The sequence below is a fragment of the Geotrypetes seraphini genome, chromosome 6, assembly GCF_902459505.1.
Source record: "Geotrypetes seraphini chromosome 6, aGeoSer1.1, whole genome shotgun sequence".
Lineage (NCBI taxonomy): Eukaryota > Metazoa > Chordata > Amphibia > Gymnophiona > Dermophiidae > Geotrypetes > Geotrypetes seraphini.
The window spans coordinates 208,009,843-208,117,371 of record NC_047089.1 but is presented as its reverse complement, the minus strand read 5'-3'; the positions used below and the strand labels follow the sequence as shown (position 1 = coordinate 208,117,371).

Below are 107,529 nucleotides of genomic sequence, written 5' to 3'. Positions count from 1 at the left end.
ATGCATTTTATCTCCGAGTACTATGCCCTGGTGAGAAGCCTATTCAGCAAGGACCGTGACTGATAGCTGAATGCTTTAAGGGGGACAATGGCAGAAAAGAGTTAAAAGACTTGTTTGCCAAAGCACAGACGAAAACACACAACGCCAACGTAATGCATATATATTATTTCATTATTAGGGTTTTTTTCATACCCCTGCTATTCTTATTTCAGAATTTTCTATTCCCAAAGGGCAATAAACGGGTTTTATATAATGTGCTCGCGATACGTGACGTAATCGTCCTCGCTGTTCTGTTGGTGGGCGGCGTGTGCGTGCAACCAACCCTAATTATAGAAAGCATCGACCCAATCAGATGCTCCAACAACACCACGCAAGCCCGGAAGCGCTAGCCTATCAAAAGCCGGCAGGAAGGACTTGAGGAGTAATAATAAAACAAAAAAACGCTTTGGATTTACAGCCTTCGAAGTCCGCCAAGTGTAAGGAGGAGGTAGACCAATCCGAGAAGTGTAAATAACCCAGCAAGCCCATCCTCCCTGCCTCATGAGCTTGCCTTTGACCAATCCATTGCGAACTCAGTACTGGGGGCGGAGCGGCAAATGTTTTCAGTGGGCCACTTGAGAGAGGTTAGGTTGAGTCGTGCCTGTCAGACACTTATAAACAAAATCAGCGCGCTTCCGCCCAGCAGTAAGTGAATGAGAACCGGTTAAGTAATGAGACGATTCGGTCGAAGAAGAGGATACGAGAACTTTGACGGACTGTTCAAAGCATAACATCCTGCAATTATTGCTACCTAGGAAATCTGAGATATCGTGGCCTCAACGGAGGAAAAAAATCCAGAATATAATTCTGAAAGAAGTGAATGATTATTTGAGCTTTAAAACTCACAGGAAATTTACCACTTTATGTTCTTCATATCGCCTCTTAGCTCTTCTGGGCCTTGCTCTGAAACTCTGGTAGCGCTGTCCGAGTGCCTCTCTTCGAACAGCTCGTGAACTAAACTGGCGCCGGGAGAATTTATGGCAATTTTATTTCTTTAAAAGAAGACTCTTTGGGGATTTTTTAAATTTTATATATTTTATTTTTTTGATCGAGTGTCCCTTTTTCCTCTTCCACCTTATTCCCCTCTTCCACCTCCTCCCGTGAGGGGTAAAAATGGCGACTGCTGTGTGTGTCAACATTCAGATGCTACTGGAAGCGGCCGAGTACCTGGAGAGAAGAGAGCGAGGTACCTTTGTGGAAATAGTCTTTCTTCGCTTAGTGTGTTATGGGGGTGTTCTAGCGGGTGTGAGAGTTAAACATATTGATATAAACTTTAATCTTACAAACAGTTTAATAAATAGGGAAAGAAGGTTGGGTATAGTTTGATATTTGTTTGATGGATATCTTATTATCACGTTATTGGGGGGGGGGGATCTTAACTTTCCCCATAGTGTAAAAGTTTCATTACATCTTTTAAATCCACATGAAGCGGTTGTGTCTATGTTTAGATGTACTGAGCGATTATACTTAAATGTAGAAAATGGTGTCCCATTATCTGGTAGTTAAACAGGAATACAGATTCCCACTGGTGTACGTATGAAGTGTCTTCTTTTTTTTTTTTTTTTCGAAGAGTGGCAGGGTACGATCTGTAACTTCCCATGTATTAACAATACAAAGGCAGTTTTCTCAGAGTTAAAGGAATACAGTTAAGAAAAATAACACCTTCCTGTACAAAAATAAAATAAACGATAAACTTAGTAACGTATAGGGCTGCTGTTGTCATCCAGGACTTTACAGCCATTAGAGAGAGTTTCTACTTTCTCTGACATTTGTAACATATGACAACGTTCCAATTTAACTTGCATGGTGTGTGCGTTTTCCAGCCACTAAAATTGGTTTATTGTGTAAAATTGTCGAGATGCTGTGCATGATTTTTTAATAAAGTACTTAAGTGTAAATAAGGGTATCTGTTATAGTGATCTTTACACAGTATTATCTGCTTATTTGAATAAGGCCATCGGAGTGTGTACTGAATTAATTTACTAAAACAGCAATCCAACTGTTTTTGTAAATCCTCCACTCCTGTTTACATTGTATTGTTTTGCACTGAATTTATGTACTGCATACAGTACAGACTTCTGGCTAAAAGCTTATTGAAATTGTTAAGAAATATAAAGATTTGTAATATTGCTTATGTGCTTTTTATTCTGAAAGATTAAAGGTACAGACATTCTAAAAATTTAAATAAAAATAAGCTATATATAGATTGCAACAACCTCCATTTTAATCTTTTCATGATGATGATGATGTTAGTGAAGCCAGAATGCAAGTAATAGCTTTCATAGTGATGCTAATCAGAATATGGTTGTCATGTGGGAGAATGGTAGTATACAATATGTAGGCAGAATGCATATTTTTAATAAAGGCCTACAAAAGAAAAATAAAAGCTTTTATACAGTCTGTTCTGGTCATTCAGTTATTTTTATGATTGAAAGGGGGAACCTAATCAGAATAAAGTTAATTTTACAGTAGGTTAAAGACTTATAGAAAAGATAAATTCCAGTTTTCTTATTAAAGGAAAAGTAAACATAGTCTAGTGGTCATAAATATAGACACAACTGAATGCTTTTCTTTCCATGGTGTCTACAGTCTGTAGTGGGCAAAGAAAGAAAGTGACTGATTCCCCTGCATATTTATTTAATGGGTAGGACTAAATATTCATATTCTTCCAGACAGAAAAGATTGTTAAAAAATCCTCATTGTTCACTTCATTCTGTTTGTAGAAGCTGAGCATGGTTATGCCTCCATGTTACCCTACACTAACAAGGAGAGGGATACCTTAAAACGAAGGAACAAATCGAAAAAAACCACCAACAACAGGTAATTACAGTGAAAAGCAGAAATGTTTTGCATCCTGTGAAATAGATCACTGTACCCTGCTCAGTGCTTCAGCTTGTCTTTTGTGTGACCATGTATCTGCATGCCAAGCAGGAGTTAATTGGTGCAGCATTCACATGTGACTTATAGATTCTACTGTAATTTTGTCAACTGGGCCCTAGGCATACAGTGATAGTCTGACGTAAACAAAGCATTGTTCTTAGTATTCATGTCTGAAATGACAAATTTCCTTATTAGACAGCATCTGCAGTTTTATAAAATATGGTGCCAGATTTTATGCTTCTTCAATTGACATGCACAAATCTGTTGAAGGAAAATTTCCAGAAAATTAATAAGGAGAATGCAGGTATATCTTAAGCAAATAAATATTGGCAAAAGATTCTAGTTTAACATCCTAAAGCTAAAGTTTCAGCTTCTAAGAAGTACAGTACTCATAAGCAAATCCAATATCAAACCTATCTTATTTTTTATAGGCAAAAATAAGCTTTGCTAGTCCTTACTACTAAAAAGAATTGTTAAAATGTTTTATACTTGCTATATTTGTAGTCAGAATTATGGGCTGTTCGTCAATTTTTATTGTAGAAGTATAATTAAGGCTTTTGATTTTAAGTTCCATCCAATAAAATAGGTTTTCAGTGCAATAATTAAAATAGACACCTATTGGATAAACATAAGAAAAACACCACTTTCCACTGTATTCTCACCCCTCCCCTGATTTGCATAGTATCCTCCACTCAGTTTTTGTGCCTTTTGTACACTGATGATTTTTGAAGTAACATAAAACATATTGAATTTTACCAGAAGAGGTACCCAGCGTACCTGTTTTTATTAAAAACATTTCCCTCCTGCCTTTTTGCCTTACCTGATGTGCTTACTTGATAACTAAATAGCCGTTCCTCTGTATCAGTATACCTGTTGTGTGCACTCCACAGAATTGCTACCATATACCGTATTTGCCGGCGTATAAGACGACTTTTCAGTACCTTAAAATCCTCCCCAAAGTCGGGGGTCGTCTTATACGCCGGGTACTGTTTACATGCCCTTACTTTACATGCCCTAACATCTCCTTACGGTGCTTACGGTACTAGTAAACCTGCCGGGACATCAGCGGGGCCATGGTGGGACATCAGTGTGACAAGGGTGCCAGCTCCTTCATCCTGCGCAGCGGGAAGCAGCGGCGCTCTGGCCCCACCCCTTTTCTCTTTACTACGTCTCTCGCACATGCGGCCGTGTGTGGAGTCTAGCCCTTAAGGAAGTTGCGGGGGCGAGCAGGAGGCGTGCCGCTGTGTATGGCTGTGTAGGGCTGGCACTCCTGTCCCATTGATGTCCTGCAATTTTACAGTTTACATTAAAGGCAGTGTGTAATAAAATACATAGTGCAACTATTTGTTGTGCAGAAGGTGTGCGGAAGAAGGGGTAGTCTTATACGGCGAGTATATAACAAACTCTATATTTTAACTGTAAAAGTTGGGGGGTCGTCTTATACGCCCAGTCGTCTTATACGCCGGCAAATACGGTAAGTGTTTGAACATAGAGTAGCATAGGAAATGGTGGCATGTTAGGTGCTATCGATTTGTGTTTGAGTGCTAGCAACTTGATTAATTACAGATCTAAAAAGAAATCTGTTTTGTGCTAGTCCGGTAAGGTAAGTGGTGGCATACAAAGTCTAAATGAGCTCATCCATTCTGCCCAGTTGAGATTTATATTTTTACTTTGGGTAAATATAGTTTCTATATGCAACCCTCCACCAACTTCCCTGTCTTCTTTTTTTTCATCCTTTTCCTACTACTGCCCTCCAAATCTAACAAGAACACATAAAATTAGTGTTAACTTCTACCACCTAAACTGGTAGACCATTTCTGGCACTATTCCATGTTTTATTACCAATCTTTATGTATAGTGAGGCCCATGACAAAAATATTTTGTCCCTCTGTTCACTGTAGCTTTGGCTTTATTTATTAGCAAAAACTTTAATTTAGAATCCACCAGTCTGAAGGGATCTTCCACACTGAGTGGAGTACAATAAAAACAAAATCACAGTAGCATAATAAAAACATGTACAAAGGCATAGGAGCCATATTTTCAAAATTATTGGGGGTGCTGAACCTAATGGGAATTACTTCTCTTTAGATATAATCATAGTGTTTGTGTGCATAGCAGCCAGCTGTGGGGGTGCTTGAGCACTTCCAAAATTAAACAAACTAATGGTTGTTTATGAGTTGTTAACATATCAAAAGTCCAGCAGCAGTATTATACCTGCTGCCAATATATACTGTGACCCGAAGAGAAAACACACCAAAATGTTTTTTTGTCATATCTTCCATAGAACTTGACTGATTCTTATGAAATTTGGGGCTCCTTTTACTAAGGTGCGCTAGCGTTTTTAGCGCAATCACAAAATTATCACACGATAACAGCGCAGTACGCTTCTAGAATAACGTCTGCTCAATGCTGGCTTTAAGGTCTAGCGTGCATGGCAATTTAGCGTGCGCTATTCTGCGCGTTTAGGCCCTAACGCACCTTAGTAAAAGGAGCCCTTAGTGCATCATGTCTTGAATGAAGTTGATGTAAAATGTTATAAATATATCCCACAGCACTACTTTGTGAAAATGAATTGTGAACTGAATAAAAACACATCAAAAAGTTTTATGGCATACTGCAGAAAAACGTAAAGTCAATTAAGCAGATGTTTGAAGTGTGCTCCTTTTGCATGAAGGCATGCCCTTGGCCACCACTGATCTGTGAACTTGTGAATGACGCTCTGCTTTTGCTCAACCCAAACAGAGATGAGGCGCTGTTTAAGGTCTTTGATGTCAGAAATTGCTCTCTGGTAGACATGTTTCTGTATCAGCCCCCAGATCGGGTAGTCAGTTGGGTTTAGGTCTGGTGAATTGGCAGGCCAGAGATATGGACCAGTGAAGTCTGGGGTCTCTCGATATAGCAGTTCTGTGGTGTCCTTTGCCCAATGTGCTGGGGTGTTGCCCTGTTGGAAGATAAAGTAGTCTCCTGACATGCGATGGATTGCTGGCATCAAGATTGCTGCGTCAAGAGGATGTCCCGTTGGTATGCACCGTTGATTTTAATCCCAGGATCAATGAAGAACAGATCTGTAAATCTGAGTTTCAAGATTGCGACCGAGAACATGACTTGGTGGCTGAAAGTCAGGCAGGTCCGTAGTAGGCGTTTAGCATTAATATCGCACTTCAGTGTTGTTGAAGGTACGTACTGGCAATCATTCTGTATGTTAATCAATGGAGCTACTGTAAATATCTTTTCATCTGTAAACTAGATGAAGCCAAAGCTATGCTCTGGGTACTTGTTGAAAAGCTGCTTGCACCATTTCAGGCGTGTGTCTTTGTTGTGTAAAGTTAACTATTGGGCACTACACTTTTTTTTTTTTTTTTTAAACAATTTATTCAGGAAACAAAGCAAAGAGTAATGCAAACAGATACATCATTTTCAGTTAGAAAAATACTTCAAAACCTAACAGATACAATAGAAGTTAAACAGTGTCCAAGTTTGGGTTCTTTTAACCCAGACTTGGCCAAATAAAACTACCTCCCCGAAATTCCCACCCTTCCCCAAACCATCCACCTGACTTCAAGTAACGGGGCAATAAGGGTACCGCTGGCTTCTGCAGTCTGTTTACTATTTGACTCTTCATAGTAGGGGGGTAGAGTGTCTAAATAAGATGACAAAAATGACAGAAAAATCTTACTCCGGTATCTGGAAAACTGGGCCAACATAGATTCCCAGATCATTAAAAGATGAGATTTATTTCACCAATACCAGATGGTGGGTGGGGAGTCCTGTAACAAGTGGTTCAGAATACACTTCTTCCCCACGATGTAACCTTTACTAAAAAGCAAATTGTCCCCAGCTGAATGCCCCCTCCCCCACCAAATAACCTTTAGCAAGAAAGAGAATCTCCTCAGCATGGCTCGGGAGGGTATATCCCACCAGTTATTGGAGGTACTGCTTCACATCCAAAAGGCAACAATCCTTGTACAAGACCACAGGCCATGCACCAGGGAATTATCAACCTAGTGACATTTAAGACATTTAGACGTAGTGGCACACCCAAAATAGAAAGCCTGCTTCTAGGAAATATAACCCTTGTGAAGAATTCTGAATTGGCATTCCTGGAGCTCTGCGCTTTGCACCACCTGGGGAATCAGTTGTACCAAAGGAGACAGAGATGCCAAACGAGGGCATCTATCCAAGTCTCGAGTCCATAGGGACAATAACTGCTGGTAGTTTCTCCAAGGTTGCAAAACCACTAGTTGACAGTGGTACTGAGACATCAAAATCCAATCCCAGTTAGTATCAATAAAGAAATCCTGCAGGGTAGCGAGAAAGTCCTTATTTATAATAATAATAACAGTTTATATACCGCAGGACCGTGAAGTTGTATGCGGTTTACAATGATTAGAAAGATGCTACAAATTGAGTGGAGCTTACATAGTTGAAGATTAGTGGCTAACAGTTTAAGGGATCAGTTGTTATGGGAGAGATTGAGATGGGAGAGATTGTGCAGATCCGCTACCTAGGTACTTCAAGAACAGGTATGTCTTTAAGTGTTTCCTAAATTCACCATAGTTATTTGCGTTTATAATTAGTTTTTCCAGGTCTTTGCCCCATAATGCCGCCTGATAAGAGAGAAGATGTTGATGGGCAGGGAGACCATGTAGTGGGAGAGTTGCCAATAGGCAAAATGATCAGTAGCCCTCAAGGACTAGGGCACAACACTTTTATTTAAGACATTTCAGTTTCAGATCGTCATGAATTATCATTACCACAGTTGTCTGGCTTATTCCTGCTTCTTTTGCTATTTGGCTAGTTGTTGGTGTGTTTGCTGTACATCCTCCTGGCTCAGTACAAGATTGCGTACAACGTCAGTGTTCTCTTGCGTGTGAATTGAGTGCAGTTGTCCGCTGCCTGTCTTAGGATCCACAGTGTTTGTTGCTTGGATCTTGCATAGCAACACATCAAAGCCATTCAAGGCCATTTTTGTTTCATTCCATCTGTGGGACCTCTTTCAACAATCATTGACTGCTGTAACCTGTACCAAGTTCAGTGAAAACCATTTTGATTCAGAGACTGTTTACAAACTATTGTGTGCTTCTGCACGTATTCCATAGCAACTATTCATTTTCACAAGGTAGTGTTGTGGTGTGGTGGGAAATATTTTCAACATTTGACATCAACTTCGTTCAGGACACAGTGCACTAAATTTCATAAGAATCAGCCATGTTCTGTGGAAAATATGACAAAAAAAAAATCATTTTTGGTGTCCCCCCCCCAGTTCATAGTGTACTTCAAGCATCTGTAAACATCAGGGTATTAAGGGGGAAAGTTATCAACTTGGGCTACCATTAAGATGTGTTGTTTTACCACTAATTTGTGCTTTTTTAGTACAGGTCCCATTTTATGCATTATACAATGAGACCCAGTTACAACCCAGGATAACAATAAAATAACCTTTCTTAAGTCATCACATTGAGAATTTCATCCCTTATTTCCTTACAAAAAAGGCTATTCCGTTCTTCTCTAAAGATCAGGGGTACCATATTACATAGTAAGACTATTCACTGAAAATGTCTGAGAATTTTAACCTCATGTGCAAAGGTGATGACAACACTAATTTAACAGCTTACTAATGTATTAGGGTGATCTGTTACATTTTTTTAATTTATTACTATTTCCTTTATGTAAATTTGTTAGAAAAAAGACTATGTGGCCTAACTGCTCTTCCCATTCATACTTGCTGCTCAGCTCTATAATCCTTTTGTTTCCTTCTCCTATGCTTAGTCATACATTTTTTTTTAACTTATTGTCCTTGTTTCCTCCACTAGGAGGCTGTTCCATCCATCTACAATCTTTTCTGTAAAGAAGTACTGAGTCTTCCTCCTTCAGGCTTTTATCCCTGGCCTTGTTTTCCAGAACTAGCTGCCTTGCCTTCTGTGTATTTATAATATGGAGCTACTTGTGTTATAATTCTCTCTCTCATTTTCCTCCAGGGTATATATGTATTAATCCAAATAAATAAATGTTTATATCTTTGTGTCCCCCACTGCTTTATGACAGACAGTTGATCTTAGTAGACACCACTGGACTGACCATCCAGTTTATAGCTTTTTTGAAGGTTCAGTCTTTAGAATTGCCAGGGACAGCTTGAGGAACTGTGGTGCCCTGAGCCAACTTTTACATTGGCACCCTTTCCCCTGCAGTCTGGTATCTCTCTTCTTCCCCTCCCCCACCTGTGATCCAATATCTCCCCCCTTTTTGTCAAGTCCCCACGTCCTGCTGGACCAGGTAAGGTTCTGGCTCAGAGGACTGATGATAAAGGATGCCAAATCTCAGGCTACCATCTATCCCTCTAGCAGTCTGAAGGTAGACTGGACTTGGATTTTAGCACCCTTTATCACCAGCGCTCTGAGCCAGGGCCTTACCTGGTCCATAGGTTGAGCTGGCCCTGAGAATTGCACATGTTCTCCAAATAAGAACTAGCAGAGTTATATGCCAGCAGGATTGCCTCTTCTTTTTTTTTCTTCTGCAATCGCTCTCTCTCTCTCGCTATATATGGATGGAAAGAGAAGAGAGGGCACTGAATGGAAGGGGCAAGACAGAGGGTGAACAGTAGATGGAAGGGGTAGAGAGAGGGAGACAGACACTGAATGGAAGTGTGGAGGACAGGGGGAGCAGACATTGGAAGGAAGTGGGGAGGAGAAAGAAAAAAGGGCACATGCAGGATTGAAGAAAGAGGATAGAGTTAGAAATAAAGATAGACAGACAGGGGGCCAGAGAAAGACACAGACAGAAAGAATGACAGCGTCCAAGGAGAGAGAGAGACAAATTTTTAAAAAAAAAACCCAGACAGACATCTACTCTAGCACCCGTTAATGTAACGGGCTAAAACACTATCCTCTTCCCTCAATCCTGCATGTGCCCTTTTTTCTTTCTCCTCCCCACTTCCTTCCAATGTCTGCTCCCCCTGTCCTCCACACTTCCATTCAGTGTCTGTCTCCCTCTCTCTACCCCCTCTGTCTTGCCCCTTCCATTCAGTGCCCTCTCTTCTCTGTCCATCCAGTGTCGCCCTCTCTCTCTCTGTTCCATATGGCCTCTCTCCATCTCCTCCTTCCTTTTCCCTTGGTCTGGCATATCTTCCTCCTTCCCTCCATGCCCTGCCATCTCTTCTTCCCTCCAAGCCATTCTCTTTTCCTCCTTGAACTACTTCATCGGGCAGCAGCAGCATTCACAATTCATTGCTGTTGCTGGCTTCAAGTCTTTTTCTTTGGCGTGTCCTGTCTTCATAAAAATAAGAAGTAGGCAGGACTGGCTAGAGATTAAGGCCTGAAGCCAGCAACAGCAGCGAATTGTAAATGCTGCTGCTGCCTGAAGCACCCAAGGCAGACGCATCTCTCCCCTCCCAGCCCAACCCCCTCTGACTCTGCGACCCTCCAAGCGAGATGACTTTAGTAACAAACCTCCCTCCAGCGTTGGCAGCCACAGCACGTTAAACAGGCTGCTTCGCGGCTTTCTTCTGCCGTTGAGTCCCTCTTGTCGCATCATCGATGATGTCATCAGTGATGCGGCAGAGGGACTCAACTGCAGGAGAAAGCCGCGAAGCAGCCTGTTTAGCGTGCTGCGGCTGCCAACGCTGGAGGGAGGTTTGTGCCGGTATGTCCCTCCCCCTCCAGTACCTGTGCAGCACTTTACGCGGCGCATCCTCCCACAATCCTGAGTCGGCCACAGCGCTCGAGTGTGGGCCCTAACCGTGTATCCGCTCTCCTGCCTGCCACAGACCTACGGATCACGGAATACGCAGGCAGGAGTGCGCATGCGCGGCTAGCGTTTTATTATATAGGATATATATAATAAAACGCATGCGCACTCCTGCCTGCGTATTCCGTGATCCGTAGGTCTGTGGCAGGCAGGAGAGCGGATACACGGCCGGCTAAGAAGCCATCCCCTACTGTCCTTAGCCCGCCAGTCGAACAAGCAGTGAGCCAAGTCCTGCAGACTGCGCGCCGGCCTCGCAAACGCTCCGCTCCTATTGAAGTCACTGCCTCTTCATCGGCATCGACTTCGCCTGAGCGTCGAGCTGCACCGCAGGTACCGAGCAAGAAAAAAGCGGTACCGGTGCCATCGGGACCGTCTCTGGATGAGAGAATAGCATCCATCCTTCAGGTCCAGCTTAAGGAGCAGTTACAACACTTGCTCCCGGCTCTGCTGACTCCGAGCCTTTCAGTGTCGGTACCTACTGAGCATTCGGTGCCGATCGTCGAACAGCCTGTTTTGTCGGCATCGACGTTGTCGGCACCGCAAAAATCTGTTTCTATGCCTGTTCTCTCGGCGGAACCGAAGTCTCTTCGACGCACTGCTTACTCGACTTCGGAGCCGGTGCCATTCTCTGACACCCGTACTGCTGTACAGTCACCCGGTACGATGTCCATGAGGTCTGGTAAATCGGTACGCAAAACCAAGCATACCGAACCTTCTACCCCACTTTCTCAGGGCCGTCTGTCATCGGTACGGGACCCTGATTTGTGGGATGATTCTGATGACCCCCTCGGTACCGAGGCAGATTATTCCTCGGAGGAGGAGTTACATCGGTGCAGGATCCTGCTGGTAAGCCAGAGCACTCGTCCTTCACCAAGTTTCTTAAGGAGATGTCGGACACCCTTTCCATCCCTCTAGAGTCTGACTCTAAAAAATCCAAAGCATTTCTTGATGCTTTGGATTTTGACCAGCCTCCGAAAGAATTTTTAAAGTTACCCCTCCATGACATCTTGAGGGAAACTTTTTACAAAAATTTAGAAACTCCTCTCACCGTTTCAGGAGCCCCTAGGAAGCTGGAATCGCTTTACAAGGTGATTCCTATTCCAGGGTTTGACAAACCCCAGCTGCCCCATGAATCTCTGCTGGTGGAGTCCACCCTCAAAAAATCAGCAGTCCCTAGTGTATATGCCTCTGTCCCTCCTGGCAGAGAGGGCAAGGCCATGGATAAATTTGATAAAAGACTTTACCAAAATGCAATGCTGGCCAACCGTTCAGGTAATTATGCGTTTCACTTCTCTTTTTACCTGAAACATTTGATTCAGCAAGTCTCTTCTTTTCAAAAGTATCTTCCTGACCGTAAGCTTCCTGCATTCCAACAATGCACTTCCAGTCTCCTACAACTCAGGAAGTTCATGGTCCGGTCCATCTATGATACTTTTGAACTCACATCCCGAGCCACGGCTATGTCTGTAGCGATGAGACGATTGGCATGGCTCCGAGTCTCCGACCTTGATGTGAACCACCAGGACCGCCTTGCCAATGCTCCCTGCCTGGGTGATGAGCTCTTTGGAGAATCTATGGATACCACCACTCAAAAGCTCTCTGCCCATGAGACGAGGTGGGATACTTTGCTGAAAAATAAAAAGAAGCCTCCTCCTCCTCGTCCATTTAGACAGCAGCCATCATATCAGCGGCGGTTTTCTGCTCGGCCAATTCAACCTCAACCTCCACAACCTCGGAGGCAGCGGCAACAGCACCAACAAGCATGTCAGCAACAGCCGCCTACCATAAAGCCTGTCACTCAGACTAAGCCGACTCAGCCCTTTTGACTCCCTTCTCCTGGGCATTGCCAGTCTCCCTCCCTCCTGTCCTCTTCCACAGCCCATAGGAGGTCGATTAACCATTTTTCACTCTCAATGGGAGGTAATCACCACCGACCAGTGGGTGCTCTCAATCATAGCCCATGGCTACTCCCTCAATTTTCAGACTCCCCCGCCGTTAGGCCTGCCAAAAGAGTCTGCTTCCAACAAGTCTCAGTCCCTCCTTCTCGCTCAAGAGGTTCAATCCCTCCTTCTCAATGCCATCGAAGAAGTTCCTCAAGATCAGCGAGGTCAGGGTTTTTACTCCCGGTACTTTCTAGTTCCCCAAAAGACCGGAGACCTCAGACCCATCTTAGATCTCAGAGATCTCAACAAATGTTTGGTCAAGGAGAAGTTCAAAATGCTCTCTCTTGCCACCCTCTACCCTCTTCTCGCTCAGGGCGACTGGCTATGCTCCCTTGATCTCAAAGAGGCTTACACACATATTCCTATCCATCTGACGTCCAGGCAATATCTGCTCTTTCTCATCAATCAACATCATTATCAGTACAAAGTGCTACCCTTCGGCCTGGCCTCCTCTCCCAGGGTATTCACCAAATGTCTGATTGTGGTAGCGGCCTATCTCCGCTCTCACAACTTTCAAGTCTTCCCTTATCTGGACGACTGGTTGATCAAAGCTCATTCCCCTCAGGCAGTTCTGCTTGCCACCAATCAGACCATTCACTTCCTTCGACTATTAGGGTTCGAAATCAATCTACCCAAGTCTCACCTCATTCCGACCCAGCGACTTCAATTTATTGGAGCCGTTCTGGACACTGTTCTGATGAGGGCGTTTCTTCCATCCAACCGCCTTCACACCATCCTCTGTCAGCAGGTGTTTCAACAGATTACGATTTCTGCGAATCACATGATGGTGCTATTGGGGCACATGGCTTCGACAGTACATGTCACACCCTTCGCACGTCTCCACCTGCGTACTCCTCAATGGACCTTAGCCAAGCGACGGATCCTTGTTCACAACACATATCTGTGACCTCGTCTCTTCGACAGTCGCTTCTTTGGTGGTTGACATCTTCAAATCTATCCAGAGGTCTGCTGTTCCATCTACCTCCTCATCAACTAGTCATCACCACAGATTCCTCCCCCTACGCCTGGGGAGCTCACTTGAACGAATTCCAAACTCAGGGATTTTGGACTGCCCAGGAAAAGAAACACCACATCAATTTCCTGGAACTCCGAACGATGGTCTATGCCCTCAAGGCGTTTCAACATCTTCTCTTTCCTCAAGTACTACTCATTTGCACAGACAATCAAGTTGCAATGTACTACATCAACAAACAGGGAGGAACGGGCTCTCGCCTGTTGTGTCAGGAAGCCCAACGGATTTGGTCTTGGGCGACAGCTCGTCACTTATTCCTGAAGGCTGTCTACATTCAAGGAGAACAGAATTCCTTAGCGGACAATCTCAGCAGAATTCTCCAAACTCACGAATGGACGCTCGATCCCTCGACTCTTCAGTCCATTTTCGCTCAATGGGGCACTCCTCAAGTGGACCTTTTTGCAGCTCCCCACAACCATCAGCTGCCCCTGTTTTGCTCCAGACTCTACTCTCCTCACCGTCTGGCGCCCGATGCATTTCTCCTGGATTGGACCAGTCTCTTCCTATATGCTTTTCCCCCTCTACCGCTCATGCTGCGAACACTGTTCAAGCTCAAGAGGGAACAAGCCACCATGATTCTCATCACTCCACGGTGGCCCAGGCAACATTGGTTCTCCCTTCTACTTCAACTCAGTTCCAGGGAACCCATACCTCTTCCACTGTTTCCTTCTCTGCTTTCTCAGCATCAGCAGACCCTACTGCATCCCAACCTACAGTCTCTGCACCTGACAGCTTGGTATCTCTCGGGCTGACTTCGGCTCACTCACTTCTTTCTCAGCCTGTCCGCTCTATCATTGATGCTTCCAGGAAACCGACCACGCTCCAATGTTATCAACAGAAGTGGTCTCGGTTTTCTTCCTGGTGCCTCTTACATCACCATGATCCCATGTCTCTAGCAGTGGGACTGGTGTTGGACTATCTTCTTTCCTTGTCTGACTCTGGTCTTAAATCTACTTCTATCAGAGTTCACCTTAGTGCCATTGCTGCCTTTCATGAGCCAATTCATGGAAAACCCCTCTCAGCTCATCCTTTGGTTTCTCGGTTCATGAGGGGCCTTTTCAATGTGAAACCACCTCTCAAGCCTCCTCCTGTGGTCTGGGATCTCAATGTGGTTCTTTCCGCTTTAATGAAGCCTCCTTTTGAACCTTTGGCCACAGCGCATTTCAAATTTCTTACCTGGAAAGTGGTCTTCCTTATAGCTCTCACTTCTGCCAGGAGGGTCAGTGAACTGCATGCACTAGTGGCCGATCCACCTTTCACTGTTTTTCACCATGATAAAGTGGTTCTCCGTACACACCCCAAATTTCTTCCTAAGGTTGTGTCTGACTTTCATCTTAACCAGTCCATAGTCCTGCCTGTATTTTTTCCAAAGCCTCATTCTCATCCAGGTGAACAGGCTTTGCATACCTTGGACTGTAAACGTGCTCTGGCTTACTATCTTGAACGTACTAAGCCCCACAGATTATCTCCTCAACTATTTTTGTCCTTTGATCCTAACAAGTTGGGTCATCCTGTATCTAAACGCACTCTCTCCAATTGGCTTGCTGCTTGCGTTTCTTTCTGTTATGCTCAGTTGGGCCTGACACTGGAAGGTTCTGTCACGGGCCACAAAGTTAGAGCTATGGCAGCGTCTATAGCTTTCCTCCGATCTACTTCCATTGAGGAAATCTGCAAGGCTGCTACTTGGTCCTCAGTTCACACTTTTACATCACATCATTGTCTGGATGCATTCTCCAGACGGGATGGACACTTCGGCCAATCTGTTTTACAAAATTTATTTTCCTAATGGCCAACCTTCCCTCCATCCCTCTTTTTGTTAGCTTGGAGGTCACCCATCAGTCAAGAATATGCTGCCTGCTTGTCCTGGGATAAAGCACAGTTACTTACCGTAACAGGTGTTATCCAGGGACAGCAGGCAGATATTCTTGCGTCCCTCCCACCTCCCCGGGTTGGCTTCTTAGCTGGCTTATCCTAACTGGGGACCGCGCGCCTCTGTCGGGCGGGAAGGCACTCGCGCGTGCGCGGTGCGGCCTACTAGAACTTTCAAAGTTCTTAGAGTGCAATCACTCTAAAATTGTCCGTACCGGGGCTCCGTCGGTGCCGTCACCCATCAGTCAAGAATATCTGCCTGCTGTCCCTGGATAACACCTGTTACGGTAAGTAACTGTGCTTTCTACTAAGAATCTCTTCATGAAAAGGCAGTTAATAAATACCAATAAACAAAAAAGGGTAGTGTTCCTAATTCAAACTAATATACCGTAAGTATCAAATCCTTTAAAAAAAACTTTACATATGCATACATTAAGTATGTGCATAAAATGAGATATCAAATACAGCAATATACAAATGCTAAATTCATTACACTATTTTGGCTAAAGAGTGCTGGTTTTGGCATCAATTGTCCTATATTTTATAACAAAGCCTGTGTGATCCAGTAAATATTAGTCTAATCTAATCTAGTATTTGTGAGTCGCACAAACCTAAGTAGGCCCTAGGTGACTTGGAAAGGAAAAGGGTAAATAGGGCAAGAGGGGGGAGGAGGAGAAGACTTAATCTTCTATCTATACATTGTTCTAAAGTGTTATTTGGTTTGCTTTGATTTCACCTTTTTGCTATATAGGTATCTTCTTTGCTTACCCCATGTTCTTTTGAAGTCTGTCACTGTTTTTGTACTTGCCAGTGGGAGGATATATCTTAACACCCTTTCTGTGAAAAATTATTTACTGATGATGTTCCTAAGTCTACCTCCTTGCAATCTCAATTCATGTCCTCCAGTTCTATCACTTCACTGTCTCTGAAAGAGATTTATTTTTATATTAATATCTTTCAAATACTTAAAACATCTGATTCTTATCTTAGGTAGCAAATAACAAACTCTCCAAAATTAAATAACATTTTCAAATAGGACTATCAATTATGAATTAATCTGTATATTCCTACACATGCCATAATTGGTAATTCTAGATATTTATTTATTTATTTATTTTTATTAAATTCTTTATTCATTTTGAAAGCTTACAGCAAGCGTACAGGAATATATCATTAGTAACAACAATAACACTTGTAATTCTCATATAATTCTAAAAACATAAAAATTATATCCCGTCCCACCCACCTTCTTTCAAATATTATAATCAATTATATCATAAATATAATATAAACATACAATTTAGTGAAATTTCTAGAAAAACTCCCCCCCTATGTATACATATATTCATCCAAGGAAAATGATGTTTACTCATTACAATATCCTTCCAATGGCCCCCAGATCTTTATAAAATTATTATAGTTCCCTTTCTGTATTGCAATTGCTCTTTCCATCTTAAAAATATGGCATACCAAATTCCACCAAAATGTATAATTAAGATTAGTATAATTTTTCCAGTTATTGGTAATATGCTGAATAGCAACCCCAGTCAAGATTAATAATAGTTTGTTATTATGTGCTAATATTTGATTTTTTTTCCTCATAGACATGCCAAACAGAATAGTATCATAGGATAATGCAACATGGTTTTCTAATAGACAATTTATTTGAGTCCAAATTGAATTCCAAAATAATCTTATACAGGGACAATGGTAAATTAAATGATCAAGTGTCCCCGCTTCCAGATTACAATGCCAGCATTTATTAGACTTAGAGCTATCTAACTTTTGTAAACGAACATGGGTCCAAAACACTCTATGCAACAAAAAGAACCAAGTTTGCCTCATAGATGCTGATACTGTACATCTCATTCTCCAAGACCAAATTTTATTTATTTATTTTAAAAAGCCTATATTCCACTTATACCTAAGCGGATTACAGGAAACCCCCCCCTAATCATAAGATAAAAACAAGTATAAAATTCAATAAACTAAAGCAGTATACAGATAACATTCCCATTAATCATTCCTTCAGTCACTGCTTCTTAACCACTTAAAACGTTTTTCCAGTAGATGTTGGTGTGGATGCTGCTGCAGCTGCTTTTGCGGTGGTTGATGGTAATATATGCTGGCTGTTGAGTAAGCTGTGGCGGCATAACTGAAGTAACTTGACCCTGAGTAGGATGCAGGAGTGGAACCGTAGGAAGAATTGGAAGTGTAAGAAGAGACCGAGGCTGCAGCAGAATTCTACTGTGCAGTTGTCACTGCTGGATACACATTGGCCTAGATTCACTAAACTTACCGATCCTCTAATGATGGTCTGGTTTTGTGATTGTTCCTGTTCCCTAACCCAATTCACTAAACTGCTGTCCGGTGAATCTCCTATCTAATCCGATCCACCCATGCAAATGAGTAAAACCCCATTCAAAATAGCCAGGCGATTGATTCACTAACAATTGCTTGGCTATTTTGCATCGGGTTTTACCATTGTAAGTGTTACCAACAGGTCTGCCTGGTTTTTTTTTTTTCTGTTTTTCTTTAATGGCAATGCCCAATTTAAAAATTATATTTTTTAAAGTCGCTGCCCCCCCAGCAAAATGCCCCCTCCCTCCCCAAACCCAAAAATGCCCGTTGCAGCTGCCATCAAATGGCAGGAGGGATTCCTACTCCCTCCTGCCATCAGCCCCTCTTCATTCCCACTCAGCAGTTCCCTCTTTTGTTAAAGGCTCACTCCACTTGAGGTGTACCTTCCTCATGGACAGTCTTCAGGGATTTTCCTGAAGAGTTTTTGAAGAGCTGCCACTTGGTCCTCCTGGCATATCTTCACAAAGTTTTACAGGTTTCTGTGCTCAGATTTTCATGTCTGGCAGCAGGCTCATCAGTCCCACTCTTAATTTGAGGAACTGCTCCATTACATCCTACTTGTCCAGGAATAGAATGGAATTGTACAAGAACGAAAGATTAGGTTCTTACCTTTGCTATTCTTTCTTGTAAATCTGCACTCTATTTCTGGAACCTGCCCTGAGAGTTACTGATTCGCCAATTGTCTGCCTCCATAAGTCCTGGTAAGTTGGACTCTTGTTTCTTTGACCAGCCTTTCCAAGATTACCATCAGTCATTATTGTTCACTTTGCTTCAGGGAGTCTATCGCTGATGTGCCCTGTACTATTTGTGCCAGTGGGTCTCCTTGTTGTTTATGATGTTTGTAAACCTGTTTTGTTTGTTCATATTTGTTGAACCTTTTCTTGATATGAGCAGATAAGACTTGTTTCTCGGGGAGTGTCCTTGTACCCCTCCCCTTGCTGTGTCCTATGCAGATATGCCTGTCTGCTTTTGTACGAACTGGAAGTGAGAGGGCAGTTCTGAGATAAGAGGGGAGGGTCAAATATATTTATTTATGTTAAAAAAAATTTATACTGCCAGAAACTCAGTGGTTTACAAAATTGACATAAAATATAAAACACAAATACAGTGAACAAAAACTCAATATCATCAACATATAACTAACATGTTAATGAGGCTTCCTACAAGAGATCTCACGAGATGGGATACATAACCCACTTGTCAAGGAATAAAGTGTGGATTTACAAGAAAGAAGATTAGCAAAAGTAAGAGCCTAATCTTTCATTCAGAGGGTGGAGCAATGATCCCTTTATGTGCAGGACTATGGACAGATTATCTCCCAAGTACAGTTTATCCCCATGTTGAGGTTTGCCCAGAGGCTGGATGCCCAAAGCCATGCTGTCTGGCATGCCCCAGTTATGACTGTTTCAGTTTAGATTGCTACTCCATATATATGGTGAGTAAATCTTGGAAGCAGATCATGGAGCAGTCCTCCCCCCAGGGAGTGTCCTAGCTAGTATTACATTCTGCTACAATAGGGCATGCTGGTTCTTTAAGAATTACAGTGCACCAGCTGCAAATTCTTGATTGAGGCTTGGAAGATTTAGTCCCACTGCAGTGAGGTATCAACAGACATTTGAATTCTTCAACCATTTTAGATCCTAGTGCTAGGTGAACAGTGAGGAATGTTTGCAATAATTTCAGCTGTAGGTCCTGAAATAGTTAATGGACTGCTATAATTATAAACTCATTGGATGAGCTCATTGACTGCATTATGGAACTGAATTTTGGAGACTGTTGGATCTCAGGTGCAGCAAGAGACAAGGTTTTTGCCAGATGGGACCTATAAGCTTCTCTGGTTTGGTTCTCAAGGATCTGAGGCAAAAGTAGCATCTTCTAATTTCTCAGGCTCCGAGAGGCTGGGCAGCTGACCCCTCTTCAAGATCAGAAAGGATTCTAGATCACTACAGCGCATTCCTGACTTCCACAGAGATAGATGGCAGAAGAGGTTTCTGAAATGATAGGCATCTAAGGTCAGCTGGCCCGATTCAGGCTGTTCCCAAAGTAGCACTGGCTTTGCTGAATAGGTGCCCTTAGACTCTGTTATATAAGCAGTATCATGAAAAAAATCTGGTGCATAATCTGGATGAGCATATTAGTGCCAGATAGTTGCCCCTTAGGCCTTTCCGGTAATTGTAAGGCAGTTAGAGCTTAGATGGGCTTTTAATGGTGAAGATAGTTTTTCTTTTTTGGACTGTGCCAGTTTAATACACTTATACCAGTGTAGCTGAGCAGTATTTCTTGTTCCAAATAATTGGCTAATTTACCTTTTTTATTTCTGACCAGTTAATCAAGTATTTTGGGTTTATTTTTGACTTGAATCATTTTACCTAGTTTGGTACTAATGAGCTTAAAAGGTCCTTAAAGTTTTCTACCATAAGGATGTCACTAATATGTTAAGTCCAAATACAATAATATTTATTAATTTGATTTTTGACCCATGCTCCTGACAGCACACAGGAGGGGTTACAGAATAACATACAGAAACGGATTCTAAAACAAAACAATAATTTAGAACAAATACCAAGTCTTCATCATAAACATCTTAATCAAATATATGGGAATCATTTAAAACTTTATAAATTAAAGATTAGGAAAGCTGTAAGAATGCAAAATATGACTAGGGACATAAATCAATACCTTTTACAGAAAGGCCAGAACAATCCCATGAAAAATCTTAAATGCCAAAACATGTAACTTAAAAATATAGCGTAAGAGGTAAGAAATATGTTCTGTCAACCCAGTGTTTGTCAAAAGCTGTGCTGCAGCATTTTGTACATGTTACAATCTATTTAATACATGTGGAGGGGTATAATCAAAAGATACGTCTAAGTCCGTTTTGGTCCTAAGTCGCTAGTTGCCCAGAGAAAAGGTCCATTTTCAAAATATACATCCAACATTTTTTTTTTAAATCGTCTAATTGTACGTCCAGCTGTCTGGTCATCCATCTTATACCCAATTTTCATCCAAAATTAATCCAAGTCAAAAACGCCTGGAAAAAGACCTTTTGGACGTGGGCAGGGTTAGCAAAGTGCACTGAGTAGTGGGGTACCTTACAGGGCACTGCTGTGAACTTCACAAAAAGGATGCCACATACACATCTCACCACAACAACCTTATAAGTCATGGTGAGCCCCCTAAACACCCCCCAGAACCGACTAGGCCCACCTGTCTACCACCTCAATAGCCCTTATGGATGCAGGTACCACTTATATGGCAGTACATAAGGGTTTGGGGTATTTTGGGGGGATTGCACATGTTTCACCATGCATGCAGTGGTTAGAGTGGCTTATGGGCCTGGGTCCTCCTCTCCATGGTTCACTAGCCCATCCCCCCAGACCACTTAAAGCACCTGTGTGCAGCTCTACTAGGCTTTCCTATGCCAGGCTGCCAGGTGCAGATGTTCTAGAGGCAGATATGTAAAGTTGTTACTACAATTTTTATGGCAGTGATCACTGGGAGAGTGTGTAGGGGTCTGTACTTTGTCCCTACAGTGGTTATCTGTCACTTTGGATACCTTCTTGTGACTTAGACTTGGTTTTAGATGGCCTAAGTCACAATGTCCAAGTTCTGTCTAGGCAGTGTTGAAAAACTTTCAGTTATACATGCAGTACGACTAAGTCTAGGATGGCCCACGTCCTGCCCAAATCCCTCCCTCACCACTTCTCCTAAAATGCCCCTTTTAGCTCTGGGCATTACTGTGAAGGCCTATGTCATTTTTAGATATGTCAAAAATCCGGTTCAATTATCGGCACTTGGACTACTTATCTCACTGTCTAAGTACCGATTTAGGCCGATTTTTAGATGTATTTCTGTTTCGATTATGAGCCCCTTAGCTGGTAGTCTCTGTTACAAAGCATTGCAATAATCCATACAAGATATAACAGATGCCATCTGTTATATCTTGTATGTATTATTTTTCTAGGTAAAATAACAGCAAATCTTAGGATGATGTTGAAAATAAATAAAAAAAAATAAGCCCAAGGAGCTAACAACCTATGAGATGACTGTCAAAAGTCAGACCCAAATCTAGATCTGCACATAAGCTATGAACTTGATCTAGTTAACAAGGGATTGCCAGAAATATAGTTATATTTTTTATGGTTTTAATAGTGACTGTGATCAAGTTTTAAGTTTATTCAGTCTTTGATGTACCATCCAATGAGTTGACTTTCTGGGCTGTTTACATGAAAACCATAATATAAAATATAAACTTAAAAATGAAAGGAACTCAATTAATAAGAAAGATGAAAGAAAGAGTAGCTGGGAATTATGCAGTGCTCCAACGCTGATCTTCAGAGATCCATAAAAGCAGAGTTTTCTTAGGGTCATAAAAGGGTAACATACTAAAGGCATCATGATTTCCCCCCCCCCCCCTTAAATGCTTCTCAGGAGTGTTCCTCACAAAATGACAGTGGCAGGCTATTCCATAAGGTGAAATCATTCACATTAAATATCTTTGATCTGAATGTATCCAGGTCTGTAATACCATAGGAGGTTATAACCAAGATGAACACAAGAATCTGAAAGGAATATAGGGAGTGATTAAATGATCAAGGTAAAGCATCCTGAATAAGGTAAAGTATTCCTGAATAATGCACTTTGTGAACATGCAAAGGACTTTAAAGGTTATCTGATGATTAAATGGATAATCAGTGTTCCTCATGGAGTAGGGGGAATTACGTGATCATATTTCCTAGAGTTAGTAGGTAATTTAACCACTAGCAATGGTACAGCATTCTCTGTTTAGCCTCATTTCCTACTGAATTCAGCCTTATTTCCTACTGAATTCATGTGAATTTGTATTCATTTTAATTAGAAACTCTATTATTTTAGTGTGTCTCAATGACAGATGAACCGACTAGGCATGTGAGATCAGACTATAAGGGTTGCATTGTTATGATGATGATTTTTTTTGTAGAAGTAATTTTTCTGTGGGTAAGATTGGATTGCAGTAGTATGTGTAAAAGATTTTAATCTGCTGTATAAAGGAGCTGTAATAATATAAACAGAGTAAAAAGACTTCAGCATGACCAACCATAGGAGCTCTTTAGATCTGGTTGATCAATAGTGGAATTGTTGTGTTGTTGGTTTTTTAATTTATTATTATTATTATATATAATGACTTAGAGTGAAATTGCAAATATGCAGTGTAAAACTTTTTTTTTATACTCTTAAGATTCTTCTTATCATATATTCTGCCAAAAACATTCAGCAATGATCTGTGGTGATTTGATTTTAAGGTATTTCAGATCTAAAGAGTTTCGTGTTTGATCCAGTCTCTTAAGGTGTTTGTCTTTTGTTCAGTTTGTCACATTATTTGTTAATTATTTGTTTTGTTTCTTTTAGTGCAGCCTAGTATGTTTGTATAACTATTTCCAGTGCAGTAAGTGAGACATTCTAGACAAGTGGGTTGTGTCCCAATGGCCACGTGCCATATGTAGAAGGAATCCACTCTGGATTTTTTCTGTGATTCTGCTGTGCTCTCTGGCTCCACCTGTAGTTTTTCCCTTCTGAACACGTGCCAGCAGGAGTGTGCTTGTTCTGCTCCCTCTCATTTTCTTATTATTTTATTTGGTGTTTTTTATCCTTTTGTAGGGATTTCTTGTGCTTGCATCGATTCTTCAGCTCTGCCTGCGTCTGCAGCTGACAGGCCAATCCCTGGTGGTACCTGTCAGCCAGCCTGCATCTGCTTCTAAGGAACTTGGTACCGTTCTTGCTTTCTCTCCTTTTGCCAAACAAAGGTTCGAGCGCAGGTTGTTAGGCATACCAAGGAGACTCAGTGGTGTCTTGCAGGGTGCCAGCTGCGTTTCTCACCTCTGCCCGTTTCTGAGTGCATCCGTCAGTCCTCGGGGGGTGGAAGTTCAGTCAGGTGCGGAGTCTGACTGGCAGCCTGAATATCAGCGTCGAGGAGGCATTCCCAGCATGAGGCAGGCTGTAGCACTTTCCCTGCACAGGTCGCAGTGAGTAAAGGCTGTCAGCCTGTGAGGTGGATGGGAGGGTGGGGGATCTGAATTTTTAAGTTTTGAAGGTTTCTGCATGTCCCCATGTATTCCCTCACCTGAAAAATTGTAAAATCACCGTTTTTTAAAGTTTGCTGACTGTGAAAAATATTGTGATTTTGGCACGAATTTCTTAGCAGCAGCCATCTTGGATTTTTTGCAATCTTTTTTTCAAAAGCTCCCTGCTTCTCCAAAACTGCAATTTTTGCCTCAAAATGTTGGGATGGAGTCCTTGGGCCCTCCTGGTGTGAATTCTTGCCAGGATTGCACACTTTTTAACACCTCAAGAGCATCCTTGTGCCACATGCTGTGCGTTGCAGCCAGGAGTGGCGACAGCACAGAGTTTTCCCTCTCCCCTGATTAAGCAGGTGACTAGATGCTCAGCTAGCTCAGTGGGGTGGCCCTCTTTGTTGTCAGGGCTCGGCACATCTGATAGTTCCATGCACAAGGATGTGGACTTTCCGCAGCCTAAGAAACGCAAGATTAAGTCATCTAAGGGTGACTCTGTGCTCCAGGAACTGGAGGCCTTCTCAGATTTATGAAATATTTGTGGAATGAATTTCACAGCAAGCATTCTCCCCATGCTCAGTCCCACTCCTCAGGTACATCTCTCAGTGGTGTTACTTCTATGGACTCCTTATTCTCCAGTGCAGCGCTCCCAAGGATGGAGGACCAGGATCTGTATTCTGGCTCTTCAGAGCCCTCTTTAGTTTTAGAACCCAGGGGTGATCTCACGGTTCTGCACATGTTTAAGTCTGCTGTTTTGCTGGATCTTATTTCTGAGTCTTTGCATGAGTTGAATTTGGTCACTCATCTGACTCTGCCCACTTCTTCCTCCTAGCTTTGTGGTGTGCGCTCGCAGTCTTCCAGCTTTTCCTGGCACCCTGATATGGGCATTCTAATTTCAGAGCAATATGACTCTCCAAAAGGTGCTCTTAAGATAGCAAGGTCCATGTCTCACTCTGGCACAGGAGTGCCAGCAGATTCTGGGTCAGCCTCAGGTGGATTCTTTGGTTGTGCATGTGACTAAACGCACCTCTCTTCCCAGTGAAGGTGGTGTGGTGCTTAAAGATATGTAGGACCACCGTGTGGATGTAGTTCTCTAGAGACTTTTAGATGCAGCTGCTTTGGGAATAAAGGCTGCTTTAGTGGTGTCCTTTGTCATATTCACCTATCTGTCTCTGCTGCACATCCTGGAGAGAGGCTGTTGATCCTCCTCCTCAACTCCTTTTGGCTGGGGATGATTATGTTGCTGACACTTTATATGATCTTATGCAGATTTCTGGCTAAAGTATCAGCGTACTCAATTTCTGTTCGCTGGATGCTCTTTATCAGACAATGGGTTGGCAATTCCACTTCCAAGGCTACTTTGGATAGACGTCCCTTTAAGGGGCAGGTATTGTTTGGCAACGGCCTGGCGACCTCATGAGTTCTGTGGACTCTGCCTGATAGCATACCCAGACCCTTGTAGAGATTCTGAACGTTCTAATTTTCATGGCTCCACGCGTTCCCGCCCATATGCAAGCGCCACATCTCAGCGATTTTCCCGGAGCTCCCAGTAGCGGTGCTCTGGCTGCAGGCAAACCCAACCCTTCTGCCTCCTGTTCTGTGCCCTCCGCCAAAAAGGTGCAATGATGCCAGACTGAGGGATGTCCCTCTATGGATTGGGGGCAGACTCTCAGCTTTCCTGCCAGTCTGGGTTCACATTTTGTCCGACCAATGGGTCTTGGATGTTATTTGGTCGGGCTACAAGTTGGAATTTGCATGGCCTCTGGTGTATGGGTTTGTGGACTCTCCTGCAGGACGGCTGGACAGGGCACACAGGACAACATTTGCTGTATATTCAAGCTATAGAGCCGGTGCTGCCTGACCTCTTGTGCTCAGACAGATACTCCATATACTTCCTCGTGCCGAAGAAAGGCTCCGATGATTGGATGCCTATTCTGGATCTTCAGCATGTAAATCTGGCTCTTGGGATTCCATGTTCCCGAATGGAGACTGTATGCTCTGTCATTACAGTGGTGGCCCCAGGAGAGTTCCTCGCCTCTCTGGATCTCAAAGAAGCTTACTTGCACATTCCGATATTTCCGGCTCACCAGTTCTCGGCTCTGCCCTTTGGGCTGTCCATGGCTCCTCATATTTCACCAAGTTGATGGTAGTCATGGCAGCTTATTTATGGAAAATGGGTCTGCAGGTACACTCTTACTTGGATGACTGGCTCATCAGAGCTCGGCCAAGGGTCAACACACTGTGGATCAGGTGATTCAAGTTCTGGAGGACCTGGATTGAATTGTGAACTACAGAAAAAGCATTTTGACTCCCACGCAGTCTTTGGAATATCTGGGTATTCTCTTTGACATGGCAGCAGACCGCATCTGTCTTCCAGAGGCATGCAGACTCCCTCCCCCTGCCGCTATCGTATCCCAGAAGACCCCATCCCTGTGCCTCTGACGTGCCCCCCCTTACCTTGTTTACGAAGGCCGGCCGCAGGGATGCCTCCAGTCAGCAGGCCCACCTCTTCAAAATTAAAGGCTTCCCCTCCCCAGTACATCCTGGGATGCGCCGGGGAGGGGGCCTAAGGCTCTGATTGGCCCAGGTTGCTTAAGGCTCCTCTATAATTTACTAAGGAGGGGTGTAGACTGGACCCTTGTGCTGCAAGGTTGTTAAGCTCATTGCCAGATAATCTCTTCCAATGGTTTTCTAATCTGTTAAACTCACTACTACAATATGGTATCTATTCAAAAGATATGGGAATAATTTTGTTAAAACCCTTATTAAAAAACCTGGATCCAACAGATTATGGGAATTACTGACTGGTAGCTTAGCTTCCAACCTTAACTAAAGACATGGAAGCAATTCTTATATTGCAGGTTCAGGAATATATAAAACATTTGGATCTGCTAGATCCTTCCTTTTCAGTCGGGATTCCATTCACTTTATAGCACTAAAACAGTTCTTATGACGCTTATGTCTAAAGCAGTGATCTCAAACATGCGGCCTGGGGGCCACAAGCGGCCCCACCAGGTACTATTTTGAGACCCTCGGTATGTTTATCATAATCACAAAAGTAAAATAAAACAGTATCTTCATCATATGTCTCTTTAGCTATAAATTACAATATTATTATTAAGACTTAGCCAAAAGGAAAGATTTATGAACTATAAAGAGTTTTACCTCATACAAAATTGTCATTTCTTTAATAAGACATTAACTATTTTTTCTGCGGCCCTCCAAGCACCTACAAATCCAAAATGTGGCCCTGTGAGAAATTACTTTGATAAAAATATATTAGTATTGCTGATGCAATTAGACTTTTCTGCACCATTTATTTACTGTATATACTCAAACATAAACTGAGATTAAAATGGTCCCGCAATGGGAGTCTCGGTTTCTATTCGAGTCTATGCTTAATTACTTGCTTCCTTCCTTCCTCCCTTTACTCCACTCTCTCTCTTCCTCGAATGTTACATCCTGTCCCTGATAACAAACTTTTTCTTACCCACCCTCCCCCTGACCGGCATTCTCTTACTGGTACTTTTCTTCATTGTTGAAGCAGATACCAGTGCTGTCTAGGCATCCCACATGGTTGCCATCAGCACTGCCTTTGGTCCTGGTCCTGTGGCTAAACTGGCCTGGCAATAGTGAAGACAGAAGCTGTAGAGCTTTCCCTCTTCCTATATCACACTTGGCTGTGTTGGTCTTGATCCTGCCCCCTCTCTGAAGTTACTTCTGTTTTTGAGGGGCGGGGTTGAGACCGACAGAGCAAATAGCAATGTAGGCAAGAGGAAAAGCCCTGTGGCTTTTGTCTTCATTATTGCCATCCATTTTAGTGGCACGCACAACACTACATTCAATATATATGCCAAAAATCCTAAAATAGTAACAACAAAGAGGCACAACCAGTCACAACAGGGTTTGGATGGGGGACGCCCAGAATAAGCTACAGTCCTGACCTGAAACAACTCCACTTGAGAAGTAAAGGGCGCTCTCAGTGTGAACCATCAGCAATGGGAGCAGAAGCTCCGATACTTCACTTCTGGGTTGAGGCGAGAAGCCTCCACCACCACACCATCATTGAGCCCCCTATGTGTGTATAATAAGAAACACCTGCAATAAAGCCCTGAATAAATAATACAATCTAAGCAACCCCGTGAGCAAATCAAAAACTCGAACGGTGGAATTACAAACTGAGCGACCCCCACACAAACCCTGCCAGCCGAAACCCGCCACGCTAGATATAAAGCAATATCAAAAAATACTCAAATTTAATCAAAATGATACTTATCTGAACAAAACTACCACAATTGAAAACGCCAGGAGCCAAAGTTCAACCACGCTGGTTTCGGGGAGGAGCCCTTCTTCAGGAACCTAGCCCCCGACCACAAACCAAAAAGAAAAGAAAAAATGCCAAAATGCGGAGCGGGACGGCTGGAGGGAGGGGTATCCGAGCGGGAGAGCACTCGCGCCTAAAAAGAGGACCAGGATACACGTCACACACAAACCAACCAATCATACAGAACGCACGGCGCGTCATCAATCACTCACACCGGGGCGGGAAAAAGAAGCCCCAATGCTACAGAAGGGGAACGATAAAACCCGTTCAGTGCTAGAAACCCGACAGTGTGGAATGGAACACCATCATATAGGGTTTCATTCTATTTTTTCTGGGTGCCGTGTCATCGTGTAGGTTTCCTGCGCTGGGTGGTTTCCAGCACTGTCGGGTTTCTAGCACTGAACGGGTTTTATCGTTCCCCTTCTGTAGCATTGGGGCTTCTTTTTCCCGCCCCGGTGTGAGTGATTGATGACGCGCCGTGCGTTCTGTATGATTGGTTGGTTTGTGTGTGACGTGTATCCTGGTCCTCTTTTTAGGCGCGAGTGCTCTCCCGCTCGGATACCCCTCCCTCCAGCCGTCCCGCTCCGCATTTTGGCATTTTTTCTTTTCTTTTTGGTTTGTGGTCGGGGGCTAGGTTCCTGAAGAAGGGCTCCTCCCCGAAACCAGCGTGGTTGAACTTTGGCTCCTGGCGTTTTCAATTGTGGTAGTTTTGTTCAGATAAGTATCATTTTGATTAAATTTGAGTATTTTTTGATATTGCTTTATATCTAGCGTGGCGGGTTTCGGCTGGCAGGGTTTGTGTGGGGGTCGCTCAGTTTGTAATTCCACCGTTCGAGTTTTTGATTTGCTCACGGGGTTGCTTAGATTGTATTATTTATTCAGGGCTTTATTGCAGGTGTTTCTTATTATACACACATAGGGGGCTCAATGATGGTGTGGTGGTGGAGGCTTCTCGCCTCAACCCAGAAGTGAAGTATCGGAGCTTCTGCTCCCATTGCTGATGGTTCACACTGAGAGCGCCCTTTACTTCTCAAGTGGAGTTGTTTCAGGTCAGGACTGTAGCTTATTCTGGGCGTCCCCCATCCAAACCCTGTTGTGACTGGTTGTGCCTCTTTGTTGTTACTATCCATTTTAGTGGGACAAGAGCCAAAGACAGGGCTGATGGCAGCCGAAAGCAGGAAGAGATAAAGGGTAAAAAGTTGGGAATGCTTGTTTGGGGGTGCAGGGGAGATGGTGATCATGGAAGGAGTTGGATAATAGAAGGGAGATGCTTGATTAAGATGGATTACAGAGGGGAGGTACTGGAATTGGATGAGTGAAGATGGTGGGCTGGTTGTCTTAGGAAGGGGGAGAAAGAGCTGCTGGATCAGATAAGGAATTAAAAAGGGACATGAGGATGTTGGTCATGAGTGTTGTAGGGTGAAGGAAAAAACGGACATGGAATGAGTAGGAAGACAGAAAATGCTGGACATGGAGTGGAAGGAGAAGGGAACAAAGGGATGCATCTGAGAGAGGAGTAGAGTGATGGGGAGAGATCTTGGATGGAGGTGGATAGAGAAAGTTGAGGTGTTGGGGGAAAGAGGGGAGAAGATATGCTGGATAAAGGAGGCAAGAAGATACTGGTTAGAAGGTAGAAAAAAATAATTTTATTTTTAATTTCATGAACAGAAAACAGTTTTGCAGTATATTTACACTGCTTTCTTTTTATTTTCCAGTGTAGAGTATTGTTTCTATGTCTTCTTCTCCGGTGTTGCACTGCATACAGCATATGGCTTCTTGAGGTTTAAGTTTAATTTTTGTCTACATTTATTTAAGTTTGTAGTTAGAACATAAGAATTGCCATACTGGCCCAGTATCCTATTTCCAAAAATGGCCAACCTAGGTCCCAGGCATCTAGCTAGATCCCAAGTAGCAAAACAGATTCTATGCTGCTTATCCTAGGAATAAGCAGTGGATTTCCCCAAGCCATCTCAATAATGGCTTATGGACTTCTCTTTTTAAATCCCACTAAGCCAGTGGTCTCAAACTCAAACCCTTTGCGGGGCCACATTTTGGATTTGTAGGTACTTGGAGGGCCGCAGAAAAAATAGCTAATGTCTTATTAAAGAAATGACAATTTTGCATGAGGTAAAACTCTTTATAGTTTATAAAACTTTCCTTTAACAGTTAAAAGGAAAGATATATAAACTATAAAGAGTTTTACCTCTTGCAAAATTGTCATTTCTTTAATAAGACATTAACTATTTTTTCTGCGGCCCTCCAAGTACTCTATTTTTTCTGCAGCCCTCACATTTAAAGTTTAATATCTTTTCTTTCTCAAAACTGGCACATTTCAATCACTATGTTGAAAATAAAATCATTTTCCCTACCTTTGTTGTCTGGTGACTTTTGCTGTGCTTTCAACTATGTTTCCAGGGCCTTCTTGTCCTTTGACTGTTTTTCTCTCCGTCTTCACTTTCTGCCTTGCATTCATCTTTGGCATTAACTTAATGTTCAATTTTTCTGCTTTCTTTTCAAAATCTACCTTCCCTTCCTATCTCTCTCTTCTTCCGTCCTATTTCCATGGTCTGGCATCTCTTTCCTTCCTTTCTCTCCCTCCCTCCTTCCTTCCTTTCCCCTGGTCTGGCATCTGTCTCCTTCCCTCCCCCTCCATGGTCTGATATCTCCTTTCCTTCCCTCCCTCCCATGAACTTGGCTTCTTCTCTTGTTCCTCTCCTCTCCCTGCCCTCTCTTTCCCCAATTGGGTGCAGTAGCAACAAAAGCAGCATTTCCCTTCCCCCTTTCCTGTTCAGGAGAGGCATTTCTCTTCCCCTTTCCCTCCCTCTCCTTTTCCCTGTACAGCAGCAGTAGCAGCAGCATTTCCCTAGGGTCCCCCTTTCCTATGTAGCAGAAGCATTTCTCTTTCCCCTCTCCTTCCGTTCTCTTCCTTGTGGAGCAGCAGCGTGTCTGGCCGGCTCGTTCCTGAAGCAGCCCATTTAGATTGCTGCTGCGAAGCTGACTTTTGGAAGTAGGTAATGATATGTCAGTCTCGCGGTCGGCATGGGGAGGAGAGATGGAAGGGTCAGTGGGGGTTCGGCTGCATGGCAGGGGGGATAGAAAGATGCTGTGGGTTTGTGATTGGGCAGTTTCCACAAAAATAAGACCTAGTGCATTTTTGGGACCCAAAATAATATAAGATAGTGTCTTATTTTCAGGGAAACAGTAATACCATATCAAAAAAAATTTACAAACTGTTCAATACATCTTAAATATAAACATAATATCCACCTTACTTAATCAAAAATATTGTGAAATAACCATGGTTTTATTTGCTTTCCTAAAAAGTCCAATATTAGATAAGTTTCTTATTTCACTAGGTAGAGAATAATAATAATAGTACAACCTATTGCATTGTTTAGTAATAATAGTAAAACCTATTGAATTGTCTACTTTAAGAACCTATATATAGTTACCTATTACTCAAAAAGTATAGCCTATTGTCTATAAAAAAAAAAAAGGGGGGGTATCTGTTGTTAGAAATAATAGTATAAGCTATTGTATTGTTTACTATAAAACCTATTGCTAAACATAAAGTATAGCCTACTGTTAAAAAAAAAAAGGGGGGGTGTCTGTTGGTTAGAAATAATAGTATAACCTATTGTATTGTTTAGAAATAATAGTATACACAGCAACCAACACTAGCAGGCAAACCAACCAACTCATACCAACAACCGAAATACAAACCCAGGTATAAAAAAAAAAAAAGACCAAGAATAGCAGGGAAGACAAGAAGCACCAAGGCTGCAATCAAGATAAACCCCCGGCTGCAGAAGAGATCCAGATGAAGGCCACAGTCTCCATGCAAACTGAGGAAAATCCTTCCCCCCCCCCCCCCCCCCCGATGGACGGCGGACATCTCTATACAGACCGAAGCTGAACCCCACCTAATTTCAGTCTCTGTGCAGACGGAAGAGGACGACCAGCAACAGCTCAATGGAGACATCCTACTGGAACTGACAAGTCTGAGGGAAGAAGTGCAGCGGCTAAGAAGTATCCGAGAAAGCGCGACTTTCATCGATGGAGCCCTCCTAGAACTAGAACTATCCCAGGACTCTGAGCAAGGGCAAGAAGTCAGGCCCGCAGCATTGGAAATATCAGCTGGGGTACAAGAAGAGACTAGAGACAAGGACACCTGGCAACTAGTAACCTCAGCAAGTAAACAAGAAGAGACTCGAGACAAGGATTCCTGGCAACTAGTTACCTTGGCAAGCAAACAAGAAGAGACTCGAGACAAGGATACCTGGCAGCTAGTTACTTCGGCAAGCAAACACAGAAGGCGGTCCAACTCCTCTAGGTTATCTTCAAGCAAGCATAACAACCTTACATCAACTCCGCAAATCACCCTGAGCAACAGATTTCAGCTCCTACAAGAAAGTCCCGCCAGCAGAACTCAGGAGGACATTCAGAAAGACATCCTGGAATGCAAACTCGAAACCCAACAGATGACCCCAAATCATGAAGTAACAAATCAGCACCTCCTCAAGAAACGCAGAGTAGTTGTCATTGGGGACTCTATGCTGCGGGGAACGGAGGGACCGGTATGCATACCTGATCTACAAGCAAGAGAGGTCTGCTGTCTACCAGGAGCCAAGATCCAGGATGTGAATACATGCATAGGCAAAATAATCAAGCCCCAAGACCACTACCCAATGCTCCTCATTCACGTTGGGACGAATGACACAGCCAGGAACTCCCCAGAGCAGATACAGAAAGACTTCAGAGCCCTAGGAGAAAAACTGAAGCTATTGGAAGCGCAAGTGGTCTTCTTCTCCATCCTACCGGTAAGAGACAAGGGGAGAGCCAGAGAAGAACGGATCAAGAGGACTAATGAGTGGCTAAGGGGATGGTGCAGGGAGCTGAACTTCGGCTTCCTGTACCACGGAGGGGCACTTCAAGGACTGCAGGGGCCTGATGGCCTACACCTGACCAGAAGAGGGAAGAACGTCCTGGGACGACGCCTGGCTCACTTACTTCATAAAGCTTTAAACTAGGTAAGCCGGGGGAGGGGACCCACACTTACACTAGTTGGATGAGTAACTCAGAGGCAAGAAATTGCGCGAATACAAAAGGGGACAGAGGGAGGGAAGAAGGAAGAATGGAAGACAAGGACTTAGTATCTGGAGTAAGCAATAAAGTCAGTAGAGTGGAGGACAAAGGAAGAGACGGAGTCTCAATCTTGGGGTCAGTGGGGAAAACCCGCATGGACAGGACATCAGGGGGGAGAAATTGCTTAGACATTGAAGGAGACCGAGACATCAGAAAGGGTGACAAAGGCACGATTGAAGGGGACAAACTATCTAAACCAGAAAACACTCCATACAAAATGAAAGAATGGACAGCCATGTATGCTAATGCCCGTAGCTTAGGCAACAAAATACTAGAACTGGAAACGGAAATGAGAAACGCTGACCTTGATGTAGTGGCAATATCAGAAACTTGGTTCTCGGAGTCCCATGGATGGGATATGGTCATACCAGGCTATAACTTACTCCGTCGAGACAGAGAAGGCAAATCAGGAGGCGGGGTAGCTCTATACATTAGAGAAAACATCAAGTTACTAAAATCACAGACATCAAATATACGGGAGAGTCCCTCTGGGTGAACCTTGCCAGGGACAATAACAAATGCCTGTATCTTGGTGTTGTATACAGACCGCCTAGACAAAAGGAGCAAGCAGACGATGAGCTAATGGAAGACATTGAGACCATCACACTGTGTGGAGATACAGTGCTAGTGGGAGATTTCAATATGCCAGATGTGGACTGGAGCGAATCTTCTGCTATAACCAGCGGTAGCAAGAGGATACTAGCCTCCATGCAAGGAGCATGCCTCAAGCAGATGGTACTGGAACCCACTAGGGGCCAGGTGACCCTGGACTTATTGCTCACCAATGGAGACAATGTCACAGAGGTATCGGTAGGAGACACCTTGGCATCCAGCGATCACAACATGGTGTGGTTCCACCTCAAGAAAGGAAACACTAGGTCAAATACATCGACTAAGATACTAAATTTCAAAGGAACTAATTTTCAGGGCATGGGGGACTACGTCTACAACGTGCTGCAAAATCAAAGCACGACAGACAATGTAGAGGAACTATGGTCGACTCTGAAATCTACACTGCTGGAAGCAACCAACATATACATAAAAACCTTGAGCAAACGAAGCAGGAACAACAAACTACAATGGTTCTCCGCGGAGATCTCTGAGCTAGTAAAACAAAAAAAAGCATTCGTTACCTACAAACAATCACAGCAATTTGAAGCTAAAGAATCCTATATGGTAAAATCCAGAAAAGTTAAAACGACAGTCAGAGAGGCTAAACGCCGGATGGAAGAAAACATAGCCAGGCAGATAAAAAAGGGGAGAAATCCTTCTTCAAATACGTTAGCGACAGGAAGAGGAACACAAGCGGTATAGGACACCTAAAGAAACCTGACGGTAACTTTACAGACTCAGATGCAGACAAAGCAGAAATACTTAATAACTACTTCTGCTCAGTCTTCACCTGCGAAGCGCCAGGATCCGGTCCTCAGCTACAGACAAGGAGGGTTCGGAAGACCCATTCCGGAACATGGAATTTACTGCAAGCGAAGTCTACCGTGAACTATCAAAAATAAAAGTGAACAAAGCTATGGGCCCGGACAATCTACACCCTAGAGTACTTCGAGAATTGTGCGATGTCCTGGCAGAGCCATTGCCCGTGCTCTTCAATCTTTCCCTGAGCAAGGGAAAAGTGCCCCTAGACTGGAAAACTGCCAACGTTATCCCGCTCCACAAAAAGGGAGGTAGGTCGGAGGCTGAAAATTATAGACCAGTGAGTCTCGCATCAATAGTGAGTAAACTCATGGAAAAATTGATTAAGAACAGATTAGACACGTTCCTGGATGATGAAAGATTAAGGGATCCCCACCAGCATGGCTTTACAATGGGAAGGTCTTGTCAATCCAATCTGATAAGCTTCTTCGATTGGGTAACAAAAAAACTGGATGAGGGTGAGTCCCTGGACATAATATATTTGGACTTTAGTAAGGCTTTTGATAGTGTTCCACACCGAAGGTTATTAAACAAGGTGAACTAGGAGAAACACTGACAGCATGGGTACAAGACTGGCTTAGCGGAAGGCTTCAAAGAGTGATGGTAAATGGTATTCCCTCAAAAACGTCGAGAGTGATCAGTGGAGTGCCGCAGGGCTCGGTCTTGGGCCCAATGCTATTTAATATCTTTGTTAGGGATCTGCCTCAGGGACTTCGAGGCAAAATTACACTATTTGCCGATGACGCTAAACTATGCAGCATTGTGGGCAGGGCCTCAAAACCCGACAGTGCAACCAGGCCCAACACTATGGAGCAAGACCTGCTTGTATTGGAAAAATGGTCCAGTACTTGGCAACTAAACTTTAATGCCAAGAAATGTAAAGTAATGCACCTTGGGAGCAGAAATCCATGCAAACATACACTTTGAATGGTGAAAACTTAACAAGAACTACTGCAGAAAGGGACTTGGGAGTTCTCATCCGGGAAGATATGAAAGCTGCTAATCAGGTGGAGAAAGCTTCAGCGAAGGCCAGACAAATGCTGGGTTGCATCAGAAGGAGCTTTATCAGCTGAAAGCCGGAAGTCATACTACCGTTATACAGATCCATGGTGAGACCTCACCTGGAGTACTGTGTCCAGTTTTGGAGGCCACATTATCAAAAGGATGTGAAGAGAATGGAGTCAATACAGAGAATGGCCACTAGGTCTCAGGTCTTAAAGACATCCCATATGAAAAACGCCTGATCAAACTGCGCTTATATTCTCTTGAAGAGCGCAGAGAAAGGGGGGACATGATAGAAACATTTAAATACATCATGGGCCACATCAAAGTGGAGGAGGAAATCTTTTTTCTTTTTTTTTTTTATAATTTCAATTTTTATTTCAAGTTTTCAAGTTATACAATGCTCCTTGAATATCAATCTTCAAACACCAGAACATCAACAGCAACAACTTCAGATAATATTCAAAAATGAAAAAATGCACAAATCACACTCAATTTACTCCCCCCAATCCCCCCCCCCCTTTTTACTCCCTTCAATGTTCACCATCCTAAATCCAACTCCCCCCCCCCCCCCTGTAAAACCCTCTCATCTTCCTAGGAGCAGACCCGGCAGAATTAGTCAACCGTCCCCTACAAGGTGTTCAATAAATCTCTTATTTTCACCCAGGTAAAAGCCCTGGACAGGAATTTATGACGACGAATAGCCACCGCTATCTCCATTCGTCCAATGGACAGAAATCTCGTTATCCAAGCATTTGGAGAAGGAGCCTCCTTGTTTTTCCAATGATTCGCTATGAGACATTTGGCTGCAGCCAGGCCCCAGCGCAACAATTTAGTCTGCCAAACATGTACCTTTTCATTATAAAGCCCCAGAAGGCAAGTCTGCGGTGTAACCTCCACCTGAGCCCCTAGCAAGGTAGACAAGGTAGCGGCAACCGCTCTCCAGAAGGGCTCAAGAGACTCACAATCCCACCAGATGTGTAAAAAAGAACCCACGTGATTATTACAACGCCAACAAAGTGCTGACGTCCTCGGATACATTTTGTGTAAACGCTCAGGAGTATAATACCATCTAGTGAGTACCTTGTATGCATTCTCCTGGACCAAAGCACAAGTTGATGCCCGGGTCACCTCCCCATATATCACTTCCCATTGCTTGTTGGAAAAGGAAAATTCTAAGTCTCGCTCCCAGTGTTTCTGAAAAGAAGGTTGAATAAGGGAGTGACCCCTCCTATAATGGTACAACACTGATAAAGGCCGGGGCACCTGCCTAAGCAGTAACCACAGATTCTCAAAGGATTCCCGCTCAGCACTAAAAGTTTGTCCCCAGCCCTGGGCCTGCAGGAAATGACGTATCTGAAAATAAGCCAGGTAGTCCCTGTCAGGCAAATCAAATTTCTTCTGGAGCGTCTCAAAGGTTAAGATCCCTGAGTTCCCCATCAAATCTCTAAAGACCCTCAGTCCCCTCTGGGCCCAGCGATGAAACACCGTAGTATCACTCCCAGGCTGAAATTGGGGTTCAAATTGTATCGGAGCCAACGAAGAGATCAATGCTCCATTGCTCAACTGGTGTCGAGCTTGGGTCCACACCGCAACCAAATGTTTTACAAAGGGATTAGCTATAGTCGAAGTCCAAGATCGGCAGGATCCCGAAATCCAAAGTCTATGCTTCAACCTCATACTGTCCCCCTGTCCCTGTTCTAACTGGATTCCACTTTTATGTTCCCCCAGTTCCCAGTCCAGGATCAATTTCAATTGGGCTGACTGATAATACCATTCCAAATTCGGTAGCCCCCTCCCCCCATCGGATCTGGCCGCCCACAACAGAGATTGGGATAACCTCGGTGATTTACGTTGCCAGATAAAAGTACGTAATGCTTTCCCCATCCCCCTTAAATCCCGAGCTGGGACCTGCACTGGTAATGTCTGAAATAGGAACAGCAACCTTGGAAGCACATTCATCTTCACGAGAGCTATCCTGCCCCACCATGATATCCAAAGGCCGTGCCATCTCTGCAAGTCTGCTCGGATTCGCCTGTAGAGGGGCTGATAATTCTTCTCATAAATCTGGGTAGGAAATCTTTTTTCTAAAGGGTCCCACAGCGACAAGAGGGCATCCACTAAAACTTAAAGGGGAAAGATTTCATGGTGACACCAGGAAATACTTCTTCACCGAACGGGTGATTGATCGATAGAATGATCTTCCCCGCCAGGTCATCGAGGTCAGTAGCGTGCTCGACTTCAAGAGTCGATGGGACAAACAAGTGGGAGTACTACAGAGTTATGCTCAATCGATAGATACTCCAGGGAGGAAGGGTCCTTGAGTGGGCAGACTAGTTGGAGGGAAGGTTCTCAAGTGGGCAGACTTGTTGGGCCGTCGGCCCTTTTCTGCCATCATATTCTATGTTTCTAAGATGGGGTAGTTGGTCAGACAGGGGCTGGATCTCATTCTGGTAAATTAGTTTCTCAGAGTTAGACATTTCCAGAGAAAAACTGTGAAAATATTTACAATTTCCCTATGGTCACCGAATTTGCACTATCTTCGCTTAGCTCTCATCAAGCAGCGCTATCAGTTTTGGCAGATGCCATTTGGCCTAGCCACGGCTCCATGAACATTTTAGAAAATGAGGGCACTAGTGGCGTTTTGGAGCAAACAGGAGATTCAGGTACTTTCTTTCTTGGACGACTGCTTGATTCGGATATCTTCCAGCCAGGTCAATTTGTCAGACACAAACGGGTGATTTCTTTTATTTGAACTTCTTTTCTTCAATTCTTTGGATGTGAATCTTCAAATTTCCAGAGAGCTCTTTTCTCCTGTACTAATTATTGGAATATCAGGGGATGTTGTTCACGTAGGAGAGGAATGTGTTTCTTCCCAGAGTCTGGGGTGACAGATTATAGTCTCAGGTTTGCCTTCTTCAGTCACCAAGAACAAGAGTATGGGATTCTGTACAGGTTCTAGGATCTATGGTGGTGACTCCACTGGGAACTTCAGCTTGCTTTCACATGAGAACGCTACAGCATTCGCTTTTGTTCCAGTGGTTCCCGGTATCTCAAGGCTCCAATTGTAGTATATAGTAGGCTCCTCAAGCATCACTCAATATAATTTGGTGGCTCAGCGAGATTAATCTTTTCAAACGCATGCCTTGGTCTTTGCTGGACTGGCTCAAATTCACCAAACATCCCAGGCTGTCGGGTTGGGGGTTTCAGCGCCTTCAATCCTCAGCGCAAGGAGTCTGGTATTAAGAGGAGACTCGGTACTCTTTCATTCTTCTGGACTGAAGCATGGTCAGGCTACCGTTTCAGGAGTTTCATACCATTCTTCCGGAATGACAATAAAGATCTTTTAGGACAGTGTTATGACAGTGGTATTTCTCTACAGCCAGGAAAGTACGTGATGTACTCAATTGGCGAGTAAAGTAATGGTTCTACTTCAATGGGTGGAATCTCATCTTCCTCTTCTGTCAGCACATCATTTTACAGGACAGGTAAAGGGTTTAGATAGGCTTTCTCACCACAAAATCTGAGCACGGACCATCTATTGTATGTTAAAATGTACAGTGCTGTGTACTCCTTTCTGCACTTTAGAAATAATAAATAGTAGTAGTAGTAGTAGTAAAATCTTCTATATCCTGGAAATTGGGAACTATTTGCTCAGGTGTTCCAGTTCTTTGTATAAAGGTGAGATCTGCTAGAACTAGATCTCATGGCCTCGTCTCGAAATTCAAAGCTTCCTAGCTTCTTCAGCAGACGCAGGGAGTGGCAATCAGAGGGGATAGCAGCATTGCTTCTTTTCACCTCTGGTTTCTCTTTTTAAGTGTTTTCCCCTGGCTGATGATTGGATAGATTTGCCATCTCAAGCTCACTTTCAGGGCATAGTAATTAGAGAATCTCCAGATTGGCTGCGCCATCCTTGCTATGCGGATATGATGAGTCTTTCGACGGCCGAACTGTTGAGATTCCTGGTATCTCCGGATTTACTCACCTAGGATCTGATCAACATGGATATTCATCCTATTTTGGTATTACGACCCAGCTTTTGAAAAGTCATGGCTGATGTGTAAGGGTTATGCGAAGCAGGTTATTTCTTCTCTTCTCCAGGTGATACAGACGTCTTCACCTGTAGTTTATGCTTCCGTTTGGAGGCTTTTCCTTTCTTAGGTACTTCTCAACATTGGCACCCTTCCAGAGTTCTATGATTTATATTCTTTCTTTTTTGGCACAAGCATATTGCCAAGGGCTTAGCGTTCAATTCCCTTCAGCTTCAAGTGGCAATCTTAGCTTGTTACAAGGGCTAGGTATCTCGCTCTTTGCTTACTTCACAGCTTCATGTAGTTCAGTTCCTAAAAGGAGTACAGTATATTCGTACACCTCATAAGAAGCCTTGTCCGGAGTACAGTCTTAAGGTACTTCTTTGCAGTTTACATAAGGCTTCATTTCAACCTTGTCGTTTGAGACTCTGAAAAGCTGTGACGTTGAATATGGTGTTTCTTGTGGCCATGGCTTCAGCTCGTCAGTTTTCTGAGTTGCAGGCCTTGTACGGCGGGGATTCTTATTTTTCTGATTTACAAATTCTGGGTGTCAGTTCGAACAGTACCACAATTTCTTTCTAAGGTGGTGTCATCCTTTCTTTTATGCCACTCTCACTTTTCCTTCCTTCTTCCTGGGAGGAAGAATGGGGCGAGCTTTACTTTCACTGCATTTTTTTTAAAGTGCGTAGCATTTTCCGTAATCTGTAGGTTTCTAACGACTTTTAGTCATTTAGATCAGTGATTCCCAACCCTGTCCTGGAGGAACACCAGGCCAATCGGGTTTTCAGGCTAGCCCTAATGAATATGCATGAGAGAGATTTTGCATATGATGGAAGTGATAGGCATGCAAATTTGCTTCATGCATATTCATTAGGGCTATGTTTCCACAACAGCAGGGACAATGTATCAGCCAGAGTCAGAAAAAACATTAAATGGCAAGATAAAGACTGACTCAGTCTTTATCTTGCCTATTCATTAGGGCTAGCCTGAAAACCCAATTGGCCTGGTGTTCCTCCAGGACAGGGTTGGGAACCACTGATTTAGATCACCTCTTTGTATTCTTCAAGGAATACAACAAACGTATGGCAGTGTCCAAAGCCTCCATCGCTCGAAGGGTCCAGGAGGACATTCTTTACGCTTACTTGATGGCAGGGAAGCGGTTGGCGGAAGAACTTCATGACCATTCAGCAAGAGCAATGGCAGCTACTTGGACATAGTCCAGAGGTTTTTTCCTAGGAGGAGTTTTGTCATGCGACTACTTGGTCTTCCAAGAATACTTTATCTCAGCATTACCGGTTTGATTTGGGGGCACATGCGGAGACAGTGATTAGTGCTTCGGTTGTTGTGGAGGCGGCGTTTGCTTCCCACCCAGATTGAGGATTGCGTTGCTTCATCCCATTGGTCTCTGGATTCATCTGCTGCTGTTGCTAAGGAAGGAAAATTCTGTTCTTACCTGTTAATTTTCTTTCCTTTAGACGCAGCAGAGGAATCTAGAGCCCCACTCTTTCTGGATATTGACCATCGGGGGTTTGTTTGTTTGTTGTTGTTTTTTTTTGCAACTTTCGAAGTCTGTTGTTATTGATAGTTGTATTCTGTATTATTACCTTTTGAAATTTGTTATGGGAAAGAAGTTTTTTACATGCTAAGCATGGTTACGGATGCTTAGGCAAGGAGCAATACTGAAGATGCAGGAGCGATCTTCCTATACTCCTGCCCCATGCAGATCACTCATTCAAAATGGCTGCTGTGAGTTCCCGTAGTCTCTTGAGACTACAACGGGAACTCATGGCAGCCATTTTGGATGAGTGATCTGCACAGGGCAGGAGTGTAGGAAGATCACTCCTGCCCCAAAAGACCGCTAGACCTCCAGGTAAGGTCTGGGAGGCGGGAGGGAGGTGGGGGTGATTCTGGTTTTAGGAAATCACGAATAATTGAAATCGCAAATCTTAAAACTGCTAATTGGGAGGGGGAAGTGTGCTACTTCCATTATATTCAAATCTAATCTTGTGCATATTGTTGATATCCTGAAAAGTTGACTGGCTGAGTGTGTCACAAGGACTGGATTAAGAACGCCTGATGTAGAGCCAAGGCTGCTTATATTTACTTGCTGTCAGCATTATGCTCTAATACAGTGGTTCCCAACCCTGTCCTGGAGGACCACCAGGCCAGTTGGGTTTTCAGGATAGCCCTAATGAATATGCATGAGAGAGATCTGCATATAAATGGAGGTGTCAGGCATGCAGATCTGCTCCATGCATATTCATTAGGCCTATCCTGAAAACCCGACTGGCCTAGTGGTCCTCCAGGACAAGGTTGGGAACCACTGCTCTAATACCCTGCAAAACTCAGTCCAGATGCAAATGCCTACCTTCATAGTTAGAATTTTGTATTTAAAATGTAAGGTACATGTATTTCAAATGGAAATGATTAAATGAGCAATTTGTTCTTTTTCAGGTCAACACACAATGAAATGGAAAAGAACAGGTATGTAGTGTCACGGAGTGCTGTTCTGTATATTTAGTCATACTAAATAGCATTTCCTTAATTTCTTCTTTCCCAGCTTCATTTGTGTATAAAGGAGAGTAAATAATACCACTAGAAATTTCCCCTTTACCAGAATATTCAAGGATCTAGGACACTGATCCCCTGAGCTATAAGCACAGAATTTGCCAGCTGCTTTAGAGAAATTCTCTCCCAGCTCCCACAAAACTATTGACCAGATTAAGATAACTGTTTCTCCCTATCCCCTTCCCCTTCTGACTCAACTACCTTATGTGCTCTCTCTGTATATTGTTTATCAAGCTGAAAGAACTCTGACTCTTTCAAAAGAGCCAATAGTATCTCTCTGCCCCTTTCAGTGGGAGGAGTCCACACAGTGTGCATGATAGCTTCACTGTTGCCATGGCATCAGAGGCCTGCCTGCTGAATCTCTATATTTAATTTAAGTGAACACAAAGACAGATTTAGATAACACAGGAATCCCCTCCTCACTGCATTTTGAAAGATTCAATGAACATGGGATTCTTGTATAATCCCACTTTATTCCTGGATTAGGAATAAAGCATCCGTGGGAAGCCTCATATGCCAGAGACTTAAGCTCCTTTTTTCTTACCTCAGCACTGTCCCCTCAAGAACCAGTTTCTTTCCTACAAATAGGTTATAGGAGCTTGTCTTGTTTATTTTCTTTAAAATGTGGTCTTTTAATTCACTGTTTTCACCCTTGTGCTGCAGAGGTTCCCTGCAGGGACAGCTCTGTGACTGCGGGAGATCGCAGATCTTTACAAAAGTTTGCTTCCAGGGGGTTGGCTGCTCATCAGTGCATCCTTTGGGCAGCAGGCACTTTGGATCAGGACTCCGGGGGCTTTTCCCTTTGGGAGCTGGCTCACCCCAGGTTTGTCCGCTTGTGGGTTGAGTGCAGGCTGCATGGCTCCGTGAAAATGCGCCTGGGTTCGGGGCCAGATTGCATTCCTCCTCCAGATGTCTACGCGGCATATCTGAGGGTGGTGGCGGTACACAGCCATGGTTGTCTGGCCGGTGGCCAGTCCAAAGAGTCCAGCTTGCCTGCATCCTAAGGCAGAGGATCTCCCTATAAACTGCTTCAGCTCTCTCAGCAGTGTTTTTTCCAGTAAGCACATGTCTCAGTGAGTATAGGCTGACAGCCTGAATCAGCAATTTTGGGAGGGGTCTAAAAAAGGGGATTTGGGGAGGTTTCCCTGCATATCCTTTCCCCCCTAAAATCACAGTTTTTGAGGGCTTCTTGTGTTTTTTCCGGGATATTTTAGTGCAAAATCAGCACCTACGGCGGCCATCTTGGATTTTCCAGATTTATAATAAAAGTTATTTTAACACTTGCAAGCTTTGTTTTTTGAAAGAAACCATTTAGATGGACTCCCCAGGGCAGGATTTGCTAGATTCATGCCTTATTTTTGTGGTGGATGGCTGTCAGATGTACAGCCGTGTTTCATATACGCTGCGGCCCACGAGAGGGGCGAAATTTGCCCGAACCTTGTGCCTTCGACCTCTGAAGGGAGTCTTCCCAGTATTTCTGCCCAGGTGCCTATGAAATCAGAGGGGACTTTGGGGAGTGCGCAGGCAATGCTCCAGCCAAACACAAGCACACTTTGGGGGAAATATCTCATAGATCCTCCAAAAGTTCCAAAAAGGATCTGCAGGAAGCAGCTCCTGCCCCAGATGATGGGTTTTCCCCCGACTTTATTAATATGATATATCGGGCTTATTTGGCTAAGAAATCTCTGCCTATCTTCCTTCCACAGGCATCCTTGCCGGCTGCAGGGACCCCTCCTCCTCTGGACCAGGGCTTTTCCTCTTGCCTCCCTTCTGGGGTCCCTGTCGGTACACCGATCATGCCAACGGTTGCACCCAATAACCTTACAATTCCTCTGCTTACGCAGGTGGGCACCATGGCTGCTGGAGATGTGGCAGCCATAGCAGATCTCCAGGATCAGGATCCGAGTGGAGCTCTGGATCTGGGGGAGGATCCCACTGTGCGCAAATTTTTCAAGCCCACACATCTGGTGGATTTGATCTCTGAATCTCTCCAGGAATTGAAACTGCAGGCTGGGCAGCTTGTCACTATGGAATGTTCCCTCATGAGTGACCAGAGCTACAATATGCCTCTTTTCCTGATCACCCTGACATAGTTAGGATGAAATATATTTTCACTCAGAGAGTAGTTAAGCTCTAGAATAGTTAAGCTGCCAGAGGTTGTGGTAAGAGTGGATAGTGTAGCTGGTTTTAAGAAAGGTTTGGACAGTTTCCTGGAGGAAAAGTCCATTGTCTCTTATTGAGAAAGACATGGGGGAAGCCACTGCTTGCCCTGGATCGGTAGCATGGAATGCTGCTACTCCTTGGATTTTGGCCAGGTACTAGTGACCTGGATTGGCCACCGTGAGAACCATTGGTCTGACCTAGTAAGACTATTCTTATGTTCTTATGTCCTTTGAAAAGTGCTTGCGCCATGTCTCTGCTTAATCTCATGATGGATAGAGGATCTAGAATCAGAAAATAATATTAAATATTGAACTAAGGCCAGTATTGGGCAGACTTGCACGGTCTGTGTCTGTATATGGCCGTTTGGGGGAGGATGGGCTGGAGAGGGCTTCAATGGCTGGGAGGGTTTAGATGGGATGGAGTAGGTTTTAACAGAGATTTTGGCAGTTGGAACCCAAGCACAGTACTGGGTAGAGCTTTGGATTCTTGCCCAGAAATAGCTAAGTAGAAAAAATTAAAAAAATTTAAATTGAATCAGGTTAGGCAGACTGGATGACCATTCGGGTCTTTAGCTGCCGTCATCTACTATGTTACTATGGACACTTTTAACAAGCATTTTGCTTCCCCAAAGGTGGATTCCTCGGTAGTACAGACCAACAAAGGTTTTCTCCAAGCTGTCCTCCTATGCCTTCTCGGCTCTCAGGATGCTGTAGATCTGTCCGTCAGTGGTCCGTGATTCATCCTCTAAGGCAGGGGTGTCCAACCTTTTGGCTTCCCTGGGCCGCATTTGCCGAAAAAAATGTTTCTGGGGCTGCATAAATGCACAAACGCTGCAGCAAGACAGAGGAGGAAGCCGGCAAGACGGTAAACACCCAGGGGCAGCAGAGGAAAACACTGCATCACCCTCGACCAGGGCTGCACAAAATACTTCACGGGGCCACATGCGGCCCTCAGGCCACAGGTTGGACACCCCTGCTCTAAGGCAACCTTGAGCCGGCCAGGGGTTGATTACCCTATAGCCAGTGTGCAGGATCACAGACTTAAGTCTTTGCGTGTGAACAGGTCCCACCCCTTCAGGGGTTTGGGGTGCTCTAATTTTCATCCCTTCAGGCATTCTCGTCCATACTCAGGATCCCCAGCTGACCAGGATCCCCAGGATCTCCTCATCTGCCACGCCACAGTTCGGCGATTCTCAGCACCAGTTGACCACTGGGAGTCATCCGGCGGTGCCTGCAAAGAAACAATTCTGATGCCAGACCAGTGTCTCCCTTCCTGTGGTTGTCAGCTTTTCTGGCTGATTAGGGGGCCGTTACCTCTTGACCGTTGAGTCTTGGAGGTCCTCCGGGATGGCTACAACTAAAGTTTCTCTGTCCTGTGAGTATTTCCTGGATTCCCTGGTGGGCCGCCCCGAGAAGGCGACTCAGGTGCAGGCCACAGTCTGCAGATTACTGGATATTGCATCAAAAGAGCCCATCCCAGAGCAAGACTCAGGCTCTGGGAGATACTTGATATATTACATCGTTCCAAAGAAAGGCTCCAAAGATTGGAGACCTGATTATGGACCTTAAAGCGGTCAATGAGGCACTGCAAATGCCTCGTTTCTGCATGGAGATTATGCGCTCGGTGGTCATCTCGGTGGCTCCTGAGGAGTTTCTAGCCTCCCTGGATCTGACGGAGACGTATCTCCACATTCCATTTTTTCCGGACCACCGGAAATATGTGAGGTTCCACGTCCTGGAGCAGCAATTCCAGTTTTTGACACTACCCTTTAGGTTGGCGATGGTTCCAAGGACCTTCACAAAAGTGGTGATGGTGGTGGCAGCCCATCTTCGCATCCTAGGAATCTTGGTTCACCCGTATCTGGATGACTAGTTGATCAGAGCCCCCTAGGAGTCCGAGGGGCATCTGGTTGTGCAGTTGCTGCAGTACATGGGCTGGGTGATCAACTTCAGGAAGAGTAACCTCGAGCTAACTCAGGATTTGGAGTACCTGGGAGTTTGTTTTCACATTGGTCAGAACAAAAGTGTTCCTGCCCATGTCCCATCAGGAGAAGCTACGACAGGGTATCAGGGACCTTCTGGCCACTCCGGTCCCAACGGCTTGGCAGTACCTCTAAGTTCTGTGCCCATGGTAGCGACAATTGATGTGGTCCCTTGACTAGAATGTAAACTCTTTTGAGCCGGGACTGTCTTCTGTGATTTGATGTACAGCGCTGCATATGTCTAGTAGCACTATAGAAATGGTTATTCATAATAGACCATGCTGGAGTTACTCTGCGCAAAATCCAGATTCTGGTCTTGGGATGGAACTGGAAACATTTAAGTTGCCTATGGTGGAAGCCTTGGTGGCCACAGTAACTAAAGAAGGCTATCCTTCTGGTGAAGGGTAGCATAGCCCTGAAATACATCCAGGATAGGAAGTTGGAATCTTCCTTAAAGCTGTCCTTTGAGATTTCGGTGCTCTCCAGGCAGTCATTTGTAGCTTTTATGTGGCTAGGGAATTCCTTGGCGACAGATGTCGTCGCTGGCTCTAATATTTAGGTTCCTTTGGAGTTTATCTGGCTGATTCTTTATTGTATGACCTTATCAGGGCTTCAGCCGAGCAAAATGGTCTTGGCAGTGATTGCCAGATGCTTATTGTGACTGCACCTCTGGGTAGCGGATTCTGTTTCCAAGTAGTAGCTTACAAAGCTTCTCTTTCAGGGGAAGCTTATATTTGGGGAGGATTTGGTCAAGGACATGTGAGATTTAAAGTCTCAACGTTTGTCAAAGGACAAACCTTGGAGCTCCTTTCGGTCAAGTTGTACATTCTCTTATCTGGGTGCTCAGTTGCCTTCCAAAGGTCCAGATACCAGCCCAAACAGCCCTTTTGTGCAGATAAGAACACAATTTAGATAATGACATGGGGACAAATTTGTATCCGTCCCCAGGGGATATAGTTCTGTCCCTGGTCCTTCCCTGCAAACTCTGTCCTCATCTGCACAAACCTTGAACGCTAAGCATTCAGCTGGCCAGGGAGTCTTGGGTAGAAACCCATTTGCTTCAGATTACACAGTTCAAATCACGGGATCTTTCAGTGTCCAGGTGGACTTCCTGAGCATGAACTTCAGCTTGATTATGAGGAGGTGGGGCATTCCAGTTCTAGATCTCATGGCATTTCAATTCAGTGCCAAGGTTCCCAGGTTGTTCAGTCAAGAAAGAAAGTTGGGTTCTGAGGGGACAGACGCTCTTCAGCCAAGGCAAAGAGGGATCTTCTCTTTTTCTTACTTGGCCAGTGATAGGGAAAGTTCTTCACAGATTCCTTTTTCATCCAGGCCAGGTAATTCTAGTCGCTCCAGACTGGCCCTGAAGACCTTGGTATGCTGATCTGCTGGACGCTCCCTTTCACCTTCCACTTTTTCCCAACCTTCTGGTTCAAGGCCCAGTCTGCATAGAGGAACCCATTCCCCTTTGGTCTTATGGCTTATCTCTTGAATGGGCAAAGTTAAGGAGGAAGAATTACTTGAATGAGGTTTTTACCACCTTGCTATGTGTGAGGAAAGGGTCTGCCTCTTCGGCTTATGGTAGAGTCTGGAGACTCTTTGAGGCTTGGTGTTTGGTGTGGGCAGTGTCTCTTTTTTTTAGGTGACCCCACCTCACATTTTAGCATTCTTGCAGGAAAGCTTTAGGAAATGTCTGGCTTATAACTCCCTTGGGGTTCAGGTGGCAGCCTGGCTTGCTATCACAGTCGCCTTTAAAATTCTTCCTTGACTTCTCACCCAGATATTGTTGGTTTCCTGAAGGGGGTTAATCGTTTCAAGCCTACGCTTCTTCATCCTTGTTTGGAATGGCACAGTGATTAATTAATAGGCCAACAGCCTTTAAGATTGATTTGGGGGAGGGGGGTGTTTCTCAAAAATCACATTTTGGGAGGTTTGATGGGTACACCTGGGTAGAGAATGACATGGTGACTGTTATCCACCAAAACAGGGAGGAAAACACACTGGTCGCTGTGGGTACGGGGACAAGGCCATTCAGCGCCCCATGGAGCGGTGAATAGCCTAGTAGGCCTTGCACTAAAATATCTGCCGTGTTGCTTCCTTTCCCAACCCTTCTCGTGATCGCACACTTGCTACCTCCCACCAGTGGCAAAAAATAAAAAAACAACCATCCGGGCATCTCTTCCCTTTATCTAGCCACCTCCCTCCCTTCTCCTCATCTTTGCGGACGCTCTTCAGACGTTTTTTTCTTTCTGGGTTTTCGGACGCAGCAACGTTCTCACAAGTTCTGCGCTTGACTGTCCCAAAGCTTCTCCTCTGATGCACTTCCTGTTTACGTCAGAGGAGGAGCTTTGGGGCAGTCACTTGGGACTTGTGAGAACGTTGCCACGTCCGGACACCTAGAAAGAAAAAAGTCTGAAGAGCACCTGCGAAGGTGAGGGGAAGGAAGGAAGGTGGCCCGACGAAGGGAAGAGGTTGAGTGGCACTGAAGGGAAGTGGGGGAAGAGGGGAAGCAGATGCTGGTTGGAAGGGGAGAGTGAGAGAGGGGAACAGTCATTTAAAGTGGAGAGAGAGGGAGCAGATGCTAGAAGGAAGTGGGGAGGAAAAGGGAGCAGATGCTGGATGGAAAGGGAGAGAGAGAGAGTGGCGCTGAAGGGAAGTGGAGGGAGAGGGGGAGTAGATGCTGGTTGGAAGGGGAGAATGAGAGAGGGGAACAGATGCTGAAAGTGGAGAGAGAGGCAGCAGAGGCTAGAAGGAAGTGGGGAGGAGAGAAAGGGGAGCAGACGCTGGATGGATGGGGAAAGAAAGGGGAACAGACACTGGATGGGAGAGGATAGAGAGGGGAGCAGAATCTGGAAGGAAGTGGAGAGAGCAAGCACAAACTGGATGGAAGGAGGAGATAAAGAAAAAGAGCACATGCTGGATTGGGGTAAGAGGGTAGATTTAGTGAGATACTAGAAGGGGTGAGGGAAAGAGGTGGCAAGCTGTAGGGAGACACAATCAAATGGAAATTGAGGACAGGAAAGTAAGTAGACAAGAGAGAGAAAACAAATTGAGAAGGAAGAGCAGAAAAGGAAGGGAGAGGAGAGAGAGAGATACCAGAGCACTGGGGGAGGGGGGAGGAGACCGATAACGGATCTGAAGGGAGGAAATGAGAGAGATGCTAAAAACCACCTGGGGAAAGGAGTGAGAGATGGAAGGGAAGAAGACAGATATGCCAGACCATGGGGGAGTGGAGGGAAGAATATGGGTGCCAGCCCAATGGAGGGGGAAGGGAGAGAAAGACAATTCCTGGTAGAGGCATCGAAATAGAGCAGATGCTATAAGGAAGAGGCAGAGAGAAGACAGACAGTGGATGGAAGGCAGAGAATGATGAGAAGATGAGGAAAACAGAAACCAGCCAACAAAAGTAGAAAATTTTTTTTTTCTTTTCTTTTTTTGCTTTAGAATAAAGTAGCATTGTAGCTGTGTTCAGTATAAAACTATTTGAGGCTTGTGGGGATGGGGACCTAGCTGACGGGACAGGGAGGGACGGAAATGGGGACAAATACCCCCCCCCCCTGTGTCATTCTCTAGTCCTGGGTTCCTTCACCTGAAAAACCTAAAATCAGTTTATATTATGTATTTGGATTTTCAAAAGATATTTGAAAAAATACCTCATGAAAGAAAGTCATGGGATAGGAGGTAATGTTCTTTTATAGATTGAGAACTGATTGAAAGACAGAAAACAGAGTGGGCTTAAATGGTTAATATTCTCAATGGAGAAGGGTAAATAGTGTGGTTCCCCAGGGGTCTGTGCTGGGACCGCTGCTTTTTAACATATTTATCAATGATCTAGAGATGGGAATAACTAATGAGATAATTAAATTTGCTGATGACACAAAGTTGTTTAAAGTTGTTAAATCACAAGAAGAATGTGAAAAATTGCAAGAGGACCTTGTGAGACTAGAAGACTGGGCTGCATATGATAAAAGGGATGGGATGACTTCCCTATGAGGAAAGGCTAAAGCAACTAGGGCTTTTCAGCTTGGAGAAGAGGTGGCTTAGGGTAGAGGTTGATAAAATAATGAGTGGAGTGGAAAGATTTGGACAAATTCCTGGAGGAAAATTCCATAGTCTGCTGTTGAGACCAGACATGGAACAGTAGCATGGAATGCTGCTACTATTTAGGTTTTTGCCAGGTACTTGTGACTTGGATTGACCTCCGTGAAGATGGGATACTGGGCTAGATGGACCATTGGTCTGACCCAGTAAGGCTATTCTTATGTTCTTATATGAATTGCTTGTTCACTCTTTCCAAATATACTAGACCTAGGGGGCATTTGATGAAGCTACTAAATAATAGATTTAAAACAAACCGGAGAAAATATTTCTTCACACAACATGTAAATTAAACTCTGGAATTCAATGCCAGAGAATGTGGTGAAATCAGTCTGCTTAGCGGGGTTTTAAAAAGGTTTGGATAATTTCCTAAAAGAGAAGTCCATAGGCCATTATTGAGATGGCTTGGGGAAATGGGCAGACTAGATGGGCCATTTGGCCTTTATCTGCCGTCATGTCATGTTTCTAAATTCACTGCTTGTTCCTAGAATAAGCAGCATAAAATCTATTTTGCTACTTGGGATTTAGCTAGGTACTTAGGATCTGGGTTGGCCACTGTTGGAAACAGGATTCTGGACTTGATGGGACCTTCGGTCTGTCCTAGTATGGCAGTTCTTATGTTATAACAGAACAACAGTCCAGCAGTTACTGGATATTGCAGCCATAGAGCACGTTCCAGAGTCCAACTCGGGCTTCAGCAAATACTCTATATACGTTATCATGCCAAAGAGAGGCTCCAAAGACTGGAGACAAATCCTGGATCTCAAAGTAGTCAATGTAGCCCTCAATATCCCTCAGTTCCGAATGGAAGCAGTGAAGTCGGTGATTGCCTCGGTCATGTCAGGGAAATTTCTGGTCTTTCTGGATATTCCCATTTTTCCAGAGCACAGACTGTTCTTGAGGTTCCACGTCTTGCGGCAGCACTTTCAATTTGTGGCCTTACTCTTCGGCATGGCAATTGCACCTCAAATCTTCACCAAAGTGATGGTGGTTGTAGCGGCACACCTACACAGGCTCGGTATCTGAGTCCACTTGTATGTGGACAATTGATTCATCAGAGCACAGTCAGTCTGAGGGACACCAGGCAGTTCTCCAAGTCATCCAATTGCTTCAGAAGCAAGGCTGGGTTTTCAACTTTCAGAAGAGTCGCCTTATTTTGAAGTAAGACCTAGAAAACCTGGGAGTCCGTTTCACCACGGGAGTGAATAAAGTGTTTCTCCTAGAGTCCCACAAGAAGAAATTCCTCCAGTTGATATACCTGATGTTTCTGAATACACACGCCCCAACATCCTGACAATATTTGCAGGTTCTGGGGTCGATGGTCATTACCATAGACATGGTCCCCTGGGCTAGAGCTCACCTGTGCCAGCTTCAACAGGTGTTGATCTCTCGTTGGAGTCTGCAGAGGGATCCACTACATCAATGGCTCCCTGGAATCTAGCCTGGTGGTTGAATCCTCTCTCTCTCTCTCTCTCCAGGGGAGTTCCCCTCTGTATCTCCACCTGGGTAATCTTGATAAGATACTAGCCTTTATGGCTCTGAGGTGCTTTGCACGGACCGTCCAGTGCAGGGACATTGGTCTCCTTCTGAGAGAAAATGGCCGATCAATCGCTTGGAGTGATATGCCTGGCTCTCCTGCACTTCAAGAGCACGTTCCAGAACAAGGCGGTTTAGGTCTTCTTGGACAATGCCACTTCGGTAAACTATAAATCATCAGGGGGGCACTAGGAGTGCTCCCTTGCAGCTGGAAGCCAAGTTGCTCTTTCGATGGGTAGAAATCCATCTTCTAGCACTTTTGGCAGTGCACTAGGGGGTAGGAGTGGACAGCATACAAGTGGATTATCTCAGCCACCAAACTCTGGATCCAGGAGAATGGTTGCTGTTCCAGAGAGCCTTCACTTGTATAATGAAGAGACGGGGACGTCTGATGTTTGACCTGATGGCATCAGTGGTCAACAGGATGTTCCCAAATACCTAGCTAGATCCCAAGTAGCCAACAGGCTTGGTTCTTCAGGCACCATCGTAAGTCAGGAAGCGAAAGGCTGGATGCCATGGTCCAGCCATGTCCCCAAGATGACCTTCTCTGTGCCTTTCCTCTGTGGCCCGTGATGGGGCGTCTTCTGCGAAGGATCAAGGTGCATTGAGTTTGAGTGATTCTCGTGGTACCCGATTGACCAAGATGCCTGTGGTGTGTGGACCTGGTTCGTGTACAGCTAGATCATAGTCTCAAACTTCCTTGTCACTCCTGACTCCTCACGCAGAGTCCAATAGCCCTGCAGGATCCAGAATGCTTTGGTCTTACGGCATGGCTCTTAAGTGCGCAATCTTAGTGTGTAGAGGCTACTTGGATGGTGTGGTTGACACCAATTTGCACAACAAGAGGAAGTCAACTGTTGCAGCTTATGCTAAGACCTGGCAATGTTTTCAAGCCTATTGCGTTCCGAAGGGTGCAGACCTGAGCTCAGCATTAATTCAAGGACGGCCTGGAAAAGGGCCTTGTTAGTCAGATCTCTGAGGATTCAGGTAGCCAGACTTTTGTGTTTCGGTCCTAAGCCCCAGGAGACTTATAGGAATTGTCAACTCCTTTGATACGAATTGAGGATATGGGACACAGCCCAGAGAGACAACAGTTACCACAAAGGAGACACACCTCTGCAAAAGTCACAGCAGGATCCAAGAAGAGCAGAGAGAAACCTAGTCTTCAAACCCACTTTAATATCAATCCAATAAAGGCCATACATGAAACAGTTCTGAAAAAACATGGACTCAACACAGACTGTGTTTTGGCTAGAGTGCCTGCATCAGGAGTCCTAAAACATATTATAAAAATACCATATGACATGAATGCATAAATAGAAATAAAAACAATAGCAATTTTAAAATCAATAACAGAGAGAAAAACTTGAATGATTAAGCATACACACCCTGTGATATAAATGACAAACCAAAGATAAGAATCAAATCCATGAAAAAAAATACAAAACAAAGTACAAAAATGAAATATTTCACATATTTCATATATCAACTAAGATCATGTGACTGCAATAGGCATGTTCAGGTATCCATGAATGTTGTATCGATATCAATGATAAGAGTCTATACATTCAAATCACTCCATTAGCAATCTTAATTTAAGCAAATAAACATTTCAATATCTACAATCCAAGCATATTAGTCCATAGTATTCATTAACTGTATCAAGTTTCATTTTGTTTTTATTTTACTTCACTGAGTGCTAAAACAAATAAAAAGGACCTTACCAAAGATAGTAATATTGGGAACTTTTGTCTTTTCCCAGGCGTGCTCATCTTAGACTCTGTTTGGAGAAGCTGAAAATGCTGGTGCCACTTGGAGCAGAATCCAACAGACATACAACACTGAGTTTACTAACAAAAGCTAAGATGCACATTAAGGTGAGTTCTAGTTGTCTTTCTCCAGGAAGCACTGAAACCAATAAATTGTCAGTTCACCTAATAAGGCAGTTTTATAGCCTAGAGTTGAGCAAGCAGTTTTGCAGGTAAATGAATAATGACGATTGCCCTGGACAAAAAATTGGTACATTAAATGAACAAAAGGGATGGAATTGGAGCTGGGGGAAGGAGATAGGTTTAAGTTCAAGTTCAAGTTCACGTTTATTTGATAAATCGCCTATATAAAACATTCTAAGCGATGTACAATTAAAAACAAATTATGGGGAGACAAACAATCTTAATAATAATAAGTTAAAAAAAAAAACAAGAATTGTTAACAGCATGTATAAAACAAAAAACAAATTAAAAATAGAACACATAAATCATTAACAGCAAGTATAAAACAAAAATGTCTAGAAATTTAATGATTATTTAGGTTAGATTATATAGGTTATTTAGCATCCAAAGATTTTCAGTAGCTGTGCAGACAAACATAGGACTTAACCAATTGCTCTGTAAGCTCGCTTTGGGATATGGAGGAGAATGGGAAGGATTAGACAGATATCAATGGTTAGACCAGTGTCATGCAAACTTTTTTACTCGGCGGAACAGTAAATTCTGGGCTGTAGCTGGAGAGCACCTGTAAATGTGCAGATGTTGATGTGATGACATCACATGCATACATGATGTCATCATGACATCTGCACATGTGCGAAGGCCTTCCAGACTGGGCCTTGAGCCGCCAGTGGGGGGTGCTGGAGCAGGAGAGGCACAGAGAAGAGGCGCGGGTGTTCGCTAACTGACTACAGTTCGTGCCTCTTGTTGCGAGAGGCACGTCCTATAGGCAGACAGCAAGCCAGCGCCTCTCCTCCTCACCAGCATCTCACGGCACACCCAGAATCTCGCCATGATACACTGGATTAGACAGATGTGGTTACTATCTCAAAGACCATAGTCCCTAATTTTCTACAAGGACAAGCAGGACAGCGTGTTTTCCCATCTGGTAATGGCATTCAGCACAACTCTCAGCAGAGATGCTACCTATCCATTGTTCTACTTCTGGAAGCTTCTGAGAAAATCCACCATGCATGCGAGCAGATGTTTCTCCTACCCACCACTGTGATGGGCCAAGCAGGATTTTTTTCTTCACAGAGCTGAAAAGATACTGTTTATGGTCTCTCACTCCCTCATGCGCACCATTATCCTAGGACAAGAAGGCAGCATATTCTCACATGGCTGATGTCATCCATAGAGCCCGGTACAGACAGAATGAAAAGTGTACAGTCACTTTAAGTTAAACTTCGCGACTGCCCACACTGCATATGCACAAGTGCCTTCCCACCCGATGGCCGCTCATGGTAACTCAGTTCTTCGTTTTCTGTGGAGTAAAGAAGTCTGTTTTTGACTGATCTCTGTTCAGTCAGCGTTGCTTTCCCGCTTCGAGTTTCTTATTTTAGTTTCTAGTTTCACTTTTGTTTGTATAGTTTCTAAAAAATAAATATATTTCGGCCTTCAGATTCTTTCACCGGCGGGACTTCGTTCACCATTGAGTTTAATCTCGCCAACAAAGATTTTTCCCATGTCGAAACCTACTACGGGGTTTAAAAAAGTGCTGCAGGCTATGTTTTCCTATGTGCCTTTTTTCCTGATTCTAATGTTGCTGTATTAAGAAATTATCAAATAAAGAATTAAAAAAATAAAAAGTGCTGCAGGTCTTATTTCCATAACCAATTGGTGTCTTCAATGTTTGGGCCCTGATTACCAAATTGAGTCGTGTATTAAGTGTTCCACCTTTCAAAAGCATTCCATTAAAGCCTGTCGTATTCAGTGGGAGAAGCTGTTCAGCTCCGCTATGGACATCGGAAAAACATCGGAAAAACATCGGAGCCATTGCCTTTGAAAGCTCCTTCATCGACATCAGGAAATTTCCTATAATTGGGGAAACCAGTTTCTGAGTCATCCTCTTCCTAGCAAGTGTCGCAGGTCTCTGCAAGATCGAATCTCTTGAGGCAGACCACACATCGATGCCATTGATCTAAGGATCTGCAGGTTGTTTCTCCTCCAAGGTGTGCATCCTCATCGAGGTCACTCTCTCTAAGACAACCTGCTGCACCGATAGTACTGCTGGTGAGCCTTCAGTACTGGTGCATGCTGCTCAGCAGGCGTCACAGGCCTCAACGGCATCAAGTCTCTTGATGCAGGACAAAAGGCGTCATCATTGTTCTGCTCAGCTGCAGGTTGTTTCTCCCATATGGGGTGCGTCTTCTGCCAGGTCACCCATACCAAAGCAACCTGCTGCACCAGAGGTACCGGCGGTTGAGCAATCGCTACTGGTACACTCTTTGAGAGAAGCTCGATGAATTCTTTCACAGGGAGATTGCCACTGTTTTTTGGTCTTACACTCAACTCCATTGGTACCGGCCCAACCTGATCATTCCACTGTGAGGCGTTGAGGTACCAATACCACCGATCCATTAGAGCTTTGAAATACTGCTCAGGGATCTTCTATGAGGAGTCATGGTTCTATATGTTGGCGCTGATCTTCCAGGCATGGTTCTTCGCATCGAAATTCTACTTCTCAACAATGCTCCCCTTCGAGACTTAGGGAGCTGCTACTTCCTCTTCTTCTGTGAGGCATTCCGAGCAAGACATCAGAGTTCCTCTTTTAGTCAACCTCCTCTTTCAAAGAGGCATTGGGAATTTCATCGATCCACTTCTGCCTCTTCGTCAGACCAGTAACGAAGCGTCGTAGGACAACTTCTAGACATTTTTTCCCCAGAAAATTTCTCTGATTCGAAGTCTATCTCTGAGTGTGGGTTTTCCCTCTCTGAATCTGGGTCTTTGGCACAGCTATTCCCAAAAGAAGATCTTCTACTGAAGAACTCTCCTTTGCAACTTACATAAATTAGTTGTGCAAAGATTTGCCTCTTTCAGTGGAGACTGATGCTTCATTTAATTCTGAATTTCAAAATTTATTGAACTTTCCAAAGATCTCTTCAGATTGCCATTGCATGAACTGTTTAAACAAATCCTTTTCAGAAATTGGAAGATGCTTTAACTGTCAAGGCTGCTCCAGGAAATTCGTTTTACAGAATTTTCTCTACTCCGGGATTTGATAATCCACAACTTCCACATCGTTCATTATTAGTGGAGTCAATGCTCAAATATTTTCCTATCAGAGTTCATGCCTCATTGCCTCTGGGACGTGAAGGCCGTACTATGGACGTTTGGACGTCGCCTTTATCAACTCTATGCTTTTTAGCAGAATCCTTAATTACACTTTCTACATGTCTCTTTGTATCTTCAACAGCAAGAAAATTGACCCTGATCCCTCCACAAAGAGGACACGACCAAGAAACAAAAAGGCTTTTGTTTCTTTTTTGTATCTTCAACAACATGTTCAATGGTTGACCGATTTCAAGCAGTACATTCCTTCAGAGCATCTTCTGGAATTTCAGCGGGCTGTTCATACTCTGCCACAGACTGCAATGCATCTTCCAAGATCACTCTCTGATGCTTTTCAACTGTCTTCTATAGCGTCTGCTATGCCAGTAGCCATGAGATGCCTAGCATGGTTCAGACTCTCTAATATAGATCTCAATCTGCAAAATAGATTGGCCAATATCCCATGCCTAGGGAAGGAGCTTTTTGGCGAGCCCATCGAGGTTAGCTCAACATGAGCAGACTTGGAATACCGTATTTTCGCGGATATAACGCGCACCTGTGTAAAACGCGCACAGGGGTATAGCGCGCAGAAATCACGATGATATGTACCAAAACTTTTCTATACCGCGCTCAGGCATATAACGCGCATGATGCCCGACGCTCCTTTCGCCCGCCCTGACTTTCCGTGCGCTGTCCCGACTCTCCGTTCACCCCCCCTGACTTCCGTGCACTGCCCTGACTTTCCGTGCGCTGTCCTGACTCTCCGTTCACCCCCCCTGACTTTCCGTGCACTGTCCCCCCTTGAAGTCCTGTCCCCCCTTGAAGGTCTGTCCCCATCCTGAAAGCCTGATGCCCCCCCCGACGTCCGATACATCCCCCCCCCCCGGCAGGACCACTCGCACCCTCACCCCGAAGGACCGCCGACTCCCCAACAATATCGGGCCAGGAGGGAGCCCAAACCCTCCTGGCCACGGCGACCCCCTAACCCCACCCCGCACTACATTACGGGCAGGAGGGATCCCAGGCCCTCCTGCCCTCGACGCAAACCCCCTCCCCCCAACGACCGTCCCCCCCCCAAGAACCTCCGCCCGTCCCCCAGCCGACCCGCGACCCCCCTGGCCGACCCCCACGACACCCCCACCCGCCTTCCCCGTACCTTTGTGTAGTTGGGCCAGAAGGGAGCCCAAACCCTCCTGGCCACGGCGACCCCCTAACCCCACCCCGCACTACATTACGGGCAGGAGGGATCCCAGGCCCTCCTGCCCTCGAAGCAAACCCCCCTCCCCCCCCAACGACCGCCCCCCCCCAAGAACCTCCGCCCGTCCCCCAGCCGACCCGCGACCCCCCTGGCCGACCCCCACGACCCCCCCACCCCCCTTCCCCGTACCTTTGGAAGTTGGCCGGACAGACGGGAGCCAAACCCGCCTGTCCGGCAGGCAGCCAACGAAGGAATGAGGCCGGATTGGCCCATCCGTCCTAAAGCTCCGCCTACTGGTGGGGCCTAAGGCGCGTGGGCCAATCAGAATAGGCCCTGGAGCCTTAGGTCCCACCTGGGGGCGCGGCCTGAGGCACATGGGCCAAACCCGACCATGTGTCTCAGGCCGCGCCCCCAGGTGGGACCTAAGGCTCCAGGGCCTATTCTGATTGGCCCACGCGCCTTAGGCCCCACCAGTAGGCGGAGCTTTAGGACGGATGGGCCAATCCGGCCTCATTCCTTCGTTGGCTGCCTGCCGGATAGGCGGGTTTGGCTCCCGTCTGTCCGGCCAACTTCCAAAGGTACGGGGAAGGGGGGGGGGGGGGTCGTGGGGGTCGGCCAGGAGGGTCGCGGGTCGGCTGGGGGGGCGGTCGGAGGTTCTTGGGGGGGGCGGTCGTTGGAGGGAGGGGGGTTTGCGTCGAGGGCAGGAGGGCCTGGGATCCCTCCTGCCCGTAATGTAGTGCGGGGGGGGGTTAGGGGGTCGCCGTGGCCAGGAGGGTTTGGGCTCCCTTCTGGCCCAACTACACAAAGGTACGGGGAAGGCGGGTGGGGGTGTCGTGGGGGTCGGCCAGGGGGGTTGCGGGTCGGCTGGGGGACGGGCGGAGGTTCTTGGGGGGGGCGGTCGTTGGGGGGAGGGGGTTTGCGTCGAGGGCAGGAGGGCCTGGGATCCCTCCTGCCCGTAATGTAGTGCGGGGTGGGGGTAGGGGGTCGCCGTGGCCAGGAGGGTTTGGGCTCCCTCTTGCTCCGATCGCGGGTGCGGGTGCGGGTGGGAGCGCGTGCGAGCGGTCGTTCGGGGTGGGGGTGCGAGCGGTCCTGCTGGGGGGGTGAATCGGGCGTCGGGCGGGGTGGGAACTATGTTTAAAAACTTTTCTATACCGCGCTCTGGCATATAACGCGCGAGGGGTATGCGCGGTAGGTAAAATCGCGTATAACGCGCGCGTTATATCCGCGAAAATACGGTACTTTTAAATAGAGCACAGTCTTAACTCTTTTTCTTCAAGGAGATCTACTAAACAGCCTTCTTCACATTGGAGACATATTCCTTTGGTTTCTGGGCAGCCACAGCAATAGCAGCAAATTTGCTAGCGGTCTTGGATTGATTCAGGGGCAATTAAACAGGAGAAGTTGTTCAATTCTGCCCAATTCTCTGATAGCACGTAAGCTCTCACCCATTCTGGTTTCAGTACATTCTGCAGTGCAGCTACTTGATCCTCCGGTCTACTCATTCACATACCTCTCTTCTCTGGAATCTTTTCCAGAAGGGAGGGTCGCTTCGGTCAAGTAGTTTTCTACAAAATCTCTTTCCTTCATTGGCCAACTCTCCCTCTGTCCCGTTCCAATAAGCTAGGGAGTCCCATATGTGAGAATATGCTGCCTGCTTGTCCTAGGATAAAGCACAGTTACTTACCGTAACATGTGTTATCCGGGGACAGCAAGCAGATATTCTCACATCCCTCCCACCTCCCCAGGTTGGCTTCTTACCTTGCTTACCGAACTGAGGTACCACAAGCCTACATCGGGCGGGAAGACACTCATGCTTGCACGATGTGGGCAGTCGCAAAGTTTCTTAAAACTTAGTGACAGTTCACTTTTAGACTGTCCGAACCAGACTCCGTGAAGTCACCCATATATGAGAATATCTAACTGCTGTCCCGGATAACATCTGTTATGATAAGTAACTGTGCTTTTTTCTACACTGACACAAACATTCATTCATTGAATGCTTTGCTTACTGTTTGTGAGGCTTTGTGGTGCTGCGGAGGATCCGTGTCTTAGGACATCTCTGGCTGCAGCTGTTGGAGGTATGCATAAAGCAAGGATGTAAGTTTAGTTATAAATACAGTGGTACCTTAGTTTACGAGCATAATTCGTTCCAGAAGCATGCTCGTAAGCCAAAGCACTCGTATATCAAAGCAAAGTTCCCCATAGGCCATAATACAATCGCGGTCTATTCGTTCCACAACCAAGGTTTGCTATGGTGGCCCAGGGGTGGGTACCTGCCTTTGGGGTGCCGCAGCCCCTTCAGCAGGATGGCTTCCTTCCCTCAGGGTCTTTGTGTGGCTGCCCTCCCACTTCGACCGATGCCTCTGCCATCTGCCAGCGCCTCTCGGCTCCTGATTCAAGCCGGCTGCCATCCTGTACAAGCATATTCACAACCTCTCAGCTCCTGAGCCAAGCAGGCCGTCGCCCCGACAACATGCACGCCACGTGCAAGCACACACAATGTCGGCAGAGGCATCGGCTGAAGCGGGAGGGCAGCCGCATGGGGATCCCGAGAGAAGGAAGCCACCCCGCTGAAGGGGCTGTGGCACCCACAGGCAGGTACCCACCCCTGGGCTACCATATCTGAGAGTTCGTTTTGCGAAGAACAATTTGCGGGAGTGTTTTGCTCGTCTTGCAAAACATTCGCAAACCATGTTATTCGCAAGCCGAGGTTTGATTAATCGCTGCTGTAAAGGTTTGACTAATCGCTGCTGTAAAGAAAGTTGGAGGAGATTGAGAGTTAATGTACAATATCTTTCATATAACATTTATATCAGTCCAGTATAATATTGATGATCTGTATGCAAAGTGTTTCTGAGGTATAGGATATTAGAGCCTACTAGCAAGAGACTTGATTTTACTTTTAAATGGAGGGGGGAGGGACTCTAAATCAAGGCCAGGGTGAGAGAGGTACCAACACTTACTTTGACATTTGGATTGCAGCTTAAACATATTTGTAAAATTTAAGCTTAAGATACTGCCGTGTAAACCCCTATATGTACAGAAGTTGTCCTTCAGTTTAAAGAGAGATGTGGTTAAAAAGGATATTTTTATAGTCTGCTTGTGTACAACCTGACTGAACTGTGACCTTAAGCAAGGTAGGCACAAATTTATTCTAGCTGTATTTTCATAGCTGTTATGTGCCTGTTCCAACCTAAAGAGCTGCAGGCATTCTAAAATGTATTCTACTGCAGGTTGTTTTTTGGGGTTTTTTTTAACTTTAATTTTGCTTGTATGAAAAAATACCAAGTCTAACATGTTGCTTAAACCTGTAGAAACTTGAAGATTGTGACAAAAGAGCACAACATCAAATAGATCAATTGCAGAGAGAACAGCGCCACCTGAGGAGACAGCTGGAGAAACTGGGTATAGAAAGAATACGAATGGATAGTACAGGTTCCACAGTGTTTTCTGAGCACTTCGATTCAGATAGAGGTAAGGAGATTTATTTTTGTATTTCAGTAGCTAAGCAGGGTTTGAATAAAGAGACTAGGCTGCCTTCTTTCCCCTAGTATTTACGAATGGAGCATCACCAGTGCATGCATTTTTCAGAAACTGCTGAAGTGAAATTTCATTCTTGAGTGAATTTGGCTCATTTTCTGTTGATGTTAGGTTGGTATGAGCTTTTTTGCAGTATACATTTTACTGTTTGATCCAGGTTTTCTGTCATCAACTGTATTGTATCCCAGCTCTGATGCGCATAAGATCAACCAAGACCATTAGCTGCATGGGAACATGGGTACTTCAGAGAGAATTCTGTGTAAAACAAATGTAATTCTGCACACAGCATTTTCAAATTCTGCTTTCTTTTTGTCCATATCAAACCAGTATGTCTGTCAGCCAGCTTTTGGAGTCGGAGGAAAACTAGTTCTTTACAATTCACCTCTTAATTGTGCAACCTGGAATGTTCACTATTTTGCTGTTTCTCCAAGCAGATGGTTGACAGATTGTGCAGCAACTTTGAGGTGTTTTCAGCCAACTTCTGATCCAGTTTCCAGCTGGGTTGTCAGTTGAATCAGGGGATTCTTTCTGGAAAACTTAAGTCCTTTTATTTTTCTCAACACAGAGTGATAACTGGTGGGTTCCTCCTTTGCTCCTTCACTCTGCAACTGTTCATAAGGAGTTTTCAGGAGGCTAAAGGTTGATTACATGCCTTTTGTGTGGGTCACATTACTTTCAGTCAATAGTCTATGCAGTTTTAAGCTGTCCTCTTCTCTCAGAAGGTAAGTATTACCTCTGATTCTTCCTTTCTATTCTGCTTACAACGGTCAGGGTGAGAGCAGAAACTCTTCTCCCTGTGTAGTTTCCTCCTTGCTGGAACACCTGTTTTCTGTGCCTTCGTGTTTTTTAGCAACATTTGCATCTGGGGCACTGTTTCTTAATTTGTTGGAGGTTGCTATTTATTTATTTGTTTCTTTCTGGCTGCTTTTTTCTAAATTCCTCCGCTCCAAGTTGGCCTATTTATCAGTTCCCAACTCTACTTTTCTGTGCTCCTATTTCAGTTGCCAACTCCTCTTCTCAGTCTGGTTCCTTACTAAGATATAGCGTTTCCTATTTCTAAACATACTAGCCTTCTGTGATAGTTATTCTATTTAAAAAAATAAATAAAAGGGGATGAGGTTAATTCTTTGGAAGCCATATATTTTCATTGCTAGTGGTATGTGAACACTGGCCTTTGTGAAATCATGTGTAGATCAGATAGATAAGCCCTTCTTTCCAACGATACATGTGAATTTCTGCCTTTCTTAAGCTGGGGAGGTCCTTATTCATTCCAATTATAAAAATCGGCTATCTTGACCTGGCAGATGGATCCAAGATGGCCACGCTCTCCTGACCTCTGTTGAACTTCCTCTTTTCATTTGTGATACTTTTCCGCAATGCTGAAGCGGTGTGGGACGATCACTGTTAGAGCCTCGCAGCAGTTAGAAACAATAATAATAATATTATAACCTGCTATACCTTGACAGTTCAGAACAGTTTACATCAAGAAGATCTGTCAGATGCGGTGAGACCTATTGATGTTTTATGAGTAGAGTAGGAGCGGTGCGATTTTCAGAGAGATTCCTGCTGGAGAAGAGTGGTAATTTTGACAGGACTCCTTGGATCAGATACAACTTTAATCCCTGACGATAAGAGCACTTCCCTCACAACCATGCAATAGCAGCTCTCTGTGGTTGGGGGTCAGAAGAGTTGCTTTCTATAGGCGTTTCTTCACCCGAGGCTCATCTTCAATCAACAAATGAACTGAAGCCCCGTTTGGAGAGGATTCCTTTAGTGTTCAAATCAGTGTCAAAATTTACAACTCTGGGGAGAGAGATGGCGCTTTCAGGAGTGAAGTGGAGCAAGAGTCTTCCTTGAAACAAAGGTCTTATTTACATTTACTGGGTTTTTTTTCTGACTAAATCAAATTAAATAACTTTAGACTCTTTAGGGATGTTGATAGCTAATTTTGGAAAGACTTTGTATCCACAAATGTAATTGTTAGATTCTAGAATTAAGAGTGTGAGGAAAACTTAAGAACTATGAAGATTGATACTGAAACTTTGAATGTATGTCAGTGTTCTCCCCAGAAATTTTTTCCAGTCGGGTGGCATGAAAAAGTAGCCGGGTGGGGCGGGACAGGGAAATTTGGAAATTAAGGGCTCCTTTTACTAAGCTGCAATAGCGTTTTTATCGCATGCAGAATTGCCACGCTACACGACTAGAACTAACGCCAGCTCAATGTTGGCGTTAGCGTCTAGCATGTTCGGCAATTCTGCGCGAGCTAAGCACACAGTAAAACCGCTATCGCAGCTTAGTAAAAGGAGCCCTAAATGTGTACTATTTGTATTAGTTTATTATTAGTTATTTTCCAATGCTCAATATGACTGCCTTTCTTAAGGTTTGACACTTGTTCCATAATATATATATTAAATTTAAGAAGTATCCAATTCTAGAAGTGAATAATGAGATATTTGCCCTCTTTCAAATGGTATAGAACAGCGTCTCTCAAACTTTTTTAACTCCGGCACACTAAACGGAGCAAATGTTTTTTGTGACACACTAAATGCAGCAAATGTTTTTCATGGCTGGAAAAAATTTCTGGTGAGAACACTGTTGCCGTTAGTTTTCAAGGTCCAATCACGTCAAAGAATGATGCTTATCTGGGCAGTTGTGTAATAAAAAGAATGGATAAGATAACATGAGAAGTGAAATTGTTATGAATCAGAGGGATACATACTCTGTAGGTCCTAAAAGCAGGCTTGTGGATTAGATATAAACTATGAAGGCAGTGGTGTACCTAGCATATGTGACACCTGAGGCCCATCATTTTTTTGACACCCCCACTCCATCTGTATGAAAAACATGATTTTTAGTAACAATCCACACATCACACAAAAGTGTACCTAGGAAAAGGCAGCATCTTACATACTGCAGTGAGCAGTACATCAATACACCTATTGTAAAACTAAACAAGCCAGTCTAGTACAGATCAATCCTACACAGTCAATCCTAACTGAAAACGTATGTCTTTCGAACACATGGAACACAGAAAATATCTTCGCCTAGTATGGAATATGTAATCGCAAACTAACCCCTCTCCCTTTACAAAACTGTAACCATGATGGTAACAGTTCAGACTCTCATAGAATTCTGAGCAATTACCACCATGGCCGGTGCTAAAAAAAACGCTCTACAGTTTTGTAAAAGGGGGGATAAAATAGAAAAACGTAGACAAAGGTTAAATTGAACTACCAAGAAGCTGGACTCTGCATACAATGCAACACCACAGAAACAGCGATGCATCTCCCCTAAAGCAAAAAAATAAATAAATAGAATTTTTTTCTACATTGTCTTCTCTGGTTTCTGCTTTCCTCATAGTCTTGACACTCTCTTCCTTTCATCCACTGTCTACTCTCTCTCTGCCCCTTCTATATGGCATCTTCTCTCCTTGTATTCCCCTTCCATCTCTCCCTTCACCCCTATTATTCTGGCATCCATCTTCTTCCCTTCCCTCCTTCAATGGTCTGGCATCTCTCTCCTCTTCTTCCCTTCCCTCTCCCACACCCCCATGGTCTGGCATTTCACTCTCTCCTCTCCCTTACCCCCACTTCCATTAGCATCTGCCCCCTTTCTTTCCCTCCAACCCAATTCCATCCAGTATCCTTCCCCCTTATGTCTCTCTCTCCTTTCCCTGCACACCAATTCCATCAGCATCTGCCCCTTTTCTCTCCTTCCACCACCCTTCCATACCACCCTGACCTCCTTTTTCTCTCTCCACCACCCTTCTATACTCCTCTCTCCATCCAAACCAGCAAGGTCCCATGATGACTGCTTCTGTTGCCTCTGCCTCTGGAAGATGTAAGTGACGTTGAAGGGGGTGGGCCGGCAGACACAGGGAATTGCAGCAAGGTTCCGCAATGACTGCAGCTGCCGGTCCTCCCCTTCCGACGTCACTTACGTCTTCCGGAGGCAGAGGCAGCAAATGCAGTCATCGTGGGACCTTCCTGCACTTCAGTGCGGCTGCCGACTCTGCTTCAGAATAAGTACGGCAGCCGTGCTGAGGTGCAGGTGCCATTTAGAGCAGCTTGGAAGACTCTGGATCCAGCCGGCTGTGTATCCCCTAGGGCTGGCACCCGGGGCTGTCTGCCACTGTATGAGGGGACAAAAAATAATAGAAAGAATGGATAACTTGACCGATTTAGACATGTCATACAATTATAACCACAAAAATACGTCATAAAATGTAATTCTAAACTCAAAAGACTCCAGACGAAAAGCAGACTATAGAAAGGAAACCAGAAAAGACCAAACCCATAGTACTAAGATCCAAATGCTAAAATCGGACATGTCCATTACGAAGAGACGTGTGGATCACCGCTAATTATAACGAGTGAGTCTTTAAAATATGAGACGGTAACGGATAGCCAGACCTGGTGAACGGAAGTGACAAATACTGGAGCCAAAACTAGACCATCGTGATGAAACTTGAATATGGATACCTTGCATTTCTTGGCGTTGAAGCCCAGCTGCCAGGTAGATGACCAACGTACTAACAAAAACAGGTCCTGCATCATACTATTGTGTAAATCGGAGCTGCTCACTATGTTACATAGTTTGGCGGCGTCGGCGAATAGTGTTATTTTACCTTGAAGCCCTTGAGTCGGGTCCCCTATGAATAAGTTGAAAAGGAGCGGGCCCAAGACTGAGCCCTGCGGTACTCCACTTGTCACTTCTGACATTTTAGAGAGGGTACCGTTAACCACCACCCTCTGAAGTCTACCATTGGCTATTTTTTGGGCTTGCGAGCTACTTTTAAAATGACCAAGTCAAAATGATCTACCAACAATAAAAATTTTTTAAAAAACCACAAAGCACACTGTACGCAGAGAAAATGTTAATAATCATTCCTATTCCGGGGTTTCTCAAAGAGGTCAAAGCAGATGACTCTATGCACTGTCACCTCACTAACAACCATACAAAAATAGACAAATATACCCCCTCCCTTTTTACTAAACCACGATAGCAGTTTTTAGCGCAGGGAGCTGCGCTAAATGCCCAGCGCTGCTCTTGACGCTCATAGGCTCCCTGCGCTAAAAACCGCTATTGCGGTTTAGTAAAAGGGGACCATAGTGTAAAATATGGACAGCAAATATAAATTCAGACACATTTTGATCAGTAAATTTAAAATAAAATCATTTTTCCTACGTTATTGTCTGGTGATTTCATGAGTCTCTGGTTGCACTTTCTTCTTCTGACTGCATCCAATCTTTCTTCCTTTCTTTCAGCCTGTATGCTTCCTCTCCTCCTGACCTCATTCCCCTCCCCCCAACTTTTTCTTCCTCTCTTCCTGCCCTTTCTTTCTTTCTCTCTTCATGCCCCCTTTCTTTTTTTCTGCTTCTCTTCCTGCCCTCTCACTTTCTTTCTCCTTGCCCTCCCCCAAGCCACTGCCAATGTCACTGCCATCGGGGAACAGGCCCCAAAGCCGCTGGCCGCCATCCCCCCCCAAGCTCTCCCTACTTCGGGCAGACCAGCATTCCTCTCCCCGATGTCAATTCTGCCGTCGGAGAAGAAGGCTGATCGGCCCAAGATCACAATCGATTGGGGGAAATGCTGCCGGGTCCTGCCTTCACGGAAACTGAAAGTAGGCAGGACCCGGCAGCAAGAAGAGCAAATGGAAAACTTCACTGACCTGTCTCCTGCCTTAGCCTGTAGCGAATTTATGCTTCGGGGATCTAACATGTGTGTGCCGGCTTCCCTTCTCTTCCCTCCCCCCGGACATAACTTCCGGTTTCAGAGGGAAGAGAAGGGAAGCCGGCACACACACGTTAAAGCCCCGGAGCATAAGTTCGCTACGGACTAAGGTGAAATCTTCAAGCCGGCTTTTTTTTTTTTTTTATGTTGAGCAGCAGCGGAGGCAGCAGAATTTAGCTGGGCGGACATCTAAATTACCCGGGTGGACCGCCCAGCTGAAAGGCCCTAGGGAGAACACTGTATGTGTAATTAAGATGGAAAAAGATTTGGCTGAGACTTGTTCAGTACAAGAAGTAATGGTGAAAGATATTACTAATCTGAGAAGGAAATTTGAGTTTTTGGAAAATGCTTACAGTAATGATCTATATTTCTTGAATTTTCTGCACGTGTTCTCTTTAACGCCTAGGGAAAGGCTTAAAAGATATTTCTTGGAAATTCCTTGTGTTCCTGAAGAAACTATTCCCCCTTTTTCACAAGTATATTTTTTGCTAATAAAAGTAGTATAGAATCAAAAGCAGGTGGATCAGGACATTGTATCTCAAAACATCTCAGCGTTGTTGGAGACTTCTGATAAAGATTCAGCTAAATCTTAATAGCTACAATAACTTTAATACCAGATAAGATGTCGATTTTGAAGATGTTTTTTAGAAACGGACATAAATTGTTTTTGGGTTATATTTCCAGATGTTTCCTGTGATACACAATGGCAGAGACGTCTGGTTTTTTTTGCTTCTGAAATCTGGAATTACCCAGATTGGTGGAACTAGTTGAGATATCCTTGTAAATGTGTTTATCCCAGGACAAGCAGGCAGCATATTCTCACATATGGGTGATGTCATCCACGGAGCCTCGGTACGGACAGCTGCTAAAGCGCTCTTGCACTTTAAGAACTTTAGAAAGTTCGCGACTGACCACACCGTGCATGCGTGAGTGCCTTCCTGTCCGACGTAAATGTGCGCTCCTCAGTTTTCAGTTTTCCGTAGAGCTACGAAGTCATGTGTGAAAGTCTCCCATTTTAATTTGCTTTCTTGCTCGCACTTTCACTGATTTTTCTTAATTCTTTTCTTCCTTCTTCTAGTATTTTTTTTTTTTTAAAGGTTTCTTTTTGCCATAGCCGTTTTTGATGGTGGGGCCTTTGCCTCCGCCTTCAGGTTTTGATTTGGTTGAGGCGGTTTTCCCTCCCATATTCCGCCCATTAACTGGCTTTAAAAAGTGCAGCAGGTGCCAGCACACTATTTCCCTAACTGGTGTATCAAGTGTCTTGGCTCAGACCATCACGTGGAGTCTTGTACACGTTGTTCGACGCTTCAGAAGCATTCCATAAAAAATCACCTTTTACAACAAAGACTTCTCTTTGATGCCATGGATACATCATAGGTACATTCGACACCGTCCAAGTCATCAACATCGAAAGCATCGCCATTATCTGAGGTACCAGCTTCCATGTTGGTGTCACAGGCTATAGCTCCATCAGGTAAGCTAGCTAAGAAGTCACCAGCTTCCCAGACGGTTCTTAGTCTTCCGTGGAGCTAAGAAGTAGTGTTTTTAGAGTGTTTCCCAAACAAGCAATTTTTCTAAATATTTTTTGCTTCCTGTACTTTATTTTTCTTTATTATTTTGTTTCACTAAGTATTTTAATGTTTCCTTCAAATTTTTTCAATATTGGGGCCTTCAGGTTTCTCTCAGCCTTTTTGCAGACCAGCTGCATCGATTGAATTTCGGATTCCACTTTACTCAACCACCGCTATGATTGAGTCCTTCAGCCTCGCTGCAGCTATTTTTCCATCCAAACCTGCCAGTGAGTTTAAATGTGTTCTTGGTGCAACAGGGCCATTTCTATCACTGATCCGTACAGTTAGTACCTTCAGTGTTTTAGTCCTGAACAATGGGTTGACACTTGTCTCCGCTGTTCAAATCTTCAAAAGCACTCTCTGAAGGTTCGACTTTTACAGCAGGAGAAACTTTTCGGGTCTTCTCCATTGAAGTCTAAAAACCATTCTCCAGAGGTATCAATATTGGCTTCAACGGTTCCATTGACTTCTTTGCTTAAGAATGCTTTTTCCACTCATACATTGGCGTCTTCTCAAGCATTGAGTAAGTTGATGTACGCAAAAAGTCGAGGTCTCCTTCATTGCAGTTAGTGTCTCCTCAGAGGCTTGCCTCCTCATCTAGGTCAACAATGCCTCGAATCACTGCAGCATTGACGGCACCAACTGTACCGACAACATCTGCGTTACCGGTTCAACCTTTACAGAGCAACTTAGAAAGTTACTTCAAAGGAAGTTGGCGCATGTGTTGCAGGCGCAACCAGCCCTTGTATATCCCTAGGCTCCATTAGTACTGTCCCAGGTCAAGCGTTGCTCCACCAGGGACTCCGGTACCTAACCTATCGTACAACATAACCATCACAGTTCTTCATCACGCTCCACATCGGATCAGCACCGAGACACCGATAGTTCTTCCAGGCACCACAGCTATAAGTCTTTGCATCGACACCAATCTAAGTCAAAAGACCACTGTTCTGGACATGTCTTGTTTCCTAAAATAACTGATTACGATTCAGATCTCTCGGATCCAACATATTCTGATCCAGAACTCTCTGCACCAGAGTCCTATGATATTACTTTTGATTCTTCTATTCCTCCTAGTCGAAGGTCTCCACTAGAGAGTGTGTAATTCACCAGATTCATCCATCAAATGGGGTACGATCTACCAGTGAAATTGGAGTCTGAATCTGAGCCAAGAGCAGATGCCTTGGACTTTGAACAAATTCCCAAGGATTGTTTAAAGTTTCCATTTCATCATCTCTTGAAAGACACTATGTTTAAAAATTGGGAGGCGCCTCTACTTGTGCCTGTGGCTTCTAGAAAACTTGACTTCCTTTACAGAGTTCAACTACATCACTCCCTTTTTGTTGAGTCTGCCCTGAAAAGATCATCCATTACTAGAACATATACCAGTACTCCTCCTGGAAGAGAGAGACGAATCATGGACAAATTTGGTAGACCATAATTGTGAGTCATATCATCAGTTATAATTTTTATGACTTTCTACTTCAAACAGCTAGTCCAACGGTTGGCCTCCTTTGAGCAACATCTTCCTGCTGAGATTCTTGAGCAATACCAAGATATCACCTATAATTAGCTCAAAACCAGAAAGTTCATGGCCAGATTAGTGTTCTAGAGAACCGATCCATAGGCTATGGTTTACAAAATTATTGGGAGCAAAAACAGATCCTTTGCAGAACAACACAAAGTAACAGTAAAGGAGACAAGAACCAAGTGGACAATAATTGGATCAATTTATTAGATGATACCAAAGGATTCAATACGATTCGTGTTTTGGCCAAAAGGCATGCTTCAGGAGTCTAGGCTGAATTGATCGATAATCTTCAAAACAGCTTCCTTCAATCACAATTATGGGCTGATGTAAATGTCACAAGGATTGCACAATCTTTCAAAGCAGCAAAGGCATTGGTTGAGTGTCACAAAGGGCATCAGCCACATAGTCCACTCCAGAGATCAAAACACAGTTACTTATCTGTAACAGATGTTATCCAGAGACAGCAGGCAGATATTCTCACAGATGAGTGACATCATCCACAGAGCCCTGGTACAAACAGTGCAAAAGTGTACTGTCACTTTAACTTCTTTAGAAGTCTCGAGACTGCCCGTACCAATGAATGCCTTCCCGCCTGACATCAGCTTGCGAGGCCATCAGTTCAATAAAAAAGCTAAGAAGCCAACTAGGGGAGGTGGGAGGGTTGTGAGAATAACTGCCTGCTGTCCCTGGATAACACCTGTTACAGATAAGTAATTGTGCCTTATCCCAGGACAGCATATTCTCACAGATGGGACTCCCTAGCTATTTCGAAAGAGATGGAGGGAAGTTGGCACTTATGTAGAGAAAGCAAAGTTAGTTACCTGTAATAGGTGTTCTCTGTAGACAGCAGGGGAATGCAGCCACACTTGTTGGTGAAGTCTTCTGACTGAACCTGATTGCCAGTGCTCTCCCCTAGCTATGGTAAGCTTTTGAGCTTACTGGGTATGTGCAGAAGGCCCTACACCTAGAGCCCTTCCCCTCGCCTTGTCAGTTTTGGCTCTAGCAATGAAAGAGAGTCGAGATGAAGGGATGGTGGGTGGGCAAGTGTGGCTGCATTCCCCTATGGAGAACACCTGTTACAGGTAAGCAACTTTGCTTTCTCCAGAGACAAGCAGAGGATATGCAGACACACTTGTTGGTGAGTCCCAAACTTGAAGAAGGAGATGGATGGTGGTAAAAACAATCACAGTGCAAACAAGTTTCATAAGACTGTGCTAAACTTTGATCCAAGCAATAGTGTTTTGTAAATGTATGCACTGAGGACCAGGTTGCAGCCTTGCAGATAGTGTGATTTAAAATTTGCTTTTGGAGAAACTGTAGCTCATAACCTATGGGTTCCAATTGTACCAGGAGGTTGTAGGTGTGCCCTTGCATAACAGAAATTGATGCAATGTGCTATCCATAAGGATAGATCTCGTTTTGATGCTGGTTTTCCTCGGTTAGTTGGATTGTAGGAAATGAAGAGCTGGTTGGTCTGGCATAACTGAGCAGTTTTCTTGAAGTAAAAAAAAGTAATGCTCTTCTGCAGTCTAATATGTGGAGATTTTGTTCCATTGGAGAGGAATGCTGAGGTGGGAAAAATGATGGCGAAGTTATAGTTTGGTTGAGATGAAAGTCTGTGACAACCTTGGGAAGGAACTTGGGATGAGTTCTTAGTTGTACTCTGTTAAGAAAAATTGGAGATAAGGATAATACATGACTAGAGCATGAAGTTCACTAACTCTTCGAGCTGATGTTAATGCTGTGTGAGAGGCTGTCTTCCATGTAAGGAATGTGAGAGAAGCAGATTCCAATGGCTCAAAAGGAGCCTTCATTAATTGATGTAAGACTAAATTCAGGTTGCACGCTGGAGGAGGTCTCACAGTGGAGGCCTAAGATTTATGAGACTTCTCATGAAACAAGAAACCAGAGGGTGATTTGAAATTGGTTTGCTTTCCACAAAAGTATGGTACTTTGAGATGGCTGCTAAATTAAATCTGACGGAGTTAGACTTGAGACTGAAATCTGAAAAGTGTAGAAGGTATGTTAAAATATAGTCAAGTGGGCAATGAAGAGGGTCTTGCTAGTGATGGTGCATCCAGATTGAAAATCAAATCCATTTAGATTGATAAGATTTTCTGGTGAAAGGGCACCTTGCTGCAAGAAGAACTGTTTTTACAGGTTGAGAGACTGGGAACTGAGTTAGGAGCGAACTACCAATTTCCAAGCCATCAAACTGAGACTGTAGAGATTGGGATATAGTAGTTGATCGTTCTGCTGGTCTCCCAAGGGAATTGGAGGAGCTTGTAGATGGTCCACCAGGTGTGGATACCAGATTTGTCTGGACCAATGAGGTGCAATGAGTATGATTTGAGCGTTGTTTCTGGTAACTTTCTGAAGTACTCTGGAAATCAGAGGTAACAGTGGGAAAGCATAGAGAAGGTTGTGCCCCCAATGAATGGAGACAGCATCCCTTGCTATGGCTTGTGGAGTTGAATGAAAAGAGCAAAATGTGCTGCATTGGGCATTGTCTGGAGAAGCAAAGAGATCCACTTTATCTCCCTAGCATGCCTTGCTGTTACATTTACCCAGTCAATATCGGGGTAGTTGAAATCACCCATTATTATCGTGTTACCCAGTTTGTTAACCTCCTTAATTTCTGATAACATTTCAGCATCTGTCCGGTCAGGTGGACGGTAGTACACCTTATTTTTTTTTTTCCATTCTTTATTGATTTTCCAAACATCAATAGTGCAAGACACAAGTATATAACATATAAGTCAATAAAAGCACATTCATGTTACAAATATACATGACCAACCATTTTATCCCACCCACCCAATGATTAATCAATAAAACACAGAAACAAAGATTTTTCCAATGACTTTTCCCTGTTCAGATTAATAATATCCTCCCACCCCAGGTGTAAATACTCAAAGGTCAAAATTAGGATAGAAATAGCCCCCCTCCCACCCTTCCCTGGATGTGTACGAAAATAAAAAAAAGTTGACTCATAATCAAAGATCTACTATAGTAGAAAAATAGAAAGATGACGGCAGAAAAGGGCTATAGCCCACCAAGTCTGCCCACTCTACTGACCCTCCCTATCAAGTCTGAGTGTCTTATTAGGCCTCTGTAGGGATCCCACGTAGATGTCCCATTTATTCTTAAAGTCAAGCACGCTGTTGGCCTTGGCCACCTGCTCCGGAAGCTTATTCCAGTGCTCCACCACTCTTTCCGTGAAGAAATACTTCCTAATGTCACCCCTAAATTTCCCTCCTCTGAGTTTGAGCGGATGCCCTCTTGTGACTGAGGGTCCCCTGAGTAGGAAGATGTCATCTTCTACCTCGACACGACCCATGATATATTTAAACGTTTCAATCATGTCTCCCCTCTCCCTGCGTTCCTCCAGAGTGTAGAGCTGCAGTTTGTTCAGCCTCTCTTCGTACGAAAGACCCTTGAGCCCCGAGATATTCCTAGTGGCCATCTGCTGAACCGACTCGACTCTAAGCACATCTTTGCGGTAATGTGGCCTCCAGAACTGCACACAGTACTCCAGGTGAGGTCTCACCATGGTTCTATACAGTGGCATTATGACCTCGGGTTTCCTGCTTACGAAACTTCTATTGATACATCCCATCATTTGTCTTGCCTTGGATGATGCTTTTTCCACCTGATTTGCAACCTTCATGTCTGCACTGATGATCACTCCCAAGTCTCGCTCTACTGTCGTCCTAGCCAACGTTTCTCCATTTAAGGTGTAGGTTTTGCATGGATTCCTGCTACCGAGGTGCATGACCTTACATTTCTTGGCGTTGAAGCCCAGCTGCCATGTTGCGGACCAGCTCTCCAACGTAAGCAGGTCCTGCGTCATACAATCCTGCAAATTATTTTCCCTTACTATATTGCATATTTTGGCGTCATTGGCGAATAATGTTACTTTACCCTGAAGCCCTCGTGTCAAGTCCCTTATGAATATGTTAAAAAGGAGTGGACCCAGGACTGAGCCCTGCGGGACTCCGCTGGTCACTTCCGATGTTTCAGAGAAGGTGCCATTGACCCCACCCTTTGAAGTCTACCACTCAGCCAATCTTTGACCCAAGTAGTTAGCGTCTCACCTATCCCCATTGATTTCATCTTGCTTAAAAGCCTGCGGTGTGGGACACTGTCAAAAGCTTTACTAAAATCCAAGTACATTATGTCCAGAGACTCCCCGGAGTCCAGCTTCATTGTTACCCAATCAAAGAAGCTGATGAGATTAGATTGGCATGACCTGCCCCTAGTGAATCCATGTTGTTTGGGATCCCTCAGATTCCCCTCCTCCAAGATCATGTCTAACTTGCTTTTAAGTAGTGTTTCCATGAGTTTACACACTATCGATGTGAGACTCACTGGTCTGTAATTCGCAGCCTCTGCTCTACAACCCTTTTAGTGCAGAGGAACGACGTTAGCTGTTTTCCAGTCCAGTGGGACTCTCCCCGTCCATAGGGAAAGATTGAAGAGCATGGCTAGTGAAGTAATATAAGATGTCAACAGGCCCCAAACCAGTTTAAATAAATTACTGTGCCTCAAACTATCGGCATTCATTTTTTCATACCTATAGCTAGAGCACAGATTTGCCCATCAAAAAGGAAAATTTAGGCGATCGTAATTCTTCCAATTGCGGGTTACGGTAGTACACTTCTATCACTATCCTTTTCCCCTTTACACATGGAATTTCTACCCATAAGGATTCCAAGGTGTGTTTCTACTCCTGTAGAATTTTCAGTCATTTGAATTCAATGCCCTCACTGATTCAATCCACCCTTTCACTACAATATAACTTGTACCCCGGTATGACAGTATTCCATTGGTTATCTTCCTTCCACCAGGTCTCAGAGATGCCTATTATATCTAACTTTTCATTTAGTGCAATATATTTCAACTCTCCCATCTTGTTTCTTAGGCTTCTTGCATTTGCATACAGACATTTCAAACAGTGTTTATCATATCTATTTACAATTTGCTCAGCATTTGGCATGGATAATTTGCAATCTTTAAAATCAGCATGCTCTGTATTTAAGGAAACCTGGTCTACTGTGGCCTGTATTGTAATCTTGCTATGAGTATGCTCTGTCTTCCCTTTTATAATGATATCTTTTAAAGATAACTTGTTCCAAGCCATGTTCTTTTGAGCGACTGTTGGCCTTCTCCCAGTTTCTAGTTTAAAAGCTGCTCTATCGCCTTTTTAAAATGTTGACACCAGCAGCCTGATTCCACCCTGGTTAAGGTGGAGCCCATCTTTGCAGAATAGATTCCCCCTTCCCCAATATGTTGCCCAGTTCCTAACAAATCTAAAACCCTCATCTCTGCATCATTGCATTGAGACTCTGGAGCTCTTCCTGTCTCTTGGGTCCTGTACTTGGAACAGGGAGCACTTCTGAAAATGCTACCCTGGAGATTCTGGATTTTAACTTCCTACCTAGGAGTCTAAATTTATCTTTCAGAACCTCCCTACCGCATTTCCCTATGTCATTGGTATCATCATGTACCAGGACAGCAGACTCCTCCCCAGCACTAAAATGTTATCTAGATGACACCTGAGGTCTATTACCTTTGCACCAGGCAGGCAAGTGACTAAGCGTTCCTCACGTCCACCAGCTACCCAGTTATCTACATGCCTAATGATCAAATCTCCTACTATAACTAACCTTTCCCTCCTGGGCAGAAGCCCCTGGAGACGCATCTCTTTGCGAGTGGACATTGCATTCCTGGGGGGCAGATCCTAGCTACAGGATTGCCTCCTACTTCACCAGGGTAATGCTCTCCTTTAAGAAGACCTCCCTCCTCTGCCAGACTGGAGGCAGCCAGACTGGAATTGGGACTTTTCTGTAACATTCCTGTCTGTCTCCTCTATGTACCTCTCTGTCTCCCTCAAGCCTGCTACTCTATCCTCAAGAGATCAGACCCATTTCCTGAGAGCACACTCGTAAAACCTCTCACCAACTGGGAGATAATCAAACATGACACTCGGTGCAAAAGACTGGATAGCCCCCATCTTGCTGCCGGACTGCTGCCTGCATCTTAATATTGGTGATTTCTTTGTTAAGTTGCTATGGAAATTGACATATATACTCTTAAGTTCCCTTAAGATTGCTAGTTATATGTTAGGTTATGGTAAATTTTTATTATTTTGTAATGTAATTGGTAGTTTATCCTCCAAGGATTTCTTAAGACTATTGCTTAAGAGCTAATTACTACTAGTTAAATTCTTTTTTGAGCCTTCTAATTCATTAAAGGAACTATAAAACAGAGATCAGGTCAGAAAGTTGAAAAAATGCAAAATTCACAAATGGTTCCAGACTTTTGCACATCACTGTGTATGTATATGTATATATTGGTTCTGATGCTGCAGTTAATTGCAATTGTGTTTTCACTTTGAGGTCAGCTGTTTTGTGGTATTCATAACTAAGCTTTGTCTCTATTCTGGTTAGCTGTACTTTTGGGCTACATAGTTTCCTGTTGTCTCCTCACAGTGCTTGCTATGTTTAGTTGTAGAGCTTTATTTCATATATTCCTTCAAACCTTATCAGCGTAGCTCCCTGTAGAGTCTTCCAGTAGAGTTCATCTGCTTAATTCATGACAGAACTTTGCCCCGTGTCTCACTAAATGGTTATTTCTTTTTTTCACTGTAGTCCTGCTGCAAGTTCCATTGCAGTGTCTTCCGGCAAATCTCTTAGATCACTGCTGCTTTTCTCTCTATAGTGTCTGCTTACTTATCGTACAGTAGCGCCTTATTGCATATGTCAGTGTAGCACATTGTTGAGTCTATCTCTACAGTACATTGCAACAGATCTTGCTCGGTTCCATGCTATCTATCTCATTGCTTCTTCTTTATCTCTGTGCATTTTCTACCTCTGTTCCTCTGTGCTTTGATTGGTGGCACATTTTTCTGTAGCACCTTGCTGGCTTTTTTCCATATACAGTTTTCTTGCATATTGGGGCTATTCCAAATATTTGGATTCAATTTGATTCGTCCCTTAATACATTATTTTTATTTGGCTGAATAGTGATTCAAATATGAATAATCTAGGGCTCTACTTTGCTAAATCCTACTGAAATAGATACTTATCTGATTTCACATTGCTTCATTATTTATGTTAAAATCAATGCCTATTATTCATATTCATTATTTGTATTCGGCAGAATATTTTTCATTGTACATATTTGGCTGAATAGTAAAATATGCTATTCAGTACAGCTCTATTGCATATCTCACTACAGCACCTTGAGGAGTCTATCTCTCAGATTTCTCTTCAAACATTCACTAGTTCTCTGTTGAGCTTATTGGCATATCTCCTTGTAGATCTTGGCTGCATATCTCACTGATTTTATGCATGTTCCTTTGTAATCTACCTAGAATTGTACATAAAGTGGAAATTAAATGTTATAAATAAAATAAGCTGCATTCCTTGTTGCTCATTGAATTGCAGAGCCTTCCTGCATATTGTTTATTGAAAGCTTCTATACCACTACTAAGAGAGAGAAAGGAGCCTCCTACCTATCTTCACCTCTTAACCCGGGCTACCCGCCCATTTCACGGGTCTTCTCCACAACACCAAGCTGCCTCTTCCAGGGGAAACTGCTAGTCATGCAGCCTGACCCGGAAGCGCCGGCACATTTTTCCTAGGATAGCTTTGTGACTTCAACATCTGGGTCAATGACCCCCTCCCTACGCATCCAGGTTCCTTGCCCTAACATCCTCATTCAATCTCCAGCTGTGCTCCAACACACCAGCTGCCTGGACCTAATCCTTTTCTCCAACTCCTTGACCACCAAATTCTGTAATACCACCTGTCCCCTCTCTAACCATCATCTGTGAACGTTTACAATTCATCACCCCACACCCGGCCACCACCAACATGCTTGGGAACTTTCAGGCTATTGACCCCTAGAGCCCTCTCCACCTCTGTCTCATCCCACACAAGACTGCCAACAAAGCCGTCCTCTCCTACAATACCATCCTTTCCTCTGCTCTAGATACCCTAGCTCCTCCAATTTCACACCCTGTTAGACATGCCAAACCCCAAATCTGGTTGATCCTCCACATCCGCTACCTATTCTCCTGTGCCCATTCCACTGAATGTCTCTGGCTTAAATCCCATACGCATGCTGACTTCATACACTTCAAATTCATACTGACATTCCAGTCTGCCCTCTCACTGGCCAAATAAGAATACTATACCCACTTAACTACCTCTCTTAGTTCCAACCCTTGCTGTCTCTTCACCACACTAAACTCCCTACTCAAAGCACCCTCACCTCCTAGCCTTCTTCAATTACTTCCCAGACTATGGCTGAGTTCTTCTACAATAAGATCCAGAAGATTCACCTAGAGCTCTCAACTTTTGCCACAATTATCATTTTTGTTTTCTTAGCCCTGTGGGCAGAAACTTCTACTGAAGACATCTACCTCTTCCAGCCTGTGTGACTATTGCTGCTGGAAAATTGTTGACTCCTGCTTTCTAATTCTGTGGAGAGAAAATAAAAATTTGCACAGAATTTTGTATTTGTTTTGAATCCTCTCCCTCTCCCATCTCAGAGTAGGGTGCCAGTCTCAAGGTAGAGAAAATCCCAAGCAGTATCTGATAGTTAGTCTTCCATTGCTTTCAAAATGAATGCTTACAAAGTGAACTTAAGTCCTTTAAATTCATGCCTCAAACTAGTGAATTTGAGATGTTGCTAACCTCTTTGTCTAAACTAAATGCTTCTAGAATTTCACTGTGATTTAAAGACCATATAAATCGGTTCTGTTTCTTATCTCATTAATTCTGTTAAAAATGTGGCATTTATTTTTTTATGGGGAAGATCAAATATGTAGAGTTACAAGTCCATACAATCAGCAGATGGGGAAGTGAGCTCTTTGTCTTCCTCCACCAACGAGTTGGAGTCATAATAAATCTGCACATTTATTCTGTTACCTCCCTTCCAGATTCCATAGTCTGGGTGTTCAGTTCCTTCCCACAATCCAGGAGTTGCAGAAATCCAAACACTTTTCTGAGCGTGTGCTCCTCCTACCTTAGAGAGTGAGTTAGAGCACCCTACAGTTTCAATTTCTGAAAGCAATCTGTCTTTTGATCTGCTCTGCATATTTTTCTTTTTTCTTTTTTTTTTTGCTTAAAGTTCATTTTTTTAGGGTGGCTTCAGTGCTGTGAGACCCCATGCGGTGTTCTCTGCTGGAGGAAAGGACACAGTCCTGCAGAAGCAAACTGCTGCTTCACAGAGAAATTTCAGTGGATCTGTGGAGCCAACCTGCTTGTGCCACCCTTCTTAGACTCGGGGTCCATTCCCCTGTGAATTTGCTTGCCCTCTGACCCTATCAGATGTTTAAGTGTAGGCTGTATGCATCCTGAGTAAAATTGTCCTCCGGGTTTCAGGTCACGTGGAGAGATTCTGTGGGGGGCGGAGGTTATAGTCGGTGTCCATCTGACTGGCAATCCGAAGATCTTCAAGTTTGGTCATTTAGAGCAGTTTTTGAGGCAGAAAATCATTTTCCTTCCTTCAGCTGCAGTATAACAGAGCTGGAAGGCAGGCACTTCACAGACTGTAAGTACACCTCCATTATTTCCTATGGGAGCTTTAGGGGTGGTCTGTGGAACTCTGTAAAACTCATTTTTCAGAGTTTCTGAGGGTAGGGTTCAGGTCTCCCACTTCCCCAAACCCCAAATCACTATTTTTTATTTTCAGATTTTCTTTATTTTTGCCATTTTCGGCACAAATTCACAGGCGGCAGCCATCTTGAATTTTAATCTTATCTTTTTTTCAAAGCTTGATTTCTGCCTCAAAACCCCTTGATTTTGTTGCAGATTGAATTAGTCTACTGCATATATGGATTGTACTAAATTGGCATCTGACCAGCATTTGTGTACTGCATGCCACAACACATGGGGGAAGGGGTGGGAACTTCAGGTTTTGCCTCCTCTGGATCCTCCAAGGCTGAGGAGTCAACCTGGGGCCATGTTTTGGTCTAAAAGTCTTTCCCAGTGGCCATTCTGGACACTTGTGCCAAACACCTACGTTCTGAGTCTGTGGATTCTTGTGGCGTGGCGCGGGCATCTCAGCTGAACTCAGCAGTGCCCGCGGGGTGTGCATTTTCCCCAGATTTCCTTCAGCTCTTTTGGAGCACATGCTTTTCAGACCCGGCTCATTTGACACAGCCACAGGTGCATCACCTTCTTCCAGACTGGTCACTCTGGTGCCAGAGTCTCAATGCAGGAATCCTCTCCTCCAGCTATGACTGATCTCAATTGCATTACTTGTCGCACAAATATGTCTATCCTGCCTCCTGACACTTTGTCTCTCTTGGATGCTGCTGCTACCCTTGCAGGGACTTGTCAGCATGATACCTCAGAGTGTCCGGATTTGGGTGAGGACCCACCATCTGCAGACTTTTTAGGTCTATCTCTGTCCACCATTTCATGCTGATGCTCTGAAAGGGCTTAAATTGGACTCTCGGACTCTCAACCTTCTATGTCTCGGTGATCGGTCATGGACCGTTCTAATGTGCTGTCCTCTTTTTTTCCATCCCACCCGCAGCTTTTCGGTCTGGTGACGGGCCAGTGGAATTCCAGAAGGCTCTTTCCAACTCTAAAGCTATAGTTTCACTTTTTCCACTGGCTCCTGTGGTTCAGCAATTTTGAGCAGCCAAGGCCCTCCCTAGCGGTGAGGGTTGTACTGCTTAATGACTCCTAGATCACAGCGTGCTCATTATCTTGAAAAGGCATTAAGAGGTGGCTTCTTCAAGTACCAAGGCTGCGGCAACAGCTTCCTTTACGGCGTGTGCTTGTCTCAAGATTGCACCATGTACCCTCTGTGGAGGACGATGCCTTCCTTCACATGGTGATGGATGGTGTGAATTTTGTGGAGGATGCTTTTTATGATCTCTTCAGTGTTTTTAGTGAGGTCTCGGGTTATGAGGTGTTGGCACCAGGGCTGTGGAGTCAGAGTCAAAGAGTCGGAGACAATTTTGGGTACTGGAGTCAGAATTATGGGTACCAGAAACTGAGGAGTCGGAGTCGAAAGATTTATCTACTGACTTCACAGCCTTGGTCAGCACACCGGACTCTTTGGATCCGTCATTGGGCTGGGAATTCTGCCTCCAAGACCATTTTCAGTGAATTCCTTTATAAGGGTCAGCTTCTTTTTGGAAAAGGCCTACGCGTCCTCCTGGCTAGTGTTTCTGCAGCTTTTGTCAGGGATCCTTGGGCTCTTCCACCCAAAGATGTTCCTCAGGTGTCCAGATCCCGTGCCGCTGCTGCCCCTAATAATAAAAAGGCCTCAATGACACCTGAAGTCAGGTAGGGCTCCCTTTCTGTTTATCAGGAGTGGCCTCGCATATCCTTGGATCAGTGGGTGCTGGACATCATTCGGGAGGGGCACAAGATGGTCTTCTTTTGCCTGCCTCTGGATTTGTTTCTGGACTCTCCAGCAAGTTGGCTGGAGCAGGAGTCAAAGGTCCATGCTACCCTGCACCATCTCTTGGACATCCGAGTGATAGAGCCCATTCCAGAAAACAAATCAGGCTTAGGCAGATACTCCTTATACTTCATCATGCGAATGACATGCTTGGAGGCCTGGAGACCCCTTCTGTATCTCAAATCACTCAATTGCTTCTTGCGGATTCTTCCTTTCTGAATAGAAACCGTGCACACGGTCATAGGTGCTGTCTCTCCCGGGTTGTTGCTGTCATCCTTGGATCTCGCGGAGGCGTTCCTCCATATTCTAATCTACTCAGAGCATCACAGGTTTCTGTGTTTCCATGTTCTGCAACAGCATTTCCAGTTTGCAGCTCTGCCCTTGTTGTGACAGCGCCCCACTCTTTCATCGAGGTGATGGTAGTTGTAGTGGCCTTTCTCCACAGGCAGGGTGTCCAGGACCATCCTTACTTGGACAGCTGGTTGATGAAGGCTTCATCTTGTCAGGAGTGCAAACAAGCGGTGAAGGTGGTGATGTCTCTGCTACAGTGCTTGGGTTGGATTGTCAACTTCAAGAAGAACCGGTTGCTGCTGTTTTCCCCTGCGTTTGGGCCTTCTTTTTGACACCCTGCCTGACCGTTGTTTCTTCCCGAGCTACGCAGTCAGAAACTTCAGAAGCAAACCGGAGATCTCCTGGCTTTTCTGGTTCCCTCAGCCTTGCATTATTTGCAGGTGCTAGGGTCCATGGCAGCCTTCCTGGCAGTGACCCCTGGTCCAGAGCACATATGCACCCTCTATAGGAGTCTCTCCTCTTTTGGTGGTCTCTGCAGCGTTATACCCTTCAGATGCCGGAGCTGGAACCAGCTCGCAGCAGTCTCTCCTGGTGGCTTGGAGAGAAAGGGCTTCTGCCCAGGGCAAACCTCTTCGGCCATGGAGTGCTTCACTCAGCCTGTTGGACTGGGATCCCTACGAGGACTACCACATCAAAAGCATTGGTCGATCAATCGTCTGCAGCTTTGAGCTATTCGGCTGGTGTTTTCTCGCTCTCCTGCCCACTCTGGCAAGGAAAGAAGTGTAAGTGTTCTCCGACAGTGCCATGGTGGCGGTATATGCAAATTGTCAAAGGGGCATTAGAAGTGCTCCTTTGAGACAGGAAGCACGCATACTGTTTTGCTGGGTGGTGTTGCTTCTTCTGTCTCTCTCTCGCTGCAGCACACATGGCTGAAGTCAGAACCATACAGTCATACTTCCTCAGTCGACAAGTCCTAGTCCTGGGAGAATGGTCCCAGCTTCTAAGTTCTCGATCACCTGTTCGAATGTTATAGCCATTTCTGCGACTTAAATCACCCGCGGTAGGCATCTGCCGGTTTCTTTTATGGCCCACTTGATGTGTTGCTGCCTCGTGGGCGGAGTCTTGAGTGACTCATCTAGATGAAATTTGCAGGGCAGCTACTTGATCCTTTCTTCATACCTTTACCCAGTTTTACCGAGTGGATGTGGTGGCTCGCTCTGTTGCCATTTTTGGGACCTCAGTGTTGTGAGCAGGCTCTTCTGTCCCTCCTTAGACACTGCCATTGCTTTGGTAAGTCACCTGGAGTATGGAATCCAGAAAAGAAGTAACAGAATGGAAGATTAAGTTTTTACCTTCGATAATCTTCTTTCTATTAGTCCCTGTAGGATTCCATATGACCTGCCCTAATCTAATCTAAATCTTAGATTTATATACCGTGTCATCTCCTAAAATAGGAGCTCGACTCAATTAACATAGTAGAATTGCTAGGAAGATGTAAATAACTGAATTAGATATAGAGTAAATTTTTACTTAGAGGCAAACTATTTATAGCAGCTTATTAAAAAATCTATTAATAATCCTTAGAACTGTTACCCAAGAACCATTGAAATAGCATTGTTGTCATAGACTTATGAAAAATCTGGAAGGAAAGAAGAGTTCTGATGTAGGACGAGTGAGGTGAATAAATTTCCAGATGACACTAAACTATTCAAAGTTGTTAAAACGCATGTGGCTTGTGAAAAATTGCAGGCGGACCTTAGGAAATTGGAAGACTGAATGTCCAAATGGCAGATGAAATTTAATATGGACAAATGCAAAGTGATGCACATTGGGAAGAATAACCTAAATCACAGTTACCGGATGCTAGGGTCCACCTTGGGGAGTTAGTGCCCAAGAAAAGAATCTGGGTATCATTGTAGATAATACAATGAAACCTTCCACCCAATGTGAAGCGACGACCAAAAAAGCAAACAGGATCCTAGGAATTACTTTAAAAAGGGATGGTTAACAAGACTAAGAATGTTATAATGTCCCTGTATTGCTCCGTAGTGTGACTTCATCTGGAGTATTGGTTCAATTCTGGTCTCCTTATCTCAAGAAAAGGTTCAAAGAAGAGCAACCAAGATGGTAAAGGGGATGGAACTCATCTCGTACGAGGAAAGACTAAAATGGTTATGGCTCTTCAGCTTGGAAAAGAGACGGCTGAGGGGAGATATGATTGAAGTCTACAAAATAATGAGTGGAGTAGAACAGGTACAAGTGGATCTATTTTTTTTTTTCACTCCATCAAAAATTACAAAGATTAGGGGACACTCAATGAAGTTACAAGGAAATACTTTTAAAACCAATAAGAGAAAATTTTTTTTCACTCTGATAATAGTTAAGCTCTGGAACGCGTTGCCAGAGGATGTGATAAAAGCGGATAGCATAGCTGGTTTTAAAAAAGGTTTGAACAAGTTCCTGGAGGAAAAGTCCATAGTCTGTTATTGAGAAAGACATGGGAGAAGCCACTGCTTGCTATGTATTGGTAGCATGGAATATTATTACTCCTTGGGTTTTGGTCAGGTACTAGTGACCTGGATTGGTCACTTGAGAACGGGCTACTGGGTTTGATGGCCCATGGGTCTGACCCAGTAAGGCTGTTCTTATGTTCATTCCAAATCGCTGTAAAAATATATGAAAAGGACCGGAAGATGTTGCCAACCGACTTTATTTCTTTTAAAGATGGAAATGAAAGTTTATACTTCTGAAAAATTCTTGAGTCTGAAGACCTTTGGGCATTCAAAGATACTAAGGGCAGAAATAATCCATGCATGATTTTAAATATGATACAAACACATTTAAATTGTACTCTAACACAGACAGGAAGCCAATGAAGCTTTCTCAAAAGAGGAAACACATGATTGAAGTTCCTTTTTCCAAATATTAATTTGGCTTCCGTGTTCTGGATTGCCCTCTCTGTGCAAACTCCGTTGTTTCAGAATTGCCTGCATTTCTTTCTCTTTTTTTTTTTGTCAAGGTATTTTTATTGTAATTTTTATAAGAATACAAATAGGTGGAACATCTTTTACAAGAGCCAGTAAATTAGAGATGAGCCTAAATACAGTATAGGGTGTGAGATATCAGTGAATAAAATCACATTGTGTTTATATCATAAAGAACAACAATAATAAATGTAAACATCTCAGTGAACAATAACAAAAGTCCACAAAGAAGTGGAGTGAATCATCCTGAAGAAACTAAATCATAACAAGGAGGGAAGTGGAAAAAATAAAGGGTGCTGTAATTTTGATAATCATGAGCTATTGTGAGAAAGGTAAGTTTTTAATAGAGTCCATCTTAGTTGAAAACGAGGCATTCTATTGTAAGATTTGGCAAGGTAGGCTTCCATTCTGTAGGTTGAACAAACCAGATTCCACCAATGAAGATGGGTGACCTTTGATAAATCTTTCCATGAGGAAAGAAGAATTTTCAAAGCTAAGGTAATTAACATATCTAGTAGATAATGATCAACCTCTGGACTAGTTGACTTAATGCAAATGATTTTAGTAGAAGCATTTGGTATGAAAGAGCAATGTCAATGTGGAAAATTGAGCAGATTGTGTGCCAGACAGAATGCCAAAATGATTGGATCAGTGGGCATGAATATAATAAATGATGTAAAGACCCTTCCTCAGCCTTGCAGGACCAGCAATTTTTAGAATAGGAAGAATTTATCTTATTGGACTTAATGGGAGTCCATTGTGCTCTGTGAAGAAAAAAGAACATGTTTTGAAGAATTGAAGCTGACCTAGATGTACAAAAAATGGATTTAAAGATGGATGCCCAAGCTTCATCAGATATGGGCAACCCTGTATCAGATTCCCATGTTGATTGTAAGGATGCTAGTGGGTTGGGAGATAGGGATTTAAGCCGCTTATAAAAATGCGATGCTATATGACCCTGAGGTAGAAATTTTTGGGAGAGGGCGTACAGAGTGGGGGGAGAGTGAGAGAGCGTTGGGAGAAGATTAGACTTTTTGATGGCTGTTCTGAGCTGCAGCCAACGGAAAAAGTTGGACTCTGTTAAAGAGAAGGATGTCATCAATTCCTGAAAGGTGAAAAATGATCCATCTGAATGACAAACCGATCCAATGTCCCAAATTTGAAGTTGGAACCAGGAAGGCTAGGAGATGGGTTTCTTATCAATCAAAATTGACCTGTTAAACCATAAAGGGCAAAATGCAGATTTATTCCATGGGATCTCCAGTTGAGAGTCAAGAGCTGTTAAGATCTTGTGCATGGTGTGCATGATGGGATTTTGGATAAGTCGTGGAAGATTTTTTGTCCCCATGAGGCGGATTAAAGGTAGAGGATACATAAGGGAAAGTTCTAAACGTAGCCAATTGGGAATATCTGTAGGATGGGGATTAGAGAGCCATTCAGCACCTTGTCTCAAAATAAATGCTTTGTGGTATAGAAGGAGGTCAGGGAAATTAACCCCACCAGAGTTACGTGGGGCTTTTAGTTTTTGAAGGGAGATTCTATGAGGTTTTCCATTCCATAAGAAACACAAGAGTAAATTCTCCAGTTGTTTATACAAAGAGGGTGAGAACAATATAGGAAACATGTTAAAGATGTACGTAATCTTGGGAACCACCATCATCTTAATAGTATCTAATCTGCCCCACCAAGAGAGATGTAAGGGGGACCAGGAGGACAGTGAATTCTGAACCTGGGTGATGAGTTTAGAAGAGATCAATTGTTGGGACGATCTGATGTCTTTATCAAATGGGAGACCCAAATATTTGATACCTGAAGTAACCTATGTAAAGGGTTGGGTCGTAGGGACGAGGGAATTACTATAATCATGTAGGGGCATAACCTCGGATTTGTCCCAGTTTATCTTATATCCTGATAACTGGGCAAATGAGGAAATTAGGCGTATTAACTCAGAAAATGAATGTTCAGGATCTGATAGATATAAAAGAACGTCGTCTGCGTAGGCTGAGATTTTTAATTCCATCGAAGCAATGGAAACTCCTTTGATATCGGGAGATAGACGTATGGCGGCGAGGAGAGGTTCTAGAGCTAAATTAAACAAGAGTGGAGACATGGGACATCCTTGTTGGGTACCTCTATGTAATGTAAATGGAGAGGATGCCTCATCGTTGACTATGAGCTTAGCAGTGGGGGATTTGTATAGTAAAGAAATCATATGAATAAAAGATGGAGGAAAACCAAATCTAGAGAGAACGGCAAACAGATATCTCCACTCCACCCTATCGAATGCTTTTTCAGCATCCAATGAAACAACTACTGAAGGTTGAGCAATTGACTGGGAGGAGTGGAGCACATGACATAAAAGTCTAGTGTTGTCTGAGCCATAGCAACCCTTCATAAATCCGACCTGGTCTCTATGAATCAGACAAGACATTATCTTCTCTAAGCGAGAAACCAAGATCTTAGCATAAATTTTATAGTCCAGATTTAAAAGAGATATGGGTCGATAGTTCTTCACCAGTTCAGGGTCTCTGTTCGGCTTTGGTAAAACAATGATATTTGGTTCAAGAAATCTGCTTAGAGAGGCTGGGGCATCCAGGATACCTTGGTAATAGGAGAGTAGGTGAGGCATCAGAAGAGCTGAAAATGATTTGTAAAATTCTGAGGTAAGGCCGTCAGGACCAGGTGCCTTGGCTGTTGGTAGAGAGGAGATGGCATGAGCAATTTCCTCGGTGGTAATAGGAATTTGCAAGGATTGACATTGTTGGTCGGATAGAGTAGGTAAGTCAAGTGATTGGAGGAAATCTTGAATGGTCGACGATGAGGAGGTAGATTCTGAAGAATAGAGATGTTCATAAAATGTGCGAAAGTCTTCTAAGATATCCTTGGTTGTGTTGTGTAATTGACCTTTTGCAGATTTGATGTGTGAAATACTGTTTTTGGAGTGTTTGCCTTTCAGATAAAGAGCTAGTAGATGACCTGATTTGTTGGAAGAGGCATAATATGTGGTTGATCGACGAAATAAGGAAGCTGAAGCAAGTGAGCTGAAGAGTTCATTATATTGGAATTTGAGTTGTTGCAATTTATTGTATATCTCTGAATCATGACGATTGTATAGTTGTGACTCAAATGTATGGATATCTGCTTCTAGTTGGTGCAAAGTAGATTTTTTTTTGTTTCAGCTGAAATGCCGAGAAGCTAATAACTTTTCCTCTCAACCATGCTTTGTAAGTTTCCCAGACTATGGAAAATTCAGTAACTGAAGAAATGTTGGAAGCAAAGAATGATTGAGATTCCTCTTTAATATGTGCTAAGAACGAGTCGTCTTGTAGCAGAAAGTTATTTAGTCTCCATTGTCTGGAAGTAGAGGATGGAGTCCAATTGAGAAGGCAGGAGACGGCTGCATGATCCGAGATGGAAATGTCATGGATGCGTGTCGATGAAACAATGTTCAATAAGTCTTTGGAGCCTAGAATATAGTCAATCCTTGAGTAGGTTTGGTGGGGTGCCGAGTAGAAAGTGTAGTTCTTGGTGGTAGGGTGAAAAATTCTCCAAATATCGGACCAGCCATAAGAAGTCGTCAGGCTTTTAACTGAAGATCGAACTCTAAGTTTGGCCAGACGGCAATTTGATGAACGATCAATAAAGGGGTCCAGTGGAAAATTAAAGTCTCCTGCAAAAATGGTGTCCGTAGTTAGTGATGAATGACAAAAAGTTTGGAATGATTGAAAAAAGGAGGGGTCATCTGCATTGAGAGCATAGATGTTGAATAGTTTTTATGGCTTCCCGGCTATAGATCCTTCAATAAAGGACCATCGACCGCTAGGGTCAAATTTGTGGATGGAGAGTTGGAAATTAAGAGATTTCTTTATCAGGGTGATGACTCCATTTTTCTTGCCCAAGGCAGGGGCAGCAAAGCAATGTTGGACCCATCCTCCAGAGAGCTTTTTAGCTTCGTCCATACTGAGGTGGGATTCTTGAAGTAGACAGATATCTGCCTCTAGATGTTTAAGGTAGTGCAGGATCTTTTTCCGTTTGAGAGGGCTGTTGATTCCTTTGACATTTAAGGAAACAATGTGTATTTTAACCATTTTTGAATAGAAGGATTGGAAAATGGCAAATGTTGCAGGTCAAAAAGGCATATTGTCTCTGCTCAGGAGTATATGAGAAGTAAAAAGTTGCTGGTCTAGCAGTAGTTAGGTATGGAAATGTCACAGCAGCTGGATAGGGAGGAAAAATCAAAAAAGAAAAGGATGATTCACAAAGGCAATGAACTGGATCAATAAAACAAACATAGATCCAGAAATGGGGTCGCATGCTGACAAGAGGTGCTCAACCAGCCCTCCCCTCGAACCAAAAATGAGCGTCAGCTGATGCAAATCAAGCCCCATAGAGCAGTAAAATAGGTAACAGTTGAAAAAAGGTATGTCAGGTCATAGCACCTACTGTGATATCCAAAAATTTTTGTAGTTCGTCTGGATCGTCAAAGTTTTTGGTGGTATTATGGTAAGTTATTTTCATCCTTGCAGGATAGAATAGCCCGTATTGAGCTCCAATATTTTTGAGCTGCGGTCTCATGGCCAAGAAAGCCTTCCGTCTTTGTGCTGTTGCTTTGGCCAGGTCTGGTACTATTAGAATTTTTTTTCCATCCACTTGTAGTGCTGATGAAGATTTGGCAGCTTGCAAAATTTGGATGGCTTGTGTGTATCGCAATAATTTTAGGACTACAGGCCTGGGAGGTTTGGCGGGCAATGGTGGACCCGAGGGGACCCTGTGCGCGCGCTCAATCTCGAGCGGTGGGTCAAATTGGAGCTTTAAAGTGGTAGGAATAAAGGAGAGCAAAAATGACATAAGATCTGATCCCTCAGATAATTCTGGTAGTCCGATGATTCGAACATTGCTCCGACGCATCCTGTTGGAAATATCTTCAATATCATGTTGTAGTACAGACAGTTTGCGGAGATCAAGTTGGATTTCTAGGTATTGAGAGTCGTGCGCCACTAGTCTTTCCTCTGTGAGGTCTATGCGGGCATTTTGTTGTTTAAGTTGTGTGAGAATGCCTCCGATTTCGTTTTTAATATCTGCCGTAGCAGCCAAGTTTTCTTGCATTAATTCTCGTAAAACGTGGAGATCATGTGATATAGAATCTCCCTGCACCGCGGCGCCAGAAACGGAGGCCTTGATCGGAGAGGGCGGCTCGTGTTTGGATCTTTTAGATGCCGGATGCGCCGCATTCGGGCCCGCTGAAGGAGCGGTTTCTGGCTTATTAGCTTTAGCCGACATTCCGCTGAAGGGGGGCTATTTGCACTGACCTGTGAAAACACTCTGCGAGGCTTGAATTAATTTTTATGGTGAGGGTCGGAGCGGAGAGAGGGCGCTAAGCGGCCATCTTGTAAACGCGCACGTGACGTCCCCGCCTGCATTTCTTTCTGCCTCGGTTATACTCCTTACAGGCTTCATGATCTTCCAGAAAGTCCTAGGGGCAGTTCGCTCTTCTATGAGTATGCATCTTGCCGATGACTGTTTCATGTGGTTGCTCGTTGCACACCTTAAGTTAGTTCTACATTGTTCCTCAATGCCTTTTCTATATTGCATTTTGCCTGTTTGTTACTTGTTTTTATATTTTGCAGAACTGATCTTAACAAAAATTGTTTGTTGCCGGGGAGGTTCCCCCATGCCCCCTTATTTGTCATGGATTGGTTCCAGTATGGTTGCTTGGCTTTGGGACTGAACTGTAGGGGGCTCTAACTCATTCTCTAAGGTAGGAGGAGCACATGCTCAGAAGGAGGAGTGTGTGGCGCGGTGGTTGAAGTTACAGCCTCAGAACCCTGGGGTTGTGGGTTCAAACCCCACACTGCTCCTTGTGACCCTGGGCAAGTCACTTAATCCTCCATAGCCCCAGGTATGTTAGATAGATTGTGAGCCCACCGGGACAGATAGGGAAAATGCTTGAATACCTGATTGTAAAACCGCTTAGAAAACCTTGATAGGCGGTATATAATATCCTAATAAACTTAAACTTAAAAGTGTTTGGATTTCTGCAATTCCCAGATTGTGGAAAGGGATTGAACATCTAGAGTATGGAATCCTACAAGGGCTAACAGAAAGAAGATTGTTGAAGATAAAAAACCTAATCTTCCATTACCTTCTTTTGTGGCTGCATCATTGGAAAATGTCAACACCAAGCACAGGGGTCGGCAACCTATGATATGCATGGCATACCAAAAGGCTCTGTGTGATGTGAATGATTGGTGTTGCTAGAGGGGATGCCCAAACCCTGCCAGCTAAATATGTCCTTTGCCTGAGAGCCCCCTCCCCCATGCTATCTAAGCAGTGGTGATGCCGGTGGTGTGCTTTGTCGCCAATATTGGACCTCCAGGCATGCTCATTTCATAAACTGGGTATGTGTGGGGAGTGCTGATGTCAGCAGCTAGAAGCATGTCACTGGCATCCCTGCTGCTCAGATGGGAAAGGGGGCTCAGGCAGAAAGCATCTTCAGCTGGCAGGGCTTGGGCATCCCCAATAGGTATGGTATTTAATGCGGCAGCAGGAGGAGGGGGCAAAGAGACAAAATCCATGGGGGTATATGATTGTTTATAGTAATTTAAATTTTGAAAAAAGTGGCAACAGTGAACAATGGGTTGCTAATCCCTTACCTAGCAGCAGGCCCACATGAACTTCTTAGCCAATGTATTCAATTTTAATTACTGTTCTTCAGCTCTTTACAAGTGAGAGTTAGCACTATGTAGAAGTCAGTATAAGAAGCTTACCCTGCCAATCTTTTTCTTCACAGAAGAAGCAGATGTGGATGTTGAAAGCACAGATTATTTAACAGCAGAATTGGACTGGAGCAGCAGTAGCGTGAGTGATTCTGATGAAAGGGGAAGCATGCAAAGCACTTGCAGTGATGAAGGCTATTCCAGCTCGGGGATTAAGAGGATACTGTAAAACAATCTGCATTTAGTATTTAGTCTAGAAGAAGTTGATGGTGATGATGAAGAAGAGAAGATGGAAGAAAAACTCCAGCAGTAGTTCCATCCTCCATTACCACTCCTTGCCTGGGTCCTAAGTAGTACAAATCTCTTGCAGGTGAAGTAGAACATTGTTCCAGCAGAAGAGCTTTTTCACTGAGTACAGGAGGTTGTGGGTCACATGCTGTCCTCTGAAATGCATATCTCAGTCACATCCACTAGCTTCTCTTTTCAGCAACCAGGTCATGTGTTAAGACCATATATACATTCCAACAGACAAAATGAAGGTGAAAAATATAAAAAAAATTATGATGAGCTCTCACATCCCTCATAATGTCACTTCTGCATTATTATATGAACCAGTGCATCTAATGCATCTGCTGTGGGCTTTCTTAACTTATACTGAGATTCATAAAATCCCTGTGCATGGGAACCCTAAACAAACAGGAATGTGTAGGTTTCATTCAAAGGAACCAGACTTGGAGTTTAGATTCTCATCTAGAAAACAAAATGTTTATAATGTGTTTGGCATATGTGCATTTGCAGTTACCATACTTGGGTAGTCTCATTTATCTTGTTCATCTCATATAGTTTCTCTAAAGGGTCCACATGGTAAATTGAGTTGTGGCTTGCATTCTGTGACTTTTAAGTGATAGCCAGAGTAGCTCAGCATTAGTTATGACTAATTTTTTTATTTTATTTTGTTTTTCTGCTTTACCCATTGTTACCATAAAAACTCATTTTACCAAATGGATGCTTAAAATATTGTTAGCTAAAACCAAAATGGTCCAGTTTTACAGCTCTGCTTCATTATGACCTCATGACTTTCAGCTGCATATTACTGTCCCAGATTTTTGAAGGATTTGTTTCATCTACTTGACTCTGGGACGGTATTTGTTTTCTACCTCAGAGTAAAAAAATGAAAAGGCAGATCTCCATCCTTTAGCACAAAGTATTTCAACTTGGGGAAGGGATGTCAAGATAGAGGGGAAATAGGACCTTGATCCTGTAAGTTACTGTAGGGAAAAGAAATAAATTGAGCAATAACTGAACAATGGTTCAGTATTCAACTGCCCATTCTGACTAAATGCATACAAAACCAGACATGTTCTTACAGGGCATTATCAGCTATGTACAAGACAACCAGAATGTTTGAATTGAAAAACTTAAAGATGAGGTGCTACGTGGCATCCCATCACATGATTCTCTAACTTGCAATAACTTGTAGGTGCTTTTTCTGTGTGAAAATAATTGCCTCTTCTATGCTCTGTTATTCATGGTGACCCCATCATGAAATAGCCTGATGAGCAAGCATATGTCCCAGCTGTGGCATCTGATCTTCATTCTAAGGCACTTAAATGAAACCTAGTTCTTTGAGGAAATTTTATTACAAAATTAATACATTATTTTTTCCTTCTGCAAAGGTTTCCTACCTTTTTTAATTTAAGCCAAAAACAGCACACATCCCTAAAACATTAAATCTCTAAATCATATTTATTATTTTTTTTCATGAAACTCTTGTAATGAAGAAATGTTGTGCTTTTTTATAGATGTTTGAAAAATTTATATGTAGATATTGACTATTTACAAGAAAAAAAAATCTCTAAATACTTTTGCTTAAAAATGTTGAAGTTTTAATGAAACTCTGTTAAGCTTACATAAAATGATCCCTTTCCTCATTCATTTGTCACAGAATTCTATCTGGAAAGGGTGAGCCTGTGTGTATGTGCTGATGCTTGGAAGTCCAGCTGAGACTGGAGCTGTTAGAATACAGTTACCCAAGACTTATACAGGTTCTACTTTGATGGATGTTTTATGGAGGCACTCATGAATTTTAGCAGCACTAATGAATTGGTGGAGATGGTTTTATTTTTTGGCAGGAGGATTAGAAACAGTTTCCTTTAAAGTAGGCCCTTTCCATAGCTGTTTGATCCAGGTTTGGTTACTGTAATTCTAGTTAACATTTGATTGGTTTCTTATCTGCACTTGACAGTGTGCTTAAATTGACCACTGTTTTTCTCGAGTCATCACATCATATAAGGAAAGTGACATTACATTCCCTTAAAACAGCAGAAAGAAAGGTCTCGAGTCATCACATCATATAAGGAAAGTGACATTACATTCCCTTAAAACAGCAGAAGGAAAGGAATTTTACTGAGCACTAAAATGATATGAACAATTAAAATTTCCCTTTGCCACTTGATTCCTATGCTTGAAAGAGAGCAAAACTTAGTCTATACCCTAACCTAGAAGGCATCACTTCTCATGTAACTGATTCTGGTTAGGACACAACATACATTTTCTAATATTTATAACTGTGCCACAATGTTTTTCCTTTCTTCATTGACTGAATGAGAGTGGGAGAATCCAGCCCATATGCAAAAAAGAATATTGAGCCTGGGGAGCAGACCAGCCCAAAAAATGGTAATCCAAAAAGCTTGTATTTTATAACTGCCCCAGAGGATTGGAAAGGACAACAAAAATGCAACGTTCCAGCAATTTACCAAACTAGCTTGGTAACTTGTACATATAATAAATTGAGTGCAATGAGGTGTATTCACTATCTTGAAGACCTTTATTTTGAATTGCCTGATTTGTTTTTTGGAGGGTTTGTTTTTGGGGCTTTTTAAGGAACCCAATGAATTTAGAAGTCTGAATTTTGTATGTGTTTTGGAAAAAGTGGTAAAGACTAGAAAGCACAGTTTATTTTGTTGGTGCTTAACTGGAGTATTCAGATGGCCCAGCAGAAGATTTGCACTGAAATTAGAAATGTATGCAGCTTTTTACATGCAAGCTTAAAAGATTCTCGTCAAGAAGATGACACAAAATCCATATGAGAAACTATCTGCATTTGGAGATTTGTACTTTTTTAGGCCTCTCGTTTAAAATGCGCTCACCTCAAGAAGTCAAACAGAATAAATTAGAACTTTGCAAAAAGATAGAAGGCCCTATTTTGAAAAGGATAAGGTAGAACAGTACATCTGAAAACAAATTGCAGTATAAAATTTTCTTTAGAGGTTACTAGTATTCTACTAGTATTCTTCAATGGAACTGCACATGTGTAGATATTTAATGTTTGCTGTGCAGGATGTGACCTTTTTGCACTGTTCGGATGGTATGCTCTACAGTGGAGTGGATACAGTTTTTAACTTTTTAAAAACTATGCCATGATGTGAGTTGAAGTTCAACATGGGCACATTTCCTCATGGACCACAATATAAGCTTATTACGGTAGTTTATTAGCATTGATTAAGATTGAAAAGTACGCCATATTTCTTTCACTTTCTGCAAAGTGCAGAGCATCCCAGTTCTGTAGAAGAAGTGAAGTTTACGAGTAACTTACCCAGATAGCAGTTCATGGTATCTATTTTTCCACCAGCATTATTGCAAAATAAGCTGTAATTTATTGCAACCTGGTTCAGAACAAAGGATGATTTCTTTTTGTTTTGGTTTTCAGAAAAGCTTAAAAATGCATTTGTATAAAACACTGAGCTGGAGATTTTGATATTTGCACACACAGTACAGACTGTGTGTGAGTATGACTGGATGCAATGTATATTAGGGCTACACTACCAAATCTACAGTTCAGTACTGGATTTGGCTAACAATATTGCATACATACATTTACTGAAAAAAAGGTATATGCATTTTTAAAAATGAGAAAATAAAAATAGGCATGCATAAGACTTGAACAAGACTGCAGTCTGACATTAAAATTTGTTTTGGTTGTTATTCATTTTCTTAAAAATCACTCTTTTATTGTTAATCATATACCATAAAGAGATTTGATATAGTCAGTGTGTGTATATGCACTTCAGTAAGGATAGGGAATTTTAAAATGCTGCTCTTGTAGCACCAGCTACAATGTACATATGAGGCAAAATGTCTATACTCCTTGATTAGTTTGGGGTGAAAGTGGGTTGTTAAAATGCACAATTAAGTAATAATCCAAACAGATCTCAATGTAAAACATAGCAGTAATTTATGGAGATGACATGTAGCTTGTACATGAAAGGCCTTAGTGTTTGAGACTGTTCCAATTTTGTTTCCTTTCTCCTGGGTGCTGAGCACTTGTGAGTTTAATTTTTGTGATCCTTCTGCTAAGCAGAGAGCTTTAAGCTGTTTAAGATGCTGCTAGCTACATGTCTTGTAGTAATGGTGATACTGTGTTCGTTAGTTTTTGTAAATTTGTGCATAGATTTTCAAAGTGAGGAGGTGCTAGGGTGGGATATAGGAAACACTGAACAAAACCAAAACTTCACTAAGTGTTGCACAGTAAATATAACTGGTAACCTGGGGTGCCATTTTAAACTTTGATCTTATTTAGTTCACTCTTTCATGGGAAAATCTTATTGTCTCTTTGAGACAGAGTTAATGATACAGTATTTAGAACAGCACTAATCTACAGAACTAGAAAGCAGAAAAAATAGTGTCAACCACCATAACTATGAAATGTAGAGAAAACAACTGAAAGATTTTTTTTTTTTTTTCTAACTTTCGTAGCAAGGAAAATAGTAGCCAACCGGCTTGCACCCTGTTCTCTGTAACAATATTTTAATCTTTAGGTACTTCAAAAAGTAGTGGTTACTAAATTAATGCTTTACATACCACAATAAAAAATGAAAGAAGATAAGAAGGGCAATTTCCCATAGTGAAACATTGGCAAGGTGTTAAAGGGATACTTCAGTAATTCTGGAGTCTGCAGGTTCCTGCATTGCCTTTTTGTCTGTCTGAAAAGTTTCCATTTTAAGCACCAAATACAGTATTTTACTATGTCAAGAAGCTTCAGAAAGATCACAAAGCTGCCGTAAAGCATAAGATATCAGTTGAATGCACAGGCATTAGCTATGTCTCCCAAAAGTCTTGTTGTATTCTACAGTCTGCATTCAAGCAGATCTTCTCTTTCCTATTAGTTAAAATTGACAATAGAGCAACACAAGAGGAATACCTGCTTTGATGCAAATCTGGTAATGTGAGGCCCCCACCTTGGCAGGTTTGTGCTTCATTGCATACAGACAGGAAAAACCTGTCACTTATTTTCTGAGGGGTAGTGAAGGGGGTTAGAAAATTGTTCCTAATTTACTTTCAGAAAAAGAAACTAGATATAGTATGTATTGAAGTAAAACAGAGTATCCTTAAGGGGTTTTTAGTGCTCATAGGCAAAGAAGAATTAACAGTTTTCCAGTTGCATTTGACCACTATGCCTGAAACATGAAGATGTGATAATTATGGTTCACTATATTTACTGTTGACTTTAGTGAGACAGATTTATCCTCCCACCTTATGCATTGCTCCTCATTAATAATAAAAATCTACATTTAGCCTTATGGAACTTTTGCTGCTCTAGAATGTTTGCTTTATTTTTGTTCAAGCCTTTAGGGACCAGATGTACTGAAGAGTTTTCCCCATTTCTCATCTGTGGAGGGTAGAGCATGGGGAAGGTTTAGTTAGTATATCTGGCCCTACAGTCATTACTCATTACTGTGTGTCTTTTTTGCCTGTAAGGGTTGGGTTTTTTTTTCTAGGGTATTCAATACTTAAAGGGTCCTTTTATTAAAACTTATACATTCTGACAGAATTAGTGCATGCTAAGAAGCCTGTAGGTATATAACGGGCTTCTTAGCGCGTGCTAAGCTTTAGTAAAAAGGCCCCTAAGTGACTATTTCTAGGTATGATCAAGTATTTTTGCTGCTACATTTTAAAGCTGTGTTAAGCCAAACATGTTTTGAAATCATTCCCTGGTCCATTTTGTCATGTGAAACAAGTTATCTCCATCCTCCACACATGTAGGTGCAAATATGTCTGGCCTTGCATATTAACTCTAATTTTGTGTAATTTAGTAAGATATTCATTTGAACTGGATAGACTTAGGAACCTGCAATTTATCTCCAGCTGTTGTCCGCTAGATGCAAGAATATCATGCCAAATGATGGTATAGGTGTTCTAGCTGGCCTTACTTAAACAGCAGATGTGTGCATGACTGCAAAAAATAAAAGTACCCACATTTACTAAGATTTGATAGGAGCTAGTGGTGCTACAGGAACTCTAGAACTGTCTGGATTCTGGAGGGCAGACATTTTTTTCTAGGTTGGATGGCCACAGCTTAAGAGGACATGCTTATTTTTATTCTTAAACATATGTCTGCTTATATCCTCTGTGTGGTTGTAAAATAATTTAACTATTGAAAGCAATAACTAAAGTGCACCATCATTTTGTTCCCCAAGGAAAGAACTGACTGGCAAATACTTGAGTTGGCTTTTAACTTGATATAAAAAAAAATTGAGAAATCAGCTAGAGGGTGTATTTGTTACAGTACAATAATTGGTTCTTAAATTGAAAGGACCTGTTTGCTTTATTTTAAAGCTCAATAATAAACTACAGCATTCTTATCCAAACCTGGGCAGCAGTGATTGACTACAAATAAATGTATCTGCAGTAACCTGCTTTAGAAAGACTTCCTGTAAGCAAAACTATTTTTCCAAGAGAAAACAGTAATATTTTTTGTGTGTTTGTACAAATTAATTTAAGGAGCAATTGTATTGCAGAGCAAAAAATAAATAAAGTAGCTTGGTCCTGTCTCAGTGCAGAAATGTTACTTTAAAAATATTTTTTTAAAATATTTTACAGCAACACTAGTGTGGTACCTCTTGGTCTTTAAATAATAAAACACCAGTGTGAGTTTTCCTATGACTTAAATCATAATGCACCACACCTGGTTACCTAAGTTTGAAACTGATGGCCAGATATTTTTCATGGTTATGTTGGCATTATTCTAATGCATGAATTGATTCTAGGTTGTGCTGGAAGGTGGTATGCACTGTGCACAGCTCTCTCAAATTCTATGAGTCTTTTTTGAAATTGGTGCACCTTCTAACAGCCTAAAACAATTGCTTTTATTGGAGTCTTCCCACAGATAAAACACAACCTACAGAGGGGAGCAGCAGACTTAGTCTGTGTCCTGCTTCCAGATATTCAGTTGCTAATGTAAATACAGCATTATTAAAAATCCAGTGTCAAGACCAGATAATGGTGCTTTTTATTACAATTAGCACATGTATTTTTTAGAAACTACATGTTTTAGAAATCTTCCTGTGTATATGTATAATTCTGTACTGTTGAACTGTTACAAAATAAATTTTAAAAATGTATTTCATCATCATTTTTTGTGTTTACTTATTGATGCTTTTTAGTCAAAATGTGTGCTTACAGAGGGACCTAAGACTAGAATACTAGGAAGAGTATTATAGAACAGGATTAAGATGCTCTTTAAGGGTTACAACTTGGCCCTAGGTTGAGATGCATTGAAAAGTTGTATGTAAAGATCAGGACTCAAGGGTGACATCAGTTAAAGTTTGGGATTTTACAAAAAAAAGGAAGCAGTTGGAATTAGGAGCAGGAAATATTGTGTAGGGGGGGCAGAGTTTGGTGTGGAGGGTTCCAAAGCCAGAATAGATGAATCCTAATTTTTGGAACTTTTTGCCTCCTGAGGGTTATCTTCCTGTTTTTAGCAAGTGTCAAAGGCCCTAAAGTGAGTGCTTAAAATAATGATTATAGATATGAGGCAATTTAATGTGCATCAGCAGTGAAACAGTATTTTTGGGTAGGTAGCAACTGTACCTTTGTTATCTTAACCAAACCAGATAAGACCAGCCCAGAACATGGATCTTACCATCAGCCGGTCCTACTATTTATTATTTCCATAGTGCTACCAGCTGCATATAACGCTGTACATTAAACATGTAAGAAAAAGTCCCTGCTTGAAAGAGCTTACAATCTAATTATGACAGAGGACAAAAAAGGAGTAAATCCATGCATGCTGCTCAGGTAGGGAATTACAAGGGGAATGATGAGATGGATAGGGTAGGTGACTAGAGGGAATGACAAACAGATATAGGTGTTTTACAGGTTGGTTGGGTTAGGACTGAAGCACAAAAAAATTAGGCTTTCAGCCTGGATTTGAATACCACCAGAAACGGAGCCCAGTGTTCCGAATCAGGCAGGTTGTTCCAGGCATATAGCGCAGCAGGGTTGGAGTTGGAAGTAGAGGATAAGGGTACTAATGAGGAGACTTACGTGCTAAATAGAGTTCCCAGGGTAGTGTATAGGGAAAGATAAGAGAGGAGAGATATTGAGGAACTGCACAGTGAATATACTTGTAGGTCAAATAAGAGAAGTTTGAACTGTATGCGGAGCATATGTGAGCATAGTGACACTGGTGGAATAAGAGGTGTGCAACAGCATTCTTAACAGATTAAAGGGGAAAGAAATGGTTTAGCAGAAGACCTGTGAGAAGCAAGAGTCTAGGCAAGAGGTGATGAGAGCATGGATGAGGGTCTTGGCAGTGTACTCAAAAAGGAAAGGTCGAATTTTACTGACATTATAGAGAAAGAAATGGCAGGTCTTGGCATTAAGTTGGATATGCAAAGAGAAGGAAAGTGATGAGTCAAAGTCAAAATGCATGGAATATTTAGGAGTTCTTTTCAATGCCAGCCTAGGGAGAGGGTTCAGAGAATTCAAAACTTCAGGTTCAAATTTAGGCCCTTCAAAGACACAAAGCACCTCAAGTATGGGGTTATACATCAGGTTCTAGGATCCATACCAACAACTCTGGATTTGGTCCTTTGGACTTTAAGTCAAAAGGCCTCTCTTCTGAGTTTGGTGGTCTTCTCAAGCTCAGTCTTACAAAGTTAACCTCCTGTGGTTGTCAACTATGAGATACTCCATGCAGTGGTGGTTAAACAGCCAAAATATGTAAAGAGGCATGCTTTTGGAGGTATTGAACTAGTTGGTAATCATGCAGGTGAATATCTTCAGCTGGATAGTTCATGATCTCCAACACATGATTCAGTTGCTGGTCAAAAATTGGGGTAAGATGATCTATCCATCAAAACCTGGATTATTGGGGAAAGTACTAAATTTTTTCCAGCCCTTAATCCAGGGAAGGGGCTGTCAACTCAAGTTTTCAGGATTCTCATAATTAAGGTGTGTGAGAGAAATTTACATGTACTGCCTCCACTGTATGCAGATACACTCCTCCCTCAATATTCACAGGGGTTAGGGGCAGAACTGGCCCGCGAATATTCAAAATTCACAAATAACTTTTGGGCCGACTCTGACCCACCCCCGCCTTCCCCCTGCATCCCGGATGTTACCTGGTGTTCTTTCGGGGCTGGAGTGATCTTCTTACACTCCAACCCCTGCAGATCACTCATCCAAAATGGCTGCTGCAAGGGCACAGAGGTTCAAGATATGGCCATGAAAACTGCCATGTTTTGAACATTGGACCCACGAGAATGGAGTTATCCAAACCAGCCTTTGAGTGATCATTCACAAGTGGAGAGTGCCAGCTGTAAACTCCCCATTGCAAAATACAGACTAGCAAGGCTCCTTGCTTGTTCAGTAGAAGAAAATATCTGGAATGAGGGGGTCTTGATGTTCTGCTTTTTTCCCATTGCCAAACCTTGTAAAAGATAGCATTTCGTTCCACTCTCGTTCTTATAATAGCTATGGATTAGCCCATACATCCTTGTTACGCAGATCTAGTTTGGTTGCAAGTAGTATATCACCTGAAATCTCCACAGGAGCGACATTGTCTCCTGCAAAGATCAGTAATCATGAACACACACCTGCCTTTTATCTTATGGTTTAGCCATTGATAGGAAATGTTTGATGCATAAATGGTTTTCAGATTCTATCATTGTTTTCTTGCTTGCAAAAAGGTAGTATTCTACCTCATTGGCCCATGCTAGAGTGTGGAGCAGGGGTGTCAAAGTCCCTCCTTGAGGGCCGCAATCCAGTCAGGTTTTTAGGATTTCCCCAATGAATATGCATGAGATCTATTAGCATACAATGAAAGCAGTGCATGCAAATAGATCTCATGCATATTCATTGGAGAAATCCTGAAAACCCGACTGGATTGCGGCCCTCGAGGAGGGACTTTGACACCCCTGGTGTGGAGAGTCTTTGAAATGTGGTGTGTTAAGATGTTTGTTTCCTTTTTGTGCAATATGCTCAATTTGATGCCCATTGTCTGACACACAAAGTTCACCTGTTGTCCCCTGTAGAAGGCAACGCCTTTGCTGAAACGTGGATCCCAGTCGGGACCTTATATGATCTTCTGTAATCCTGTGGATTACAGGACCAGAGGCAACATGGATTCGCTAGAGGTAGGTCTTGTCAGACAAATCTGATCAATTTCTTTGACTGGGTGACCAGAGAATTGGATAGAGGATGTGTGCTAGATGTGGTGTATTTAGATTTTAGCAAAGCCTTTGACAGTGTTCCACACAGACGTCTGATAAATAAACCGAGTGCCCTTGGGATGGGTCCCAAAGTGTCAGGCTGGGACAGGAACTGGTTGAGTGGAAGGTAGCAGAGGGTAATAATCAATGGAGATCGCTATGAGGAAAGGCAAGTTACCAATGGTGTGTCTCAAGGTTCTGTTCTTGGGCCTGTTCTTTTTAACATTTTTATAAATGATATTGCTGAAGGGTTGTCGGGTAAGATTTGCCTCTTTGCGGATAGACACGCCGGGTGGTGTGAATAACATGAAGAAAGACCTGGCGAAGCTTGAAGAATAGTCTGAAATTTGGCAGCTAAAATTTAATGCTAAGAAATGCAAGGTCATGCATTTGAGCTGCAAAAACCCGAAGGAATGGTACAGTTTAGGGGGTGAAGAACTTAAGTGCACGACGGAACAGTGGGACTTGGGTGTGATTGTATGTGATGATCTTAAGATGGCCAAACAGGTTTATTTATTTATTCAATTTTCTATACCGTTCTCCAAAGGGAGCTCAGAACGGTTTACATTAATTTATTCAGGTACTCGAGCATTTTTCCCCTGTCTGTCCCGGCGGACTTGAAAAGGTGACGGCAAAAGCTAGAAAGATGTTAGGTTGCATAGGGAGATGTATGGCCAATAGAAAAAAGGAGGTATTGATGCCTCTGTATAAGACTCTGACGAGACTTCATTTAGAATGTGTACAATTCTGGAGGCCGCACCTTCAAAAAGATATAAAATTGATGGAGTCTGTCCAGAGGAAGGCTACTAAAATGGTGTATGGTCTTCGTGATAAGGCGTATGGGGACAGACTTAAAGATCTCAATCTGTATACTTTGGAGGAAAGGCGGGAGAGGGGAGATATGATAGCGACGTTTAAATACTTGCGTAAGATAAATATGCATGAGTCGAGTCTCTTTCATTTGAAAGGAAACTTTGCAATGAGAGGATGAAGTTAAGCGGTGATAGGCTCCAGAGTAATCTGAGGAAATACTTTTTTACGGAAAGGGTGGTAGATGCGTGGAACAGTCTCCCGGAAGAGGTAGTGGAAACAGACACTGTGTCTGAATTCACGAGGGCCTGGGATAGGCACGTGGGATCTCTCGGAGAGAGAAAGAGATAATGGTTACTATGGATGGGCAGACTAGATGGGCCATTTGGCCTTTATCTGCCATCATGTTTCTATATGTCTCTTTAGCTATAAATTACAATATTATTATTAAGACTTAGCTAAAAGGAAAGATTTATAAACTATAAAGAGTTTTACCTCATGCAAAATTGTCATTTCGTTAATGAGACATTAACTATTTTTTCTAAGGCTCTCCAAGTACCTACAAATCCAAAATGTGGCCCTGCAAATGGTTTGAGTTTGAGACTGGAATACAGGAACCACTTTAAGAGGGAACAATAAAAGCATTTTCTTCTAAATTCCTCATTCAAAATTGTCATAACCACAAATGCATATAAACTAGGCTGAAAAATTCATGTAGAAACCCTGTATACTCAGAGTCTGTGGTCAACTCAAGAAAAGCTTGATCTAATAAGTTTCCTAGAGATAAGAGCAACTGGAACATTGTAAAGACTTTCAGAGATTGGCTGCAAACAAAATCATCCTAACCCAGACAGATAGATAAATTCTATGTGAGCAAGCACGTAGGAACAGGACATACAACTGGGCAGATGAACAACATCCTAAAGGACAAACAATACCATCCTGTAACCAAATGGTCTTGTAACAGAGGGATAGCAAACAAGATATTCTGCAAGTGGGAACACCCGCTAAAGATGTTTTTGCATCTCCTCTTGTAAAGAAGGTCACTCATTTTGTTTCACTAATATGAATACATTGCAAACTAGCCTCAGATGCTTTCATCTATATGTGTATCTTCTGGTTGCCCTAGTGGTAGAGACCCTCCTAAAATTCCCCATTATGTCATATATTAGGGATTTGGGGATTATGCTTGATTCTGCATTATCAATGAACAAAAAAAATAGTTTTTAAAACAATGGTCTTTTTTTTTTCCAAGTATAGAGTGGGGCATAAGGTTAAGGAGTTCTTTGTATTTGAAAATGTTTGTACTATTGTGCAGATTGTCCAGTAATTGATTACTATAAGTGTTTATATCTTGGAATTTCAAAAAATCTTTTAAAAGTGTTGCAAGTTGCTCAAAATGTGACTACCAGGGTAATTGGAATTCTCACATAGGCTGGTTTTAAAGATGTTGCACTGGTTACCAACTGAGTGCAGGATATGTTTCAATATTTTATTATTGAATTTTATTATTTGATTATTGCAATTTTATTATGGATTAATTCTATTATAATATGCATTGTATTTAGGTGTGGTGAAAACGAAGAGTAGGGCATTGTAGCTTTTTATAAACTGCTCCAAGATTGATTACGGGTGCTTCACGGATGGCACATATAATGGTGAGTTTGACGCAGCTGCATTGGCTTCCTGTACGGCAAAGAGTGATTTCAGAGGAAGCCAGGCTGGCACGAGCAGCAGGCTAGACTATTTGCTTGCACAAGTGAAGATTTTAAAGAGGTACAGGGGGCAGGGAAGGGAGGGTGCGAGCATGGCATGGGGAGGCAGAGATGTGCTTGTGCCCCCACCAAGATGGCATCCGGGGGCAGTCTACACTTCCCCTTTTACTATGCCACTGCTGCTGTATGCATATTTACCTCATGCAAATTCATTGTGGTAATCCTGAAAATCTGACTAGCAAGGTGTGCCACTAGAAGAGGATGGAAAAGCACTGCTCTAATAATAAATGCACTGATGCCTAATCCATTTTCTCACAAAAAACCAGAACTGGCTCAGCCTGTCCCTCATGGCATGGGGCTTGTGGATAAGCCTAGACCTGAATAATGCCTTTAAAACAATGTTTCCCAAGTCAGTCCTGTAATACCCTCTTGCCAGTCAGATAATGTAATGTTTTCAGGATATCTTTAACTAGTTTTTTAGCCCGTTACATTAACGGGTGCTAGAATAGATGTGTAGACTTAGGCATTTCTTTCTTTCTTTTCTCTTTCTTTCTGTCTGTCTCTCTCCCTGCCCCTTTTCTTTCTTTCTTTTTGTCTATCTTTCTTTCTGTCTCTTTCCCTGGCCCCCTGTCTGTCTTTCTTTCTTTCTTTCTTTCGGTCTCTCTCCCCCTGTCTGCCTTTCTTTCTTTCTGTCTCCCTGGCCCCCTGTCTGTCTGTCTTCCCCCGGACAGCCACAGCGCCCGCCCACCTACTAGTCTCGCGCTCCCAGCCGGGGCTTCTGAGCGCCGTCGGCCGCCTTGGTCTCGGCCGCTCCACAGCGCTAGGTGGGCGCAGCCAATGCCACTGTCACGCCAACCCGCCACCGAGCCAGCCAATGGACATCACCCTTGTGGCTGGCATTGTGAAGGGGCGACACGGTGTGGCCTGCTCTGAGGGGAGGGGGGAAGTCCGCTGTCTTTTCCGCCTCCAGTTTCGCTCCGCTCTTGTTTCTGCCGCACTACGGGCCCGGGACGCATCATAACTAAGTAGCAGGCTCGGGAAGGCGACGGCAAGACTCCACATTCGCTCCATCCACCGCCTGTGGTGACATAGTAAGCACGCATGCGCACTCTTGCATGCACATCCCGACAGATCAGATCTTAGGGAACACGTGCTTAGCATTTTATTATTATAAGATTGCTCTGCTGACAAAGGAAGCCTATTCCATTCCCTAGAACCCAGGCATGAAAAAATACTGTCATGGGACACCTGCAGCTTCAACTCTTTAACAGTTGGAATATATAGTTCTGCACGATCGACAGATCGCAACTCCTGAAACGGCACATGAACTGAGCATGTATAGGGTACCAGCATTGGCGGCTCCAAGGGCTGACTGCTGCAAGCTTTCAAAAGGGGTTCACATCTTTATTGAGTGGCTGATGTCTTCTACTGGCAGGGCTTGGAGATTCGTCACTCTAATGGCCTCGCCTCCCATCCCCGGACAGCCACAGCGCCTGCACACCTACCAGTCTCGCGCTCCCTGCCGGGGCTTCTGAGCACCGTCGCCCCAGCCAATCATTGGCCGCCTTGGTCTGGGCCGCTCTGCGGCGCTAGGCAGGCGCAGCCCATACCGCTGACACGCCAACCTGCCACCGAGCTGTCTTTCTGCCTCTGCCGGCAGGGACCGCCGGGGCCTACCGGAGCCTGAGTGCGGCGGGGAAGGGGGGTCTTGCCTGGCCAGGGCCGACTGATTCCCGGGCCTGCTCTCCTTCCCCTAAGTCCCGTCCCCTCACTCTGCACCATCTAGCACATGCGCACTCTTGCCACCACATCCCGACAGATCAGGGAACATGCGGCAAGAATGCGCATGTGCGCTTAGTGTTTTATTATTATACATGAACATGCATGAAAGAGATTTGCATACAATGGAGGCAGGGTATGCAAATCAACTTCATGCATATTCATTGTGGATATCCTGAAAACCTAACTGGCAAGGGGGGACTCCAGGGCTGCCTTGGAAAAAACTGCTTTAAAATAAAGGGAGAATTTCAAGTTTCAAGTTTTATTAAATTTTAATATACTGACCATCAACAGGTATCTAGCCGGTTTACAAATTAAAATAAGATAAAAGTAATACAGTACTAATAAAAGTAATATTTAGAGTGGGGGCGTGAACATTCAGATTTTAACAAGACACACTGGATAGTGATGGTTAGAGAAAAAGCGGAAAGGGGAAAAGTTACATTGTTAAAATTTAAAAAAAAAAGGAAAGGAAATGAGGAGGTAGAGGATAAAACAT

At 43.5% G+C, this 107,529-nt stretch overlaps 1 protein-coding gene across 1 annotated transcript; it reads left to right on the top strand.

The window, feature by feature from the left end:
- The first annotated feature begins 517 nt into the window (after positions 1–517).
- MXD1 (MAX dimerization protein 1) lies at positions 518–99,633 on the top strand. The gene is made up of 6 exons (XM_033949054.1): positions 518–1,225; positions 2,763–2,859; positions 42,306–42,335; positions 53,960–54,074; positions 61,749–61,908; positions 92,308–99,633. Exons 1-6 carry the CDS (start codon positions 1,153–1,155, stop codon positions 92,460–92,462), a joined length of 630 nt encoding a protein of 209 aa, XP_033804945.1. The 5' UTR covers positions 518–1,152; the 3' UTR covers positions 92,463–99,633.
- The last annotated feature ends 7,896 nt before the right edge of the window (positions 99,634–107,529 follow it).

What these genes read in the sequence shown, in the direction of transcription:
- MXD1 (XM_033949054.1), top strand. Translation starts at nt 1,153, where the DNA reads ATGGCGACTGCTGTGTGTGTCAACATTCAGATGCTACTGGAAGCGGCC. An exon ending in CCTGGAGAGAAGAGAGCGAG is followed by an intron (nt 1,226 to 2,762) that starts GTACCTTTGTGG and finishes TTCTGTTTGTAG; the next exon opens with AAGCTGAGCATGGTTATGCC. An exon ending in AAGCTAAGATGCACATTAAG is followed by an intron (nt 54,075 to 61,748) that starts GTGAGTTCTAGT and finishes TTAAACCTGTAG; the next exon opens with AAACTTGAAGATTGTGACAA.